The sequence below is a fragment of the Triturus cristatus genome, chromosome 4_2 (genome assembly GCF_964204655.1).
Source record: "Triturus cristatus chromosome 4_2, aTriCri1.1, whole genome shotgun sequence".
In the NCBI taxonomy this organism is placed as follows: Eukaryota; Metazoa; Chordata; class Amphibia; order Caudata; family Salamandridae; genus Triturus; species Triturus cristatus.
Window position 1 is genome coordinate 577,802,238 of NC_140586.1, and position 144,179 is coordinate 577,946,416.

A 144,179-nucleotide genomic window follows, 5' to 3' on the forward strand; every position below is an offset into this window, starting at 1 on the left:
GTTTCATATACTGATTCCTAGGGGGTTGCAATTCGACCTACCTCCTTAATATTAATGAGGTAGGTCGCAATTTGCGACCCACCTTGGAATCACTAAAATCATGGGAATGGTGGCCTTATGGGGTTAGCAGACCACCTTGTCCGTGATTGCTGTTAAATAAAGCAATCTTTTTTTTTTTAAATGCAGCTTGTTTTCCTTAAGGAAAACAGGTTGCGTTTAAAATTTTAAAGAATGAAACATTTTCTTTTCATATTTTAATAGCATTCAGTGGTCCATGGGACCACTGCCAGCAATTAAAAACGTTTTTACAACCATTTCCAAATGGGAAGATTTGCGAATGTAGGTGGTAAAATTTGAATGTTTTGCTACCGAAATTACGGTCACAAAACATTCATACATGCCATTGGGATTCGCTATTTGGAAGGGGTGCCCTAAACACACCCCTTCCAAATACCGAACCGCATACCCGGTTAGCGAATCCCAAAAAGGGGTTTGTTACATGTGAAAAGCCTTTTTTACATTCACAAACGGGCCGATTGTGCGAATAGGCCCATTTGCAAATGCAAAATTGGTTGAAACATGTGGCCCTACATGTTAATGTTATTAAATAACAATTCTGTAAAAAATGTTATTTGCAATACAAGTTTAGGAAATCCTTAATTGCAAATCAGTTTGCAACTGATTTGCAGTTTTCTTTAACATATGGCCCTCAGTTATTTCCCTGCGACATCACCACAGATCTACAATTACCATACAATGTCATAGGGAGGGGAAGAACAGGATAATGAGTTTCTGGCAAACAATATTTGGAAATCGAACATGTTTTGCCGATTTCCACATGTTGCGCCTCTGTATTTCACCAGGAGCCTTTGTCTGCTTGAAGCAGGTGAAATCTCTCAGTGGAATACACTTACCTGGGACATTTTGTTGAACTTATCATTACCATGGTTCAAGTAACTCCCTTTACAGAGCCCATCAGAATTAATGGGCTACTCTAAATTAGGTCCTAAATTTGCTCATATGTAAACAGCCCTGGCTTGACTATTATTATTAGCAGTAGTCGTATATTACGAAAAAATAATAATATTTATAAGTAGTAGTAATAGTAGTGGTAGCAATAGTAGTAGTAGTAGATAGTATCATTGCTAATATCTTTATTGAGTACATATTCATTGAGGCATATTGGTGCTAGGAACAACCTAGTAACAGATAACCCAGTAATCTAGAAAACAAACCCTCCATACCATTAACATAGAAAAACATCAACGAAACATACCAGACAACAAGGAGGATAAACGCATAATACACCTGTAACAATTAATCACAGATTATAATGAATGACTTTTTAAATCAAAATTTAGCTGATCACCTAAGAACCTGAGGCTGGATATCAGTAGACCGATTGGACCTGGTGACATTTATTTGCTCTCACCTCATGTACAAAACAAATTGCCACAGCTATAGCTGAAAACTAAGGTACTTCATTTACCAAATGTTACTGGGTCACAGACACCTGTAAATACATCTGTATATGGGCGCGTTTCTAACATGTCAGAGAATAGGGAAGTTTGTTCATTGATCTGATTTATTAGATGTTAGCTTTCTTCACAAGAAATGCTCTGTTAATGTTAAGAAAGCATTACTAATTTTGTGCTTCCATTTCTCATTTAATCCTTTTTGCTAGATTTGGTGATTACACATTCTGCAAGACATAATTACTCTGGGTTATAAATGATAAAAATCTAGAGTGCAATGAAGTTTATAATGTTAATGAAGTGTCATTGCATGAGCAGTGTCAGCTGTAATTGGATTTATCCAACTCTCAATGAACAGAGATGAAAGAATAAAACAAATTCCTATTAAAAAATAAAACTTAATGCAAAAGGCAGTTTGCTACCTTATTTTAAAACTGCACGTGATTTAACTGTGGTACCATGAGGCTGTGGGTCCGTAACCCAAATAAAATTCCCTGATCTCACATGTTAACCATCTAACCATCCAGAGCTGGAAAAAAATGAACCCCATTGTGTATTTGGTACCACAAGTATAGAGCAGCAAGAGGAATATTCGTTCAATACTGGGGGGGGGGGCTTCATATACAATTTTGGGTCCACAGCATACAAGAGCATGAACCATGGTAAGAAAGCAATATGGAAACTCAAGGATTTGGCCTTTCTGACCTGTTGTATAACCTAGAGTTGTCCTACTTTTCAATGTGTGAGTTGGAAATCCCTGTCAACAAGCTGCCGAACAGTATGAGAGAAGCAGAAGAAAGGCATGATGTACATTGTTTAAGGTCACATCATACTATGAGGGTCATTAGGATGGCGGGCGGACATCTTGTCGTGGAATGGGACCATCCGCCATTGGTGCAGGGGTCCCGTAGGTTAAATTAGGATGCGCTTGCTACACTGGCAGGCACATCCTGCATTCCTGACATTGAGGCGGGCGGTGCTCTCAGCACCGCCCACCACAATGCCAAGAAGGCATGTCGTGCACTTCCATGCACAACATGGCAGGCACCGCGCGGTGCCTGCCATGTTGTGCCTGGAACTGGGTATCCCCCATGTGCACTCCCCACCCCCCAGAATCCCTGGGGGCCCGTTACAGGACCCCAGTGTAAAAAAACGCCTGCTTTTCCGTGGCGGCAACGGCCCCCGCCTGCATTGTAATATGGATGGCGGTGTCTACCAGACACCGCCACCATATAAAATGCTTTTCCGCCCGGTAGGCAATCGGGCGGATTGCCTACCGGCGTAAAACCGGCAGACGGTCTTCCAGTCTGCAGGGGTCACCCCGCCATGGTAATGAGGCAGGGGGAAATTAGCAGCGGGCGGTGATTTTTAGTGGGCGGATCGCCACCGCCATACGTGCGGTGGCGATCCGGCCGTTATCCTAACGGACCCCTATGTATTATTATGTTATGGTTTGATATAGTATGGCATGTCATGCCATGTTCTGACTGATTCTGGAGCATGCATATCACCCGGCAGGGTATCCAGGCACTAGATAAGGATGGGACTGTGCTGGCCAAGTCTGAGTTCTAGGTAACGGCCCATGTCTTCAGTTTCTTGTGAAACTCAGTGACTGAGAAGGAGGCTCAGATATGCAGGGAGAAGTTGTTCATGGCCTTGCGCTCAAAGTGTGAGAGAGTGGACACATTTGTTTTGGCTCTGCAGATGCAGGGATGTGTATGAGCAGGAGGCAGGTCGAGCAGAGATTTCTGGTTGGGGTGTAAAGATTGATGTGGCTGTAGATGTAAGAGAGACCTAAATGTGCAAGGCTTTGCATACATGACTGAGGAGTTTGAAGAGGACTTGTTTGTGGACTGAGAGCCGTTGGAGCTCTTTGAGATGCAAGGTGATGTGTGTGCTGGGTGGACACTTGAGTGTGAGTCTGGATGCTTCCTCTTGTATGATCTGAAGCCCACTGTTAAGTTGGGTGGTGATGCCAACATAGAATGCGTTCCCGCTATTAAATTTGCTGGTGATGATCGCCTGGGTGACGGTTCTATATGTGATCATTGAAAGCCATTTGGAGGTTTGTTTTAGAATATTTACGGTGTAGATAAAGGAGGAGGCAACCACATTGACTAGTTGGTCATAGAGCATTTTTTGTCCACCCAGGTTCTTTGCTTGACTTATTGGAACGACAGGTAGAGGTCCATAGGGAAGTATTCTTGAGAGTACCACTTTATTTTTTCTGTGTTGAGTTTCAGACATTTAAAAACATTTTTTTTGCTGTCATAGTAACTTTATTATTTGATTAGTAAAAATCGTTTCATAGTGGACATGCAACAATAAAACGTATATTTAAAAAATAAATATGTTATGTTATATACACTTGTACCGCGCACGGATACTCCGAGGAGTGTCCCGGCGCGAGCATGGAAGGGGCCAAATCAACAACAGATTTTAAAATCAAAGGGTCCTTAATGCCCCTCAAATCCAATGGCAGAGCATTCCACGCCTGCGCCGCCAGCCTGGAAAAAGAACTTCCACCAAGTTTTTGGCGCTTGAATCAAGGAATCTCCGCCAAAAGTTGAGAAGACGAACGCAGCTGTCTTGCCGGGGTATAGAAAGCCAACCTATTCTGTACATAGATTGGACCCAGCCCATAAAGAGCTTTATGAACAATGGATACAATTTTAAATTCTATCCGAGCCTTCACCGGGAGCCAATGCAGAGATCGCAGATGAGAACGCACACTGCAGCTGCTGGGAAGACCCAGAAGGAGTCGGGCGGCTGAATTTTGAATCACCTGCAATTTATCCAACAGGTAACCCGTAATGCCAGCGTACAATGCATGAGCATAATCAAGGCGCAAGAGAATTAAAGCACAAACCACAGTCTCCTTCGCAGCCTTGGGCAGAAGAGGAAGAAACTTCCTCAAAGACCTAAGGATGCTAAAGCAAGAGCCTGCCAACTTCTTAACCTGCAAAGCGAAGATCAAGTTGACACTGAACTAGACCCTGAGTTTCTTGACGGAATCACCCTTAAAACTAGGAAGGGGAGAGTCTTCTCTCTGCAGTCGTCAGAGAATGCACCATACAAGAGGATCTCCAATTTCTCCTCATTGCAATGTTGGGTAGGAAGAACCGAATCCTCGTCTCGTCCCCAGGAAAACAGCAGTTGGGTGTCATCAGCATAGGCCATCACCTTAGCCCTTAATGCTTCCGCAAGATAGACCAGCGGAGTAGCATAGATGTTAAAAAGAAGGGGGCTAAAGGATGACCCCTGTGGTACACCCGTGGCCACCGTTTGTGAAGCAGAAGCACATGGTGGAAGCCAAACCTGCTGAGAGCGGCCCTCCAAAAAAGGCCTAATCCAACCCCACACAGACCCAGAAAATCCAATCTCCCAGAGGCGATCAAGAAGCAAAGCATGAGGCACAGTATCGAAAGCCGCCGAGAGGTCCAGCATAACCAAGGCTGCCAGCCCGCCGGCATCAAGGCACTCTCTGATTGCCTCAGACACCTCCAGTAAAGCAGACTCTGTACTGTAAGCTGCCCAAAACCCAGATTGTGCTGGATGGAGCAGGCCCGAGGCCTCGACGTACCCAGTAAGCTGGTTGGTAACCACCTTTTCGCAGACCTTGGCCAGGCTAGGGAGCAACAAGATGGGGCGGTAATTTCCAAGGGTAAAAGGGTCCAAAGATGGTTTTTTAAGGAGGGGAAGAATTTTAGCCTGCTTCCAGAGTGTTGGCCTCCCACAGCGACATGTTAATGATCTGATTGACCTCCGGATTAATACAATCCGCGACGGAAGCCAAACGTCTAGCAGCGCAGGGATCTGTGGGAGAGCCTGATTTCAGAGCCTTCAAAATTTTAAGGGAGGTAGATAAATCTACCAATGAGAAAGATGAAAAGTTATGTGAAGGCTCAACTGAGGGCAAAACAGGGGTGCAGGGCACAGGTATAGAAGCGCTGATGGCAAACGTGGCTTGGATAGCATGAATTTTGACCTGAAAAAACCTGGCCAGGGTATTACACCAGTCCTCCGTAACGGAACGCGCCAAGGCCGACAGGGACATAAAACTTTTCACAATTGAAAAGATTTCTTTGGAGTTGTTATCAGCCTGGTCAATTAGTGATGTAAAGTATTGGCTTTTAGCAGCTGCAATTGCGGCATAATAGCTCTTTTGTTTGACGCTCAGCGTATGCTTTGCCAAAGGGCAATAACTGCTGGAGCGCCAGGCCCTCTCCAGCACTTTACACTCATGTTTCCGGGTTTTCAGCTCCGGTAGGAGCCAAGGTTTAGATGGAGATTCCCTGGTAAGAGTAGATGGACGGAGCAACGATAGTGAGGACACTGAGTCCGCAATCCAATTTGTAAACCCGGCCACACTCCCAGTAAGATCTTGCTGACGAGGGGGGCCTAGAGGCAGCCAAAGAAATATTAAATTATAGAGGATCGATTTTACTGAACATCGGAGTACGAGTGGAGCGCAAAGGCTGAACTGGCCAAGTAATCTCCCAAGAAAAACAAATGAGGAAGTGGTCCGACCAGGAGATCGTAGAGGGTTTGTCCACTACCACTGGGAAGTTAGAACAGATGGGGTCTAAAATGTGACCACCCTGATGAGTGGGATGAGAAACCCACTGAGAAAGGTGAGCAAGTTAGAGGGAATCAAGGAAATCCACAAACTCTTTTTTATCTTGTTGATCAAGGTGAAGATTCACATCGCCTAAAACCAAGACGTGGGAAAAACGTAATGAGCGTTCAGCAATGGCGTCCCCACAAGATTTTAAAAAAGCACTAGCTGGGCCAGGAGGACGATAAATAAGAGAGCCACCCAGTGTAAAATGATCCGAGAAGTGAATATTAAAATCCAGAACCTCACACCCATCCCATAAACTAGAAACTTCACTATGAAATGTCCAATTCTCCCTGTAAAGAATAGCTACGCCACCTCCTCTGCCAACCGGGCGATCCACCCGACAGAATTTGAAGCCAGCAGGGGTGGCCAGCGCAACAACGGGGTTGGAACCGGCATCCAGCCAGGTCTCCGTAACAAACAACAGATCCAGGGAGTTATCCGCAATCAGTTCAAAAACCTCAGAGTGATGTTTCCTCACCGATCTGGCATTTATCAGGGCAGTTTTGATGCGCTGCCTTCTCGGGGAATTGGTGTGAGAGTTGACTGACATGAGCTTAGGACTGGGGGCAAAACCACAGCCAGCGCAAAGAAAGTCCGCTCTAAAAGGTAAGAGACTGCAGCGGGTGCGCAACGGGCAGCATAACTAGCCTTAGATGCTGACTTGGCGCTGATGGGCACAGACAGGCTTGCCTTAAGCACGCCTTTTAGCGTGCCCGCTGCGCGCGTCCGCTGCACGTCTGACCACATCCCATTAAATAGGGTTTGATGTGGGTGCCTGCAGCGTGCGACAGCTAGAGCGCTGCTCACGAATGGCAGACGGCACAGTCGAGATGACCGCTAAGCCCTGTATGCCGGTAGCGTGAAAGGCAGAAAAGTGAGAAGTTTAACACACTCCATAAAATAAGTAATGAGCGCTTTTAAAAACAGGAGTTTAACAGACTCCAACTAATAAAGTAATAACACTTTTAAAAATTCCCCAGACTAAATGAACAGATCCCCTGGCAGCATATAGGCACATTCACAATTCCCCAGAATAAATGAACAAATCCCCCAGCAGCATATAGGCACATCCACAATTTTAAAAAACAATATCTGGATTAGAATCAATAGGAAGGAACCTTGTCAGGCGCTGCGCGTCCGACCACAGCCCATTAAATATGGTTTGATGTGGGCGCGTGCAGCATGTAACAGCTAGAGCGCTGTTCCTGAATGGCAGACGGCACAGTCAAGATGGCTGCTAAGCCCTGTATGCCGGTAGCGTGAAAGGCAGAATAGTGAGGAGTTTAACACACTCCATAAAAAAGTAAAGAGTGCTTTTAAAAACAGCCCTTAGTCCATTAATGGCATCATGGATAAATAGCAAGTAAAAAGAGGTTGTAATATTAAGTAATATAAATTGCTTGAGACCTAATCAGTGCCCACTAACATGTTTCCTCGTCTCTCTAAGATCATGCTGCATGAGTTTGGACTGCATTTGGGTAAAGCATCTTCAGTTTAATCACATTTAAAAAATAATAATAATTCATTTCGTTTTAATGAGTTTCAGACAGTTGGGTTTCATCGAGCTGATGACTTCAGCCATACAGGAGGAAAAGTTGATCCAGGTGGTAGGTGTTTTGTAAGACAGGGAAAGGATGAGGTGAGTGTTGTCAGCATAGAAGATGATGTTGATTCTGTGAAACCATATGATATTGGTCAGCGATGTCATATAGGCTTTGGCCCAGTTAGTCACAGAAATAGACGAAAGAAAAGTGTTCTAAAATAGGAATTGGGGCACACTTAAGCTAAATGGGGCAGGTATCAATATTCCAATTGGAAAACAGTTCAGTGGTTTATAACTGTAAGTCCACCTGTTGTAGATATAAAAATTGTAAAAATACTCTAACTGGAAACCTAGATTTTCCCAGTTGAGAGGGATTCAAACACTGCAGTGACATCACTTGTCCTAGATTTAGGTCTTGAAAGTCTACTAGTGTACAGCTCAAAGTAGAAAGGCGTGATCCCAGGGAACTTGAGCCAGTGTTATTGAGGCAATCTCAACAAAATACACTCAGCTGGTATACAACTTACCCCATTCTCTAGGTAACAGCCCATTGACAAACCCAGAGAGTACCAGGAGACCCCCCTTCAAGTTCAGGACGACACGGGGCAGCAGTGTCGATGGCAAGATGTAATCGACAGTCAATAAATAAATGAAGGTGCATCACTAAACCTGCAGATAGGAAAGATGAAGAGGGAAAGGGAAAATCAACAAAGTTGCAGGTACCCTAACAATGAACTGAGTGGAGCCGGAACTTTACAACAAAGCATGTTACAAGGCACAGACGAACTGCAGTTGCCATTAAATAAGGTCAACTTGTAGCACTCATCCTATTCTGTGGCCTGGGTGAGTAACCCTGATTGGCTCAGTTGTCCTGCCAGTCTCATCTTCTCAGCCCCAGCCTCCTTAGGCCTGTCCTCCACTTCCTCCAAACTCATCGCATTCTGTCGCACATCTGTGTATTTTTTTTCATGTAAATGGGCCTTGCCCTCTCTTTGCTAACATTGGATACCATGGCTATTTATCGCCTGATAGTAGTAAAAATATCAAAATATTAGACCATATAATTTTATAATTAGAGGGAAAAAATCATTCATAATTGAAGTTCGTCAAGGCCTGGATGACAGTGGACAAAAATAGGAAGCTTTGAAATCCATCAAGTCACTGGTTACAACTGGATGTGAAAATTCCAGCACTGTTCATGCTGGGGTATGTTGGAATTATGAATTGTGTTCGGTTTCCTGCACCTGATAAATACTGCATACAAGTCAGTTGCATCCCTAGAATAAGTTTGGCAGGTCAAACCTGCCAAATATGAGGAAAAGGCACAATTATTGCATGGATATGTGTGGTAAACATCAAAATCTGCATGTTACTTTCTGTCGGACCTGGCCCTTTCTGCAAGGTCATCCCTATCCTTTTTGCCTTCACCATCCACCTTTTTGCTTAATTCGTTTATCATTGGTTTTAGGACTAAACAGTGCTAAAGGACTTGTGCTCATTCTCTAAAACTTAGTAACATTGGCTTAAGCCCAACTGGCATATTTCTTTTACCTATAAGTCCCTAGTAAAGTGCACTGCATTAAATTCTTTTAGTGGGCCTGCAGCACTGATTGTGCCACAAACTTAAGCAGCCCTTTAAACATGCCTCAGGCCTTCCATAGCCTGTGTGTGCAGTTTGAAACTGCTATTTCCACCTGGTAAAATAAACCATTTGCCAAGCTCAAACCTTCTTGTTTAATTTATATGTCATACCTAAAGTAAACCCTGGACAACACAGAGGGCAGGGTGCAATGTATTTAAAACGTTGTACATGTACTTTTACGTTTTACAACTCCTGGTAGTGAAAAACTCTTAAATGTGTTTTTCACTACTGCAAGGCTTATCTCTCCTACAGGATAACATTGGACTTACCTTATTCCATTTTATGAGTGTAATCCCAAATAGGAAGAGATGACTAGTTCATGTTTAGTGTCTCTGGAATTCTAATTAAAAAACAGAACTTATTGTGAAGTCGGAATTTAAATTACAGTTCTGAAAATGCCACTTTCAGAATGTTGGTGATTTCTTGCCTTCACCATTTGGTACATGCAACCTGTCTCAGGTCACATGACTGGGTGTAGTTGGCAGTTGGGCTTTGTGTATTCCTCCTAGAGAGCCACACACAAGGCGAGCTTAGGTGTGACTGGATGGACCATCACCGGCATGATGGGAGGATGAACTAGGCACAGCCCCATTTACACTTTAATAGGCTGTGTTCTGCATCCACACACATGGCTGTATACTCCATGTAATTATGCTGGAGCCAGGGCAGGGAAGGGAGTGCATCTGTGCACTTCAAAGGCATGCCTCTAGCAGCTTCTCCACACTTTAAAGGCATGCCTTTAGAAACCTTTCTCCACTTCAAAGGCACAGCTGTGTATAAAAAAATGACCCCAGACACCAACTCTTTAGTATCCTTCTGGACCTGTGGATACTCTGTCAGGAAGAAGAACTTCTGTGCTGCTACAAAGACTGCTATTCTGCTGGACTGCTGCTCTGCACATAGAAATGTCCTGTCCTCTCCACAGGATAATCTCTCAGTGCACCGTTGCATACTTGCTACAGGATAATCTCTTGGTGCTCTAGCTATAATTACCAACAGTTACTGGATATTATTTGAGTAGAGAGCCAATACTAACCCGCTCAGAGCGATTTGTTATACTTGCTTGTATCAGTGGAATAAATACCAGACCTTGAAATCATTTTGGATGATCAATATATGAGATAGCATACAGAGCTCTTGACAATTCTGGGATGGCAGTGGACACTCAAATAGGACTTGGTATCTTTCATAAGATGTCACCTACAGAGATTTGGGTCGGCATCCCTCCTTACAAGTGCATCCCATTACTTGCCTACATATATCCGATTGAGTGTTTACCTCTAGGAGAGCGCCAGGGAACCCCAAGTCACCCTCTTGTGTCTAAATAAAGTATGATGAAGTGATCACTTCCCTAAAGGGAAAGGTCATGGCAAGGGATATTGATTGGATAAAGGTCAATAGAATGACTTAGGAAGCTAAAGAATCAGTACATGCTTATTATGAATGGTTGTTGCTGGTATTTAAAAAGAACATTAGTCAAGATAATCCTAAAATGGAAATTATAGGAAGGTTTATATCACAGTCCATTGTTCGGTTGTTTCCAAATATCAGAATGCTCATACAACAGAATGCAATTTTCTGACCAATTAATCCATTGGATGAGATCCTGAGGTATGCTAAATACTGCAGTGAAGAAAAAGAGATTAAGCAGAAAAGGCTTAAGGCGAAATTAATACTAACTCAGACAAAGCTGGTGCAGAAAGGCTTTCAAAATCAGCCGTATATTGGAAATATTAATGGAATGCAAGGTGTTGCTTATCAGAGGTCAATTGATGCAAGGTAGGAATGGTATATCACAAGGTAGAGGCCGAGGTATTTCAGTAGATCTGAATTCCGGGGTGGATATTGCAGCATTGAAGTGATAGACTCTTTGTCATTATCATAAAAAATTGGACATTATAAGAGGGAGTGCCATCAGAACCCCAATAAAGAAGTTGGTGATGGGCAAATGTACAACATTAAGCCGACTCAAATGCAGAATGTCCCTATTCAAAAAATAAAATCCCCTAATCGGTCACAAGTGACAATGACTCTAGTCCTGCATGCGCCGATGCCTCTATAGAACATGAATAACCCTAGGTTTAATGCTAATCAAACTCCAAGAACAAACCCAAACCCTTTCCAGAATCAGAACCCGACTCAACAGTACCCCATTATTGAGAATGAGAAATTTGATTCAGATAAGTCAAAATTACAGTTCCTGATGGGGGAGGAAGATTGTGTGCTTGACGCAGCCTTCAAGGTAGACCAGAGTGGCCCATTTGTAAAAGGTGAGGTGAATGGCCCTCACGTGTCTTTTTGAGATAAACATCAGTGCTACACATTCCACTGTTAGAAACGCAGAAGATCCTATCCTAGTCCTCTTGAAAGAAGATTCAAGTTGTTGGTGTTACAAATAAACAGATAATTAACCCTATGTCAAAGAAGGTCCCTGTAAAAATAGGCTCATTTTAAGAAAATCACCTATTTGTTAAATATGATTTGAGTCCTGTAAACCTGTTAGGGAGAAGTCTTTTGTGAAAATTAAATTGCGCTACTTACTGTACCCCAGAGGGTTTTTAATTCCAAATGCATGATGAGGATGTTGAATTCAAAATGGCTGGATGAGGGATAGCAGTTGCACTGCATCCTGTGAGAACAATATAGGATTTACCTCTCAATTTATAAGATATTGTGAAACCTGGAGTATGGGATTTTTCAGGGAAAGGCATTGGACTTATTAAAGATGTAGAACCTGTCTTCATAGTGATTAAACCTAATGCTGAGTTTCTGAGAACACCACCAGTGGTCTTCTACCTAGGATATCCCATTGAGAAGAGAGCAAGAAAGGTTTCGCAAGAGAGAATCATTGCTATCTTGAAAATTAATCCACCTAAAACCCAGAAAGAAGTCAGATTGTTCCTGGGAATGGTGGACTACTGTAGACAGTGAATACCCAACTATTCCCTAAAGGCCAAGCCATTACTTGGCTAATTCACAAGGATGTGCCTGATCCATTTCCATTTGGAAACAACTGTTTAAAGGCATTCCTAGTGCTGAGAGAATGTGTCTGTCATGTCCTGGCACTAGGAATGCCTTATTCCAGTGAAGTGTTCATTCTGTTTTGCAGTGAAAGGAAAGGCTGTACTCTCTCAGTGCTCACTCAGTTGCATGGAAACCCACGAAGACGTGGTGAATTTCTTGACCACCATTGACCCTGTAGCTGCAGGATTGCCCAGCTGCCTTAAAGCGATTGTGGTGGTTGCTGTCAGTATTGAGTTAAGTATAGTCATCCTCTTACGGTGATGGTCCCACATTCAGTGGAGATTTTGTTTACACACATCAAGGTTCAGTTTATCACAAATAGCAGACTCACAAGGTATGAACAATTAACTTTGGATTCTGAAAATGTTACTCTGAAAAGATGTCAGAACCTTCACCCTGCTACATTGTTACCATTGTCTGAAAATGAAATTGATGGTGAAGAGGTTGAGCACAACTATGCAATGTTTGTTGAAGGCTCATGTTTAAGACACAACATTTAAATTTGAGAGCAGCTTATGTTGTCTGCAAAGTGCTGGAAGTGGTAAAAGCCTTCTGGCCTTGAGGTGTCACCTCTTCCCAAGTAGCAGAATTGGTCACTCTTACCAGGGCCTGTTATCTTTCAAACCAATTGAGGGTGGCAATATTTACTGACAGTCAATATGGCTTTGATGTGGTTCATGACTTTGGATGTGTATGATTACAGAGGAAATTCATGACTTCTTCTAGAACGGGGAATATGTGATGAGATTGTTGAAAGTTTTACAATTACCTCAAGAAATAGCTGTAGTTAGATGAATAGCACAGAGAATTGGAAATTATTAGGTAACCATTGGAAACAGATGTGCCAAGAGCTCTTTGGAAGTGCCTGCTGTTTTGCGAGGCTTTCTGAGGGACTGCGTGTCACAAGGAGCTGGAAACACGACTCACGAGCAAGAAGTATGTTGCCGCACCGCCGCTGTCTCTTCACAACATGCGGTGCCTCGCATCGCCAGAGAAAAGGATCAACGTCGCAGCAGCAGCATCACCGGGAAGCGTGTCGCAGAAGAATCGTTGAGTCATTGCAGAGCCACTGAAGTGCCTCGCATCGCCAGGGGAGAGGATCGGCGTCGCAGCTGATGCCGCCGTTTTCCTGGGAAGCATGTCGCAGGGACTGTCGCGGCTCATCGCCGGAGAAGAGGATCGACGTTGCAGCAGACACCACTGCATCACCAGGAAGAGTGTCGCAGGGCCTGTCGCGGCTCGCATTGTTGTGGAAGCAACTTGCATCGCAAGGGGAGAGGATCGACGTCGCAGCAGATGCCGCCGAATCACTGGGGAGCATGTCGCAGGGCCTGTCGGATTTACCATCCTAAGAGAACTAAGCTAATTCTACCATTTCGAGTACAGTATTGTGGATTTTTGTCGTTTGTGGTCTTGTGTTAAATCTATATAAAAGATACTTATTTTTATATTACAACCTGTGTGGTGTTCATCTGTAGTGTTGTCACTTGGTTACTGTGTGTGTTTACAAATGCTTTACACACTGCCTCTGAGATAAGCCTGTCCGCTTGTGCCAATCTACCAAGGGGAGAGCAGGGGTTATTTTAGAAGTGTATCCCCTTACCCTGACTAGATGCAAGGGCTCCTACTTGGACAAAGGTACCTACCTATGCCAACTAGAGACCCCCAAATCTAACACATCCTATTTGTAATTCTTGTTAATGTTAATGATAGTTCATAGTACACCATCCTCATTGACAAACAAAGGTATATATGACTTGAGGCTCGGTTTGTACGATGATTATACCTGATATTTGAGATTTAAGAATCCCTGCTTTAGCAACGCTGTTAGCAACACAAAAAAGCTCCAAGTAGCTCCAAAGTACTCTTTTCCCTCAGGGCCACTACACACATGTTGTTTTTATATTTCAACAAGCGTTATACTATGTCTAGTGAATGGCGCTCCAAGGCAGTGCTCTGTACAGTGATGCACAAAAACAATTTTCAGTTTTACAAGACAATGTTTCTGCTATTTCCATCCTCCTTTTGAATAGGCCTGGGCCAAAATTCCGTTCCGTTCGCGGAAATTGCGATAATTTGGCATTTTTGCGTTCTGCGGAAAGCGCGAAAATGTCAAAATTTCCACATTCCGCAGCTTAGCGATAATTTGTTTCTTGCTCACGCTGTAAATAAATACATTCTCGCGTGCGCACGATCGCCTTGCCTGGATCCCCACGTTCGCTGACAAGTTTTCCCGACCCGGTCGCGTTCTCCACGAGATGTTGGATGTTGATAGCCATTTTGCGCTGTCTCGCGACAGTTAGTGCCCGCATTAATGTCATTTGTCGCGCGAACACGTCATTTGTCGTGCGATCACGTCTTTCTTCTCGCGATCATGCACTGCGAGAGACTGAGAAGATTGAGATCTCGAACGCGTCATTCTCCACCGCGAGCCAGAGATTGAGGACGCGGGCACGTCTAATCGAACGCGAAAAGGAGAAAGAGACCCCGAACACGCCATATCCAACGCGACAGGTAGCGAGAGAACGCGATCAAGTAATTTTCGACACGCAATCGACATCCGGCGGAAGTAATGTGAAGCTCGAGAACGCGAACATGTGAAATTTTCAATTTGGAGAAGAATATCAGCACTAGCAGCATGAAACCATCTGCTAAAGATGATTTTGGATGAAAACAACTCCTCAGATTGACATTTGGCTGTCCTTTTTTGTGCAAGGAGCCCTTTTTTAAAAAGGTGGGGAGAGGGAGAAAGTGACACAGAATATCCAACTTCCTGTTCCTGTCCAGCAGACTCCTCCCAGTGCTTTGTCCATCTCCTGCTCATTCTACCTTTGGATTTTGAGCTGGAAAGATCACTCTTTTTGTCTGCTGCATCATTGCAATTGGATTTGAGGATTTTTTGATTTGGATATTTTACAAGTAAGTGGTTGTTGTGTCTGTTTGATTGGGGGCATTGCAGTTCTTGTAACTACAATGTATTTTTGGTAACTATCATTATTCCTTTTTTTTAAATGTTGTGGGTAGTACTAGTCAGTAGTAGGCCCGAGCAGCATGGGCATGGCCTATGGGTGTGTGTGTGCATGATGAAGCAACTGTTCCTTTAGTGTTTTTTGAATTTATTTTATTTTCAAGCATCATTTAAGGGCATGGATGGCATTGGATTGAGTTGAGGAAGTGTGTTTTGGGGGTGGCCTTTGTGATGTTGTTGGGCCTGGCCATATGGCTGGTGGCCATTTTGAAGCCTAGGCCTGCAAGCTTGTCTGGCCTTGTCTGCCAACAGGCCTGCTTTTTCATCCACTAGGATCAGAGCAGTTAGCCACAGCTTTATTAATCAAGTGTTTTCTGTGTGGTCTGTTGAATTTAGACATCATTTAGGGCATGGATGGCATTGGATTGAGTTGGGGAATTGTGTTTTTTGGGGGTGCCCTTTGTGATGTTGTTGGGCCTGGCCATGTGGCTGGTGGCCATTTTGAAGCCTAGGCCTGCAAGCTTGCTTGGCCTTGTCTGCCAACAGGCCTGCTTTTTCATCCACTAGGATCAGAGCAGGTAGCCACAGCTTTATTAATCAAGTGTTTTCTGTGTGGTTTGTTGAATTTAGACATCATTTAGGGCATGGATGACATTCGATTGAGTTGGGGAAGTGTGTTTTTTGGGGGTGGCCTTTGTGATGTTGTTGGGCCTGGCCATGTGGCTGGTGGCCATTTTGAAGCCTAGGCCTCCAAGCTTGCCTGGCCTTGTCTGCCAACAGGCCTGCTTTTTCATCCACTAGGATCAGAGCAGGTAGACACAGCTTTGTTAATCAAGTGTATTCTGTGTGGTATGTTGAATTTAGACATCATTTAGGGCATGGATGGCATTGGATTGAGTTGGGTTAGTGTGTTTTTTGGGGGTGGCCTTTGTGATGTTGTTGGGCCTGGCCATGTGGCTGGTGGCCATTTTGAAGCCTAGGCCTGCAAGCTTGCCTGGCCTTGTCTGCCAACAGGCCTGCTTTTTCATCCACTAGGATCAGAGCAGGTAGCCACAGCTTTATTAATCAAGTGTTTTCTGTGTGGTCTGTTGAATTTAGACATCATTTAGGGCATGGATGGCATTGGATTGAGTTGGGGAAGTGTGTTTTTTGGGGGTGGCCTTTGTAATGTTGTTGGGCCTGGCCATGTGGCTGGTGGCCATTTTGAAGCCTAGGCCTGCAAGCTTGTCTGGCCTTGTCTGCCAACAGGCCTGCTTTTTCATCCACTAGGATCAGAGCAGTTAGCCACAGCTTTATTAATCAAGTGTTTTCTGTGTGGTCTGTTGAATTTAGACATCATTTAGGGCATGGATGGCATTGGATTGAGTTGGGGAATTGTGTTTTTTGGGGGTGCCCTTTGTGATGTTGTTGGGCCTGGCCATGTGGCTGGTGGCCATTTTGAAGCCTAGGCCTGCAAGCTTGCTTGGCCTTGTCTGCCAACAGGCCTGCTTTTTCATCCACTAGGATCAGAGCAGGTAGCCACAGCTTTATTAATCAAGTGTTTTCTGTGTGGTTTGTTGAATTTAGACATCATTTAGGGCATGGATGACATTCGATTGAGTTGGGGAAGTGTGTTTTTTGGGGGTGGCCTTTGTGATGTTGTTGGGCCTGGCCATGTGGCTGGTGGCCATTTTGAAGCCTAGGCCTCCAAGCTTGCCTGGCCTTGTCTGCCAACAGGCCTGCTTTTTCATCCACTAGGATCAGAGCAGGTAGACACAGCTTTGTTAATCAAGTGTATTCTGTGTGGTATGTTGAATTTAGACATCATTTAGGGCATGGATGGCATTGGATTGAGTTGGGTTAGTGTGTTTTTTGGGGGTGGCCTTTGTGATGTTGTTGGGCCTGGCCATGTGGCTGGTGGCCATTTTGAAGCCTAGGCCTGCAAGCTTGCCTGGCCTTGTCTGCCAACAGGCCTGCTTTTTCATCCACTAGGATCAGAGCAGGTAGCCACAGCTTTATTAATCAAGTGTTTTCTGTGTGGTCTGTTGAATTTAGACATCATTTAGGGCATGGATGGCATTGGATTGAGTTGGGGAAGTGTGTTTTTTGGGGGTGGCCTTTGTAATGTTGTTGGGCCTGGCCATGTGGCTGGTGGCCATTTTGAAGCCTAGGCCTGCAAGCTTGCCTGGCCTTGTCTGCCAACAGGCCTTCTTTTTCATCCACTAGGATCAGAACAGGTAGCCACAGCTTTATTAATCAAGTGTTTTCTGTGTGGTCTGTTGAATTTAGACATCATTTAGGGCATGGATGGCATTGGATTGAGTTGGGGAAGTGTGTTTTTTGGGGGTGGCCTTTGTGATGTTGTTGGGTCTGGCCATGTGGCTGGTGGCCATTTTGAAGCCTAGGCCTGCAAGCTTGCCTGACCTTGTCTGCCAACAGGCCTGCTTCTTCATCCACTAGGACCAGAGCAGGTAGCCACAGCTTTATTAATCAAGTGTTTTTTTTGTGGTCTGTTGAATTTAGACATCATTTAGGGCATGGATGGCATTGGATTGAGTTGGGGAAGTGTGTTTTTGGGGGGTGGCCTTTCTGATGTTGGTTGTCTTAAAGACATGCTTTTGTTGTATGTGTCTGGTGTGTTGGTGTGCAATGCATGCACCCTGCAGACCTTTTTGGGGCCTGTGAATGTTCGTATTTTCATTTTGCATTAAAAAGGCAGAGCAGTGTGCTTTAGCATACAGCCTTTACCTGGCTTTTATAGGCATTTTGTCAGCTCTTGGTGTTTCCCAGGCCCCCTGCTTGTTTGTGTTTTGTGAGTGTCCATGTGGCTGGTTGCCTTATTTAGTGTTTGGACTGGGAGTTATTATTGTCCTGCTTTTGCCATAGGCCTGCGTGGTTTTCCTATTGGCTATTTGGCTTACTGCTTCCATCCATCCACTCCCTTGCCGGCAGCAGCTCCATGGATGCCGAGATGCTCAAAACATTTAATGGCAAATAGGGTCCACCCCACTTCCATTACATTTTTATTTTGGTGGTTATTATTAACTTTCCTATCCTTCCTGAGAGTGTAGTGTGTGACTCTACACAGTAGTATAACATAGCCCTTGTTTAAAAAATGTCATAAATGGCTAGACTATATTTTTTTGTTTGCACTAGTACAGTACTAAGTAACTGAATGACAACAACAAATGCAACATTTAACTTATGTTCTTCTCCTGGCTTACTTGGTTTCAGGTGCACAAAAGACAGAGGAGGCGGTGTCATCAGCATCGCCCGGCTACCCATTGTACTGCCAGCCAGACAGAAGTCCTGCTGCGCATCACGTCCACATGTGACCAGAGCTTGTTGTGCATCTGCATCCTGCCTGACATCTGAAGAAGATGGCCCCAAAGAAAGTTACCAGGTCCAGTACCAAGAAAGTTGCCGGTGAGAAGAAGAATCAGAAAAAGGAAGTGCCATTAACCACGACTGGTGGTGTGCCGGTCAATGTTTTTTTTGGCACCAAAAAAGTTACGCCTGCAGCAGCGTTGTCCGGCAACCAAGCTGGGAGCAGCACAGCGGTCCAACCACACCAACCTAGGCCCAAGGGCTTTAGTGTCGCAGAGGTAGCCAGTCTACTAACGAGCAGCGATGTTGAAGAAATTTCATTACCGCAAAGTAGTACACAATCAAGTTCAACGCAGGCGCAAACTCAGCAGATAAGTGTGCAGCCGCAAGAAGAACAGCAGCAGCCGCAAGAAGATTAGCAGCAGCCGCAAGAAGAACAGCAGCAGCCGCAACAAGAACAGCAGCAGCCGCAACAAGAACAGCAGCAGCCGCAACAAGAACAGCAGCGGCTGCAACAAGAACAGCAGCAGCCGCAACAGCCCACCATAGTAGTTGTTGCTCCTGACGTAGGGGCATTTCAGGAAATCGAGCTTCCTGCAGACAAAGTGGAGCAAAGTCAAACCACTGTTTCAGAAGATCTATTGTCTTCCAGACCACCAGCAAGGAAAAGGAGGCTTAGTCCATCATCTTCTTCTTCAAGCCCCGCTTCTGATGATCGTGATGACACTTGGGTCCCACCAGCTAGGTCTGAGAGTAATATACGCCACAAGACAATGCTTCTGAAAAGGAATGTCCCAGAAAAACTTAGAGTTATGGAGGTAGATGTAGAAGAGGGGGGTGATGATGATGTTGATGAAGACGAGCCAGTCATCACGCACATTACTCCAGCCCCAAAGGGATTGGAGACCAACATTCTCACCCTATCCAGAAAGGCTGCTACTGAGCGGGATGTAGCACGGATATCACCAACGCAGCTTACACTACCACTACCTCCAGCTGCCATATTTTCCAAAGCCCGGCAGGGACCTACATCCAGCTCAACCATCTCAGTAGGTAGTGGTAGAAAAAGTCACAGTCTAGGTGCACAGGGTCACATTTCAAGCACACCCTCCAGTTCATCTGGTATTGAAAGTGGCACATCCAGCAGTGCCAGAAAGTTCTCCTCCCCAGTTTCGGACTTTTTTTTCTGTTAGCACCAAGGAGGAGAACGTTGCTATATGCTCAATTTGTCGGCAAGGTGTTCGGCGTGGTAAGCTTGGTACAAACTATGGTACCGGAGGACAAGCAAGTCATCTCAGAATACACCACACTATCATGTGGGAGAATCACCTACTTCAGTTAAAAGAAAGTAGAAAAACTCAACCCATTGAAGTTGGTCAGGAAGAATCAGGGAGCGATATTATTGCGGTGGAAGGTGAAGAAGAGGGAGGCATTTCTAGCCCTGTCCCCAGTAGTGCAGTGGTACCGCCCACATCCTCCTCAGTAACATCAGAGTGGCACCGCAGTAAGAGCCATACTCTGAGTCAGGCTGAGACACCAAGGCGACCGAGTACCGCAATGAGACAATCTGTGTCGTTGAGCCTAAGTGGGTTAGCACAACAAAGGAAAGTAATTCAGCCTACCATTGAGAGCATGTTTAGGTTGGAGGGGCAGTTCCAACGCAACCACCCAACGGCACGGTTGTACAATGCGAAGCTGGATAAAATGTTAGCCCTGGACCTTCTTCCTTTTTCATTTGTGGAAGGGGTGGGTTTCCTTGAATTGGTGTCTGCCATCTGCCCTAAACGGAAGGTTCCCAGCCGGTCCTATTTCGCAAGAATTGCTGTTCCGGCACTACATCATGATGTGCTGGAATGGTTGGACAAGCTTTGCAGCAGAGTGCTGTTCACAATATCCACCTAACAGACATGTGGGCCAGTTGCCAAGCCACAGATTACATGTGCATCACTGCACACTGGATCTCTTTTGTGGGGGTTAGAGATAAGCTATCTGCACGAGGTGCTGTTGGCACAGCTGCAATTTTTGAAGGTACTCGGAAACATGCAACTGTAGCCATGTTCGCCATGGAGAAATCTCATACGGCTGAAAACATTTTACACGAGTTTCGCAGCAAGGTTTTGGAATGGCTGCGGCCAAGAGGGCTTGGTATTGGTTTTGTTGCCACAGACAATGGCAGTAATGTACTTAAGACCATGGAACTTGGTTCCTATTTCAGGGTTCCGTGTTTGGCGCACTGCATAAACATTATAGTTCAAGACTTTCTGAAAAAAGAACCCATAGTCCGCAATTTACTGGCCATCTGCCGAAGAATATGCACTCATTTCAGCCATTCTTTTAAAGCTCGGCAGCAGCTGAGGATCATCCAACGTGAACATAGGATGCCAGTCAAGGCACTCATCCAGGAGGTGGCAACACGTTGGAACTCAACGTATTACATGCTTGATCGTCTGTATGAGCAGTACAAGTCACTCCATGAATATGTCTGGAACAGAAGAGGGGATGCTACTGTTAAAGGCATGAACCTTGACATGGAGCAATGGAGCCTAATTAAATACCTGACTGAGATGATGTGTCCTTTTGAGGTCTTCACACGTGAAATCAGCAAGGAGGACTGTACAATGGGCAAAGCTATCCATTATTGCAAATGCTAGAGGATCAACTGGATAATGTGTCTGAATCATACAAAGGTGAGGAGGACAAAAGGCAAGGCCATGACTTGGTGGAGAGCTTATCCTGGCGCTTAGCTGAAAATGTAAGGATACAAAATAAAATTTTGTCACAAGAACATTACATTTGTGCCACAATTCTGGATCCACGTGCAAAATTTGGACTGAAGACATTCTTTGCTTTTTCCGAGATTGATGTTGCCCGCTACAAAAGTTGTATAGCTGAAGCAGTCAGTAAGTTGGAAAACGAATGGCTGCTAATTAAAATCCCGCAAGATCAACCCACAAGGACTGAAGCAGGTCATGCAGGATCAAGTGCAACTTCGTCGGCTGAGGGCAGTGCGTTTGGATCACAAGACTCACCATCACTATCGACCACAGCAACAATAACTGGATCATTAGGCCGAGTACAATCATTACACGATTGGTATGTCAAGTTAGGCATTAATAAGCACACTGCTGATGCACAGAGAAAAGAGCCCAAAACCTTACCAGCAGCAACCCTGAACATTGAGCAGATGGTCCAGGCCTATCTGGACACCCAACAGAGGTGTACATTGATCAAAACCCATTGCAGAATTGGTATAGGAAAAGGTCTGAATGGCCACAGCTCAGCAGGCTGGCGATAAGCTATCCGGCTTGCCCTATCGCAAGTGTCTCTTCCGAACGTGTTTTCAGTGCTGCTGGTTCCATTGTAACATTGAGAAGGAGCAGTCGCTCGCCCAAAAACGTGGAGAGGTTAACAATGATCAAAATGAATCAGCACTTCATACCACCGAATTACACAATACGTGAAGCAATGGAGGAAGATGAGGAAGTATTGTGTCACATGATTACCTACTACTGGCTGAACCCCCAGAGATTGAGGACGAGCTATACTTCCCTGACAATTAGGCTTGCACTTACTGTCTTCCTCCCTTTTTTCCCCCTTTGTTTGTGTGTCTGTCTTTCCGGTTACAAACTTGTGAATCACAACAAAGCCATTACCACCGTCTTCTACTCTTCTAAATTAATATACAAGTTTCAGGTGTCTGCAATTTGACAGTACAGTACTCCGAATCCAGCTCCTCCGCTCCATCATACTGAATCTCCCGCCCAAATCCATTGCCCTCATGATTGATGATTGGATGATGGTAACAATAGTAGAAGAACAAATTCAAACTTTCCTAGTCCTAGGAATCAGATGACTACTATAGCTCTCCTTTCAGAGCCGAGAGAGACTGCCCATTAACTGGAAATAAGATGGAACAGGTAATGATTGATGCCATGCATTGGACGCAGAGTCGCAGACTGAATGATTTTGTTGTGTTTGTTGTGCATGAAGTTATGTAATTGTGCACTGCCACTATTCATCTTTCTACAGAACACACTAAACTTAACTCAAGGTAAATTAAATTTTCCCCTTCTTGAAAATATTAAATTTGTACTTCTCCTCCAGCTAGGTGATACATTGCTTTTAATTCAATACAGGAAGGGTACTCACTCAATCTGCGCAATGAGTATGATTGACACAACAGCACCGTCCATCATGATGATGGCGAAATAGACGGCCCATTAACTTAAGATGAGAAGGAACAGGTAATGACAATTAATGGCATGCATTGGACACCTGACTCTGAGCGATTGGTCTTTGTGTTTTCGTTGTTTGTTTGTTATGCGCAAAGTGAAGTCAAAGTGTACTAGTAATCTATCTTTTTGTACACACTAAAGAATGACTCAAGTCAGTAATATTTCTACTCTTGTTGTGTAATAAAAATGTTACTTATACTAAAGCCGATCTTCACAGTCAGTCAGTAAAAGTATCGGAGATGATGATGAAGTCAGGAGGATGTTTCTTGAGTGGCATAAAACGTAAAAGCCTAAAGGTAAACACGTCAACAACAACCACAGCAGACCCAAATATCTGTGTAGAAGCAGAAGAGAGTGTAGCGGTGGGATGACTGCGGTGCATTGATTTTACTAACTTAAACTGTAAAATGCTATGTTTGGAATGGATAATGTGCTTTGCCTTTGTCCAACTCTTTAAAAAAAAAAAAATATGTACTCTAAAGTCTTAACGTAGGATGTGCTACTGCTAAGCACTGTGGGCCTGCTCTCTCCTGTTATTGTTGAAGGTCAATGCTGGAAACAGACTAGAGTAGACTGAGATGATGCTCCAGCGCTGAATACCACAAATCCCCTCGCTACAGACCGGACCACATTTCAATCACTCATTCACTGGTGGGGCCCATAACACCAATCATTCATCAATGGTCCTCGAGAGAGGGGAGTCTTTTCTTTATTCCATGCGCTGGAAATGGGAGGAAGATTGCACCAATCACCTGATGAGTATCGACAAGTTTACCTATACCTCCCTACCTCACCAGGATCTCAATACATGATAACCTAGTAGTTCCTCCCATACTATTGGCCATGGATCAGCCAGTTGCTGGGAATAGCAACCCTTAATTCTTCTAAACAATATACATTGAAATACTTCAAATAATAACCCAACACAGTTCTTTAAATGCAAACAATATGTTTATCTAATTTTAAGCATAAGGAAATCATATAGCATTCAATATTTGGTTCGCATATTTACCTAATCTGGCTAAATGTCGTCCTCTATGTCAATTTCAGATCTTTCATCTCTATGCCCATAAATCAGGAATCAGTTCGTAAATTAATTGGGCATCTGATCAGTCCATCAGAGACTCTGGCAGCAGCTGTCCAGCAGTGTCTCTAGTCTACTTTTATAATACATTTTTATCGGCAAATGTTTCAATACATGTTACAAAACAATTTTAATTGGTTAACCAGGACCTTTCTTCCTGCTTCTCATACATCAAATGTTGCATTAGATGCAGCTTCTCAATTTTTTAGTACATTTGTAACAGTTTCTAGTCCATTCAGGGCATGTTTTATTCCCATGCAGGGTCGTGTCCTTTGTGTCATCAAGTATAATAGTTCATAGTTTAAGTAAATCCTTTGTTTGGTGCTTGGCGCTCCTCCAAGGATGACCTTCACGGATACAGTCTGCCTGGGGTCAGGACGAGGTTATTGTTGCTCATCTTTTAGCGCAGGCTCACTTCACTCAGTGACTTCTCTGTCTTGTTGGGGTGTCAGAATAGGGATGGCAGCCATTTTGTGGCCACTCCAGGAAGGTCAACTTAAGCAAAGAAACATAAAACGTAATTAATACATGGAAATGACTATCAAAATGTTATTCCCTCACTAAACCCACTATGTATGTGTATTCATCTAGCAAAAGCAACACGTATTGCAGTTTATACTCACAATTTAAAGCACGATTCACAAATCACATCACAAAAGCAACATTAAACATGCAAATTCTAAATATCTGATATTAGTATGCGTACGAAATTAGTTTACGTATCAATCAAGCCATGCAAATGCGATTCACACGTATGTTTTCTAATTAGTAATGTTGATTATTCACCCACTGCAAACAATTAATACTATTAATGTTAATCAGTAATTCATGTTAATTCAAAATGATGAAATGGAGGAGGTATACGTTTCTTAAGGAAAACCTCGCTCCAGCAATCCCCCCTTTGGTGATTTTATCCCCACAAAACACCCAAATTTAGTACCCTTTTACGAAGATTTTAAATGACTTCTTACTCATAGCTCAAAATTCAGTTTCTTTATATTCATCTCTTTTTACCTTCTTATACATTTTGTCTTTCCACTCATCTAAGGCTATCTCTTCAAAATCTTTTTCTGGATCCTTTCCTTTTCTCTTAAGTTTATCTCTTTTTATTTTATTATTTGTTTTCTTTTTCCTGCAACACATACACCCTAATCTTATCACTAATACTGCAACTATCACACATGTTAATGGAAACAGAATTTTACCTATAACGGTACTACCTATTTTAGCTAAGAAATTTTTAATAGCAGCTATTTTCTTTCCCATTCTTGTCCATACATCTTCAACCTCCAGTGGTACAAGTTCATCGTGCAATTCAGTAATATTGTTAATGTAAACTTTTAGATCTTTACTTTTATCTGGAATGTAAATGCAACAATGTTGAACTTTCAGCATTCCACAGACTCCACCCTCTTTTGCCAAAAGAAGGTTGAGGGCAAGTCGATTTTGCATTACCATAGCACGCATGGCAACCATTTTAGTATTAACCAATAAGAATCCATGAGCAGTGCTTGTTGACAAGCGATCCACTACTGTAGATAATCTTCTAATTTTATTTGCATTCAGAGTTATTCCCACTGCCGGTATCAATGCACAAAAGATGTCACCCACAATTTCTGCCTAAGATTCTCTCTTTCTTCGCGCTAAATGACTATTTAAACTATTTACACCTTCTTCTCTGTCCATGTGAAAGATTTTTGGAAATACCAGGCCTACATAACATGTGCCATACCAATGGTCTGGCAAACGATAATATGCCCTGTTCCCACAGATAAAATATATTCCAGGAAATACTGGATCTCTTCCACCTTTGAATCCCCATCCACCCATGATTCGGTATGTATCATGGCACGAACTATTACCTACAAACCGGTTATCATATGCAGTTTGATTCCTTCTTATACAAAGTTTTCCTTTCTGAGGCCTGTCTAAAGCTATCGTTGGTGTTGACTATCCTTTTGTCAGGTGTTTCTCCATTTCTATGTCCCAAGCTGTTTTCTCAACCTTTCCTTCTGTTGCCTTTTTGTGCGTTTTATGCCTTCTTTCTTCAACCACATTTAAAAATGTATTTTCTTCTTTTTGCAAACTGCATGTCAAATTATATTTAACCACAGCTTCTAATGTAAGTTCACTAGTCTCTAGGAAACATTCACCTAAAACCTTCGCAGGTCTTACCTTATTCAACTTATTATTAGCAGGCACTAATGCAAAAATGTTATCTACATCAGAGAAATAATACTCTAATTTCCCAATCTCATAAAACAAACTAGCTATTACACTACATGGTATTCCATAAGTAGCTGGAAGGTGATGATAAGTCACTCCCTCTGCCACAGAAGCAGGTAACTGCATGCAGACGTAACAGTCCCTTACGTCCATAGCCTTTACATATTCATACAATAATTTTGAAACTACATTATTAGAAAAATCATTAATAGACCTATATTTATGCAAATGAATGTTTGTTGCTACAGTCGGTACTACCTTTAAAATTTTACCTATATTAGTTTTGTTTTGACCATTTCCTTCTATTGTATCTATTGTGACTTTAAATGATATTACAAGAGCTAGGATGCTCCATAAAAGCATTAATAATCCTGTACAACAGCAACATGTTTTACACCATCTTTTCATGAATGTACATCTCCTTTTACTACCATCTGTGTTAGCCATTTTTCTAAAATAGACTGTGTCTTTTGACTTAGCCTCTTCTACTTTGTGACCGGTTTCTACCCCAAAGCTTCTAAGCTTCTACTAGTTTTCCACTTTTTCTCTTTTATTATCGTTCTCCACATCAACAGCTTCTTTAATTATTCCGTTTGGCATCTCATCGTCCTTTGCCTCCTTCACCCAATCAGGATACAGAATTTCCTGAATCTCCGCCTCTTCTTCTCCAATGTCGGACAAGAGAACTCTCAGGATTTCTGATTCTTCTTCTTCTTTAACCACTTTCAGTAAATCCTCCTCTGGATTTCCTTGACTATCTGCCTCTTGGGATTCTTCAGGCAGGGCCACATACGTCCATTCCGGCGACTTATACTTCTGGTTAGGTTTTCTTGTTCTTCCAGATTCTTTGGTTACAACTATTTTCTTTTTCCTTTGACTTTTCCTGACTTGTGACTTCATTCACCTGTTCAGCTCTGGGGGATTTCACTCGAGACAGTCGATATTTTAGTCTTTTTATTTTGTTTGGCCAAACTTCTGGTTTTACAGTTTTTCTCACTTTACTTTCTTTGACATTCTTTTCATTCTTTTCTTCTCTCCAAGCTCTCTTTCTTAGAACTCGACCTTCAGGTATTTCGTTCCCACTCTCTTCTGATTCTGTCCCAACTTGCTTTTCCTTTTCACCAGTTTCTTTATCCACCACTTGTTCTGGTTTCCCTACTTCTTTCCCTCCTCGAATCTATACGGCACGCAATCTTCCTGCTGACTACTTGTCCCTTCACCTAGCTGGGTGTTGCAGTTCCCTACACCTCCTCGGGGGTTTTCCGCAATCTGTCCCTCTCTCTCTGTAACTGTCTCTTCTTCATTCAAATCTATTAGTTCAGGTGGAATTTCTCTCAAGATTTCGTCTGGGATCTGTTCTCTTTGACTTTCTTTTACTGCTTCTTCTTTGTCTTTTCCTTCTTTCTTTTTAGGTTCTTTACTGGGACCTTTCTTTCTCTGCTCGTCTTCAGAATCTGAGCTTTCAGAAATCTGCAATCTTCTTCTCAGATAGATACTTCTGGGGACCAGAATCTGCTTTGGTTCGTTTTCCCCCCTTTCAGGATTTTCATGTGTCTTTGGTTCTTTGTGATCTGATTCAGTACTTGACTCCGATTCGTCATAGTACTCTTTCTCCTTGCAATCCACTGGATTTGGTATTCTCAGGGTGTGGCTGGCATGGATCCAGTTTTTCAATCCAGCACACTTCACAGCTGTCATCGTGGTCAGAATGACTTGTCGTGGTTTTCTCCACCTGGGAACCAAACAGTTTCTTCTTCTGTGGACCTTTATCCTCACCCAATCTCCTGGGCTTAAATCATGGGCTTGCTTCTTTTCAAGGGTGGTGGCATCCGCTCCAACCTGATGAAACACAGAATGAACTGCGTCAGCCAGGCCTTTACAGTACTCCAACACCATGTCATCAGAAATTGTCATCAGATTGTTGACTGGTATGTATGCATGCCTCATTGCACGTCCCATGATTATTTCATGAGGACTTAGCCCTGTAGTTCTATCTTGGGTTGCACGTATGGTCATCAAAACTAGAGGCAAGACATCAGGCCATTTCATTCCTGTGGCCAAACACATTTTCCCAATTCTGTTCTTGATTGTACCATTCATTTGCTCAACCACACCAGAAGCCTCTGGTCGGTAGGCACAGTGCAGTTTCTGTTGTACATTCAATGCTTCACTGACCAATTTTACAATTTCATTATAGAAATGCCCTCCTCTGTCTGATTCAAGAGTCACTGGGAACCCGAACCTGGGGATAAATTCCCTCAAAAGCAGCTTTGCTACTGTCAATCCATCATTTCTCCTTGTCGGGTATGCTTCCACCCACCTGGAGAATAGGCAGACTATGACCAGGACGTACCTTAATCTGTTACATGTTGGCATCTCAATTAAATCTATTTGCATTCTGGTAAAAGGCCCTCCTTCTCGACCTATAGTTCCTAGGCTCACCACTGTCTTTCTCCCAGGATTGTACTGCTGACAAATTAAACACCTCTGACATAGGCTCTCTGATATGATTCTGAATTTTGGGTTGTACCAGGTCTGCTTAAATTACCTGATCATAGCATCTCTCCCTATGTGTCCCTGGCCATGATACATCCGTGCCATGGTAGACAACCTGCTATCAGGCCTGACTGGTCTTCCATCTCGATAGACCCACACATGATCCTTTTCCCTTGGTGCACATCCTGCTTTTACCCACTGCCTTGTTTCCTCATCTCCTGCTTCCTCCTGCAATTGCCTCACTTCTTCCCATGTCCCTACAACGTTAGTAAACATTAGGGAATAAGAAGTCATTTCTTTCTCCTTTGCCCGATTGACTGAATAATGATTTCTAGCACAATACTGTGCCATATCATTGGCATAACGATTGCCGACAGTAACATAATCCTCCCCTTGGTTATGGGCAGCACATTTCACCACAGCCAATTGTTTAGGCAGCTGTATCGCCTCTATCAATTTCACAACCACTTCAGCATTCTTTATAGGAGTTCCACTTGAGGTCAGGAAACCTCTTTGCAGCCACAATTGGCCAAAATCGTGGACAACTCCGAAGCCATACTGGCTGTCAGTTATCACAGTCACTCTCACACCTTTCCCAATTTTGCATGCTCGAGTCAGAGCCACTAACTCTGCTACTTGGGCAGATTTCACTCCTTTCAGATAGGATGCTTCCATCACTGTGGAAACCGTACATACTGCATATGCTGCACTAGTCAACACTCCTTTTTCTGTTCTCAAACATGACCCATCAACAAACATTACATGCTCATTTTCGGCCAAAGGTACATCTTTTATGTCTGGTCGTGGTTTCGTACAATACTCAAGCACATCTAAACAATCATGATCTGCTTCATCTCTCACTTTCACATTCTCACCATCAGGTAGAAACGTTCCTGGATTCACATTCACACATCTTGCAAGGCTCACATTCATTGCACCTAATATGACTTTCTCATACTTAGTCAGCCGACTATGTGCCATATTCTGCGTACGACTCCTTGTTAAAAGAATCGCCACATCATGAGGTACAAATACTTTCAAAGGATATCCCATCACGATTCCTTCACTCTGCTCCAAACTTCGACATGTTTCAGCCACTGCTTTCAGACATCCAGGTAAGCCTACAGCTACTGGGTCAAGCATCGATGAATAATATGCAATCGGTCTCCTCAATCTTCCATGCTTCTGGATTAACACAGAACGTGCACATCCATTTCTTTCACTGCAATATAGCTCCTATTCTTCTTCATAATCAGGCATACCCAATGCTGGGGCTTCACACAATCCATCTTTCAATCGTTTGAATACTGCCAATTCTTCCTTGTTTAATTCAAGGGGATCTTTTACATCCTTCCTTGTTAGCCGTACCAGAGGTTTTGCAATCAGTGAAAAGTTGCTGATCCACTGGCGGCAGTACCCTACCATTCCCAGAAACATTCTCACTTCCCTTTGAGTCATGGGGGCTCTCATTCCTTTTATGATTCTGATTCTGTCTATTGTTATTTTCCTCAATCCTTTTTCAATGTTATGTCCCAAATACTGTACTTCCTTCTTACAATACTGCAGTTTGGCTGGGGACACTTTTAATCCTCCATCTGCCAGGTGATTTAGTAAGGCTATAGTGTCTACCTCACAAGCTTCACGAGTTTTCGACACCACAAGGAGGTCGTCGATATACTGCACTAGTACTGAACTCTCGGGCATTTGCAGACTTTCTAATGACTTTTTCAAAAATTGATTAAATATTGAGGGGCTTTCTGTATACCCCTGTGGGATTCGGCACCATGCCAAAATACGATCTCCAAACCGAAATGTAAAAATTTGCTGACTGTCGTGATGCAATGGAATGGAAAAGAACGCATGGCACAAATCAATTACTGTATACCATTCTGCATCATGGGGAATCTGATACAAAATCACTGATGGATTTGGCACAATAGGACAGCATGGTACAACGATCTTGTTTACCTTTCTCAGATCTTGCACTATTCTGAATTTCCCATTGGGCTTTTTCAGGCCCATTATGGGTGAATTACATCGACTGCTCAATATTTCTCTCAGAATTCCTTGCTTGATCATTTTCTCAATTATTGGAGTTACTCCTTCAATTATTTCAGGTGTCAATCTGTACTGAGGAATGTTTGGATAACTAACTCCATCTTTGACAGTAATTTTTACTGGGTCTACGTTTCTCATTAGCCCTACATCTTCTCCGGTAAAATCCCAAACCTCTGCTTTTACAGACAGTTTCAATTCTCTGGGCAATTCATCTGGATTAAATACTGCATATGTTCCAATAGTTTCACATTCTCTGTTAGCTATGGTCATTTTGTACAATACATCCTCATTCGGTGTTTCAAAAGCTATTCCATCTGGAGTACAAAATATAGTGCAGTTCATCTTGCACAGCAGGTCCCTACCTAGCAAGTTCACAGGACTGGTGTCACACACCACAAATCGGTGCATGTCAGAAAATTTCCCTATACTAACCTTTACAGGTTCTGTAAGAAGTGTTTTTAGCTGTTGGTTGGATACACCAACTACTTGGATTGTTTCATCCGAAAGAGGAAGGTTCTTAACATCTGCTGATCTAACAGCAGATCGAGTAGCGCCAGTGTCCACTAGGAAAATAATGTTATCATCATTAATCTTCCCATCTACAAATGGTCCTATCTGGTCTACTTCTAGAGTTGCACCAAGTACGCACTCTTCTTCCTCCCTTCGGCACCGTCAATAATCCATTTCCGAATCACTCTCATCATGTTGCAGCCAATACTGCGAAACAGTGCGAGCACGTGAAGGTTTATTTACCTGTTCTTCATTGTACAATCCCGATTCTTTACTATACTTCTGTGAGTTTCTGTTCTGTGGAAAATGTGGTTTTGGCACCTGGTTCTGGGAAGTAACCACCTGCTGCTGTTGCTGCAGTTGACCACCCACCTCTTTCCGCACCTGTGGATTCAACGATCGATTTTCAATATTAGTATTTGGAGGGTTCTTACACTCGGATTTCCAATGCCCTAACTCACCGCAATTGTGACATGGGAATTTCTTTTTGGCTTCCTCCATATTACCTTTCCCTTTCCCTGTACCAAATCGGGGTCTCACTCCTGGATTGTTTGCTTGTTCTACCAATTAAGCTTCCTGTCGTTCGGCTACCTTTACTTGTGCCCACATCGCCTTCTCTTTCAGCTTTCGCTGTTTTGCCTCAATCTCATCACTAAAATATTTTGCATGTCTCAAAACTTCATCTATTTTCTTATTTTGCCAATCAACTGTATGCTGCTTTATCATATCACCAATTTCTGGGCGTAAACCATATACAGACCTGTATACGAAATGGCTCAAGTCTTTATCACTCAGGTTCTCATCTCCACTGAACTGTTTAAAAGCCTGAATTAGTCTCTCATAATATGCATGTACTGACTCCTTGCTTTCCTGTTGGGTCCTGTCAATTTTTACCCAATCGGTTTCTTTAGGGGGTACCTTATTTTTCAGGAATGCCATAACCTGCTCATATTTCTTCATTACCTCTGGATCTGGAGCTCCTGTCTTAGGGTCTCTAGGATACCTTGAGTAGGCCAATTTATCATCAGCTTCCATTCTGTCCACAGATCTGCTGGTGCTTTTATATCAAATAGACTATTCAAATCTATCCATAATACTTTTGCCAATTTTACAAATCTGTCTACCTGCCGGTACCACTCGACAGGCTTTTCACGTAGTCGAGGGAAGTCATTTGTGAAAGAGAAAATGTCCTGCCTTGTCCATGGAACATGAACATACCCTCCCCCTGGAATCTCTCTCATGGGGTATTCTGTCGTCACCTTTTCTTTCTCTCTAACAGGGAAATGCTGCAAATGTCTTTTCTGTGATATTATCACGTCTTTTACACCACTTGCTTCTCCATCTGTCAACATCTCCCCATTTTCTCAACAAACCAATTATGTCTTTAATTTGACCTAACCTACCTGCGGCATTCATGTTCTCTATATCCTTCTCAGTGAAATCAACTCAATAGGATTTTCGCAGTGCTTTTACTTTGTCAAAATCTACTCCCATTTCATTCGCAATTTCCTCTAATCTTTCATGCAGGTTTTTCGCTCTCCAGGTTGCACTCTTACAAAGAAACAACAATTCCTCATCCTGGTAATTTTTCAATTTCTCAGTAGGGATGGTTCCTTCTATTAATTCTTCCAATACCATTCGTAAATTTGCCACATCTATTGACTGGGATTCTTGATCCTTTTTCTGTAATAATCTGATCCATTCATTTAACTCATCTACGGAAGGTCCCACTGAATTATTTACATTATTTTGTTCTGGGGCCTTTTGTGGTTCTATTAATGTTTCCATTGTCATTCTGCTCTTTTCAGCGTAAATCTGATTTGCAAATGGATTAGTTGAAACATTCGGTTCAAACATATTCATTGTCGGTCCCCACGGATTGTCAATTTGACTCTTTTCAGTATTCTCAATTGTATTTTGGCCTCTGTATGGCACTATCAAACAATGTTCAGTATCTTTGTGTTTCTCAAATATGGGCATTATTGGACCTATCGTTACTGGAACTGGCACAGCTTCTAGATTTTTGGTCAATTCTCTTATTTTCTCAGTTAATTCTAGGGTAGTTTTGGCCAGTTCCACTGAATTCTCATCATTTACCCTACTTCCTGTCTGTTTTTCTGTCTCTCTTGCAGAGTTACTTTTCCCTAGTTCTGGTGACATGGCCTCTGTTTTAATTATTCGTAATGTTTCTCTCATTGGGGCACTTGGTGTCAATGCCTCTGGTTCTGGTCGGTACGGTGGTGGGTTTTTGTAAAACACTTCATCAAGAACATCATCTTCTGATTCATTCACTTCATACCCACTCGAATCCGTATTCCGCCCTTTCTCAGTACATTTTCTCCCTTCATTCTCTCCTATCATTCTCACGGGATACAGACCATCAGTCATACTTGCATTCCACCACCTTTTTATCCTGTCGTCATGTGTCTCATGTCCGTATGATCTACCGAACATATATCTGTAACCCCTACCCCTTCTCTGTTTCTCTCGTTCATGCATCTCATCTTCCCATTCCGTCAATGCCTCAAACTGCGTCGGTCTAGGTCTCGGTTCTAAGTTCATCATCTTATCTCGGAGGTTTCTCAAAACAGCTAAATTAAAGGAACCATGTTCTGGAATCGCCAGGACTCCATCGTCCTTGGTGTATTTTACCCAATTGTCTGACCAAATACAAGTATGGTACCCATATTTCGCAATCATGGCAGATGCGGGGGTTTTCGGTGGAGGAAGTAACTGTCCTTCCCTAGTTCTCAACTACTTTATCTTTCTTGAACCATTTTTTAATTTTCCCAAACCACGATTTCTTCTTTTCTGGTGGTTGGTAAAACATTTTCACGTTTTCCGTATACCGTTTAGTCCTCTTACAATGGCACGCTATTCTGTCCACTCACAGCGTGACTCTTACTAACGCACCAATCAGGAGTGTCTACGTCACTAGCACAATCCTCCAGTCTCAGCGCGACTCACACTAACGCACCAATCAGGGAGCGTTTACGCTCCTTGATTTCCTGAGTTTCTGTTCTGTGGAAAATGTGGTTTTGGCACCTGGTTCTGGGAAGTAACCACCTGCTGCTGTTGCTGCAGTTGACCACCCACCTCTTTCCGCACCTGTGGATTCAACAATCGATTTTCAATATTAGTATTTGGAGGGTTCTTACACTCGGATTTCCAATGCCCTAACTCACCGCAATTGTGACATGGGAATTTCTTTTTGGCTTCCTCTATATTACCTTTCCCTTTCCCTGTACCAAATCGGGGTCTCACTCCTGGATTGTTTGCTTGTTCTACCAATTAAGCTTCCTGTCGTTCGGCTACCTTTACTTGTGCCCACATCGCCTTCTCTTTCAGCTTTCGCTGTTTTGCCTCAATCTCATCACTAAAATATTTTGCATGTCTCAAAACTTCATCTATTTTCTTATTTTGCCAATCAACTGTATGCTGCTTTATCATATCACCAATTTCTGGGCCTAAACCATATACAGACCTGTATACGAAATGGCTCAAGTCTTTATCACTCAGGTTCTCGTCTCCACTGAACTGTTTAAAAGACTGAATTAGTCTCTCATAATATGCATGTACTGACTCCTTGCTTTCCTGTTGGGTCCTGTCAATTTTTACCCAATCGGTTTCTTTAGGGGGTACCTTATTTTTCAGGAATGCCATAACCTGCTCATATTTCTTCATTACCTCTGGATCTGGAGCTCCTGTCTTAGGGTCCCTAGGATACCTTGAGTAGGCCAATTTATCATCAGCTTGCATTCTGTCCACAGATCTGCTGGTGCTTTTATATCAAATAGACTATTCAAATCTATCCATAATACTTTTGCCAATTTTACAAATCTGTCTACCTGCCGGTACCACTTGACAGGCTTTTCACGTAGTCGAGGGAAGTCATTTGTGAAAGACAAAATGTCCTGCCTTGTCCATGGAACATGAACATACCCTCCCCCTGGAATCTCTCTCATGGGGTATTCTGTCGTCACCTTTTCTTTCTCTCTAACAGGGAAATGCTGGAAATGTCTTTTCTGTGATATTATCACGTCTTTTACACCACTTGCTTCTCCATCTGTCAACATCTCCCCATTTTCTCAACAAACCAATTATGTCTTTAATTTGACCTAACCTACCTGCGGCATTCATGTTCTCTATATCCTTCTCAGTGAAATCAACTCGATAGGATTTTCGCAGTGCTTTTACTTTGTCAAAATCTACTCCCATTTCATTCGCAATTTCCTCTAATCTTTCATGCAGGTTTTTCGCTCTCCAGGTTGCACTCTTACAAAGAAACAACAATTCCTCATCCTGGTAATTTTTCAATTTCTCAGTAGGGATGGTTCCTTCTATTAATTCTTCCAATACCATTCGTAAATTTGCCACATCTATTGACTGGGATTCTTGATCCTTTTTCTGTAATTCTCTGATCCATTCATTTAACTCATCTACGGAAGGTCCCACTGAATTATTTACATTATTTTGTTCTGGGGCCTATTGTGGTTCTAATAATGTTTCCATTGTCATTCTGCTCTTTTCAGCGTAAATCTGATTTGCAAATGGATTAGTTGAAACATTCGGTTCAAACATATTCATTGTCGGTCCCCACGGATTGTCAATTTGACTCTGTTCAGTATTCTCAATTGTATTTTGGCCTCTGTATGGCACTATCAAACAATGTTCAGTATCTTTGTGTTTCTCAAATATGGGCATTATTGGACCTATCGTTACTGGAACTGGCACAGCTTCTAGATTCTTGGTCAATTCTCTTATTTTCTCAGTTAATTCTAGGGTAGGTTTGGCCAGTTCCAATGAATTCTCATCATTTACCCTACTTCCTGTCTGTTTTTCTGTCTCTCTTGCAGAGTTACTTTTCCCTAGTTCTGGTGACATGGTCTCTGTTTTAATTATTCGTAATGTTTCTCTCATTGGGGCACTTGGTGTCAATGCCTCTGGTTCTGGTCAATACGGTGGTGGGTTTTTGTAAAACACTTCATCAAGAACATCATCTTCTGATTCATTCACTTCATACCCACTCGAATCCGTATTCCGCCTTTTCTCAGTACATTTTCTCCCTTCATTCTCTCCTATCATTCTCACGGGATACAGACCATCAGTCATACTTGCATTCCACCACCTTTTCATCCTGTCGTCATGTGTCTCATGTCCGTATGATCTACCGAACATATATCTGTAACCCCTACCCCTTCTCTGTTTCTCTCGTTCATGCATCTCATCTTCCCATTCCGTCAATGCCTCAAACTGCGTCGGTCTAGGTCTCGGTTCTAAGTTCATCATCTTATCTCGGAGGTTTCTCAAAACAGCTAAATTAAAGGAACCATGTTCTGGAATCACCAGGACTCCATCGTCCTTGGTGTATTTTACCCAATTGTCTGACCAAATACAAGTATGGTACCCATATTTCGCAATCATGGCAGATGCGGGGGTTTTCGGTGGAGGAAGTAACTGTCCTTTCCTAGTCTCAACTACTTTATCTTTCTTGAACCATTTTTTAATTTTCCCAAACCACGATTTCTTCTTATCTGGTGGTTGGTAAAACATTTTCTCGTTTTCCGTATACCGTTTAGTCCTCTTACAATGGCACCGCTATTCTGTCCACTCACAGCGTGACTCTTACTAACGCACCAATCAGGAGTGTCTACGTCACTAGCACAATCCTCCAGTCTCAGCGCGATTCACACTAAAGCACCAATCAGGGAGCGTTTACGTCACACTGTATTCCTTCCACTCCTAGCGCGGCTTTACACTAATGCACCAATCCGGAGCGTTTTACGCCTCTAACCTACTATCCAATCCCAGCGCGGTCGTTCTAACGTCAGCATCCGCTGCGGCAACTCGCTCTGCTCTGCTCTCGTCTACCCCTCCTTTACAAGACCGCTCCGTGAACTTTTACTGTAACTTTTTACGATTCGATTAGTAACAACACTAAAACATCTCCATTGTCTGCTTCGCTAACCAAAGAACAGCAAAGGACCTTTCTCACAAGAATTCCGTCTGTCCCGAGAGCAGCGCTTACCTCTGCCCTACTACGGAATTGTTACTTCCGTTGATAAAGTAGCACATCCCTCTACTTCACCCTTCTAGCAAGCATTAGCTAACTGTTCCTCTGGTATTTTAGAAATAACCTAGAGTTTCGCAATCAACCCAAATGCCTTTTCATTCACACTCGTTCATACATGAAAATGTAGTACATACACACAGAATCCTGTCTTTCCCGAGAACAGCGAACAGTCTATCCTACTACAGAATTATGACACTCGTTAACAAAGCAGCGCTTCCCTCTACTTTGTCCTTCTAACAAGCTCAGAGAACACCTGCTACCCTTTCAGTGATAAGCGTTATCGGTATACCAATTGGCTTCCTGATACTTAAAGACAAAAATTTCACAGGTAACCTTCGCTATCATACGCACTTCTCTCACACAGAAATGTCTCTATTGGCAACACACGACTATGTCACCGAATCAAACCCAGACAATGCGCCGTGCAACTTCACTTGTCACACGTTTCCCCTGTGTGCCTACAGTGCTATAACAATCCCGTCTTTCCCGAGAGCAGCATCTGCCTCTGCTCTACTACGGAACTGCTAAACTTCCGACATCCTACATCCCAGAAGCCGTGCAAACAACATATAACTCGACGCGACTCAACATAGAGTGTTAGTACATAAATCAATACCAATCAATAATCAATAAGCTATTTACAAGCATTCCTCGCTAAACCCAAAACAATAGCTAACCATCATTCTGCTACCAAGAAAACTGCTCCAGCGCTCAATACCACAAATCCCCTCGCTACAGACCGGACCACATTTCATTCACTCATTCACTGGTGGGGCCCATAACACCAATCATTCATCAATGATCCTCGAGAGAGGGGAGTCTTTTCTTTATTCCCTGTGCTGGAAATGGGAGGAAGATTGCACCAATCAACTGATGAGTATCGACAAGTTTACCTATACCTCCCTACCTCACCAGGATCTCAATACATGATAACCTAGCAGTTCCTCCCATACTATTGGCCATGGATCAGCCAGTTGCTGGGAATAGCAACCCTTAATTCTTCTAAACCATATACATTGAAATACTTCAAATAATAACCCGACACAGTTCTTTTAATGCAAACAATATGTTTATCTAATTTTAAGCATAAGGAAATCATATTGCATTCAGTATTTGGTTCGCATATTTACCTAATCTGGCTAAATGTCGTCCTCTATGTCAATTTCAGATCTTTCGTCTCTATGCCCATAAATCAGGAATCAGTTTGTAAATTAATTGGGCATCTGATCAGTCCATCAGAGTCTCTGGCAGCAGCTGTCCAGCAGTGTCACCGTCCTCTCCGTCAGCATAACGTCAGGCTATCTGGTAAAGTGATGGGGTGCGAAGAAGTAAGCCAAGCTTCTACCCTCTCTAGTCTACTTTTATAATACATTTTTATCGGCAAATGTTTCAATACTTGTTACAAAACAATTTTAATTGGTTAACAAGGACCATTCTTCCTGCTTCTCATACATCAAATGTTGCATTAGATGCAGCTTCTCAATTTTTGAGTACATTTGTAACAGTTTCTAGTCCATTCAGGGCATGTTTTATTCCCATGCAGGGTCGTGTCCTTTGTGTCATCAAGTATAATAGTTCATAGTTTAAGTAAATCCTTTGTTTGGTGCTTGGCGCTCCTCCAAGGATGACCTTCACGGATACAGTCTGCCTGGGGTCAGAACGAGGTTATTGTTGCTCATCTTTTAGCGCAGGCGCACTTCACTCAGTGACTTCTCTGTCTTGTAGTGGCATCAGAATAGGGATGGCAGCCATTTTGTGGCCACTTCAGAAAGGTCAACTTAAGCAAAGAAACATAAAACGTAATTAATACATGAAAATGACTATCAAAATGTTATTCCCTCACTAAACCCACTATGTGTGTGTATTTATCTAGCAAAAGCAACACGTATTGCAGTTTATACTCACAATTTATAGCACGATTCACAAATCACATCACAAAAGCAACATTAAACATGCAAATTCTAAATATCTGATATTAGTATGCGTACAAAATTAGTTTACGTATCAATCAAGCCATGCAAATGCGATTCCCACGTATGTTTTCTAATTAGTAATGTTGATTATTCACCCACTGCAAACAATTAATACTATTAATGTTATCAGTTATTCATGTTAATTCAAAATGATGAAATGGAGGAGGTATACATTTTTTTTACCAGGATAACACGGTAACAGTATCCACTTAAATCTTCTTTTAAATAATTTGATTAATATTTTGTATGCAACAGTGTGTTCTTGGAATTGTTGTTATCATCATTAGGTTTGCTCTGTGTTTACAATTCGTCCCAACCAATATTTAAAATTTCTATTTTATATCTGTAAAAGTATTAAGGCCGGAACAACAGAACAAGAACTAGAAGTGTATGTAATCCGGGTCTCTCATCATGCATGCATTTCCTTTTTCTCCCTTAACATATGGATATGGTAGTCTTCAATGATTGTCGTTTGTTTGTCCATGCATACTGTTTTTCTATGTCAAACCTTTCCCAAAAACCCCTTCCCATCCATTCAACAAACCCTAACCCTCTTCCCCCGGGCTGTGTGACTTATTGTCAAGGTGTGACTAAATTAAATGTACACCAATACTTAATCACACACTTGCTGGGGCGGATGTGGTGAAAGCAACAGTACTTCAATTTCAAGGCAGAGCGATGATCTTCTTCTGCTTGCCCACCCATGAGTAGGATATTTCAGAGGTTATTTTATTTAACAAAGGAACATATACCTCAGCATGAATTGCCGGCATTGATTGGATTTGTTTGTTGTCATTCCTCATATACAGCACTAACTGTTAGGCTGTAGGCCTAGTCAAGTGACTCGACACAACTATAGTTTGTAACTCTGTCTAGTAGGCTATCCCAACCACCATTATGTTTTTTTGTCAAATATTTGAGCATATTATTGTTGCTCGGTAAGTTCTGTACTGTACTTCATTCTACTACTCCTCTAACAGTCTCTCAAAGGCGATTGACTGTCTCCTTTTCTTTTTTTGCAAATGCTGCCGCCCTGCCAGTGTCTACTACTACTACTATACTACCACCACCCCAATCAAAGCATGTATGAAAAAGGAAACCATCTTCACCATGCAGCCAGTGCTGTGCCACAGTTGGACATAAACATCAAGCACCGGTAAGAAAGAAGTTTGGGGGAGGCAGAATTAATAATGGACATGTTGTCAATGATTTCATTTTCACACACCAGTCCAAAGAATGCATAGACTAGAGGACAGACTGAAAGTACTAGAAGGACAAGTCAATGAGTGAGGTGTGTCGCATCTATCTGTTTGTGTCTTATACAGTCAGCCAATTATTTAAATCAAACACAGGCTATGGGCGGCCATGCACCAGCAAGGAAACAGTGTGATGTAAAACACTTACCCCACCTACAAAACATTAACAACATTGCATGTAACATAGAAAAATATATTTAATTTACCCTAACAAAAATAAACTAAACCCACAAAAGCTGACCCACCCCCCTCCCTAACCCCAACCAATGTCCATAGGAGAAAAAAGTCCGTAACGTCAAAACAAGTAAACACCCACCCACCCAAACAAGAATTAAAAAAGGGGCAGAACAGGATGACAGGGACTAAGTGGTGGGGCGGGACTCAAGGAGGACACGCATCTGGCCCTCTAAACGGGCGACGCGGCGTCTAAGGGCGCGGCAGTTGCAGCCACAGTGGGGGGCACCGGAGATGGCACTACGGTGGCGGCGGGCAGCCGCCAGACGGTGGCGCCGTACCGCTGGAGGGCGGTGGCTGGGGCCCGGGGCACTGGAGGAGGCTTGAACAATTGCTGCTGCAGTCTCCTCCTCCTCCTCGGCTAAGACCACCAGCCGCCGGTATTCCCGCTGGATTACCTCCAGCTTCCGACGCCGTGCCTTGGTGGCCAACTCCTTGCGATTTTGTTTCGGAGTAGCTGTGTATCAAAAAGAAAAAAACAAGACAATTGTAAAATATACTCTTAGAAAAACAGTAAGACAAGTTAATTATTTATACACATAGTGGCATGGTAGAGTAGCACTATAAAGCACAGTAGTACATAACATTTTAAATCTCGCCCGTCCTTCTTCCTTCCACCCGTCTTTCACTTTTTAGTTGAACAGTGCACCAGGCGCTCTTCTCCATAAAACTTTCAAAGCGGAGTTGAAATCAGATAGATGAGGCCATTGGTTACTCAATACTCCCGCTCCTATGCCAATTAAAGGGAATTCTAGTTTTCTAGTTCACTCTTCAAACGTCCCCAACAACTCATACTTACTTACGACATCGGATAGCGGGTGGACTTTGTCTGCCCGCCATCCTCACACTAAAAAGGGTGGGGGTCCCGTGGGGACAATTAATTAGGATGATGCGCCCGGCACAGTGGCGGGCGCATCCTGTTTTTTTTACATTCTGGTTGGCGTTGCCGAAAGCAATGCTAAAAATACATGTTGTGTTCCTTTTCCAAGCACAACATGACGGGCCCCGCACGGAGCCTGTCACGTTTTGCTTTGAAAGGCGGGGGGGGTACCATAGCATAGATAGGTACCCTCCATGGGGGCCCCCAAGCATACTCTGCAATGTCTGCATGTCTTTCCGTGGCGGACGGCAATGCCGCCACGCAAAGGCATTCCAAAATGCAGATTATATGGCTGGCGGTGTGTTCAGAGAGACACCACCGCCATATTGAACCCTTTTCCGCCTGGTCGACATGTGGGGGGTCTGAATATTTTCTACAGGGATGGCGGGAGGTTTGCCCCTGCGGTGTCGGCAGTGAATTCCAGCCGGCCCGGTGGGGGCAATACGCCCACCATCCTAATGGGGCCCTAAGTCACAACTGTACAGTATACATACAGTACACCCTTGCAGTGAGTGTACTGTCAAGTTCAACAATAGTTAAGGATTATGAATCTAACTTACCACCGCCTGCCACTGGTGCTGCCACTCCCCCGACCGCTCCGTTGCTATCTGCAGCAACTGCCGCATCCGCGCCCTCCGCGTCGCCTTCGCTGGCCCCGGCAATGGTGGTCGGTAGTGCGCCTAGAAAATATTACACATTTATTAGGCCTCATATACACCTCTCCCCTATTGATCAGTAGCAAGGTTGAAAAATGAGTTAATACTAACATATATCACTAGTACAAATCAGGTAGTAGTAGAGTAGACACTAATAGTTATATATGATCATTGTAGCCTTTGCTTAATTAGCCCTAGCCATGCTACCATTTTACCTTTGTGTCTTTTATTTTTGCACATGTGACGTTACCTTGCAGCTTCTTGTATAAGACAACTTTGAGCCCACATGACCTGCCTCACACTGCTACTGTCTAGTCTACGCGCTGCATACAAGCGGTCAACAAAAACATTAACAAGCCACTTTTTTAGGAAGTACTGGTGTACTGTTACTGTTAGTCCATATTGCTTATCCATAAATGCTACACTTTTTGGCACGGCTGAGAAATGCTTGCAAGTTGCAATATACTAACGCACACCATTTCATTTTTCGCATTACAGACGGAAGATTCCCTTCTACGAACCAGAGCTTCTGAATGATGCAACAACTACCAGTACTTGGTTCTTCTAAGGTGAGGGGTCCTTTCACTCACATCTTCATTTATAAATGTATATAAACTAAATTCCTAGGGGATGGTGGTGCTGCCTTCCACCACTGTTCAGTTATCATGATTTAATTCCCAACTGTATAAGTGTAACAATGTATATTGTTTTAATGTTATTGATTTTCCGGTTGGTGCTGCATTTTATAATAAAACAGTGTACAGAACTTCTCAATTTGAAATAATCATTTTGAACTTACATAGACTTGGTGGTATTTGGTGTGGACTAACTTACACGAGTGAGAAAATTAAAGTAAGGGTGTGCATGTGCATTGCTTCCACGACTGAGAGGTTGGGTGTGTTATGTTCTGGGTTGTCTACTTGTTGGGTATCTTGGGGGGAGGGTTCCGAGACCTAATAGTTATGACAAGACAGTACTATAGTCAAGCAGTGGAATTGTGGTGGGTGCGGAATTTCTGATTGAGGTGTGCGAGGAAGGTCCAACCTACCATCACCAACTTCCTATTTTCTGGTGCAAATGTCTGTGTATGTGCAAGATGCCTACAACAGTAGTAGTATGTCCTATAGGCTATCATATCAAAATAGTAATAAATCTGGTAGGGCTGTTGTTGCTGTGAATTTTCAAAGCCTCAAGATTAACAAAAACTCAGGATCAATAAGAGTAAAAGTAGTACAAGACGACGACCCAAAGGATTGGACTCAATGGCTCGAGCTACTGGTGAATATGAGTTTTATATTACAACCTTTCACATAAAGAGTGGCACTGGCCAACTGGGCAAGACTTGCTACTACAGTACAGACAGACTGATAGTATGTAGTAGTAGTAGTACTGAGAGTCATCATAGCGGAGGCAGGGATAAGATTTTTGAAACCGTACAGATCGAAGGATAATTGGTGGTAAATAAATAGCATTTGGAAACAAACAATAGTTCGTGAAAAATATGGGGCAGTAAAAGTTATGGAATAAGAAATATTATTAAAAACAAGAAGACTTACTGGGGCCAGCAGAGGAGCCCTCATTGGTGTCCTCCTGGTGGTGTTCTGACTGTCCCGCCGACTGCCCACTCCCTGTCTGTCTGCCCCTGGGTGCTGATGAACAGGAAAGATATAAGAAAGAGACAAACATTGATGGATGGTGTCAAACAAATACAATATTTTTAAAGACCGATCTCATCTGGTCAACAAGTAATATCGGGGGATTCGCAGTTCGACTACTTAAGTTACTATTTATCAACAGTAATCCAGTCTTCCATTCTGATTCCAGAATACTAAGTTACAACTAAGCCTAAGTACGACGTACCACCCAACCTGGCCCACCTATTCCAGGCATGCCAATTGTACATTAAGTATGCATTTCCACTGTATTCCTCAACAATGCATATGGTCAAATCATGGAGGACACATGACTACATTTTTTGTATACACCAAATTTTGGTTTGATTGATTGATGCTGATCTGCTAGTGCTAAGCCTACCACCACTCATTGAACAAACTAGAAAAGGTTCTAATAAAGACTGCCGTACTAGCAGCACGCCAAGTAACTGAGTGAGGGGGCATCACGCATACCACTAACAAATTAGAAGCTCATACAAAGTACCTAAACCTAAGTATCAATCCGCCCCTATCTATTAGTGACAGGACAAAGTAAGGAGTGGACTAGAGTCACTGTAGCATTACGTAACTTAATTTCTCTAAAATAAACTCGTAAAGAATCACGCTAAGCAAGCGCAAACGCAAAGCTGCAAACAAGTAAGATTAGTAGTAGCGCAGAAGAGCACCTGTGTCATAATCACAGAAGACTTTTAAACGTTATAAACCTGGAATGTATTGTAAGCAGCAACATTCTAGCTGGTTGGAAGGAAAAAAAGATATTCGCAATATATAACACAGAGCAGAAGAACAGACACTAAGTTGTAATAATGAAATAGGTACTCACCAAGCCCCGGGACCTCCACTCCTAGCAGGTCCAGCAGGTCCTGCTCACGGTCCAGGATGTCGGACCACAGGTGCGTCAGCTGCGCCTGGGTGCGCCGGACCCCAGAGAAGGGCGACACTGCCCGGCCCACATTCCCCCACCGCCGCCGACGCTCCCGGAGGCCGTACCCGGACCCAGGCCTGCCACCTGCTGCCAGGGTTGAGGGGAGGTGGCGTTGCACAAAGAAAATTAGTGCAGCCAACTCCACCTCCCCAAATAAGGCCCGTGCCTGCACCCCTTGTGGGCGCCGCCTTCCGCAAGGAAAGCGGCCGCGGCTCTGGCTGCGACGGCGAACAGCCCTACCCATAGACATGGTTCTGGGGACGGGGCGGGAAAGAAAAGGTAAAAAAAATAAAGGAGTAAAGGAAATAAATAGCAGGCAATAGAAAGAGAGAAAAAGTAGCTAAAAAACTAAAAAAAAGTAGACAAAAACCAAAAATATAGAAGCAGGAAAATAGTTAGAGAAATAATAAGTAAGAAGGATCAAAAAAGAGTGGCTATAAACAAAGGATTGAAAAGATTTTGGGAGGATTCAAAATCGGGCCCCAGAACCATGCAATAGAGTGAAAAACAAGATGGCCGCGCCCATTGCGACCACGTGCGCAAGTTTGAGCGATATTTTCTCCCCGAGCAAGCAAAAAGCAACGCAATCAAGTAAAAGCGGTCGCGAACAGGAAATAACTACCGCGAACGGGCGCGAACATGCATTGCGCGACCCGGAACAGGAAGTAAGCATCGCGAGAGGGCGGGACAAGTGAAAACAAGATGGCTGCGCCCGTGAGCAACCTCATGGGTAAGATGGCGACCCGCGATCACGCAAAAAATACCGCGAACAGGCGGGAAAAAAACTTCCGCGTCTTCGTGATATTTCCGGCGTGTTTGCGGAGATTTTCAGCATTTTCGCGATAATTTGCGAAAGTTAATTTCGCAAATTCCGCCCACCCCTACTTTTGAACGGGATTCTTAGCTCCCCATGTAGAAGACTGGACAAATTGGTGCAGGATCACATAGTTTAGTTTCTTGTGTTTCCCTTTCTACAAACTGACTCCTCTTCTTCCCAGATACCTGAAAACATAAAACCTACAACCATGCACTTCTTTGTATCTTTATTTGTAACTGAAGGTCCTCACGCAGTAGCTATGCCCAAGCAGAGGCAGTAAAATGTTTGCTATGTGAGAAACATTATGCACAAATATGATAAAGTCTCTTGAAAATTCTAAAAAGTATTTTTCTTTATCATGGGGAAGCGTTTTGCATTAGTACATCAGATCATATCTCTGCTTTAAGAGCCAGTTGCTAAGTGAAAACTTAGAATCTTTCCTTCTCTGATGATAGTGAACTAAGGGCCATATGTATGAACACTTTTTCCCATAGACACAGAATGGGTAAAACCCTTTGATACATATGGCCCTATGAGGCAAGCACGTTATACTCGATGTGGCATATAATCTCATTATACATGGAGCAACTTTATAGTTTATCTAAGCAAATTTAAGAAATGTATTTACAGCACACATCCCGATCTAAAAAATTTGAAGGTTCTATCATGTGGAACAATGAAGAAAAGGGAGGCTGAATGAAATAAAATAATTGCCTAGGGTCACATAATTTAGTCAAGCTGGGTGGCAGGAGTTATCCCAGGATTTTTGGTTTCACATTGTACAGTTCATATAATTGATGGGTATTTTCTATCCTCTGGTCTACATCAAAGGTTGAAGCTTTGATTTTAATTGTTGGCACATGAGGTTAGATCATGGGTGGCAGGCAGAAACATATCAAAGCATGCCTCGTTTTGGGCTAGAAGGTCCAAGAGGACTGCAAGCTGAGCAAAAGGCATCTGACTCTAGCTTTCAGAGGCTCGCTCACCTCTACTCTAAGATGAGGTGCTGTGCACAGAACAGTCTTTTCTTTTTGTGCCACCATAACCTAAATCTCTACTCTGTGGAAAGAAAACTCGTTATGCTAGCAATCAGTTTTGTATTTATGTTTGTTAAGCATTTCTATGTAGTCTTAATTTTGGGTCAACCACTTACCTACTTGAGGCCAATGTGGTTATCAGCTGTTTCTCTGCTTGTCATTTCATACATACACTCACCGAACATGAGAAATAGATGTATTTATTTTGTCCGTTTTTATATTCTGCATGCAAATATTTTTTTTAAGTTACAATTATAACGATAGAAACAAAACTCCAAATCCAACAGTACCAATAACTAATTTCTGGAGAGCCTGGATCGGATGAAAGTGTCAATAGATGGCCCTGTTCCACTTCATGCGTATTCTAAATCTACCAGCAACCTTTCATGATCAGTCACATTTTGAAATCTATAGTTTCCTCTTCGCCTCCACTAGGCTCCACCTGTGCTCTCTGCTGCTTGGCATAAAAGAAATGTTCAGGGGCATTTACTTAGTATTAGCTTACATTGCCAAAAATTATTGGACGTTTGTTGAAATCTTAAAGCTGAAATTTCGAAACAAAACACCACAAACTCTTTACATAATACAGAAGCTGTACATTGTCCACCTTCACTCTGGATAAAAGATTTATTTTCTCCTTGACATCGTTTATCTTGCTTAATGGAGACTCTGTGTTTAAAAGACTTTATTAAATTAATTAGATACTGCAAACCAACAATACAATAAAATCAACAATAATAATCAGAAGTGCATATGCGGTATTAGACACTATCAAGAAAACCATAAAAGTCTTTATAATTTTATGGGAGAGAGGAAGAATAGGAAGGAAGGGCGGGAGGCTGAAATAGAGATCTAATGAGACAAATCATAAATGTTTGGCAGAAATAACAACAGATTGCCTCTAATTTACATTATATAATAAACATTATATCGAGAGAGAAAATTCATGGAGGATAAACATTTTCAGAACATACGGAAATAGCACTTGATACATCACTATCAACTTTGTTGAGATATGAACTAAGAGGTAACCATAACACGCATAATGAGAAGATGTACATTGTATAGCATACATAGGGGCCGATTCCGATTCTGGTCGCAAAACATACCGACCGACACGGACCCGGAACGGACACCGACCGACACGGAACGGCACCGTACGACCGTTACAGTACGATGCAACGCGTGTGATTTACAACCGACACGTACGGAATACAAGCCGTACGACCGAGCCGTAGGGAAAACAGTGAGTCGGCCGGAGAACAGACGTGATTCACACCGACCGACACGTACCCGGAATCAACCCGACCGACACATACCCGCGATGTCCGATCCGAGAAGTACGATGAATTGCGTGTAAACCCAGACCGACTCGCACTGAGACCAAGCCGCATGACCAACACGCACAGAAAACAGGGAGCTCAAGCAATAAAGATCTACGCGCCCGATGTGTATGAAACACAGAAGAAAGTCAGCGTGAACGAGCCGGAGAAGCCCGCATGAGCCAACATCAGCATCCGTCTCAGTCAGAACAACGTCTCCTTCATGCCTAGAAAACCCCAAGGACAAAATACAAAAAAAGGACCAAGTAAGCAATGACAAAGCCAATAAATATCCAAAAAAATACCTGGAACAAAGACACACCCACAACTCCACCTATATAACGGACATCAATCACTACCATGATCCTTTGCAAATAGGAGACACCATCATACAGCAACCACAGACACACTCACAACTCACCCATCAAACAACTTTCACACCATTAGCACCTCACCAAAAGCACACACACACACAGCTAGCAAAACCTACACTAACCCACCCTCACTTGCACCCTCACACACATATCACTCACCACCACCACCCATCACCATGCCACCAAAGAAGAATCCAAAGTTCACAGATGAGGAGTTAGAAGTGCTGGTAGACAAGATCATCAGAGTAGAGCCACATTTGCTTGGTACATTGGTCCAAAGGACCCCCATGTCACAGAAAACAAAGATGTGGGCGAGGATTGTGGACAAGGTGAATGCACAAGCCCCAACGTTGCGCACAAAGGACGATATCCAGAACAGGTGGTATGTCGTGCGCAGGAGGGTCAAGAAACTCATCGAGAAAAATCATGACTTGAGTCAGCGCACTGGCGGTGGCCCTCTTTCCAAACCAGTCTACTTCAGGACCTGGGAGGAGAAGGTGCGGGACATCCTACCACCAGAGAGCGTCCATGGTCTAGCAGACATACCAGAGCCTGGTGAGTACACAAACAACATACTCAATATTGTGTGGCAAGGGTACAGTGAAACCATGCACCGTTAGCAAAGCCACAGTAACCAATAGATAATCATCCCAAGATGTGTATGCTTGTCAGACAAACACAATACCTGCCATCTCATAGTGACTTGGAACTGTGTCATGACATGTAACAACCTACAAACAAATAAAGCAAGGCAGTGGCACAAAGCCAAATAAACACTGTCAGACAGTTTGCCACCACAAACACACTACCTCACAGTGCAGCTGACGGAAAGGAAGGAATAGTGGGTATGCAGGTGAAGTGAGTGTATCCAAAAGCATGATGGGGTTTGCAGTCACAGATAATGCTCCCCCTCCAAATTGGCCCATCAAGACCTCTCTGAACCATGCTCACATCACAGGGAGTGGAAAATGACTGACAAGAAGGCTGACACTGGCTCCTGCTGTGGGGAGCACAAAGCCCTGGTAGGGCTTGTGCGCCAATCAGAAGCAGGACACCACTGACTGACATCCTGAAAGACAACGTGCATGCCCTCCAATGGAAACACGTTTCATGGTGGGTTGTCTGGCTGGGAGGGAAGGAGGACTGACAGCTCTGACCATACTTACCAGCATGTGGAGACACACACACCCCTCAACACAAACTCCACACAACTCACCGGGTAGAATCCATTGACTCACACCGTAGTGAAATATCAGCCAAAGATACACCGTACTGGGTGCTGCTGTGTGAAGCACAGGGGCTCTCATTGGATTTGTAGCCAAACAAACACAAGGACTTCACAGTAAGCCATATTGCAATTGCTGTCACACTCCCTCACTGGGAAGCAGAGTTCAAAGGAAGGAAGCATGTGCATGCTGGGAAGGGGGGTGTAGCCACAAGCATGATGGGAGTTGCAGTCACAGACATTCCCCACCCAACCACATGGCCCAGCAAGCTCACACTGAACCATGTTCGCCTCACTGGAAGTGGGAATGGACTAACAAGATGTCTGACACTGGGCTCTGTTGTGGGGAGCACAAGGAAATGCTGGGAACTGGGCAACAACAAACACCAGGACTGCACAGTCAGCCATCTTGCCATTGCTGTCACACTCCCTCACAGGGAAGCAGAGTCAAAAGGAAGGAAGTATGGGCATGCCGGGAAGGGGGGTGTAGCCAAAAGCATGATGGGAGTTGCAGTCACAGACATTCCCCACCCAACCACATGGCCCAGCAAGCTCACACTGAACCATTTTCGACTCACAGGGAGTGGGAATGGACTGACAAGGTGTCTGACACTGGACTCTGCTGTGGATAGCACAAGGCCATGCTGGGAACTGGGCAACAACAAACACCAGGACTGCACAATCAGCCATCTTGCCATTGCTGTCAAACTCCCTCACAGGGAAGCAGAGTAAAAAGGAAGGAAGTATGGGCATGCCGGGAAGGGGGGTGTAGCCAAAAGCATGATGGGAGTTGCAGTCACAGACAATCCCCACCCACCCACATGGCCCAGCAAGCTCACACTGAACCATGCTCGCCTCACAGGGAGTGGGAAGGGACTCACAATATGTCTGACACTGGGCCTGAGAAATGATGTGGCTGACAATCACACATAAGCACTGGCCAAACAAAACCCAGTCACACACACAGCCATTGCAACCATATGTTCAAACTCATTGTCTGGGGATGCAGTGTCCAGGGGTGCCCCCTGGCCGGGCTGGGGAGGTGTGTCTTGCAGATGACAAGAGTGGAGAGCCATACATGGTACATTGCACAAAACACACAGGCACTCACATATACATCATTGACAGGGGACATCTGACAGTGAATGGAATGGACACACCAATATAGCCGACACCATAGCATGGTCTCATTCACACTCGGTGCTGTTGTGAGCTTCATTGCACTCCTGCATCGTGCTGAAACATATGCATCCTTCACACAACACACCACTCACTGACATAGACACTGTAGACACAAGGTCTAACCTGGACTGCATTGGAGGAGACATGCTACTCACAGCAGCCAAACTGCAACACACACACAACCGGCCCTCGCTGTCATAAGCATTGAAAAGCCAGAGTGCTACCTTGCCCAATCCATGTCACCATGGAGAACATTGACAAGTCAAATCACATATGCACGTACAAAACTCAGCACCAGACTCATTAACGATTGTGACATCATCACTTGTATGAAATGAGATGGGAACTAGGAACACTGTAAAAAAACACTTCCTCCAAAGAGATCACAGGCATACCGGACTGTGACCATGTCGTACCAATACACCAATGTGGCACACAAAAACTAGCAAAATCTGCTACCGCACATGCCCCCATACTACAACATATCCTCAGTGGAATAGCACGTATGTCCTTGTTAAAGCTCACATGTGTACAGGGATGACACACCTGTGTCAGCAACGTGATGACCCTTGAGTCGTAATGGTCATGTTCAGACAAATCTATACATGACACACACACTTCGACATGCACATTAAAATGTTTCATTTTGGCTGGGCAATGTGCAACAACAATATCAATCTCTGTCCGTGACAACCCTGGACAAAGCAGTGTACAGGCAGGCATCCGGACGTACAGTTGAAAATGTCATGTCTGTGAACCATTGATGCCTGTAGAAACCTAACTTACATTGTGTATCTCTTCCAAACACAGGTGGTCCTGGGGACACAGCCCCAAATGAAGAGGAGTCCCAGTCCCAGACTCTGGTGGACCCTCAGCTCTCTGGTTTGAATCTGTCTCTGTCCTCTTCGGATGACGACGAACAACCTGGCACCTCCGGTGTGAGTCATCATGCAGCACCAGCAGCATCAAAATCTGCACCCCCTGTGCCCACGCCTCCAGCATCTGGAAACAGACACGGTACCCCCACCAACACAGACAGACCAAGGCCACAGAACACCGACAGCACAGGGACACAGGACCCCCAGGAAGCTACAGACAACACCACCAGCAACACCACCCAAGGGGTCCCAGTATCACCTGTGCGTGCCGCCGCTGGTCCTGCCCGTGTGGATAGGGGTGCTGGGAGGGGTGGGAGGCAGAGGGTGTGCCTTGCAGAGGGGTCTGGACTGCATGATGACCCCCAACTGGCACGCATCAAAGATGCGTACCAGGATAGCACCGGAGGATTTGGCCAGGTAGTGGGGATCCTCAAGGACATTCAACAGGAGCAGGCTGCCCACCATGCCCGCATGGAGGCAAAGTGGGATGCACTTACTGCGGTGCATCGGGACATACTCCAATGCCTCCGCCAGATCAGCACAAACATGTTCACACCTCCCTGTGTGGCCACAACATCTGTTGCCACACCATCTGCCAGTGCCACAATGAGGGAAAATGACTCTGGCGGAGAGTCCCCTGCACCGCAGAGGCCTGCACCTGAGTATCCCCCCCAAGAAGAAGAGGGGTCGTCCGAAGAAGGACATGTGAGACGCAGATGTCCCAGCACATCCCCCAGGGCCTGTAAACCTGTTCTGGACAATGTTCTTTGTGCACAACCTGTTCACCTTGTTGTATCTGACACAACTCGCCTACATGACATGGAGGGTTCATGTTGGTCCAATGTAGCAGATGACTGTGGACTTTACTCTGGACATTTCAGCTACCAACACTTGCAACTCTACTGTGAACTTTGGATTCAAAACCCAATGTCAGCACCCACCATCCTGTGCACTATCCTCACACATGTTTGTAAATAAACTCACCAGTAAACCATACCTGTCTCTGTTGTGATTCCAACTTGTCATGTGTCATGGAAATGTTGATCTGCTAAACAACACAGTACATGCCAAATACTACAACAATGTGACCACTGTTATGTGAGTCATGGTGATGTGACACATGTGAGGGAGACACACCACTATGGCACCACAACACATACTCACCATGTCCATGTAACTCATCGCACACAATGATGTTGACCTGAAACACATTGGTATGCACAGACACACCACCTATCCACAGTCAGTGGGAACAAGTCCACAGGTGAGGTAAGCACATGTCACTCAGATGTGAAAAGACAGACAACGCACCTAACAAAGCATAGCACAGGTTCATTACACATCAGCAACATGTTTATTCCAAAATAGTTGCAAGGTCATTGTACGTTACAGTGGACACACGGTCACAAAGTGTCTGAGAATTGAAGCCCAGGGGTGTGTGGCACATCACTTGATGGGAATTGACAACTCCCACACTGGTGTTGGATTCTGGGCGTTGGGGGTCAGTGTTGACCAAACAACAGGCAAAGTACCCTGGGAAGGACAGACACAAGACACAGTCAAAAGCACAGCAGAACAGGAGAGAAATGCAATACACATGCACAAAACATGTCACAAGAAACATACACAGAAACAAGTTAGCAGTTCGATACTATTGTGGAGTACAGACCACCTGAATGGACACATCACTGCACACATCCAGTCAAGTGGCACACAGACACACTCAAACAGCAACAGAGCAGCCACAAGACATTTCAGGCTAACTCCATACATTGACATAACCACCCTGTAAACTCACATTCAGGTGAAGAAGTTGTTGATGAGCTGTGTGCGGACGTCACCCTCATCATCATCATCATCACTGGCATCGTGTCCCAGGCCTGGATCCTCCACAGGTGGCGTAGGTCGGTCATTATCATCCTGGATGAGAGGTAACTTCTTCTGCACTGCCATGTTGTGTAGCATGCAGCATACAAGGATTATTTTAGACACCTTTGCAGGGTCATATGGGAGGGCCCCTCCGTCCTTGTCCAGGCAGCGGAAGCGGCTTTTCAGGAGACCAAATGTCCGCTCAATCACCCTCCTGCTCTGACCATGTACCTCATTGTAGCGCATCTCAGCTGGTGTCACAGGGTTCCTGAGGAGTGTCAGCAACCATGGCATGTTGGGCTATCCGGAGTCACCTACACACAAACAATTTAACAATTAGCAGAGTTTTGAAGGAGGGCGGAATACAGCATTGCCAAACACAAACAATGGTAAACAGTCAGTACACACCGACAACCCAGGCACACCGCTCTGGCATCTGTGACATCAGTGTTGCAATGCGACTACTCCTCATGATGTAGGCATTGTGCGCAGAACCGGGGAAACGTGCACACACATGTGTGATACACGTCTGCAAGACATACCACCAGAGCATTGATGGAGTGGAAATGTTTCCTGTTCCGTTATGCCTGCTCATGTGCCTGTGGTAGTATCAGGGCCACATGTGTACCATCAATAGATCCGATGACGTTCGGCATCCTCCCCAGTGTATAAAAGGCATCCTTTATTTCAGGGAGTTGAGCTGGGCTGGAGAACTTGATGTACAGGTCAAGGAAATGCAACATCCCCTCCAAGACATGGCGTGGCACATGACTAAACATAGTTTGTGACATACCACCAGCAGTAGCCACAGTGTACTGGAAGGTACCAGTAGCAAAGAAGTGCACGGCTGCCATCACCTTCACCTCTGGGGTCAGTGCTGTAGGGTATGTCCGGCCAGTTGCAGATGTGGCGCCAACTGCTCTGCCAACTCCACAAATTGTTTCCGGGACCCAAACCTGTCCATACAACTCATTTGTAGCCGAATCGTGCCGTGCTATGGAGCCGAATTCCGACTGAGCGAGTCAGATGCACGATTCGGACAGCCGCTTTGCCTTGGTCTCAGGAGGACAAAACAGCTGTTGGAAGCGTACTTTGGGGGGCTGTAGAAAGCCCCCCTTCATCCAGGGCCCTCCGTATCTGTCACAGGGGTGTGCCCATGGGACCACCAATCCAGGCATGCATAGTGTTGCGGGTACAATAGAGTGCCCGCCACAGGGTGTACGCTTTTCCCCACCCACTCCTTTTCTGCTAAGGGAGTCTTTTTACGCGTCTGTACACAGGCTCTCATGGAGTTCAATGGGAGTCTGAGAACACCGAGTCTGTAAGCATATGGCAGCATCGTACTTGCTTGTTCGGACTCCCGGAGCATGTCTCGCACGGAAAGCCCTCCAGATACGGGATAGAAAGGAGGGCTTTCCTAGCAAGATCGGAATTGGGCCCTTAGTCTTTTTCCATTTACTATCCGTAGGTGATTGCCATATTGTTGATGATATCAATTTTGTAACTCCAACTTAATCACCAACTTAGGTGGATGATGGTCACTGCCACAAGGTTTCCACACCTGTACTTCTCTTACATGTGTACATGTGGAAAGTAATGGGAAGTTATTGTTACGTACTCAAGGAGTGAAGTTCCTCTTTCTATTAACAGATTTTGGCCTAGCAGGGTGGTCAACCCTTAATCTACAGTTGATTACTAATAGGTTATGTGTTTTTGCAATACTGACCGCCTTTTTCCTTTTTTATCTTAGGGGTCTGGAGTATCCGGTCCAGAATCTCCAGACGTTCATGAACTTCATCATGATCACTCCCTGCAGCAATATGCATTTTTTGCATTAAATTCTTCTATCAAGGAGACTAGAATTCCTCCACAATGTTGTTGTACTTCATCCAGTACACTAACCAAGGAAGATAAATACTTTTCATTTTTTCTAACCGTTGCAGCATAGGTATTTATCAATATAATTTTCGAATAGCCCTTACTGCTACCTCTTTATGAAACATACTAAAATTATTATAAAAAGGAACACTGTAATTAAATATCTGATAATAAACCTCTGATTGTCTACCATAGACCCTTTCTTTTCTTTCCTACCAATGACAATTTTGATGTAAAAATAATTTCAAATAATGTACCATGTTTCTTTCAAAGTAATATTAGCTATTTTGTGTTTCTCAAGTTCACAATTAAATAATGTCTTACATCTTGGGATTCCTGCAACAATCCAGGTGGCTACATTTTGAAATGTAGAACTAGGAGTGCTGATCTATGCCTCCGTGTTGTATGTAATGTAGAACCCCTTGTAGCCTTGATCAGACACCATTAGCACCATTTTTAGATTCTTCTTTCATGGTTTCAATTAGTTGTATGGATCTCGCTCCATGTATTGTTGTTATCAACAAGTGTGTAATTAGGCAACAGTTGCACTCCAATACGACTCATTCCAAAATCGACCTTCGCATTTTTATTAGTCCTGCCAATGTGTTCTGTTAATCCCATGAAATCTACACCATATGTATGGATCACATTCATTGCTATTTGCTGCAGTATTTTCTCTGAAAAACATAAGCAACTATTTTAATTATCACTGTATCCCATGCGGTATTTCTGGTGAATGAAATCACGTCACTATCGCTAGCCTTCACTTTTCATAAAGGTAATATAATGTGCAAAATGTCAGAGAGGTAATGTAGTTTCCATTCCAAAAGGGATGTCCTCCAATAACAGGGCCTTTGAACTATAGGATGAGGGATTTGATGTGTACAGTATTCCATATCTTCCATTCTATATGTGATTCCCCTTTTTTCCTTTTCTTCACCTTCCCCATCATTAATGTTCAGTGTTCGCTAATAATTGAAATCTGAATTACATTCATTCCTTTCATAATACATTCATGTAGTTGTACTCCTAAATGTTGCCTCAAAGGACTTCCTAATACCTATTATCTGTTCTAAACTGCTAAAAAATTCTCATACTGTAGTTGATGTCCTTACAGACCTATGTGATCACCCTTGATATTGTTTAGAGGTAGCAGTGAGTTAGGTTTGACCTCTCTTGTTTTGTTCCACCATATTTTAGAAAAGGCTCCAAAATAAATTTTCTAATTAGGTGGGTTGGGATTTTTGTATTTCTATGTTTCTCTTCTTTTATGACACCACTACCCTCTCTGTTACTTTCTGCCTGAGAGTTCTTTATAGTACATAACATGTTTGTGCCACACTCAGCCACTGGACATTTATGGGGTTTGAGTTCTGGAGCCCTTGAATTCATTTTTTGCTGTTTTCAGACACTTACTCATGGAGTCTAAATATTTGCCCCAAATGTAATGTCCTTCCATTTTTATCCTTCATTTTGATGTTTCCTCTAGTGTATTTGTGTCTTGCTTTGTGACTTTTATGCACACCAATAGACTCTTTTTTGCCCTATGTCTTCACTTTTACACTGTTTTCTTGGGTAGATTCAATTATTTCCTTCCTTCTACTGTTTTTATCACATCAGCCATTGATTACTTCTCTGGCTGCACATGCTGCAACACCTCCAATTCTATGGCCAAAACTGACCTGCCTATTTCATTCTCTTATGAGTTATGTTCATTTCTTACTTGGCATACAGTCCAAAAATTCAATAGTGTACACTTGCACTCCAGATTGTGTATGGTTCACTGGCATTTTCGAGTTGACTTATTTAACTACTTCTGGATTTTCTGTGAGAGGCTCTTTGGCCACTATCATACTTGCATTATTTTGATGAATGGGGTTTGGAGAATGTGAGATAAAACGTCATTGTGGTGATCAGAATTCTGTATGAATTTCTTTAAAATAGTCAGGATTTATTTTATAATTTTGAAGTTGAGCTCAACATAGTTGAGGCAAACATTGGATCAGTAACAGGATGAACATTGTTCAGTTGTGAATCAATAAAGCCATAATCTTTATTTAGAACATGAGAGTCCTCTAGATCACTATTTTCTCCAGTGAGAGTAGTGCAGAAGTTTATGGAAGAGAAAAGTGTTTCTTAGAAAGCAAACCTTCATCAATTTTATTATCAGATACATTGTTCACCAATCATTTCCAAGTTTTAAATTTGGTGGTAAAATTGAGCATGGTGGAATTTTATTTGGTCTGCTATGAATACAGACATCTGGCTCAGAAACCATTTTCAGACTATTTGATTTATGAATTTCTACCTTCATTATATTATAATCCCTTGACTTGACCTTGTTGAAACTGCAGCTCTGAGTTGCTGGGTTTTATTTCCTTTTCTGTAAAACAGTCTAATTGAGACCATGGTGCATAATCCTCAGCTGAGTACTTGAACAATTCTCAAAGCATCATGTTTGCATTTCTTGGTGAGTATGCTCATGCCAATTTTCCAGCATAATCTCCAGCTATTAACTTGCCGTTTTTCTTATAATCATTCTGATAATCCCTCTCATTCTAGATGGCCTCCTGCAATTGTGACCAGCTGGCACACTTATTGTTGCCTCTAACCCCAGGGGTTTCTCTACGTAGATGGAATCCCAATTCTCTGGAGGGGTTGCCTTCATTATCTGAGTTACCCTGCCCCATGCCTATACCTACATTTATGTAAGTTGATCCCCCTCACTTGGAGACTCTCAGCTCTATTATCTAGATTCTCCATTACATATTTAGCGGGTTAACATAAGTCATGTCACCAGTCTCCCCTAGTCTGGCACCAAGACTTCATCCAGGTAGGTATAGTTTGCTCCTACTCACTAAGGGCCATATGTAGGTAAGTTAAATTTACCTATTCATAAATACCGAATTTTACCGAATCGGTATTTAGAAATCGGTATTTCGTATGTACGCAATTTTTCGGTAAATATTACCGAATCGGTAAATTTCGGAAAATGGTTACCGATTCCACAATTCCGACCGGTATTCCAGAATCGGTATTTACCGAATCGGAATATACCGATTCGGTATTTACCGATTCGGAATTTACCGAATCGGATTTTCAAAAACACATCAATTGAGGAATCAGCCAATCATGTGCAACCAACACCCCTCCCAACCAGGAAGTGGCCACACCCAGGCAGGTGCACACAATCAGAACCCTCTGAAGAGGCTGGGAGTGCTGAGGAGTGCAACAGAGCCAGTGCCTGAACATTGTTAACTGATCCTGCACAATGGCCAGCCAGGACACAGATGGAGGTGAAAGGAAGAGGAAAATGAAATTCAGCCTGAAGGAACTGTAGGTACTTGTGGAGGAGGTGGTGAAGCAGCACAATAAGCTTTTTGGAAAGCAGTCCCTGCAAGTTGCAGATTCTGAAAAAAGAAGGATCTGGCAAGGAATCCAGTCGCAGGTAAATGCCATTGGAGTGACCCCCCAGGACATTGATGTGCTGAAGAAGTATGACATCCGGATCATCACCAAGAGGAAGATGGCTGATCTTAAAAAACAGGCCAGCCAGACAGGAGGAGGAAGGAACAGGGCACCTGCCCTGACAGAACTTGAGCAGCTCGTGGAGTCCACGATAGAGCCTGAAAGTGTCGTTGGGATTGGGGATGCAGACAGCTCAGCCAGAGCTGCTACCAAAAAAGGTAAGAAGCATGCGCAGCATTGTGCCCCCCCTTCCCCTATCCCAAATCCCCAATTGGGCAATGTGATTCCCACTCCAGTACAGGTTTTTGTTCAGAACAGCAATGCATTATGGGTGATGTAGTCAGGGAAACCCCTATCATGACAGGAATCGCACCGAACAACAAGGCATGTGACACACATCTGCGATAATCAGGCACAGGACAATGAGATAGTGTTGCAGAAATGTATTATGATGTGAGCAATGCAGGGCTGCAGGTACACTGAGCTAATGTAAAGTTTCTGTCCACAAGCGACACATCGCGCAGGACTGCTCAGGAGAAGGGAGAGAGGGCACCCCGGAAGCACATCACCGAGAAGGCCACCACAAGTGCATTTCACACAACACCACCAATGCCAGCCTCACCACCACAGCCAGCCTCACCACCACGGCCAGCCTCACCACCACAGCCAGCCGCGCCACCACAGCCAGCATCGCCACTACTGCTAGCCTCACCAGCATCAACACCACCTGCAGTGGTGAGACCTAGGAGGCGTGCTGTTGCCAGACTGCATGTGTCCGAGTCCTCCTCAGAAGACTATAGGGGGGATGAATCAACCACTGTGCCACTGGATGATAGCAATGCTGGTGTGCTGTCCACCGTTGAGGGAGCACACACAGGTGCCAGACGCCGCCGCAGGGCTCATGTGAGCAGTCCACCTCCACAGGGTGAGAGCCATGGTGTCTTCGGAGGGCTGGAGGCAACCATGGTGAAGGTGCAGCGCCTACAAGGCAAGGCAATACAGTCGGTACAACGACAAATGAAGTGCCTCAATGATAAAATGAGCAACATTGAGAGGGGCATTTCCTCAATGGCTGAGGGCATGAGGGAGATGGCTGCGGGCATGCGGGACATGTTGCATTTTGGGATTGCTTATATGCACTGTAGCTGATTACCACTTGCTTTCACTCAGTGTTAAATACCGACTCTTAAATACCGAATTTCATGCAATTCGGTAATACCGAATTTACCTACATCTCTTTTCTCGTTTTACCATTTCCTATTTACCGATTCGGTAAATAAGAATTCGGTAATTCAGGATTCGGTAATTTAGAATTCGGTAAAGATGAATCGGTATTTACCGATTCATAATTACCGAATCCTGGTTTTTGGCCTCCTACATCTCAATCGCCTAAATACCGGTCGGTAACGTGATATTTACCGAATTTCAGCCGCTACCGACCGGTATTTAGCTACCTACATATGGCTCTAGATGCGCAATTTTTTTGTTGGATTTCTCCTTATATCCTATTTCATTTTTTCTGTACTTCTGACACTTCTGACAGCAATTGATTAATTTTGTTCAATCTCAGTCTTGACAATGACCTAAAGCTACACAGGTCGAAATGCCATCAACAAGAACCAGCGGATTTGCGGCCCTTGATAAATTGTCTTCACTTATATACATGTTCTGTCTTATTTTAAATCAATGCCCACTTGCTGTTAATTCACGTCTTCATTCACGGTTTTCTCACAAGCACTATGGGGCCGATTACGATGGCGGACAGACTGGAGTCTGTCCGCCATCGTGGTGGTGACCGGGACCATCCGCAATACATGCGGCGTTTCTGCACACCAAATCAGGAAGCGACCACCACCATGGCATTTTAACGTTGCGGCACCCGCTGCGATGTTAAAATAGCATGTTGTGCATTTCACTGCACTACGTGGCAGGCATCAAACGTAACAGCCACGGAAAGGTTGGCTGGAGACAGCATTGTGATTTGACGGGCGTTGCCTGCTAGGCACCTCCACCATTTCACGGATGCAGATCGCTCCTCCAGGCAATCGCAATGATTGCCTGTGGCGGTTCTGTGGCTTTGCGTCCACCGCAGTCTGAACGTGATTCCCCTTCACCATCGTAATGTGGCAGGGGAAAATCACGGTCTGATTGCGGAAGGGCCGTGGCGGTCCTTCCGCAATCGTAATCGCCCCCAATGTGTCCACCATATGCCTGTTGCACTTTTTCAGTGTAACATTAATGCTGTCTTCTTGTTCCTACTTTGAAAATAGAGACTGCAGTTTTAAATCCTTGGTGTTTCCAACTTTTTTTTTGTTTGTAATCCTTTTACCACTGTAAATAAGTGATGAACTTTTACCAGTTGAGACATTGTTGCATGTTACTATATACATCCAACTGGGTCTATGGGTTTTCTCCTGTTGTCGCTAATTGCAACTTTATCTGACACATGCTTCCTTGTTACTGATTGATCTTTGTCCTTTCCCAATTTGTACGAGAACTGTGCTGTTAGTGACACTTTCTTTTCTTGACCTTTCCCCACTTGCATATTTGTAGGGCCATTTCTATTAGCTCAATCTGTGCCATTTTTATTAGGATTTCATAGATCTTGTTGTTTGTACTCCTAAGACAAAAGTGCAGTTAACTCTTTTTTTTGTGACCCGATTTTCCTCACTGAATGAATTACCCAATGTCTTATGTGCAGTTCCCTTCATAAGAGTCCATGGATTAACATTAGTTGCGTCTTTTCCTGGAGCTTCTAAAATTGGCTGAGTTTTCTAGCACTTCTGGTCTTTGGTCCATGTTTTTTTAATGTGTTCAGTATTTCCCTTATTATCAACTTTTCCTCAGTGCTATAATCACTCTCTCTTACGCAGTAAATTATGTTATCAAGTTAATATCAGTTAGAACCATGTAAATACATTGGGGGTGGATAGGACACACCCTCAGCAAGCCTGCATCAAGCACCACCAGGCAAGCCCTGAGGGGAACCCTCAAGGGAAATGGAAAAGAGGAAGAGCGCCAAACACCTAGGGCCATATGTAGGAAGCCAAATACCGGTCGGTAACGGCCGATTTTCGGTAAATATCCCGTTACTGACCGGTATTTAGGCATTTGCTATGTAGGGGGCATATTTCAGGATTCGGTAATTTACCGAATCGGTAAGATTACCGAATCGGTAAAATTACCGATTCGGTAAATACCGAATCCTGAAATGAGATGTAGGAAACACTCTAATGAGTGTTGTGTAGGAATGAGAATTCGGTATTTACCACCAAATATAGGTTGGTGATAAATACCGAATACATTGCAAAAAGCAATATTTTGCTGAAATAAGAATGCCATGTGGCAGACATACATGCCCTTAGGGCATGTATGTCCGCCACATGTGCACACATGCAGGAATCAGGGGTGCAACAGGGTGTCAATGTGACACCCTCCCACCCTTGAATGTGCTCCCCCCATTACCGAATCGGTATTTACCGATTCGGTAATGAGGCATACCTTCCCATTGATTCCTATGGGCCTCCAGGCCCATAGGAATCAATGGGAAGGTATGCCTCATTACCGAATCGGTAAATACCGATTCGGTAATTACCGAATTTCTCCGAATCGGTAACATTTACCGAATTATTACCTACATACAATTTACCGATTCTTAAATACCGAATCGGTAAAATTCGGTATTTAAGAATCGGTAAATTGTATGCCACCTACATATGGCCCCTAGTGCTGAGGCCTCAAGGCTTACTGCAAGGAGATGGGTTACACCTAGAGTCAGATTAAAGGAAAAGTCCAGGACAGAGATGGCTGGAGAAACCTGGTTGAATTGCCTATACCCCAGGAGGGGCAGTAGGCATAATAAAGTATGGTTAGATGTCGCACTTTCAAAATCGAGTTTCAAGCCCATTCCCTTCTGGCCTTTCTAAAGCTTTCAGTAGCTTGCTGTTGCATAAGCCCAGATTACTCACAGATTCTAAATTACGGTACACTTATTTCCAGCCATCAGATGGTTATAGAGTAATATGGAATAATTTTCCCACCACTGTTGTTCAGATTCCCATACTTTCACTTTGCAGCTCCACAAATAAATATAAAATGAATGTGCTGCGTTATGGAATGTCGCCTTGATAGGAGAGAGATAGGATTGAGAGACCCTTGCAAGAACCACATTTGCATAGTCCAGCTAAGAGAGTATTTGTGTCAGGAGAACATTAGTATCTGGGCTGCTACTCTCAATTGATCGGAGCCATTGGGATATTTCAGTGCATTACAGAAAAAGTTTGAGAATGAGCCAATTTATTAACATGAGTTAGTAAATTTAATCTGTTACTGATGGCAAGAAGCAACCTAAGCTGTTTATTTGGAAAGCTGAGTGTTGGAAGAGGCTTTCTCATGATGAAAACAGCACTTTTGTATGCTTCAGTGCCAGGGACCCAGGAATATAGTACAGAGCTAACTGTGCAGATATATACTTCAGATTTTGTCAAAGGGACAGTTCTATCTCAACTGCACGATGAAGTGCTAGAACAACCCATAACATTTTAGCAGACAACTGCAATTCAAGGGAATGCTTTGGAGCACTGTTAAGTATCTTTGCTGACATAATATTCCTGAAACTGATAGATTACCTGTTTGTGCAGATGTCATAGTTAAAAAGAACTATATGCCCCTAAGGTAGTTGATGCATATGAGGAAAATGGCTCATAACATTTTACGGGGTCATTTTTCCTACAAATGATGCATTGTTACAGTAGAAAACCCATCAAGCACACCCCATCCCAATGCAGATGGCTTATCAGGGTTGTCTGCTGAATCTCGGAAAAAGGCAAGGACAGTGTGTATGTCTCATTTATCTTCAGCTGTCACTGGGGAGCATACCCCAGAATATTTTCCTATTTGTTACCTTTTGTTCCGGACGGTTTAGGCCTACCTAAATAAATCTCAAGTGTATGTTATCATGCCTAAAAATGTTGTAATTATATTTTCATAATTGAACCTTTGGTGTTCCCGCTGGAATATGTACAAAGAAGGTGCGACTCTGTGCAAACTTTGAATTCCAAAAATAAGTATGCAGACAATGATTTCTCCTCATACATCTGGCCCAAACTGCAACCTGGGTTTAGAAACTGCCATGTGGTTATTGTGAACCCTTCACTGCCATTTCTCCACAAACAAATGACTATGAATGTTGCCCAAATATCTGGTCTCCATGTGTTTTGAGCAAGGGGAATCAACAGCCTGCATTAAATGTCACACTAGCATCAATCAGCCATAGAGTGCGCCTAGTCCTGGTCACAGTATGCTTTTTGTTTCCTGGGAATGTTTTATTTAATAATTGAATATCTTCATTTTTGAATATCTTGATCACTATATTTTGATCTTCTTAACTAAAGTAGTTGTACATTTTGTTCATTTCATGGCTGTAATGTTGATTTGTGTCGCTTTAAAAATACTATATGCGATTTTCTTTGAGGAGGACTTTGCTAAAGGTGGTAAACTACCAGCTGTGATCTCTGCGGTCCTTATAGGAAGCTATTTACTTGATAGAAATTTAAACGTTGTGACCTTTTGGGACCAGGGGGCCTGCCAATAATAGGCAGCAGCTGCAGTGGCATTGGGCCCCTTGTGTGCGACAAACCCAACGCACCCCAAGGTAGCTGCTCTTTACAATAACTTTGAGGGAATGAAGTCCTATTTTGCTTCTGTATTAAGACAATTGCTACCCCACTGAGCTCAACCCCACCCACATCATAACTGCAGCCTCCCTCATCCTCAGTTTAATAATCCAGTTTCTTAGAATTGGATATACTCCAGACAAATAGACCAGCAAGATACCGTGCCTTAGTACAACCTACAAGCCATTTGTTCTTAATACAGGCAAAGATTACTTAACCATTCGGGTGAAGTAGTTACAACAAATACTTCTGTGTTTCTAGCAGTCACAACTATAATCAGGTTTCTAAAAATCATTAAACTGTTGCCAGACAAGGAGGTCTAGTGACTTGAATAATCTACTCTAGCTAACTGTAACAAACTTGATATATAAACGGGTCACATAATGTGTGACCCTGGAAAAGTATTCACAGTCGCCTTTTTCTTAATTATCACATATGAGAGCCCCTTCATATATGCAAATTCAGCATGTCTGGTGTACAAAAAAATCCTTTGTTTGAATTAATACACTTAGGTGCCGATTACGATCCTGTAAAAAATTTCCCCGTACGACTCGTATCCGGTCTTTTTACCGTACGAATCGTACAAGTGCTGTACAAACTGGCAAGTACGATTCGCATGGGAAAAAGTCCATACGAATCGCATTGGGAATAATTCCCCACACGTCCTCGGGTCGGAAAATGTGTCCGACACATCCTCGGACGATTTACCGTACAAATGTGAAAAGTGAAGTCTGACCGCGCTAGTACGATCCATCCCGTGCGTCCGATGTTACAACCGGATGGAAAAAACACCGTCCGCACCGTACTCCCATAGCAACCATGGAGACATGTGCCTGCATACGCGCCCAACACTCCCCCCAGCCCTCCTATGTATGAGTCGAATCCCCACCCGTGTATGTACATCCGAGTATGTACGGGACGTACCCCCACCCGTGAATGTACACCCGTGTATGTACACCCGTGTATGTACACCTGTGTATGTATGAGACGTACCCCCACCCGTGTATGTACACCCCCGTACGTACGGCCCGTACCCCCACCCACGTATGTATGGAGCGTACCCCCACCCCAACAGTGTATGTACGGACCGTACCCCCACCCCAACCGTGTATGTACGGCCCGTACCCTCACCCGCGTATGTATGGAGCGTACCCCCACCCCAACCGTGTATGTACGGCCCGTACCCACACCCGCATATGTATGGAGCGTACCCCCACCCCAACCGTGTATGTACGACCCGTACCCTCACCCGCGTATGTATGGAGCATACCCCCACCTCAACCGTGTATGTACGACCCGTACCCTCACCCGCGTATGTATGGAGCGTACCCCCACCCCAACCGTGTATGTACGGCCCATACCCACACCCGCGTATGTATGGAGCGTACCCCCACCCCAACCGTGTATGTACGGCCCTTACCCACACCCGCGTATGTATGGAGCATACCCCCACCCCAACCGTGTATGTACAGCCCATACCCTCACCCGCGTATGTATGGAGCGTACCCCCACCCCAACCGTGTATGTACGGCCCGTACCCACACCCGCGTATGTATGGAGCGTATCCCCACCCCAACCGTATATGTACGACCCGTACCATCACCCGCGTATGTATGGAGCGTACCCCCACCCCAACCGTGTATGTACGACCCGTACCCTCACCCGCGTACGTATGGAGCGTACCCCCACCCCAACCGTGTATGTACGACCCGTACCCCCACCCGCGTATGTATGGAGCGTACCCCCACCCCAACCGTGTATGTACGGCCCGTACCCACACCCTCGTACGTATGGAGCGTACCCCCACCCCAACCGTGTATGTACGACCCGTACCCTCACCCGCGTATGTATGGAGCGTACCCCCACCCCAACCGTGTATGTACGACCCGTACCCTCACCCGCGTATGTATGGAGCGTACCCCCACCCCAACCGTGTATGTACGACCCGTACCCTCACCCGCGTATGTATGGAGCGTACCCCCACCCCAACAGTGTATGTACGGACCGTACCCCCACCTCAACCGTGTATGTACGGCCCGTGCCCACACCCGCGTATGTATGGAGCGAACCCCGACCCCAACATTCTAAGTACGGAGCGCACCCCAGGCCCCAACACCAGCACCTTCACCCAACATCGCGCATGTACGAGTCGTACCAAGCCAGACACAAGGACAGCACTGTACAACAAAATTGATGATGTACACACCGTACAGACGCTAAAAACACACGTACACAACCAGGACAAAGCAAAACAACACAAGAATACACTATTCGAATGGCACAAAGCCACAAAACATGTCCAACAAGCACAAATACAACACATTCACTGACCTGCAACTGCCAAAATCCCAAACAGAGGCCCAAAACACAACCACTCCTTATAACACACCCACCCAAAGTTCAAACACAGCCACACCCACCAATGGACCAATAAAAAGGGCCCACAGACACAAACCATGAGCCTTTGCAACAGACTCACTGCTGCCAGACCCCACAGACAACCTACAGCACCATACTTGAACCTTTACTACACCTTACACTTGCACACCTTCACACACCCACCTTCACAAACACCCCCTCATCACATTCACACACACACCTGCACAACCACACCCACACACCCACAACCATCCACACCCACACCCCCCACAACCATCCACACCCACACCCCTCACCATGCCCACTAACAAGAACCCAAAGTTCACTAGCCAAGAGTTGGAGGTCCTTGTCGACGAAATCCTCAGAGTCGAGCCACACCTCTTTGGAACATTGGTCAGACAGACCAGCATTTCCGAAAAAACAGCCATGTGGCAGAGGATTGTCGATGCTGTGAATGCTGTTGCGTCCACCAGAAGGACCAGGCATGAATGCCAAGCCAGGTGGTACGATCTGCGGAGGAGGGTCTGAGCCAAAATGACCGACGACCACAACCAGGCCAACATCACTGGAGGAGGGCCGCCCCGCAGACGCGTACAATACCATCCCTGGGAGGAGAGGGTGATGGCCATACTGCCGGTGGTGGCAGTGGACAGAGTAGATGGACTCCGAGAGCCGGGTGAGTACACAAACAACTCACCTCACATGGGGGGAACGTCATCCACAACCAAACTCACAATCAGGCACGCAACCACCCCAAGCTATCGCATGACTCAACCACACTCCATGAACACGCACATGCCACTAACGCCACCATGCCCCATGCACCCAGCTGGACAATGCCAAGTCACAGGCCACAGAAAACACCAACACAAGACACGGTAAGCCGGATGGCGGGAGTGTGGGCCCCAAAAATCACATAGTGCAACTCAGAAGCAGACAACAATGCCCTCTGCCCATATGGCCTAGGTCGCAGCCAGACAAACAGTGTGTCCCCACACAGGAAAGACTTGCCAGCAAATGGCGGACGCCTTGCACAAAGACATGGGGTGAAGGCACGTTTTTGCACATGACAGCAGCTAATGAACAGCCAACACTGTGAAAGAGTGGCAGCACACACCACCACAGCAGCAGCGCAGACACAGACACTACACCCAATGGGTGCCTGGAGATCAGAAACAAACTCACATCAACAAGCCAAGGGCCATTCAAAGATCTGCAAAAAGTGTGTGCCTAGGAAGCTGGGCTGAGGTGACAGAGGGTGACACACAGAGGGAGGGAGAGGGGGAGAGAGAGGGAGGGAGACACAGGGAGACGGACAGAGGGAGGAGGCTGACACAGGGAGGGAGGGAGAGGGGGACAGAGAGGGAGTGAGAAAGGGACACACAGGGAGACCAATTCAGCCTTGGGGGGTGTGGGAATGTCTGCTCGTCAGCAGGTGGACTGCGTGCATGTAGACAAGGGTGGCCAGTGCCTGAATCCCCCACTCTTCTCCATGGCAAAACACTGGGCCATGTCTCAACCTGTGCACGAGCACAATGACAGCTACCTGCATTATATAAGTGTGTGGAACAACTCCATGTGCCCACGTACAGTGCAACACGGAAGGCGCCAATGCATGGCTCGCCACACCTGCTCACTCCACTGCTGACTGCAGTCACAATTGACGCAGCAAGTAAGACTGTGCCACACATAGGTAAAGTCTCAAAAGCTGTGGCCAAGGGACAAACCCATGCACAAGTGCACTCTGAGTGGAATGCAAGACATATCCAAATACCCAGAGGAAATGTGCCAACTTAGAAACAAATGAAACATGGATGTTGCATGGAACAAAATTAACATTGTCTCTCTCACACACAGGTCAACGTCGTGGATCACTGGGGGGAAGACTCAAAGGACCCGGCTCTGCGGGATGACGGACCCACCGGCAGCGACGACTCTCATCACTCTGTGGACGACCCCGACCAACCTGGCCCCTCTGGTGTCTAACCACCTGCAGCACCTGCGTCAGGTACAACTGGGCCAACCACCACCCCCACTCCTGCCACATCCCAGGAGACACCCAGGATCCCTGCCCCACCACCACAATGCAGCCAGGCTGACCAGGAGGGACACGGTGTACCGGGCACCCAGGAGGAGGCAGGCGACAACGCTAATGCCACCACTCAGGGGTCCCGGAGACCCGATGTGCCCACAAGGGCAGGCCAGGTGCAAGTGGGCAGGGGTGGTGGGAGTGGAGGACGGCGGAGGCGCGAGCCTGACCAGTTGGCTGCGGAACCGGTATATTCCCATGTCAGAAACATCCTGGACACCACGGGCATGGCCCAGGTTGTGTCCACCCTCAACGAGATGAAGGGGACCCTCGAGGAGATCAAGACCCAGCAGGCCCAGCAACATGCGTAGCAACATGCCTGTCTACTGCGACACCAAGGGCGGATGGAGGACAGACAGGCTGAGCTCGTGACAGTGTTCACGGGAATTCACCGTACACTCCATCGGATGGCCAAGAACATGGGCAACCCTCCCTGTGCCACCAGGCCAAGAACATCACCACCCACAGGGAGGGATCAGGAGGAGGAGGAGACATCCGACGGAGCATCCCAAACATCGTCACAGCCTGCTTCTGAGGGTTCCCGCAGGAGGGCGGGTCGTCCACGGAAAAGACCGTGAGGGTCGGCGCAACAGCACCATCTCCCAGGACACCTGGCCTGGCACCTGGCCCACTGGACCAACAGCAGCACATCAGCAAAAGACATTCACTGTCACATGGACTTGCTGGTCACTGTCTGACCAATGTTGACAAAGACTGTGGCATGGACTCTGAGGATTTCCAATGGCAAGGACACCAACTCCCCCAGTGAACTTTGGATTCCACACACCCGGAAAGCCCCTCATGTCATACCCCCCCCCCCCACGTACCCCAACAAAAATAAAAAGTTACACGATAAAGAGATGATGCCTACATTTTGCATTATTACCTTACATGTGTCTTGTAAAGTCTAACCATGCCTGAGTTCTCATATGACTTCAACCATCCACACCCTGGGGCCTGACTCTGGCACAGGACACACATGGGTCACAATGTATTAGGCAACACAGACATGGAGCACCATACACACCCGTGATGGGCCCAACCAGCTGAGGGGGTGGCCGCACAACCGTGCCGACAGACATATTGAGTACAGCGACAGCCATGCGCAGAGGTCAGGGATCATGTGGAGTGTCCTGGGGGGCACCCAGCTATGTGTGGACAGGTGGCAGAACCATGTCCTGCAAGCTTGAGTCAGGTGGATGCAGAGAATGGTGGCCTGGCCAACGTTGGATGCATGGGGATGGCACATGTCACAATACCCACACAGTCATGGACATCATGCACAATACAGAGTCTAATCCCACACAAACATCTTGCATCTTGCTACTCGACACATAGACACATAGCCACTATCACGGAAAACCATGCCAGACATGCCGTATGCACCGTGGCAACACACCAGCATTGACTGAGAATAGGTACCTTGGAGGCATAGGGACACCTTTATTATTCATGTATTCGGGAATGCAGAGGCAACTCGGAGTACACATACACAGGTCATGTGGAGTAACATGTGGGTCCAACAACGGAACCCCCCTTCTGCAGCACAAATGCGTGATAGCCATGGAACTGGCACACAAGTGTCGGGTAACAGCTAAACACCCCCTGCTGCTCACGGAGAGGCTGCCATACACCATTGATCCTCTGATGTGGAAGTCCCACACCATGTCAAGCCAATGCAAACCGTATGTGTCCGATGGCAGTGTTACACACATTGATGCCATCATCACAATCCACTATCCCATCACAGATGACTGGCAACAATTCTGACCATCTATTCAGGAGTACCCAGCTACATGTAATGTGTCCCATGGTGATGCGACATGTCTGCAGAGGAACCAAACATCGACAGGGGTAGTGTGCACACATCGTAAACAACTGCCATACCCAATACACCCCTGATGCATCCCTTACCCTAAGGAGACTTCCAAACTTGTCCGTGCGTGTAAGCTGAGTCAGCACACGATGACGTGTCCATGAGGAATAGCAGTGCCACAACAATGCAACCAGCAGACGGCATGCGCAAGTACCTGGGGATGAGAGACACACAAGAAGTCAGCCACAAAAAGCACAGCCACTTGCATGTGCATGTACTCGACACATGTAAGGATGAAAATATGCTAGGTCACAATTATGACTGGGGAAATACACTCATCACTGGCACCATCACTCTAGTGACACATCCACACACACCTCTGACTCACGTGGCATACATGCAGATGGACACACACATCGCAACACATGCCACACGGGGACCAATGCGTGCAAACTCAGACACTGGTACTCACCACTAAGAAAAGAAGTCGCGTATGAGCCGACTCCAAATGTCCTCTTGTGGAACCACATCCTCCACATCACTAGCCCCATTGCCAAGCCCTTCGTCCTCCACAGGTGGATGGTCCTGATCATCTTGATCCAGGATGAGTGGCACAGCTTTCTCAACTGCCATGTTGTGCAGCATGCAGCAGACCAGGAAGATTTTGCAGACCTTCGCCGGGGCATATGGGAGTGCGCCGCCGGTCTTGTGGAGGCATCTGAATCGGCTCTTCAGGAGGCCAAATGTCCTCTCTATCACTCGCCTTGTCCGGCCATGGGCGGTGTTGTAGCGGAGCTGGGCCGGCGTGCTGGGGTTGCCCGGAGGTGTGATCAGCCATGGCATGTTGGGATAGCCAGCGTCCCCTACATGGAAACCACATGGACATAAGTAGGACAGGAGAAGCGGTCGTGCTGGAAGTCTACGCAAAATACAGGACAGACAGAGTGTACCCACCAACAACACATGCTCATTCGTTGCGCAGCTGCGTCATCATTTCAGGCACCCTGCTACGCCTCATGATGTAGGCATCGTGTGCTGATCCTGGAAAACGAGCACAGACATGTGAAATCACCATGTTGGACAGACACACCACAAGGGCATTGATGGAGTGGTACTGTTTGCGATTCCTGTACGCTACCTCCTGTGCCTGTGGTGGTACCAAAGCCACATGTGTCCCATCTATGGACCCAATGACATGGGGCATCCCTCCCAGGGCATAGAATCCACGCTTGACCCCAGTCAACAGTTCAGGAGTTGGGAAATGGATGAACTCATCCAGGTGAAGCAACATGGCCTCTAAGAAATCATGCAGTACACGGCTGAACATGCTATGGGACATGCCACCAACATGAGCTATGGTATATTGAAAGGTACCCGTGGCAAGAAAATGTAGGGCTGCCATTACCTTCAGCTTGGGTGTCAGTGCTGTAGGATACCTGTGCAGTGGTTGCAGGTGTGGTGCCAGCCTTGCCGTCAACTCCTCAATCAACGGTTGGGGGAAGCGGTAGCAGCGTATACAGTCATTCTCCCGCATGTCAGCCAAGTCCGGAATTGGTCGGGGAAGAGGCGGCGCTCTGCAGTAATTTGGAAGTGACAAGGAAGAGTGAGTGCACTACAATAACAATTTATTTGTACTGAGCACATGTTAATCTGTCAATACACATATGCTACATACGGAGTCAGGTATGTGCCACATGCCCTGGACACGTATGGCTGCCAGGTGACACTCCTACCAAGACCCAGCTACACACGGAGATTGTGAACCTCCACATGCCATGGCATGGGATTAGCTGTGTCCCAGTGTAAGTGAACAGCCAGATGCAACACAGGAGTGACATACATCAACACATCAGCAGAAGTAGGATGTCGATTGCAGAGACAGGTAGCGGAACACAGGTCACATGACATTACACTAGGACAGCCCACACACCTTGCCATTAAGGTGTACATGTAATGACTCACCACACATACATTGAGAGGATGCAGACAGGTCCTTGTTATGCTACTCCGTGTCCCATGCATACATACGCACCTCACATCCGATACCACATGTGGCCTGGTGTGCGTAACAGTGTGCCATGTCCATCTACACACAGACACATGTTGGTTGCTGCAACAGCTGATGCTTTTGAGGGAACACCAACATCAAGCTAATGGGAACACACCACACATACATGATATAGACACATCGTGCACCGTGGGTAATCACATGTCTGGTGTGGTAACCCCTGTAGCGGGCATCAGGGGACACTTGCGTGTGTTGTTGACTGTGCCATGCCAGTGACGCTCATCCCAAGTGTGCAGTACGACATGCACACATGTCAAAGGAGTTAAGGGCATGCCTGGCACATATTGCACCGTCACACATAACATCTGTACACATCTCATCATACATCTATTGCCTTCTCGGCTCAGGAGTAATGTGCCACATCACAGCCTTTCACACCTGTGCCCCACACATGTAGTACTGCCCAGACAATGCCTTGATGTCCATCCATGGACAAGTATGTCAGCTCCATTCCTTCCTGTGTGCTGCCTGTCACCACTGTGATGTGTGAAAAGCACCGTACATTCGCTCTGAGGGCCTGTGTACGTTCCCTATCACAATGGGAGTGCTGCCGTAGGCATACCCATAGTGATAGTGAGCATACAGGCGTGTGTACAGTCCGTATCACTATGGGTATGCATACGCCAGCACACCCATAGTGATAGTGAGCGTACGCGCGTGTGTATGGTCTGTATCACTATGGGTACGCATACGCCAGCACACCCATAGTGATAGTGAGCGTACAGGCGTGTGTACGGTCCGTATCACTATGGGAGTGCTGCCGTAGTCATACCCATAGTGATAGTGAGCGTACAGGCGTGTGTACGGTCCGTATCACTATGGGTACACATACGCCAGCACACCCATAGTGATAGTGAGCGTACGCGCGTGTGTACGGTCCGTATCACTATGGGTACGCATACGCCAGCACACCCATAGTGATAGTGAGCGTACAGGCGGGTGTACGGTCCGTATCACTATGGATGTGCTCGTGTATGCGTACCCATAGTGATAGTGAGCGTACAGGCGCGTGTACGATCCGTATCACTATGGGTACGCATACGCCAGCACACCCATAGTGATAGTGAGCGTACAGGCGTGTGTACGGTCCGTATCACTATGGGTGTGCTCGCGTATGCGTACCCATAGTGATACGGACCATACACACGCCTGTACGCTCACTATCACTATGGGTGTGCTCGCGTATGCGTACCCATAGTGATAATGACCGTACACACGCGCGTACGCTCACTATCACTATGGGTGTGCTCGCGTATGCGTACCCATAGTGAGACGGACCGTACACACGCCTGTACGCTCACTATCACTATGGGTACGCATACGCGAGCACACCCATAGTGATACAGACCGTACACACGCGCGTACGCTCACTATCACTATGGGTGTGCTCGCGTATGCGTACCCATAGTGATACGGACCGTACACACGCCTGTACGGGCCGTTGCTATGCATTTGGGGTGCCCTAGGGCCCCGGAACGCACCGTACCTCTGTGTGAATCTCCAAATTACATAGGGGACACATGAGGGACAAGTATAAAGGCCTACATGCATGCTGGTTGTCATGGAGACCAAGTTTAAAGTATGAATTTTTTTCTGCAGGTGCACAGCAAAAGTCAGTTTGAATGAATCTACTTTGTTGCAATGTGGTTCTGGAGTTGACATCATGCTCAAGAAAAAAAACAATAAAAACCCACTGACTGTGCTAGGTTTGAAGGGATTGGAGGAAACATAGGATGCAAATGTGAGTGACCAATCGCTCTGTACTCCTGTGCATGAAACAGGCCAGCAAGGCAGACATAAGGCAGCCAGGTCCCATGAGAGAGCACTTGCCTGCACATCTTTGGATTCTATGACCCAGCTGCTGCTCCTGATTCCCTGGAACCATGTCAAGGTCTGTGGAGAGGGCACAGCCTTTCACCCTGGAGGAGAACCTGGCATTGCTGGATGTGATCCTCCCACAGTACCCCCTGCTGTATGGGCGACCAGGGTATCAGGTGAGTGCAGAGTCCACTAGCACAGACGGTGTCCCTTTTTTGTGACTGTGACTTCTGGCATTGTGTCCAGGTGTGACACACATGCAATGTACTGTAGGGGGGGTCCCAGGGGGGGAATGCCTGATGTCTCCCAGCCAGAGCATGCTGTGGTGCATGTCTGCCGTCCTCACTTGCATTGTGTTTACTGTGACAATCACTGCATGGTGCATGCCACATTCTGCCTGTCTTATCCTCCTGGGAATGTAGCCTCTACAGTCCTCATATGATTATGTGGTCAGCCCAGTGTGACAGGTGACTGTACCCACAGATGTGTGTTAGTTCTGTGTACCTGTGCTGAGAGTGTCCACATGATGTGTTCGTACCCTGGACATCGGTGTGTGTGTAATCCCCCTGTCATGTGGGTGGGTGCATATGTGGAGTGTAGCACCCGGGCTGCATGAGGGATGGATATACCCTGCCCATCTGATGTGAGCAGGGAGCAGTGCTGTGTGTCTGACGTGCAGAGCCAGCCCCACACCTGTGAGCCCCCCCCGTCTAGTGGCACATGTGCAGAGTGAGGTTTGTCGCTGCATTTGGCAATGGCAGGTGAATGTCCTGTGCCTGTGTGTGTCTGTGTACTCTGCTGAGGTAGCGTCAGTGGCCTGTGGCATGTGACTGCTTTGAGGTGCTGCACATAATCCTGGTGTAGCTTGTGATGCACAGTGTGAGCCTCGATCATTGATTGTGTCATTGCCCTCATTCCACCAGTGTACTTTCAATGGCACGTACTGCTTTTGCCCTTCCCCAGAGGATCATGTCCCTATGACAAAGGTGCAATGCGTTGGATGCATACTATGCCTTGTTGTAAACAGCAAATTTGTTCTAATATGTGTCTCTGTGACATGTGCCAGGTGTATTGATGTAGTGTCACTTGTTCATCCTCACAGGTAGGCGCTTCTGCCAAGAAGCAGATCTGGATGAACGCCGTCAGTGCCGTGAGGAGGACGGAGGGTCGCAAGCAGCGCCTGGCCCAGGTGAGAAAACGCTGGCAGGATATCCGGTGCTGGACGCGGAGGATCGCACGGGTCCTGCTGGGGGACTCACCTGAGACCCATAAGAACCGCGGGCGCCGCCGTCTGACCCACATCCACAAGCGTGTGCTGGCGGTGGTCTTTCCAGACTTGGACAGGCGCTTACAGGAGAAGCAGCAGCAGGAAGGGGGTAGGTACATGTGTGTTTGTTGTGTGTCACCAGCATTTGTAAATGCACAGTTGCATGGATACACTGCCAGGGTTTAAAGGTGCTGTGCAGATCCTGTTACCCACAGTATAGCGGTGCTCTCTTGCCTCCCTTCCCCTCCTTGCAATGTGTTCCCTGGTCTGTGTGTAGTCACTCCTTCACAAGGTTATCTAGGCTGGCACTTTATCCACGTGAACAATGCCTGTAGCATCATGTGTGGGGGTGGTGTGTAACAGGTTTTGGGACCTTGCCTTTGCCCTGTCCAGTTCAGTACTTGTGGGTTCCATGTCAGTTGGCACTGATGCTGAGTCCAGACATGGGAGTTAGTCTCTCAAGTGTCATGCCTTACAGCACGCATGTCCTATGTTGTGGCCTGTGACATGATGTGCATGAGTGTGCGATACGCATGGTGCAGGGATGGTGGCGTGTGTTGCAGTCATTCCCATTCAGGACCATGGAGTTGTGTGGCCACTACTGTCCCCTGGGGCATATTTTCCTAGGTGTCATGTGTGTCATCACAAAATGTGGACACTCTCAGTGTCTACAGCATAGGTTGTGCTCTGTGCCATTGTCCCCTGGCACCATGTATATTTACGTAAAATTTAGTACAAGTGTCCACTGTACAGCCTGACCTGATTTTCCTTGTTCATACTCACGGTGGCCAGTACCTGTGCGTCTTTTTTTTTTTTTTTTTTTTTTTTTTGTCCTCATACTCAGCCCATTAGGAACCACCCAGGCTTTGGAGAGAGAAAAGAGAGTAACACCGCCTCAGTACACTGGATTTGTAAACTTTATCAACGGACAAGCTTACCGGTGCTTCCTTTACTCAAACACAGGCCGAAGGCAATATCCACTGAGGGGCCCATTGCTCAGCCCAAGAGGCGATAGCAACTCATCCATCCCCTACATTTAGGGAAGAGGAAACCTGTCTAGGCAGGAAGGGCAATGTAATCCTTGGACAGGGGAAAAAAAACAAAAAACAAAAAAAAAACCCTATCTCCATTTCATAAGTTTCCAAAATTCTTGCTTCTTCTTACTTCCTGGTCTTGTAAGGTCCATCTTGGATATCCTTAAGAGAGAAGCCTGCCAGTCTAGGAATTCCGGAGGTTTAGGGTCTTTCCATTTGATACAAATCTCTCTTCTTGCTATTAGGATGGAGTAAAATAGCAGATTCCTGGGTGGGCCAACCAGGTTGGGTATTAACCCATTGAAAATCAAAGGTAAGTCAAGAGTAATAGATATCCCTAAAGAGCTGGACAGCACTTTCCCCACTTGGTACCAGAAGCTCGATAAGAGAGGGCAAGTCAAAAACATATGAACGTCAGAAGCAGCCTCTTCTCCACATCTAGCACAGCACACTGGAGGACCTTCTCCGAATTTAGTTAGCCTCTCTGGTGAAAAATAGGCTCTATGGATCGTGAAGATGTGATTCCTTCTTAACCAAGCAGGTTTAACAATATCCCACAGTGTCTTACAGGAATTAAGCCATAACAGCTCAAGGTCAACCTGTGAAATGCAGCTATTCCACAATGAAGATGGGAGTTTAAAATCTCCATCGATCTCGTCAAGGATAGTACGATACCAAAATCCAGCCTCTTTTCTAAATGGAGGTTTCTGCATGGCCTGTGTCTCCATCTGTGTAACCCTACCTAAGATGTAATTACTTCTAATAACATAGTTTGTGGTAGCCCAGCTATAAAGTTGGAGATATTTGAACCTAGAAAGAGAAGAACCAGTGTTTTCCCGGAGGACCTCCCAGGGGATCAGTGAGCCTTCCACAAAAAGTTCACCCCAGCTCGCTATGCCAGCTGCCCTCAATGGTAGGGACAAACTGTCTTTTAGGCACTCTGGTGTCCCAGGAGAGTCCCAGATTGGAGCTAAGCTGGAGAAATACCCCATCTTCATTGTGGCACGCATTTTGACCCAAGTTTTTAGCAAACCCCACAATACCTTTAATCTGACTTTTTTTTTAAACTTGGGATCTCCATATTTAAGAAGAAAGCCGTCTTCAGAAAGGCCGCTCACTCTTAGCATGGACAGGAACATCAAACCCATACCGCTACTTATTGGCCTCTTTAGTAGCATCCGCGAGTGGGCAAGTTGAAAGGCCCAAGCATATATTTGCAGGTCTGGAGCAGCCAGGCCGCCCTTCTCTCTACGTCTTCTTATTTTCTTCCAGGCGATCCTAGACCCCCGAGAAGCCCAAATAAAAGTATTGAGTTCACTCTGTATTTTTGCAAGAAGAGCACTCTCAAAAAATAAGGGAATAGAATCAAAAATAAAAGTAAACCTTGGTAAGATTGACATTTTGATCAGATTAACCCGACCCAACATAGACAGAGGTAGGTTGGCCCAGTTTTTCAATAATTTTCGGCTTTCTTTTATGATTAATACTAAATTGTGAGAGGGAATCTTATCGATTTCATGAAGAACATGGATACCAAGATATCTTATATCAGTTTTTAAGGAAGGAAGGTGAGAGTCTACGTGCATATTCCAGGCCATAATTTCGGTCTTCAAAGTGTTGATCTTATAGCCTGAAACCGACCCAAATTTCTGGGCGAGCTCGATGACAGCTGGAAACGCCATATTCAAGTTTGCTGTCAAAATGAGGATGTCATCGGCATATAATGCCACTTTCCTTTCCCACTCTCCATATTTAAATGGAGACACCCTGGTATCATCTCGCAACATCTGTGCGAAGGGTTCAATATATAAATTAAATAATAGGGGGGAAAGAGGGCATCCTTGACGCGTGCCCCTTGTTATCGCAAGGGATTTTGTGAGGGAACCGTTAACCAAAATATTAGCCGATGGATTACAGTATATGAGAGAGATGACTCGTCTAAATTTATCGCCTAATCTGAATTTGGCCAAGACCTCCGACATAAACAGCCAGTTGACCCTGTCGAAGGCCTTCTCCGCATCCAGTGTCATCCCTGCCAAGGGGAGAGACCATGCTGAGGCCATGTCGATAGCTCCAATAAAATCATAAGTTAAATCTGATAGGTGACGGCCCTTAACAAAACCCTTTTGGTCTAGATGTAATAATTCACCTGCGACTCCTCCAAGCCTACTGGCCATAATGGACACAAAGATCTTATAATCGGCGTTCAAAATTGAGATTGGCCTATAAGATTCGCAACTTGAGGCCGATTTCCCCGGCTTCAATATCAATGATATTGTTGCTTTATTCCAAGAGGGAGGGAGAGGAATACCTTCTTGTAAGATTTCATTAAACAAGATAGTCAGAAGTGGAGCAATCTCTTTAGCCAAACATATATATATTTCCGAAGGAAGGCCATCCGGCCCGACTGCTTTCCCCTTTTTTGAGCTCATTATAGCCCTAAATACCTCATCATAGGTGATTGGTATATCTATTTTTGTTTGTTGGTCTGAGTTTAACTCAGGAAGATTTATACTATTTAACAAGGACTGTGCTTTAGCAGGGTCAGAATTTCCCTCTTCCCTATATAGATCCGAGAAGAAGGAATAAAATTGTGCTTTAATATCCTCATCAGAGGTGTACGATACCCCGCATTTAGTAACTGAGCTGATGTAGTTCCTTGCCCGGTGTGATCTAATTTTCCAGGCAAGAAGTTTCCCAGCACCTTCCCCATACTCAAAATGGGCGATCTTACTAGCTTCCAATCTTTGTAATAGTCTAGAGTTGAGAACAGACTCCAGGTCCCCCTTCAGGGACCGTAGAGTCTCTTGAGCAGCCTCGATACTATCTCGGTCGCCCAAATCAATTACTACTTGGATTGCTTTGATCTTACTCTCAATATCCGCAATATCTGCTTTGTACCTCTTTGACCTGTAAGAGGAGATACTTGTCATATGTCCCCTCAAATAGGCCTTAAGAGCCTCCCAAACAGTTACCGTTGGAGCAGTTTGGGCATTTCTAACTAAGAACAGTTCTGTTTCTTTTTGAAGGTCCACTATTGTCTCTTCCAGCATAAGAAGAGCACGGTCCATTGACCATGTCCTCTCTACTGGGGGTGCCGGTTTGTTAATGAATAGGCTAACCGCAGAATGATCAGAGAGGTGAGACGGAAGATAAGAAATATCCCCTACCCAGCTTTTTATTGATTGACTCACTAGAATAAAATCAATCCTAGATTTATGCCTATATTTATAGTTGCAAAAAGAGTACTCCCGTTTAGAGCCAGCCTTTACCCTCCATATATCCAAGTAACCCATTTGTTTCATAAAATCGATAAGACATGTTCTAGTTTTGTGTGATATAGGTGCCCTGTACTGTGAGGTCTTATCTAACAGGGGATTCAATATCATGTTAAAATCTCCTGCCAAAATAGCTGGGCTAGAAAACGCTATTAAAGCATAGTGCAGGGATGGTGGCGTGTGTTGCAGTCATTCCCATTCAGGACCATGGAGTTGTGTGGCCACTACTGTCCCCTGGGGCATATTTTCCTAGGTGTCATGTGTGTCATCACAAAATGTGGACACTCTCAGTGTCTACAGCATAGGTTGTGCTCTGTGCCATTGTCCCCTAGCACCATGTATATTGACGTAAAATGTAGTACAAGTGTCCACTGTACAGCCTGACCTGATTTTCCTTGTTCATACTCACGGTGGGCAGTGCCTGTGTGTCTTGTTACAATCATCTGATGATGACCATTTGTACATGATTATTTGGACAGGTGCACCTTGGGTATTTTGTGTCCAATCTTGCATTTATCCAGCCCATGTGTATTTCACCCAGACTAAGAGATGTAAGTGCTTCCTGTGTCTCAACAATTTGTCTCATGTAGTGGGTGGTTGGTGCGGGCAAAGCCTTCATGTCAAAACCTGATATCTCCTTGCTAGGTCTTGCCAGTGTGTTATGTTTGTCTGGACATACACGCAAGGTGCAGTGAGCCAGTCATGGTGGGCATGTTTTCAGTATTACCTATGCAGCATGTGCCTCAAGTTCATGGATATGGTTCCTGCTCATCCCTATTTTCGTCAACGCTGTGTGGTGCAGATGCAGTGCTGGATTGTCCCCAGAGCCTGGCTCCTCTGTCAAAATCCATTTCATGTCATTTGCTATTGTGTCATGCTCTCCATAGTTTTTCAGTGGCATGGTGGGTCAACCAACTGTGTGTTGCATGCCCTATATATGTACCTTGTTTTGTAGATGTTACTCATCTTTCTTTTCAGGCTATGCACTGTAACCTATGTAGATTGGACTCATGTGACATATGTATACAGGTGTATGATTAATTGCTGTCTATTCACCTTGCCCACAGCATCGTCGGGGGACACGGAGGGAGACATCAGCACAGACGGAGCGGAGGGACCGAGCACCAGTGCCAACGGTGACATCTTGGCTGGCACATCGAGTGGAACTGAGGTGGAGGAGAGTGAGGCCGAGGACCTGTCCAGTGCCACCACAGAATATGAAGCTGACGGGTCCGAGGATGAGCTCTCCGAGTGGGCGGAGAATGCACCAGCAGCTGACAGAGGCACAACATCTCTCCCCGCCCCCTCCATTGCCATCAGCCGCCTCCCATTTGCTCGTGTCCCTTCCCAGCGTACCCAGTCACCACATGTCTCCTTCCTGCCAGGCACCACACCCCCTGCCCCTGTCTCCACTGCTGCCACCAATGCCAAGTCTGTGGACATCCAGCGGCAGTTGCAGGTTGGTCAGGCTGCAATGCTTAATGTCCTCCATGGCCACAGCCAAGTGCTGAACAACATGGAGGCATACTTGGAGGGCATTTTCTCATCGCAGGCTGACCAACGCAACTTGCTGAGGTCCATTGACTCGACACTGACTGCAGCAGTGGGTCTCCTGCAGTGCTTCGTCCAACCCCCTACCCCTGACCCATCCACACTTCCCACTCCCATGCCTGTCCCACGTACACCCAGACGTCAGCATGCACCCACCACAACAGACACAGGCACCACACCAGCAGGGAAGGTCAAACGCACACCTCCTGGCACGCACACACAGGGTGAAGTAGGCACACCCACTGGGTCGGGGGGCAAACGTAAGACACGCAGCCAGAGTGGGAGTCCGCATTCCACCAAATCCACTCCCTCCAAATCCCCTCCCCTCAGCTCTCCTGGCCACAAATCCAGCAAAGACTCCTTCATGGCCGCTCTGTCCCTGAGCCCCACAGTGACACCACCCCGCAAGCGGTCAAGGGAGTCCCCGGTCAGGGTGGTTGAGTCCCCCCCTGTCCACACCCTCCCCCAGTGGCGCTGCGACCCATCCCTCTGACCCCCCCCCTCCTTGGGGCCTGTGGTTCCTTCGGGTGCAGGGGAGTCGCTGGAGGACCTTGCTAAGGTGTGCAGCGCCATCCTGGCCTCCGCCTTTGGCGCTGCCCCACCCCCTGTGGTGGAGTCCTCCGTCCCTGCACCCACGACGCCTACCCTTCGCCCTCATGTCCCTGCGGTGCCTGGTCCTTCCCCCCCACATGATGCCCCCCCCCTCTGGAAGACGAAGGAGTCTGACTGTGCAGGCAAGCTAGGGGACACACGTCCCACTGTGTCCCCCACCTGGATTTGAACTTTGGATTGCCCTATGGGCATTGTACATTTTGAACTTTCAAGGGACAAACAGATTTTTGGATGCTGAATAAAGCAATTTCTTTTTCCTTAGTACACTACTGTCTGTCTGGTATTGCTGTTGGTGGACCTGCTCCATTATTTTGGGTGGTGATAATGTGTTGGGTATGTGGGAATTCTAGTCTTGTGCTGGTCATAGGGTGGACCCTGGTATCTGTGTGCCATCACAAGCTGTTGGCTACATAACTTTGTTCATGTAAGCAGTTACTGCATGGTGACATCGTCCCAAGGTGTGTTCCTTCCTCTGTGTAACCTGACATCTTCCCTGCAGGGTCATATGTGGTGCTGAGCTGTGTCTACATTGGCTGGGTGTGTGACGGACTCGTTAGACTTGGGCCATGCATGCTGAGCGATGTCTCCACCTGCATCATTCGTGGCGTCCTTGGTGGTCACTGTACTTGTGTATGTAGACTGTTGTCATGACTTCATGTGGACATGTTTTCTTTTCGGCGCTATGCATGTGTATACTCCCAGCCTCGCACACATGTGGTACATGTACTGCAGGATCTTTGTGCACCTGCCTGACATTTGTGGGCATTGGATCTGTGGGTACTCCACCCTTTTCTTTGCAGGGGCACTGCTGTGAGTGTTAGGCACCCACCCCTCCTGTGTCTGGGCACTGCTGGGAGGACTCTGCACACACCCCTCCTGTGTCTGGGCACTGCTGTGAGTGTTGGGCACCCACCCCTCCTGTGTCTGGGCACTGCTGGGAGGACTCTGCACACACCCCTCTTATGACTGGGCACTGCTGGGAGGACTCTGCACACACCCCTCCTGTGTCTGGGCACTGCTGGGAGGACTCTGCACACACCCCTCTTATGACTGGGCACTGCTGTGAGTGTTTGGCACCCAACCCTCCTGTGTCTGGGCACTGCTGTGAGTGTTAGGCACCCACCCCTCCTGTGTCTGGGCACTGCTGGGAGGACTCTGCACACACCCCTCCTATTTCAGGATATGTACGCTTAGAACATACACGGGTGTGGGTTCTCTCCATGCATACGCGGGTGGGGGTATGGTCCGTACGTACACTGTTGGGGTGGGGGTAGGCTCCATACATACGCGGGTGAGGGTACGGGTCGTACATACACGGTTGGGGTGGGGGTACGCTCCATGCATACGCGGGTGAGGGTACGGGTCGTACATACACTGTTGGGGTGGGGGTACGCTCCATACATACGCGGGTGAGGGTACGGGTCGTACATACACGGTTGGGGTGGGGGTACGCTCCATGCATACGGGGTGGGGGTACGGTCTGTACGTACACTGTTGGCATGGGGGGTACGCTCCATGCATACGCGGGTGAGGGTACGGGTTGTACATACACTGTTGGGGTGGGGTACGCTCCATATGTATGCGGGTGAGGGTACGGGTCGTACATACACGGTTGGGGTGGGGGTACGCTCCATGCATACAGGGTGAGGGTACGGGTCGTACATACACTGTTGGGGTGGGGGTACGCTCCATAAGTACGCGGGTGAGGGTACGGGTCGTACATACACGGTTGGGGTGGGGGTACGCTCCATGCATACGGGGTGGGGGTACGGTCCGTACGTACACTGTTGGCATGGGGGGTACGCTCCATACGTACGTGGATGAGGGTACCGGTCATACATACACGGTTGGGGTGGGGGTATGCTCCATACATACGCGGGTGAGGGTACGGGTCGTACATACACGGTTGGGGTGGGGGTACGCTCCATACATACGCGGGTGAGGGTACGGGTCGTACATACACGGTTGGGGTGGGGGTACGCTCCATACATAAGCGGGTGAGGGTACGGGTCGTACATACACGGTTGGGGTGGGGGTACACTCCATGCATACGCGGGTGAGGGTACGGGTCGTACATACACTGTTGGGGTGGGGGTACGCTCCATACATATGCGGGTAAGGGTACGGGTAGTACATACACGGTTGGGGTGGGGGTACGCTCCATGCATACAGGGTGGGGGTACGGTCTGTACGTACACTGTTGGCATGGGGGTATGCTCCATGCATACGCGGGTGAGGGTACGGGTCGTACATACACTGTTGGGGTGGGGGTACGCTCCATATGTACGCGGGTGAGGGTACGGGTCGTACATACACGGTTGGGGTGGGGGTACGCTCCATGCATACAGGGTGAGGGTACGGGTCGTACATACACTGTTGGGGTGGGGGTACGCTCCATAAGTACGCGGGTGAGGGTACGGGTCATACATACACGGTTGGGGTGGGGGTACGCTCCATGCATACGGGGTGGGGGTACGGTCCGTACGTACACTGTTGGCATGGGGGGTATGCTCCATACGTACGTGGATGAGGGTACGGGTCATACATACACGGTTGGGGTGGGGGTATTCTCCATACATACGCGGGTGAGGGTACGGGTCGTACATACACGGTTGGGGTGGGGGTACGCTCCATACATACGCGGGTGAGGGTACGGGTCGTACATACACGGTTGGGGTGGGGGTATGCTCCATGCATACGCGTGTGAGGGTATGGGTCGTACATACACTGTTGGGGTGGGGGTACGCTCCATACATACGTGGGTGAGGGTATGGGTCGTACATACACGGTTGGGGTGGGGGTACGCTCCATGCATACGGGGTGGGGGTACGGTCTGTACGTACACTGTTGGCATGGGGGGTACGCTCCATGCATATGGGGTGAGGGTACGGTCCGTAAGTACACTGTTGGCATGGGGGTATGCTCCATACGTACGCGGGTGAGGGTACGGGTCGTACATACACTGTTGGCATGGGGGTACGCTCCATGCATACAGGGGTGGGGGTACGGTCCGTACATATCCGTACCCACACTGTGGAATGCTTGTGCGGGCCGTACCCAGGCCTTTGCAACATGGGTACAGCCGTCCCGCCATTGTTGGGGTGACGTAGGTGTGGGCATGGTACGACTCGTACCCACGCTCTTAAGGCGTGGGTACGGGACGTACCTGTATTGTTGTGTTACCGGTTTGCGTCGTCAACCACTTCCGTTGTGGCGGACGCTGGCTTTGCTGGACACGCCCCCACCCCCTCGTAGTGACCAGGGCCTGGGGGTCAGGTATGTCCAGGGCATGTGTGCTGTGTGACTTGGGTGGGGGTTTTGTGGCCTGCCCCTGCTCCTGCCCCCCCCTTTCCTCCCTCCCTTTGTTGTTCTGACCTTCTGCGGCGTCTGTGTCGTAACCTGTAGAGGAGGTCGACTGCTATGAGGGCCGGGATGACACTTAGGTTCGGGTCCATGTCTGTCCGTCGCTTGCAGGTACTCCTTGGTCCCGTCGTCCTGATTTCCTGGCAGTTTTTGGCTGCCGGAAAATATTCTCCGTGCGGGATGACGTCGGTGCGAATCGTACTTCCTGGTTCGTGAATGGCAGGCTGCGTGCGTCCCGACGTCAGGTCGGCGCTTTCCCGGATCACATTTGTATGTATATTTTCGTCGGTCGGTGTTTTGTACGAATCGTACGGAAATAGTATTTCCGTGCGAATCGTTCTTCCATGTTTGTATCTTGTTACGACCGGGTACGCGTCGGGCAGGGAATATGCTCCGTCCGACGGTTCGTACCCGGTTTTTACAGGATCGTAATCGCCACCTAAGCGTTTGCTCTGTGTGTAATAAGAATCTAGCCCACAGATAGGATACACACGACTCCTGACGTCTTTTAATTCACCAATAGAATGGTCATCAGGGTGGGGGCAGGAATGTTTCCCAGTTCGTGTTTAAAAACTCTCACTTTTCATAAATATATAATTAAAGCATGATGGGGAAGTGCATTGTCATTTGCAGATAGCACATTTTCGATTGAAATTCCAATAAACCTTTGCAAATGACATGCAGTTTTAAAAATAAAACTATAGAGTGTAGAAATGATAATGTGTGAAAATTGGGTTTCAGCAAATATTTATCATTTGCACATCACCAAGTAAAGTGTTCTGATTTGTTTCAATCCTCTTAAAACCTTTCCTTTCCATTAAACTTCAGAATTACCAAAAAAGTGCTTTCCTAACTGCTGTTTTAAAAAAAATATTTACAGATCATTTACAAACTATATAAATGTTAGAAAAGAAACTGACATACTAGCCTTTCATTTCACACTCCCATGTCAGATAGATCACTTTACAAAATCCTCTAACTTTGCAATCAGAGAAGGAAAAGTAAACACCAATCTCCAGCAGCAATGTGTACAAAGTCACAAGCTGACATTTGACTTTTGTTTTTGCATGCACTGTAAATGTGACAATAAAAAAAGATTTAAAGGCATCTCTATTGATCAATTGCTTTCTGAATTAACAGAACACCTGCTCTTTTCCAAGGCCAGCTCTCCTGTTAGAAAAGACCAGTTTACCATAAAAATAGCTCACCCAGATAACGTCATATGTATGGGTGAGTAGATTTTTCATGGCCTGTATAATTATAGAAAGTAAAAAATACATTTTATTTCTGGTGCGTGAGTGCTATAAAATGAACTGTATGTCTTATATTGTCATCCTGTTTTTGTATCTTTTTCTATAATCATGGAGTACAATAAAGCATGCCATTTGCTGCAAAGATCTAAATGAATCCCTCAAAGTACAGGCTCAAATAAACGCAGAAAAAACCAAGGCATATTAAATGGGAGGTTTGTTCTAATTCATATGTTTTACCTTACTCCAATTCCCACTATGGGCCTAATTCTGATGCAGTTAGGAAGGCCTCCTAACGGCATTTGCTCCATTCAAATCGGATCGGGAACGAGTATTTCCAACCTAGGGCCAGATTACGATGCTCTTAGGAAAGCATTCCCACCTAGGGCTCGATTATGATGCGGTTAGGAAAATAGGCCCCCATTGAAGTCAATTGGAGTCAAACCAAATCGTTCCTGAAACCAATTCGGTCAGAAAGCTTTCCAAACGGCATCGGAATCAGGCCCTTTTTTGTGACTGCCTCTTAGTAAGATATCTCCTCTATGGTGCCAGTCCATAACATGGAGGTCCCAGACTGAAATACGCTGCTTTTATTATTCTTAAATGTATAATAATGACCAAATATTAAATGTGACAGTGACAATTTTTTTGCCCCATGAGCATTCAGAACTGTGACTTGTAGGTTAAACTCACGTCTCTACACAGTGGGGCTATATCAATCAGTCATTCTGCAGTAGTCTTTTTCTTTTTCATCCACAAAAGCACATCTCGTCTAATTGCCAGACCAGGTTGATATGACAAAGTACTCTGTTACTGGTCGTTATTTGTTGATATCTCCATGTGGGAATTTTTTTTGTCACCTTTCAAACCCTCATTGTACCCTTACTGGTCCTTATTTACCTCCTTGAAACAAGTCCTTCCTCCCATGACTTGTCAACACACTCTCTCTCCATAGTTCTATTACTGTTCACCCTCACCCGCTTCATACAGAGTCTGTGGAAGCCACATTAATTAGCTGTACCTCTCTTCCTTTCCTTTCCTCCTCTCTTCCATCCCCTCACCTATCCCAACTTCCCACTTGCCAGCCCTGAGTGTTGGAGCACGTGTGCTGGACCTTTATTTGCCCTTGGTCCCCCCCTTTTTTGTGTATCACCTTTCAACCCAATCATTACTAATATTAAATAATAGGGTTCTGTGGCCAAAGAAATAATTAAACAAACTATCGAAAAAATGTAGTTAATGAGTTTTTGCAGATTCTGCAATTTTCCAAAAAACATGGATAGTGTACAGTTTGTCTAAAGCAATTTATCGAGACCTAGTTAATGCATCCACGGAAAGTTGTTACATCTATTGTGCTATTTTATAATTTACTCTGGCTGTACATCATCAGATTATTTTAGTCTCCATTGAATCCAAATTGTTTCCTACTCTAAGTCCACCTCCCATTGGCATTAAGACCAGTGCAAGGTGGAGAACTTCTCTTGACTGCAGATCCGACATGTGGATTCCAAATAGTCCACAGTAACTATCTGCCTTGCATAACTCACAAGCATATATGGGAAAGTGGATTATCTTATTGGGGTGGATGGTAATCCATTAGAAGAAATGATGACACAATTCTGGTTGAGTCCAGTAAAGGTTTCAGTAATTTAAACCTGAGTCCAACTCATGGCACAGAGCAGACAGACTTAACTTGAGAAATTACATAAGGCATGTAGAAGTTCCAAAACAGTTCAAAGTCAAAAACACAACATAATAAAAATCCCACTCCAATTTACAAAAGTAAACAATAATTTAATTAACAAAATGACACCAAAATGACATAAATTGAGTAAGAGGAACCAGAGATATGGATTTTTATAATTTTAAATTAAAAAAAATTCAAGAAGCATCAAGTGCCAACAGCAGTCATCTAGTTCCTCTGGATCAGCAACTAGGCACTATTTAAGGCTGACCTTAGTGGAAAGCATATTTGTAACAGAAACCAGATCAGAATTTTTACCTTGCAACGTAGTCTCTGAAAAGGAATTAAAAACTTCTTAGTGGCAAGGACAGTAATCTGTGGCTGAGAAGGGCTCCATGAGGCCAGAAAACTGTGGATGAGTTCCTGATGAACCCTTTCATTTGTGTTGGGAAAGCTCAGAGTGGAAACAAAATGCATAATTCTTGCCCTAGGAAGGTCCCTCACTGGCCAGATACATGCCTTTTCCGGTAAAGATTTCTATGTCAGACAAGGTCAAATTTTTGGAGCTGTGGATGGTAGTCCTTAGGTGGTCTTTGGACCAAAAACATTTCCAAGTCCTCTGTTTTTCAGGATGTTAGGAGAAGCACATATTGACACAGCAAAGGGTCCGGGGAACACCAGTTGGGGGGTCAAGACTCACCCCTGCAGAAGCCATGAGCAGGGTCCCGGGCAGGTCCAGTTGAAACCGGTCAGCTGGCCTTTCCAGGAAAGAGGGTTTCTAGCACTGTTTTGTGTTGCCCTAGCTTTTCGGGAGTCAGTCAACTGGCTCTTGGAGTTCATTTATTTGCCCTGGTAACATGTGGAAGCAGGGCTAGCCTTTTAGGGCTCCTCCCAGGTCTCAACAGCAGGTGCAGGCCTTCAGCTATCTTCCAAAAAGTCCATTAGTGTTCTGAAGAGCATGCCCAGCGGTGCATCTTTTGCCTGCCACTGGCCTGTGGGTGGGGGTGACTGCTGGCCCTTTACTAACCAATAGGGAAATGTTATTAGGGGTAACTCTGGCCAAGTTTGCAGTGGTTCCTGTGTGCCCTACTGCTAGCAATCCCACAGTGCCTCTTTCTATCTAAATTCTACATGACCGAACATTTACTCTCCTGTGCCAAGCTCCTTGCCCACCCTGGAGTTGCGGCCAGGGAAATGAGCAACCCCTCCTCTGTGGTTGTACGGGGCAGCTCCTCTCCCTCTGGGATTGGTACCTGCTGACTAGAGGGACAAATGAGGGGGAAGGTTCAGGTGTACTCTACATCTGCCCGTTAGAAGGTAGGCCTCTTTAATGTTAATTACCGTCCTGGGCGCAGCCCAAATGGTCCCCCTGCCAGAGTAACAGAACATCACCCCACACCCAAGGCCTTCGTTTCAGCTCTGGGAGCAAGTTCACACCTCATCACGTTGTCTAATTAGTCTCTGGGTGATAGCTTGGCGCTCATTCAAATGGGATTCTAGAGGCTTTAGGCATGGAAGTGATGCCTTTCTAAAATTACTGCTTGCAAAATATTTATTAGAAATCCAACATTGAGGGTGAATTTGGGTTGTAATAATTATTTTTAAAAGTTCAAGAATTAACTTTGTAGGTAATCCCTAGGCAGAGATAACATTATTAAATGTAATATTGTATCCCAGTCCTTTCCTACAGAGCATCTCACCTTGCTACAGTGAAAATAGCTGTTGGTACTTTGTCACAGTAAGGACATGTTTAACATTAAACCTATCCCTGTCCTAGTTTTAAATACCACCCTGCCTAGTGAGCATTATAACCACATAGCGGTGACCTAATAATATTTAAAGGAGGGTTTAGACCTGACATATGGGGTTGTTTTGACAGATCAAGTTTGCAATTTTAAAGCTGCACAGATAGGCTACAGGGGTTGGCCTGTAGTCATGCTTGTAATGTTTTCTAACATATACTAGAGTCTTACAGATATGTTAAACATGCCAGTCAGGAGTGTAGCCAATTTAAATATGTTTTAGAGGACAAAATATCTGTACTGGGGCCTGGCTAGCAGAGTCCTGGCACATATAGTCGAAAAACCAGCAGCCTCAGTCAAATAAAATGAAGGTAATCATGCAAAATTAGCCACTTTCATACATAATACACAACCACTTTGGTGGTCATTGTGAGTGGCTCATTACAGGTTCATAAATTCCTGCCCCAGGCAATATCATTACTGGCTGGTACAATACCTCCCAAGTTTGGAAAAACAGGATCATTATGAGTTTCACTCTTGAGATCCACTCAGAAATTAGGAATTACCATGGAGTCTGTTTTCCAGCATCTGATTCCCTTGTTCTTCATTCCTGGTCACACTTTAATGTGAAGATTTGGACTACTTTGAGCAGTAGTAGTCACCAGGATAATTTCCTGGACCTGTGGGCAAGATGGGCCTGGCACCTCGTTAGTTCCCACATAGGTGATTACAAATACCTTGTAAGGAGGAACCTTCTGCCTCATTACTATGGGGGTGATTACGATGGCAGGCGGACTTGAGTCCCCCTGCCATCGAGGTGGTGAGGTGACTGCCCGCCTATATGGCGGCGGTCCCGCACGTGCAATTACGATGCAACCGCCAACGTGGGGGTAACATCTTGCATGTTTACCATTGCGACGGGTGCTGCTGGTTGCAGCACCCGCCGCAATAGTAAAAATGCATGTACTGCCTTTCCTTGCACTACGTGGCAGGCACCACGCGGTGCCTGCAGGGAAATGCAGGGGGGTACCATGGGTACCCCCTAGTGCACAACCACCTCTCCCAACACAAGGGGGGCCTGCAACGGGCCACCAAAACCAATCCCCGCCAGTCTTTCCGTGGTAGTTTTACCACCATGGAAAGGCTGGCTACAGCCAGCATCCTCATTTGGTGGACGGTGCCTGCTAGGCACCGCCACCATTTTAGGCATGCTGACCGGTCCACCAGGCAATCGGTACGATTGCCTGTGGCGGAAGCATGACGGGCGGTCTTTGGGGCCGCCATGGTCGGAAAGCGATTCCCCCCGCCATCGTAATGTGGCGGGGGAAAATTGCTGTCTGATGGCGTCATGACCCCCTATGTCTTTAGATATGGGGTTGTTAATATTACCCCTCCCATTGGTACAATATCAGGATTCTCATTTATCTCTGAAGTGCAGGATTAATGAAGATTTTTCTAACTGAACACAGACATTTCGTGCCTCAGTTCACTCGAAATCCTTCTTTCTCCTTTGCAGTTCACCTACAGATTTTAGAAGCTTTCAGTAGAGGCTTTCAGCAGCCAAATTCTTCAGAGGAAATGGGAGAGGTCCATGGTAACTCTGCAGAACTCATCGACAATGTCTTTATTTTATAAGGCTCTGCCACATGAAAATGGAACTGCACCATGCACAGATTTCCACTATAGCATTTGTTTGTACAGACGTAGACGGAGGAGTGAATTCCTTATGCAATACAGTATAGCATTCTGAATTTAGCACAATTTACCTAATAAGGTCCATAGTAGTTAAAAGTTAAAATTAAACATAATTATTTTTTACTAATATAATTGTTCACTCCTGTAATTTAAAATAAGGGACTGATATCTTCTCCATAAATTATGTCATTTTCTGCATGAATTACAATCTTTAATGTTTTACAAACATTAGATGTTGCATTTAGTTTACATCATTTTTTCTGAATAGAATGTGTGTTATCGCATATTTTTGAATCTATAAAAGCATTCAGACGTTTTACAAACTAACTAATCCATTCAAACATTATCGAGAACAATATCTTGTTGGTATTTTGCTAGTTTTATATTCCATAAGGGCGGGCCCATCACAATAATTTTACTATAACCCTCAGTGATTGGACAACTGCTGTCTGCCAATGCAAACTGTTAAGCAGCTGGTAATACTGTCAAGATTCCAGTCAGTAATTTGCAATAATGAGACTTTAACTCTGGACTCCCGTTTGCATTTTTTCCTTTCCAAAAAAGCTCAGTACTGATAATTAATTGCTGTGTTTTAAATGAACAGGGAGGTTGTTTTCCATTTATTTTCATTGTAGAAGCCAACATTTTATTTAGTTATTTTTATTGACATCACGGCTTACTCATCGGAGTTTGAGAATAATTCTGCTTACATGTGGCGAGTAGTGTGCTTTCATGAAAATATTCTACTGTACTTGCTGTGCATTCAAAATATCTTTAATGCAATGCATGGATATTTGGGCATGTAAATGTAATCTACATAATTTAATTCACTGCAATAGTTTGTACAATGTGAAATCAGTTGTCTTACATTCCATTTCAAGATCCATTCATGGATTTGGACTAGGGCCGTCCACCACGAAGTAGTGTCAACACAGTGCCAACAATGAGATTAACAGCTCTGCAAAAAATTAGTTCAACCCACACCCAGGGGACAAATCTAATTCCTTGGCAGCATGTCATATTGATTAAAATACAGAGGTCCTGATTCACAAAGGTAAACTTATGCTTTTGAGTAACTTTATGATTTTTTGCAATTCACAAAGGCATTTATGAGTAGTATCTTTATGACTATTGGGTCTCTGCACTCGGAGCACAGACCTCAAACTGGGGGCATAAGCTCATGATGGAGAAGGTGAAAACTGTACATGGTAAACTAACTAGTAACCACATACAACTGAAATCAATTAATGACACCTAAAAATCATTACATTCAAACCACATAAAAGCAGCCCACATCCAAGCCTCTGTTTCTTCTCATCTCATTTTGCTTCCCTAGCTGCTCTCATTGCTACCTAACTGCTCCCTTTGCTACCTTTCTTCTCCCTTGCCATTTTCCTCCCAAGAGGTTGCCGGTGTTGAGGAAGAAGAGGAATTTTACAGGGGAGACAGAAACAAATTGTTCGATTTGTAGTGGCAAATTATAAAAAATTATAAAGGCTGCCCCTATATATTACTTGTGCGACACAATCAATCAATCATATCACTTGTAAAGCGCACTAATTACCCGTGAGGGTCTCAGGGCGCTGGGGGTGGGGGGGGGGGTGCTGCTACTGCTCGAAGAGCCAGGTCTTGAGGAGTCTTCTGAAGGTCCGTAGGTCTTGGGTCTGCCGTAGGTGGGTGGGGAGGGTGTTCCAGGTCTTGGCGGCGAGGTGGGAGAAAGACCTGCCACCGGCAGTCGTTCTTTTGATGTGGGGGACTGCGGTGAGGGCAAGGCCTGTGGAGCGGAGCTGGTGGGTGGGGTGTAGAAGCTGAGTCGTCTGTTGAGGTATGCTGGTCCGCTGTTGTGGAGTGCTTTTAGTGCGTGGGTGAGGAGTTTGAAGGTTATCCTCTTGTTGACTGGGAGCCAGTGCAGGTCTATCAGGTGGGGTGTGATGTGGCTGCCGCGGGGGATGTCGTGGATCAGACTTGCAGAGGCGTTCTGGATGTGTTGCAGCCGTCTCAGGAGTTTGGCCGAAGTTCCTGCGTAGAGGGCATTTCCGTAGTCCAACCTGCTGCTGACGATGGCCTGGGTGACCGTTCTTCTCGTTTTGGTGGGGATCCACTTGTAGATCCTGTGGAGCATGCGGAGGGTGTTGAAGCAGGAGGAAGAGACGGTGTTGACCTGCTTAGTCATGGAGAGGGTGGAGTCGAGGATGACCCCTAGGTTGCGTGCGTGGTCGGTGGGTGTTGGAGCTGTTCCCAGTGTTGTCGGCCACCAGGAGTCGTCCCAGGCCGAAGGGGTGGAACCGAGGATGAGGACCTCCATCTTGTCCGAGTTCAGCTTAAGTCGACTGTTCCTCATCCATTCGGCGAAAGACTTAATTCCTTCGTGGAGGTTGGTTTTGGCGGTGTGAGGGTCTTTGGTGAGGGAGAGGATCAGCTGGGTGTCATCGGCGTAGCAGATGATGTTGAGGTCGTGCTGTCGGGCGACGTGGGCGAGAGGTGCCATGTAGATGGTGAACAGCGTTGGGCTGAGGGATGAGCCCTGGGGTACGCCGCAGATGATCTCGGTGGCATTGGAGCGAAATGGGGGGAGGCAGACACTCTGTGGTCTGCCGGAAAGGAAGGATGTGGTCCAGTCCAGGGCCCTCTCTTGGATCCCGGCGTCGTGTAGGCGTGTACGTAGTATGCGGTGGCAGACAGTGTTGAAGGCGGCTGACAGGTCCAGGAGGATGAGGGCCGCTGTTTCTCTGTTGTCTAACAGGGTCCTGATGTCATCGGTGGCGGCAATGAGGGCGGTTTCGGTGCTGTGGTTGCCGCGGAACCCAGACTGTGACGGGTCCAGGATGCTGTTCTCCTCAAGGTAGCGGGTCAGTTGTTTGTTGACGGTCTTCTCGATGACCTTCGCCGGGAACAGGAGCAGGGAAATGGGCCGGAAGTTCTTGAACTCCTTGGGGTCCGCCTTGGGTTTCTTGAGTAGGGCGTTGATCTTGGCGTGCTTCCAACTTTCCGGGAAGTTGCTGTCTCGAAGGAGATGTTGATTACTTTCCGGAGATGGGGTGCGATGGCTGTGCTGGCTTTGTTGAAGATGTGGTGTGGGCATGGGTCTAATGGTGATCCAGAGTGGATGGTGTTCATAATCTTGCTGGTTTCCTCGTTGTTGATGTTGGTCCAGGAGAGCAGGCGGTTGTTGCGGGTGGTGGTCGTGGGGGCGGAGGTCTCAGTGGTTGTCGGGGCAGTCGTGGCGTTGAAGCTGTCGTGGATGTCGGCGATCTTGCGGTGGAAGAAGGTGGCCAGCGAGTCGCACAGGTCTTACGAGGGTGAGATGTCGTTGGTGTTGGAGTTGGGGGTTGGAGAGTTCCTTCATGATGTTGAAGAGCTCTTTGCTGTTGTGTGCGTGGTTATCTAGGCGGTCTTTGAGTGAGGCGGATCTGATCAGGTGATGGTGTCCGCGGGTGGCGTTCTTGTAGGCTGCGTAGCTGTCTGGTGTTCATTTGCGGATCCAGTTCTTCTCCAGTTTTCGGCATGTTCGTTTGGAGGCCTGGAGGTCTTCGGTGAACCAGGTGGCTCTCTTGCTGGTGTGGCTGTTGGAGGGTTTCTTGAGCGGAGCGGGGGTGGTGCAGTCGTCGATCCACTGTCTGAAGTTGCGGGCAGCGGTGTCAGGGTTGGTGGGGTCGGCAGGTGGGCTCTGGGCAAGAGTGCTGCTTAGCTGGTTTTCGGTGACTTTGCTCCAGTAGTGGTGAGGCATCTGTTGGGTGCGGTGGTGCGTGGTGGGCTTCCTGAAGGCGAAGTGGATGCAGTGATGGTCGGTCCAGTGTAGTTTGGTGGTGTGGTTGAAGGAGACGTTGGAGCTTGCAGAGTAGATGGGGTCAAGCATGTGGCCAGCGGCGTGGGTGGGTGTTGTCACAAGCTGTCTGAGTCCGAGGTTGGCGAGATTGTCCATCAGGGTGGTGGAGTTGGTGTCGTTGTTGTTCTCGAAGTGGAAGTTCAGGTCCCCGAGGACGATGTAGTCCGTGGAGGCGAGGGCGTGTGTGCTGTAGAAGTCGGCGATGGAGTCGCTGAACTGTGGTCAGGGTCCGGGGGGTCTGCAGACGTGGGTTGCTCTGAGGGTGGTGTTCGGGTCGGTGTGGATCTGGAAGTGCAGGTGTTTGGTGGTGCTGAGGATGTCGTCGGTGTTGGTCGAGACTCTGAGGGTGTTCTTGTGGACGATGGCGATTCCTCCTCCTACTCCGTTGATGCGATCCCTGCGGGTGATCTTGTAGCCTTCTGGGATGCTTATGGCGATGTCGGATGCTGAGGCGGGGTTCAGCCAGGTCTCTATCAGGAAGGCGATGTCTGGGGAGGTTGAGTCGAGAAGGTCTCAGAGTTCAATGGCATGTTTGCGGGCGGAGCGGGTGTTGAGAAGGCCTTATGACAGCAGTTGGCAGATGGTGTTACTGAATTGGGGAGGACGTCTGGACCATGTGCAACAGAAAAAAAAGTGATGAAAGGAGATGGGTGAAGGAGAAGTTCACTTGGATAGAGTTGGCTAGACCTCTTCCAGGCAAATGAACTGGATCCCATCTCTATCTCACCTCACTCAAGAACGAAGTCCTATCCACTATGTACCCCCCACCTGCTACATAGGCTTCCTGTTCCAGGCGACAGTAGTGTGGTGCCAGGTAATACATTAGGCACCAACACCCATTCTATAAGTAAATAAGAGTTTTCTTTGTAGCATTTGTGACTATAGAAGCCACTCCATATATGGTATTTACCTTATCATCTACCTAATTGCACTCTTATGTTTTTACTATCTCTATCACACTACAAGTCCCGGAATTCTTTGTAAAGGAAAAAAAGTCCCGAGCTCATCTTGTGAAACATGTAAATCTTCTACCTATCACTAGATATATCAGTAATTAATGGCTCATGGAATTTCCATTAATTGTGTTTCCAGCATACATGCATTGCTTAGTGTACCAGATAGATATGTCCATGTGTGTGAACACAAACATAATTTGGTTTAAATGTTTTAATTTAATGTCCCACATACAGCCATAATGAATACTTCCACTGGGGCTGAAATCCATGCATCTGGTGGAATTCGGCGGGAAAGGCCAGTTCACCCACAACCACCAATGAGAACTGGTAAGTAAATATGCTAACAAGAGGTGTTTCTCATGTTGTCTTGAAATTTTAGATATGTTTGGTCATGTCCATTACTTGGTTTTTAGCATAACAGTTACTAGTATATGTTTGTTTTACATGTTACGTGTTGCATTTAATTGGAAATTATCTCATATTCTTATATGCACTGTGATGTCGTCCCCGCCCCCATCTCAGGCAAGAGTAACTTCTGCTCCTTGCAATGATTTCATACCTGGGGAGGCACCACACAGTGGGCAGATGGCAGAAACAGTTAAGTTTACTCACATATTACTCCACAAATGACTAATCTTCTGATTTAATGTGTAACATGTTAGCAGTATGTGTTTTATTAAACATCCCTGTTGTCACCAAAGCTCAATATGCATGATCATGGTTTAAAAGAGTTGAAGCCTTCATCACATGTTAATCAATGTGATCTTGCAGAACTATTCTATTACAGTTTTTAAACTGTTTGCAAAGTAATTCACACTGTATTTTTTAAAGAGCAGTAGCTCAACCTTTTTTTAGAGTATCTTCATTTGACACACTTAATTTAACACTCCAACCTATTTGCTCCAATATATATGTATCAGCTTAATTACATCTGCTGCATATATTATCATATCATGAGCATGGAAAATACGACATTTTAGATATCTGGAGACATACAGGCAGCAGCAATTAACCCCTCTGCCATCCACACATCAGGTAAGTGTTCAACGTTTGGTATGTTAAAACAATAGCACACTGTAAACAATAACTAACTCTTGTAGAAATGAGATTGACATGCTGTGCCACTTTTTCTAATCTTGTTGTGGTAGTGTGTAATATTCAATAAAACCTTGTGTAATGTCTCTGCTTTTGTTTTCGTGTTGACTTATTGATAAATCTCAAAATTAATGAAGTTGAAACTTTCTTTATGAAGCTGCTGGATCAAGATGTTTTTGTCAACTACAAATTCAATAAGCCATGTTTGGCATCTGACTTCACGGGAAATATCCAAACCACGCAGATCTGTGGCTGCAGTTGGTGAGTTTGCATTTCACATGTTTCTTTATCACATCATTGCTAATCTCTGAGCGATAATATCTTGGTTTTCACACACCCCATATCACATGCACCTTACAACACAGAGGATGTATTCCATTAATCTGTAGGGTTGTAGCACTTAAAATAGTATATGATGTACTTCATATGTTGCAATCTTCTTCTTTCAAGGACAATGAGTCGTTCAATGAAGCCAAACCATCTACAAGCGGAGGACGGTGGACAATCCGAGGCGAGAATCCAATCTTTCTCCAAGCAGCAATGTCTGCAGCCAGTACTGCTCAACAAGAAGAGGATAAGGAGGAAGAAGTTCAGCAGTAGCTGATCAAGGAGGAGGACATAGATCAAGAGGAGGGCTTTGTTTGCCTAATGACTAAAAGACTGAAGGCCACTATGCATTCCAGCCAGAAATGTTCCTCCTACTTTACCTCTGGGAATTGATAGTCCCCAGCCTTCAGACGACCAGCACCAGACTCTACTGACCCTTACAAAACCATCACATCCTTACAGCCCTCCGAGGTAGATATGTAGGTTCTCCTATACACTACTCCTCTAATCAAGGTGCATCTCAGGCCTACTCTCAAACATCTTAAGGAAATAGCACCCCTGGTGAGGTACAGGTATCCCCAATGAATGAATCTCCTCACCACCATCTCCCATTGCCACCCCACTCCATGATGGTCGACCCGCTGGTCATATCAGAGGGTGTCCCATGAGAAGAGTACGTTATAATCTCATGTTGGCCACTGAGAGGAATTTTTTTTCAGCAGCACACTGTTGTGCAGCAGGTTACTCATCCACTAGGAGTTACGCTATCTGAAATTGCAGACTTCTCCATGCACTCCATCAGCTGTTTCACAGGCAGACCTGTGCCTTAAATAATCTTGTGAAATGTCACCAAGTCATAAACAGGATGCACCAAGATGTTTTTCCCACCCTCACTGATTGGTGAATTTTAAATGATCAGAACATAGGAAATATTTTTGGGGGATGCCGTGTGACATTGTAGGACCCATATTTACAAACCATGAAAGAAACTTGAGTAGCGAAGGTCTATGATGTGAATTCTCCTGAGCAAATCTCACAAACAAAATGCACATAATACTAATGTAGTGCAACTGAGGCAAAATGTAGTGGATGTACATCTGGCATTGTTGTAGGATGAACTAAGAAACAAACTCTACGACTGTATTAAAACATTTGTCAAAAGGCAAACCCATTGTCCACATAAATGGCATATTCAGTGTTGTTTGTGGAATGCGACAGCGGTGTACCCTGCCCTGTGATATTTGCTTTAAATAGTATTGATTTAGTTTTTTTTGGAATGGAGACTGGCGTTGAATGTTAATGAAGATGGGCCTTCTTTTCATAAGTGATGCTGTTATGCTACCCCCAATGTAACTACTCAAGAAACCTATTGTAGGTGTAGAGTAAATCTACAAAGCATGCTATTTTTAAAGTGCTGTTAAATTTGAAAATGGGACATCGCTGTTCTTAATGGATACATGTTTGTCACCCAGCTGATAAGACTGTGAATGTTTGTGTGTCACTGTTTTTGAGGGATTGATTTCCAGATGGCCATATGCAACTCAACTTTTCGTTTCAGCTTATGAATGTAATTTTTTTTTATTTATTAGCATTTTCAAAGACATACAATGTCCAACATGTAAGTAACATACAGACCGTTGTACAGCAACATCCATCATCCAGCTTCTGCAACTTTACATTGTTACCTGTAAACACATTTTCTATAGTGCAGCTGCTAAACACAATCAGTCAACTTGGTACATTTGCAGACAGTCAATCAAGTATTTCCAGTAATCTCTAGGCTTTGAACCCGTGGGTAGCTCCTCCTCATATGTTTGCAGGGAGTCTTCACAATACGTCAAATCTTGGATCCATTGCCTAATCTTTGGAGCCTTTCAACTGCCCCAGCACAGTCTTCGTTTGGCCAGGAGTAACGCAATTACAGCAAACTTGCGCTTAGTGGCACGCACATCAGGAACCAGGCCCAGCAGGCATGTACGAACAGTGCATTCAACGTTAATGCCCAACATAGTACCCAAAATCTGTGTTACTTTTACCCAAAACTCTGTCACTGCTGCACAAGACCATGCAAGGTGTATGAAATCTGCTATTTCAGCATTACAGCGTTGACATTTAGAATCTATTCGTAGCCCATACCTACAGAGCCTTGAAGGGGTATAATAGGCAGTGCTTAATTTGTAAAATATTAAGTCCAGGTGCTCACATTTTTGTAGGTTGCCACACCCACTCTCCCGCCTCCACCCACAACCTCGACGGGCTCCACCCTCTTACTCTATTTGTCGCAGACCCATTAATATTACTCGGGAAGCACAGCAATCGGGATTGTACTACAGGTTATTTACAAAAAACAAACGTGGGCAACAAATGAGGGGTGCACTTTTCCAGGGACGTACCTCAACCATTAAACAACATAATTCGCTTTGCACCACATTACTAGCGTTTATTAAAATTAAATAATTACATACTTTGCCTTTTGGGTTTAATTAAGAGGCCTGCTGCCTGCTTCCTGAGTTGACTCGACTGACTAGCGCTGCTGCAGTTGCGCAGTACTCTTAAGCAGGTGAAAAGTGGGGACATTGGTCTGATCTGCATTGGTCCAACTCCTCAAGAGCAAAGATGATACAACACCAAGGAGGAACGGACGGCGCTGCGTGCTCCCATTCCCTACCAGAGGAGCTGCTAATCTCCCTGGGGTAGGGTGGCACCAAAGAGGCGGATTCCAGTTTTTTGTTAATCCCTGGAAATACATTTTTAAATCCTGGTGACCTGAGCATCTCGACTCGCTCTGGCAAGCTACCTTCGTCAACCCCAAGCCCATCTTTGGCGTACCAATGCCAAGGCTAGTCAGGCAGTTATCGCTTTCCTTTTTTGCTTAAAAGTTGACAATACTTGCATCTTCTGCACTAACTGGCCGTTTGTTGCTATTTGACTAGCAAGACCTGCGGCATACATAAGGTTTATAAGAGATGAATATTATGTCTAAGCTTTCTTAACTCGAATGGGACATAGCTAAGTGCCCATCCCAAAACTGCCCCAAAATTATTGTCATATATTAATCGTTATGTTATTTGCCTTTATCTATTATAGCCCACACATCTGTTGATGGAAATGTATTTAACACATCAGAAAAATTATTTACGATAAATGCTAACCAAATTGGTTACAAAGCTGAATCCTTTTGTGACAAAATAAATCTGTGTGGAAAAACAAATCTAAACACTGTAATGAAAATCAAATTGGAATAACGGACAAATAATTTGCAATGACCAACAAAAAAGACATGACAAAAAGTAAATAAATTATGAGCAAAACACAGATTTGTAGCAAGAATGCATCCTTTAGTCGCAAAAAAGACACTTTGCTCCCTGACTCACTCGGTTTTGTCACAAATATATTTTGGCTTGTATCCGAAACGAAATGCCTTTTGACATAAAAAAACATGCGACCTGAAAATCAGAATATGGAAAAGATTTCAGCCACATTATTACTGCGAATTGAAAATTTGTGGAGGCTTGGGCCCTATTTACAAATCATTTTCCCTCTACTAATAATCGGACAACATCGATTTATACTTTTGTGAGGCACCAAAACCTTCGCCATGAACTGCCTAGTAGATCATGGATAAATTAGGCCTGCGTAGCCAAGGTACTGACATACTCATACTGACTAACGTTCTGCACATTGATTCTGCTGACCACCTATTCAGCTGGGCTGGATGGGAATAGAAAGAGTCCAGCGTGACATAAAACCCGAATGCCTCTGCATGTTACAAGGGTCAGCTAAGTGCACCAGGACATGGTCCGGGAGAGTCCCTGCAGGCAACCCGGTGATGTCATAAAACAGATGGAGCTTTATAATTTGTAAAGTACTGTTAATGTGTGACCTTCCTGTATCTGAGGCATACTTGGAGGGCTGGAAGGTGCTGTATGATGTGTTCTGTGCATGTAAAGCGCTGTGCGGTCTCACGGTAGGTGCTATCTGTGTAGTGTGGGGACCTCAGGCCCGGATGACCCCGCAGCGCAGCGCCGCCTGATACGCGCAATAACTGACACCCACACCGTTACTATGCTGGTGTGGACCGGAAGTGCCGTGCCACTTCGGTCCCTTTATTTAAAGCTTTCTGGCCACGCCTGGCCAGAAAGTGATACATGGTGCGACGTGCTTCCGGGGCTCAACCTGAGACCCTCGGTGCACTAGAGCGATACATCCCTTCCCAACTTGGATTTTTCAAACCAACTATGACAACCAGTTTATTAACATGCGAAATCTGCCAGTCTGTGATTTGGCCGTGGATTGGATCTAAGATTATATTGCCCCTTGCCTCTCGGAGGGATCAGGTCTCGAGAAGGTCCCGGCGACGGCAGGGGTGGACGTTCTGTAGTGTCCGGGGGCAGGCACGAGGTGTCATTTGTGGCTGCACTCTCTCTTTCGTCCCCCACTGCAGGTATGCCTTCACTTGAGCTCTGTCCTTTTGGAGTGGGTATCGGCTTGAACCATGACACGTTGCGAGTCACTTCTTCTCCCGCTCGGCTGACTGTGATGGCTGTTCCTTTGGTTTCCTTGATGACCCAGGGTTCCGGTTCGAACGGAGTCTTGAACTTTCCTCCTGGCCTCCTTGTTCGGATCAGCACAGTCTCTCCTGGATTCAGGGTCTTTGTTTGGGCCCTCCTCTTGCGGCTTGCCTTCTCGTTTGTCCTCCTTCTCCTTTCTTGGGTGTCTGCTGGCGAGTATGGTGCGGGAGCCCAATTGTCAGCCATGGGTAGTAAGTCTCTCCGAGGTCCGGCCATCATCAATGCCCACGGTGACTGCATGGTGGTGCTGTGCGGTGTGCTGCGATACTCCCTTAAGAACGCTTGCAGTGCTTCTTCTGGGTCACTCCCTTCCGCGGAAGATATCCGCAGTACTTTGTTTATTGTCCTCATGAACCGTTCTACCTCGCCGTTGGCTTGTGGCCATTGCGGGGTGATTCGGTGATGTGTGATTCCAAGGTCGTTCATAAACTCTTTGAACTCGCTCCCTTGGAACGGGGGCCCGTTGTCCGTTTTGACGACCATCGGGATGCCGAAAAGGGCAAAGGCTTTGCTGAGGATGGGGCGAATGTTCGCGAAGCTGGTTGATGCTGCCGTTTCCACTATGGGGTATTTGGTGTAGTTGTCCATTAGTACGACGGTGACTCTCCCATCCGGGAAACTGCCAAAGTCTAGGCTCAGCCATGCCCACGGCGATGGGGCATGGTCCTCCGTGATTATTGGGGCTGGCACTTCGGGGCTGCTGGTGATTTGGCATGCCCGACACTCCCGCACGCAAACCTCGATGTTCTCCTCCATATTGGGGAACCATATCTTCTCCCGCATCCTCGCTTTCATTCTGCGGGTGCCTTGGTGGCCTTCGTGTGCCAGTGAGGTTGCTTTGTCTTGCAGCGCTTTGGGGATTACTACGCGAGTCCCTCTCAGTAGAAGGCCATTGTCAGCGCGGCTGAGGTCATCGTGAATCTTCCAGAATTGTTGCAGGCGTGTCCGGTCTGCTTCGTCCCACCCATTGGTATCCTTCAGGAAGTTTGCCCACGTTCCTGATTGTATTGCTTCCTTCACTCTCCGGACGACCGCATCACTGTCATAGTGGGAGACGATGACGTCGGCGGTCAGTGCGCGGGGACATGCACCGATAGCTAGCATGTTGATGAACTCTTCGGTCTGGACTTCCGGGTCTGTGTTGCGGGATCCTTCCGCGGAGGGGTGGCGGGACAGGAAATCCGCCGGGTTCCTCGCCCCCGGGCGGTACACTAGGTCCATTTGGTATTGCTGCACTTGGATCGCCCAGCGTTCAATCCTTGGCGGTGGGTGCGGTGCGGTGCCACGGAACAGGGGAATCAACGGTTGGTGATCCGTCACCATTCTGAACGGGTGACCAGCTATGTAAAGGTGAAAGTGGGCACACGCCCACTTCACTGCCAGCGCCTCCCTCTCAATTTGCGAGTACCGCGACTCTGTCGCTGTCAGGGCTTTGCTTGCAAACGCCAGCGGGGCCCACACTCCTGGTTCAGATTCTTGCGACAGGAGAGCTCCTAGGCCCACTGGGCTGGCATCAACAAGTATTTCGGTGGGTCTCGCGGTGTTGAAATATGCCATCGTTGTGCTGTCTAATAGTGCCTCCTTGATCCGATGAAAGGCTCCATCTTCTGTTGCCGTCCATTGCCATGGGCTGTCTTTCTTCGTCAGATTTCTCAGAGGCTCTGCTATTGTGGCAAGATTGGGTATGAATCTGGCACAGTACTGTGCCATGCCCAAGAAGCTTCTTACTTCGGATGCGGTTGCTGGAGCTGGGGCGTTCTTGATGGCATGTGATTTGCGGGGATCTACCTTAACCCCATCTGAGTCAAATACGTATCCGAAGAACTCTATCGATCTTCTGAAAAACTGGCATTTGTCTTTGTGTAGCGTGACGCCATACTGCGCCAGTCTCAGGAGGGTGGCTTTCAGTCTTCGGTGGTGTTCCTCACTTGTTTGTGCGTAAATCAAGATGTCGTCGCTGACATTCAGCACTCCGTCAAGTCCTGTCAGGAGTTCCTTAATGGTGTTCTGGAAAATTTCAGCTGCGGATGATATACCGAAATTTAGTCGCTTGTATCGCCTCAGCCCCAGGTGCGTCGAGAATGTGGTGATGTAACGGCTCTCTTCCGCTAGCCGGAGCTGATGATATCCGGCGTTAAGGTCTAACTTGGAGAACCATTGGGCCCCATTCAGGTCTGTCAGGATGTCATCAACTGTTGGGGTGAGGTGCCTCTCCCGTCGAATGGCTTTGTTGGGGGCCCTCATATCGATGCAGATGCGGATTTTGCCTGGTTGGCGCGGCTTCTCCGCTATCACTATTGGGGATACCCACGGCGTCGGCCCCGATACCTTCTCAATCACCCCTTGTTCTTCAAGTTGGTTGAGTTCTTTTTCGACGGCTGCGCGCAAGTGGTATGGTATCCTTCTGTGCCGCAGGGCTACGGGCTGGATGGCGGGGTCGATGTGCAACTTGATCGGCGGTCGCTTGATTGTGCCGAGGCCTTTGAATAATGTGGGGAACATTTCTATGATGTCTTCTGTTTGGAGTGCTTTGACGGCGTTTGCAAATGCAATGAGGCTGAGGTCTTCCGCTGTGTTACTGCTTACAAGCAGGTCTGCTTCCTGGTCTACTACATGGAACGTTGTTGTCACCTCATTGCCGTCCGCCTTTACTTGGACCGTCATCTTCCCTCGCAGCGGGAGGGGTTCTTGGCTGCCGTATGTTAGTATCCGCGCCTTCGAGGGGACTAGCTTGGGTCTTGGCTTCAGTGCTTTGTAGTGTTGGATCCCCATGACATTCACGGTGGCTCCCGTGTCAATGACACCCGTCGCTGGGGATCCGTCGATGTGTATTTGGCATTTCGGCTGGGGTCTCCGCCTCTTCTTTAGCTCACTTACGAACGACACGTAGTAGCATTCTTCCTCATCCTCTGTGGATGTTTCGTCGAACTGGGACTGCCTCAGTGATCTGTGTGACCGAGACGATGGTGTGTCGTCTAGTGATAGCTGTCTCACGGCTCTTGTGACTGGTTTTCTCCCTGATGCCCCTTTTCCTCGGGAGCCACCCCTGCATACGCTTGCGAAGTGGTTGGGTATGCCGCATGCTGAGCATGTCTTGCCACGTGCTGGGCAGCCATCTTGGTTGTGTGCGTCTCGGCCACAGTATCCGCATGGCGTTCGGCGTGGCGACCTAGTCGGCCATCCTCCTCTGCTTCCCCGACTGGTGTGGCGGACTGCATCCACCCTTTCTGTCTTCACTACGGTTCCTGCTTCTGCCCGCAGGTTTAGGGCTGCTTCCATTGCCGTTGCACGTGCTTCTGACAGCTCGTGGGATCTGGCCAGGACCAATATTTCTTCCAGTGTGATGCGCGGTTGCCTTAGAATGAGTGTTCTTAGGTGTTTGTTGCGGCAGCCCTGGATTAGCTGTGCGGTCACTTCTTTCTTTTCGTCATCATCCGTGCACGTGCTTATGAGATCTCTCAACCGTGCATGGAACGCATCCATGGTTTCTCCTTCCCTTTGTTTGGATTGGCGAAATTTGAATCGCTCATAGTGCGGGTTTAGCTGGGGGTCGAAATGTGCGTTCAGCGCGTTGACCGCCCCGTCGTAGTCATCGTCATCTCCCGTGTCCGGGAGGTGCTTGAATAATTTGTACAGTTCCGTGCCCCCAAAGTGTAACAACAGGGACCTCTTTACTTCGTTATCTTTTCCCCTAGTGGCTGTGAAGTAGTTATTGAGCTGCCCTAACCATACAGCCCATCGGGGAGCTGCTGTCCCGGGGTCTATCAGTTCGCTGAAAGGTGGCAGGGCTTGGATCTGCGAGTGGGCTGATGGTACTGGCTGCTGTGTTCCGAGGTTTACTGCTGGCGCCTGTGGTGCTGCTTGTTGAGCCTGGCCGGCTCCCCCCGATGCGCCTCCTGGATTTGTGGTCATTCTGATGCTGGGAGGTAGCTTGGCGCTTTTCTTCTGTGCGTATTGTCTTTGCTCGTGTTTGTTTTTTTTTTTTTACCTTTGGTTGCTGTTGTCTTTGCTCGTGTTTGTTGGTGTCTGTCTTGGCCAGTGCTTGTTTGACTTTGCTCGTGTTTTGTTTTATGTCTTTGTTTTGCTTTTGGGTTGCTGGTTGTCTTTGCTCGTGCTTGTTGGTGTTTGGCTTGTCTAATGCTTGACTACGTCGTCCCGTGGTGTGGTCGGCCGCTTCGCTGAGTCTCTATAGTGCTCGCTAGACTCGCTAGGCCTCGTGCTCTCCCTCGTGACGACGCCTCGCACTCTCTGCGCATGCGCGCACTGCTGGGCCTGCTGCCGGGACGCGTGGTTGTCTTCCAGCGAGCGTCTCTGCCTTGGGCCTCCCTGCCGCTGCTACTGCCGGTGCCTCACGCAGCTCCGTGATCACGCTGCTTACCGGTGAGTGTCGTGTTGCTTCCGGTGGTCGCTGCCGTCGCCGGTGCTCCGCTCTGGTGTTGCAGCTGGGGCGACCGGGTCATCTGTTGCCTGAGCCGGTCATTCAGTCTGCTGGTGCCGTTTAACTTACGGGCATCCCACCTTCGTCGCCAGTGTGGGGACCTCAGGCCCGGATGACCCCGCAGCGCAGCGCCGCCTGATACGCGCAATAACTGACACCCACACCGTTACTATGCTGGTGTGGACCGGAAGTGCCGTGCCACTTCGGTCCCTTTATTTAAAGCTTTCTGGCCACGCCTGGCCAGAAAGTGATACATGGTGCGACGTGCTTCCGGGGCTCAACCTGAGACCCTCGGTGCACTAGAGCGCTACATGTAGCATGATTGAAAAGCGCTGTGCGGTATGAGGGAAGAAAGTACTGAGTAATGTGTACCCTGTTAAAAGCAGTGTGAGATACGAGTACAGAAAGTCTACTGTATGTAAATGATGGTGTCGTCTCTGGGAAGACGGTGCTACAGAATGTGTAAACTGTGCTTTGAGCACTGCGAAGTCTGATAAATTATAGTGTAAATCGGCCAAACAATTTGGATTTACTGTGCGCCCATCCAGCACCTTAAAGTTGTTATGTGGAGTCTGACGAAAGTGGAAATGTCGGTCCATTCCTCCCTACCCGCACTCAGACGAGTAATACTCAGACGTAAATACAGCCCGTGGACTATTATGAACCCTCCACTCACCTTCTCTTAGGGCGGATTCGTGTCTCCTCAAGTGAATGTTTTTTACATATACCCAATGCAGCATACGCTCTCTGTGTTTGCTAATGTGACGTGCAGAGGAGATACGTCCACATTAAACTCTTGCCTAGGCTACTGGCGTCGCAAACACATGGTTATTACTCGAATAGCCCGGCAATCGGGATTGTACGGCAGTTCATTTATATGAATACAAAAGCGCGCAACAAACAAAAGGTGCCCTTTTCCTTGCACGCTGCTTCATACTACAGTACTAGCACATGTTAATATGAAATGAGTTCTTACTTTCCCTTTTGGCTTTAATTAGAGGCCTGCTGCTAGCTCGAGTCATCGTGACACAGGCTGCTCAACTGACTAGCGCTGCTGCAGCTGCGCAGTACGCTCTGGCGGGCTAAAAGTGGAGACAATGGTCTGATTTGCGTTGGTCCAACTCCGAGAGGAAAGACGATTCAATGCTAAGGAGGCACGGAAGGGGCCGGGCTAATAATTCATTTTTCAATTGTTGGGGCTGCCTCACACAGGCATTTTAAGGCGGGAGGCCGCGGCTCCAAAAGTAAATATTTTAGCACAAATCCATATTGCCTGTAGACCCGGCCCTATGAAATAAGTGCCGGTGCTAAGCACCGGAAAGCACCGGCACAAATTAAGCACTGATAATAGGTCTGGTGAAGGTACTTATAGTGTAAGATACGCAAATTCCCATTGGGTGTTAACAAACCAGTTAGTGAGCAGGTTATAGCCCATTCCTCCTCTGTCAATGGATCATCTAGGCCATCGTTCCATTTCTCCAGTGCTTTGCGTGTAGTATCCGCTATGTCTTCCTGTAATTTAACATACAGTTTAGACACCCTGTGTTTAGCAGCAGGAGTGGTGATCAGTAGTTGTAATGTGGACAATTGTGGTGGCTCCGCAGGATAAGATGGATATAATTTCTTCATCGCTCCTTGTAATCTATGATACGTAAATCTAAATAATAATGTTTGGTTGCTTATAAATGAAAGCTCATCAAGCGATTTAAAGAAACCATTGCAGTATAAATCCCCCATGGTATCAATGCCAACTTGTCTTAGCAGACCCATGCCCACCTCTTCTTGGGTAACAGATAGATCTGGATGATAGTGTAGCGGCAGTGCAGGAGCGTATAGTGGCAGCTTATGTGCCTTTCTACCCATTTCTCGCCAAGCACCATTTGTCGTATCTATAGTGTTCGCAATTATGAAGTGGAGGCCTACAGTGGGTTATGATAGCATTTAATGGAGTTGGTAGTGCATCGCCTTCTTCAATTGCGATATGAGTGAGGTAAGGGATTTTGATGATACCAAAAATGCGCGTATTGCGCTTGTGCGCATAAATAATAAAGTACAAAATCCGGGACCTTGAACCCTCCTTGTGAATAGGGCAGTGTAAGAGCGCGTAGCTCGATCCGAGCCTGTTTACCCGCCCATACTAGGCGAAGCACCATGGTGGAGATCCTACGAAAAACTTCTGCCGGGGGCTTAATCGGAATATTATTAAAAAGGTACAAAAATTACCATCTTTACAATGGCTAGTTGGTCAGCCAACGATAATGGTAATTGAATCCATCTCCTTATTTTATCTTCCATCACACTAATTGCCCTGCCATAGTTGGTGCGGATTACAATTTCTGAGTCACGATGATACCAAACACCTAGATATTTTATTGGCTCTGATTGCCACTCTATTGGATATTTCCATTGAGTGCGGGTGTGTAGTGTCTGTTAATGGTATAATTAATTAGTGATTTGGACCAGTTTATTTTGAGTCCAGACTGTTGCCCAAACTTAATATATTCCCTCAGTAGAGGATTCAGATGTTTCTCAGGGTCTTGTACGTATAACATCATATCATCTGCATATAACGATATATGCAAAGGCCTCTGCGGGAATTGAAGCGCTGCGTAGTGATGCCCCTGCCGAATCTTACATGCCAACGGCTCAAGCGCTGTCGCAAATAACAATGGGGACAGTGGGCAGCCTTGCCTTGTCCCCCTAGCAATAGGTATGGGTTCAGATATGTGTTTGTTAACTCTGATATGCGCCGTCGGCGCAGTGTATAGTATTTGTACCCATTGTAGGAAAATAGGGGGGAATCCCATTCGCCGTAAAACTGTGTGCAAATATGACCATTCAATAGAATCAAATGCTTTAGCAGCATCTAAGAGTATCGCAGCAGCTTTAGTAGTGGGAATCAAATAATGCAAAAGCGCAAAGAGTGGGCTGTTGACCTTGAGGGAATAAACCCTGATTGGTCCGGCAGTATTAAATTGGTCATCAGTGGTTGCAATTGAATGGCAAGGAGTTTGGCTAAGATCTAGGTATCTACATTAATTAGGGACAATGGCCTATAAGAATCACAATATTCTGGGTCTTTGTTTGGTTTTAAAAGGGCAATTAACATGGCTTCTCTCAGTGTTGGCGGCAGTAACTGCTTATCATGGGCATCCCCGTACATCTCAACTAAATGAGGCGCTAACTGATCAACAAGAGACTTATAACATTCACACGTGAACCCATCTGGGCCTGGCGCTTTACCATTTGGCAGGGATTTAATAACGTCTGTTACCTCTTCCACTGTAATCGGTAATGACAAGTAGTCTCTCTGCGCGTCTGACAACCACGCTTTCGATACATCTGCTAGATAGTCCATTATTGTATCAGGTGAAGCTGTGGGCTGCGAAGCATATAACTCTTCATATGTGTTCATGAATTCCCTCAATATTCCCTGTGCATCATGTTGCAGTTCCCCATTTGCATCCCTGACCGCCCGGACAACCTGCTGTGCATAACCTGAACATATTGTAGCTGCCCAAATCCTACCAGGTCTACCTCCCTCACCGTAGGATCTCGCTATCTGACGCTTTGCTTCGTATTTGAGTTCGTCTTCTGCATATGTTTGGTATTCTGACAGTACCACCCTAATGTCGGCCAATATCTTTGTACTTTGTGTACGCTCATACTCATGTTCTAGTGTGCGTAGCTTGTCCTCACTTATAGATATTTGCCGCTGATACTTTGAGCCTGCTTAGCTACATGAGAGTGTCAGCTGTTCAATCTGTTATCACAGTGCATACACATGCCTTTAACAGTCCATAATGTCCGCGGTCCAAGGATGTCCTGCCTCACCTAATGGCTCTCATTCCAAGTCTTGGTTCTTTTCCGCCCGTTTTTGTTCTTTACGTTTGTTGTTGATCTTCTTAAGAACGTCTTGTGCTGCTCTCGGTGTCTGAAGAAGCGTAGAGCGGCACTCATATGTCACCCGCAGTCGAGCTGGATAAAGCATAGCGTACTCTATTCCTAGTTCTCGCAGCTTCTCTTTCGCTGGGTTGAATTCTTTTCGCTCAAGTTGGACCGTCATAGTGAAGTCTGGGTAGAATTCCAGTACATTGCCCTGGTAGTTTATCTGCTGTTTCTCTTGAGCCAGCCTCAAAATTACATCTCTGTCCCTGTAATTGAGGACACAGGCGATGATAGGTCTTAGAGTGGCGCCCGGCTTCGGTCGCGGGGCCATTGATCTATGCGCGCGCTCGATCAGGAAGACCGCTGAAAGGCATTTTGCACCAAACACGCTGCGAAGCATTTCCTCCACATAAGTTTCCATCCGTCCTGTGTTTGTAGATTATGGAACTCCCGCAATTCTGATGTTATTGCGTCGAGATCTCGCTTCTAAATCTTCCGCTTTATTTTTGATAACTTCCAGTAGATTCTCCATTTCCGTGCATTTTTGGGTCGTGACATGTGACTCGTCCTCCACCGCAGTGATACGATTTTCGGCCTCAACAAGAAGTTATCCATGCTTATCCAATTTAGCCGCCATATTGTCGACCCGTAGGGGGATAGTGTCCAATTTCCCATTAATGTCCTGCAGACTTTGTTGTATTGCCTGCAGCACACCTTCCATGCCAGTACGTGCTGCAGTTTCAGTTTCAAGTTCGGTGTCTGAATTCACCATTGCACCCTTGGTGTGCCTGTTCGTTACAAATGGTAGTTTGGACTGTTGCTTATCTGGCTTCCCCATTGGCGCATCAATAAGCACTGCAGTTTTGGAAGTATAATATCAGTGAGTGCCTTGGTGCGCATGTGGTGGTGTGTAGTTTACAGCTACACAGAGGGTGGCCATCCTACTACTTGAGCCCTTCAGCCGCTAATCAACCGTCATTCCACAACATAGTCTTCAACTAACCATTAGTAGGTGTGGCGCGTAACATGCAGTGATGTGCTACTCCAGGACTGGCTCTCCCCACCACAAAGGTAGATCTTCTGGTGAAAGGCCAGACACGTAGTCGCTCCGCAGATGAGCCCCTCATCTGCCAGGCTCTTGGTGCGATTAGCGATGCACTGCAATCCCATTAGCCACATGCAACGAGCTGCGCAGAGCAGGGGCCACCAGGACAGAAAAGCGTCAGATGACACAGTCCACCCTCCTCACCACACCTCGACCGGACAGTGGCAGTACCAGCTTAACGTGCAATTTAAAGGGCGCCTATTCAGAATTTCACAGTGCTGCTGGAGAGTACACTCTATATCGCAACCTCCGTACCAGATTTGCCGCCATTTACCTCCACACACCTCCAAGGTTCAAGCGTGACACAGTGAGAGCGTGGTTCAAAACACAGTCGCAGGAGCTGGGAATATAGGCAGCACCAGCAGGGACATCTCATTTTATACCACTACAGTTGGGCAGGGTGCAAGCTGAACTCCAACCCAGGTTCCACACTATACCAAAGATCCGCTATTCATGGCTCTGTGTCGCGCTTCTTATATTAACGGTCGCCGCCATGATTGCAGCCCGCCATTTTATGTCGATTCACGGGATTCCTCTCCACAAAAGTCTCTAATTCTCTGTGTGGTGTCACTAGCGCGCTTTGGCAGTGCGGTGTGAGCTCTCTCCCCACATCCGCATGATAAACAGGGCACTCACTCACTTCGATGCACCACACCTCCGCACTCCGCTCCTTGTCTGCTCCGAGTCGCCCGCGCTTCAGGGCACCACCATCTTGCATATTACAGACCTCGTCACGCGCCTGATTGTCTTTCACAAATTATCGGCATTTGCTGCGTGCTGCCAGTCTCCCGTCCTGCTCGCTTCAGGGCCAAGACATTCCGATAATTTTTCCTGCAATTTGTGGTCAATTTTGAGTCCGCTGTATGCTCTTTTTACCGCATTTTGGGCCTGACTGGCGGAGCTGTCTTAGAAGGCAGCCATTCCGCAGTGCGCCCTCTAGCGCCCCCCAGAAGAACTGTGCTAGTTACACCTTAAGATATCAGTCGGTGATTAATATGCCCTTTGATGTTTAAATTGTACATCAGGGTTCCCAAGTGAAGAGAATAGGTGAGAGTATTGGTCCTTGGTATAGCACATAGGGTGTGAAGACATTGAAGTATTAGGTGCTATACTTAGGACTAACTATGGTTGATGTTGCAAGACTTGTGAGAACCCATTAAGTATTCCATTAGCTGGCACCACGCTGGTATTCAGTGTATTCAGTTGGGTCCCATGTTTCATTGTGTTAAACATTTGCCTGACAATGTTTACCTCCCATAGTATGTGGTTGCAGTAATGTGGACCAGGATCGCGTGGAACCTACAGAACCCTACCAACCCCATACATTTGTGAAAAGTAGATACTGGAGGAGTCAATGGTGGTGTGGGTTGTGCTCATCTAAAAAGAATAATTGTACCCACATAATCCACATTACCCTGAATTCCCTTGGTACCTGGTTTTAAGACATGTGCCATGTTGGTATGAAACTATGGGTGTCAGCTTACTTGGGACCCCAACCCAAATACTGCAACCATCTTGAATGAAAACAAAGGCAAAATTGAGTATGTTTTATTTATTTTTTTAATTCTCATTCGCCTCAGGTTCACCTTACATTGCATTGTTTTACGAAATCCTGCCCTAATGCTGGAAGTGAAAGTGGAGAATTCTGCCCTTGAGTTGACATGGCCAGACTCTTGCACTCCTCTTATCCACCATGTAGACCTTCCTGGTAGAAAGAGTGCATCATGAGGCAAAAAAGCGTAATCATAGGACATATCTTCTGTCCCCTAACCCTCTATTTCTAGCCAGGTTATCAAGGGTAGCTAAAATGCATATCTTTTCCTTCCAGAGTCTACCATATCTAACCTAATAATGCTTTTCACAGCCTGTATCCAATCATTATATATGGGGGGATTAGGATCTACCCACTTCCTACAGATCTCTCTACTTGCCAAAACTATTGAATAAAACAGTAAATTGGACTGATCCCTATTAGCACTTATTTTTACATTTAATAATCAAAAAAGGACAAGAGATAGGCTTACCTGAATTTGGACCTTAAGAATATCAGATGAAGCCTTACTCACTTCTTCCCAGAATGATTGATCTTGGACATTCCAAAAACATATGTATATCATCTGCTTTGTTCAGCCCATGCTTAGGACATGCTATGACTCCACCGCTTTCAAATTTCGACAACCTGAGTGGGGTCCAATATGCCCTATGGATCGAAAACAGATGCTTCTTTTTTAAAAAGGCAGGTTTAACCAATGTGCAAAGAAAACCCATAGATACTTGCCATAAGCCTTCTAGCGGGAGCTCCGGCAAGTGTTTTCCCCACACCTCTTGTGGCAGCATAAACACCCCCTCAGTCATATCGATCATCAGTCAGTACTATGTTGGGATTTCTGTCTTAGGTGCATCCAGTAGCAGTTTTTCTTCAACTACATTAGGACCGCCTATCTTTGTACTGGGAGATTGAAACCAACTTTGTATTTGTAAGAATTTAAATTTCAACTAGAATCAATCGTCATCTCTCGGCACTCCTCCCATGTTATCAGCTGTCCTTCGTTCAGTAAGTGCTCCTATCTCAAGATACCGGTTTCCCTCAAAGGGCATGCTAACTTGTCCTTGGTCCACTCAGGAGAGCCAGGAGATTCCCAAATAGAGGCCAGACTACTATAATATGGTAGTTGTATCCCTCTCTTAATGCAATACCATGTTTCCGCCATACATTGTAATACTTTCAGCCTCACAATGTAAAAATATTTAGGCCCTGCAAACTTCTGCATAAATCCAAGGTCGCCCCCTTTTACCTCTTTTAGCATTGTAGAACGCAGTCTGCCTATCTCTGAACACTGGGGTCTATCCAAGAGCATTTTTCCCATTCTTAAGCAGAAACACCCAAGCGTCGAATATTAAATCTGGAAGAGCTAGACCCTCTTTCTCTTTTTTCCTCCTCAGCTTCTTCCATGCGATGCAGACCCTTTTCCTGCCAAAAGAAAGCTGCCTATCTGTCCTTGCAATTTTTCAAACCACGCAGTCTTAAAAGGTAGTGGTATTGAGTTGAATAGGAGAGTGAATTTTAGAAGAATAACCATTTTTACCAAATTGGCTGTACCAAAAATAGTTAAAGAAAAATGTGAACAACTTGCCATTACATTGCAAACTTCCATCTTGGCCTTCATGACATTTACCTCTGGAACTACTGTGATATCTTGTGTTATTCTAACCCCCATGTATCAAATGTCTTTCTTATTCCCCGCCTTACCTTCCTTGATATTCCATGCCATTATCTCTATCTTTTCTCTGTTGATCTCATATCCCACAACCTTGCCAAAATCTGTGGTCAACTTAACCACTTGCGCATGAGTGGCCTGCAGATCTGCCGTATAAATCATAAGGTCGTCAGCGTACAAAGCTAGTTTTTTCTCCCAGCTATTCCACCTAAAGGGGGAGATCCCTGGCTCATTTCTAATTCTTCTTGCCAGCGTTTGATATACAAATCAAAAAGAGGAGGGGCAGTGGGCAGCCCTGTCTCATCCCTCTAGTTATCTTAAAGGGGGGCGTCAAACTTCCATTCACCAAAACTTTGGTGGTCTTTGAATTATAGATTGCGGCAAGTGATTTACAGAACTCGTCTCCTAAATTTAGGGATTTCATGGAACCAGTGTGAGAGAAAGGAGAATATGGCAGCTGGCTAGTGCTGAGTCGTGGAAGATTCCCCTAGTGTGCCGAAATTAACGGGGGTTAAAGTAGAGCATATGCCTGAAAAGCTCATGATTATGAGGCAAAGCAAATTTAGCATAAAGTAAGAAGAGTAGTTGCTTGGATAGCTTAACAGTAAAGTTTACTAATCTGAGGCTGGCTAAAGACACTCCGAGGTGCAGTCACTGTGGCCGCCGGTGAGGGAGAACAGTGCTGGTTGAGAACTGCGCTCGAGTTCCGTAGAGGTCAGTGATTGGCGGACAGAATTCCCTTTTGGGGCGTGGGGGAGAGACAGCCTCAGGGGTCACACTGAGACTGAGCCGGAATCCTTGGCTGCTCAACATCAAGAACGTCAGGGGAGGTACAAGCAGGAGATGATAGAGAGTAGAGACCATCCCGGGAAGTGAAGGGACGCACTGGGTAAGATAAAGCCAAAAGTAGAGGGGAGGCTAGTTTGGAGAGGGTGGCTCTTAGAGGACAGGGGTAGAGAAAAACAATTTGAGGTATTCTTTGAGGAGTATCACTATCAAAGGAGAGAGAGAGGACTAGGTAGCTAGTCCGTATCCCCGGGGTTTATATGTGAAATTAAAAAGGACTAGCCTATTTGTGAATTTACATAGACTCAAGACTGTAAGGCAGGGTACAAACCATTTTGTTTGTTCATGAAGCCCTCACCCACCAACCTAGTTGGTGGCATGCTTCATCATCGGGCCCACCCAGTGACACCGAGTGTGTCCCGGGTCTGCTTCGACGCCTGGGTACAGCGGAGCAGGTATGTATCTGAGTGTGCAGTGTAGTGACGTGAAGGTGACGATTTAAAAGCTATGCAGGTATCCCAGTACCCGAGGGTAAATTATATTTTAATAACTGGGTCACTGCTAGCATTAAAAAAGGCTGTTGGATGTTATAGGGATGTTAATTAGGGTTTCCTACATCCAGGTGTGGTCTACATGTTTCAGCCAGGCCTTTATGATTAGGACCAAAGTGTGTAGGTGCAAATTACTTAGATTTAAGTGATTGTGTAATTGTGAGAAATGTGTAGCACTCCCTAAGGTGCTTTACATGTGAGAGGGGGATTCCCTCTTGGAGCATTAGTTGGCTTGTTGCCAAACATGCCCCATGGAGTAGTCCGGCAGAGGAATGGACCGATACTTTCAGTCAGTGTCTGTGTTGATTCTCCAGAAGTCTCGGAGGCAGCAGAGAAAAAGCCAGTTTTAATCATAAAGGCCTGGCTTAAACATGTAGACCACACCTGGATGTAGGAAACCCTAATTAACATCCCTATAACATCCAACAGCCTTTTTTAATGCTAGCAGTGACCCAGTTATTAAAATATAATTTACCCTCGGGTACTGGGATCCCTGCATAGCTTTTAAATCGTCACCTTCACGTCACTACACTGCACACTCAGATACATACCTGCTCCGCTGTACCCAGGCATCAAAGCACACCCGAGGCACACTCGGTGTCACTGGGTGGGCCCGATGATGAAGCATGCCACCAACTAGGTTGGTGGGTGAGGGCTTCATGAACAAACAAAATGGTTTGTAGCCTGCCTTACAGTCTTGAGTCTAGGTAAATTCACAAATAGGCTAGTCCTTTTTGATCTCCCATTCTTTGAGGAGTGCCAGGAAAGTGGGGCAACTTTTTGATATGATTGAGGAGGAGGAAGATAGGGTTGGTGGGTGTGAGGCAGAAACTATAGTTCCAAACTTGAAAACAACAGCTACAAATATAAAGCATAACTTGGAGAGAAAAGAACGGAGACAAAGTTAGGTAGATCAAAAGGTCAGGGTTACGCCCTCCCTTAGAACCTTTTTTAAAGTTCTCCCACAAACCCTGATATTTTGTGAAAGAGAAGGTATGCCAGGTAAGGGAGGTCAGAAGGGGGTGAATGCCGGGGGACAGTTAGATTCCCTGGCAGAGAATGCCATGTTTGAGCAGATGACGGCCGTGGCGGGCACCAGGCGTTTTCCCGGTGGGCCAACAGGTTGGGGGGCGTTTTTGGGCCCCTGGGGGGCGATTCTGTTACCAGGGGCCCACAATTTCTGCCCCCCTGTAACAAAATCTGCCGAAACCGGCCCTAGCAAACAGCTCAGCCTTCCCCCCCAAGGGGGCCAGCCGAGCTGTTTGCCAGGGCCAGTTTTGGTTCCCAGTCCGGCCTTGCTGGACGAAGGTTATTAGCCCAAACAGATTTCAGGTATTGACTATTGATTACCCAGTATCTTCAGTGGCAGGTTCAGATAATCATCAGTTAGTTTGTATTGGGTTCTGCAGAGGCCTCAGAGAGAAGCCCAAGAGGAGATTCTTTATTCTCAACCCTCCAAACCTATAAACCGTCACTTGAGGTACAACTGACCGCAGATGAGATTGGAACAGGGGTCTCTATAAGGAAGGATGATGTGAGGAATGACAAAGGTCAATCAGTAGGGGTCCTGATTGCAACTCTCTCCTTAAAAATTAAGAGCAGGTTCGAGATCTCAGAAGCCAATCAAAGAGAGATTAGGACGGACTGTGAGAATCTTGAACAAAAGATGGATGATCTCACAAATAGAACTGCTATCCTTGAAGAATCAGTAAAAGGGCTAAGAATCAGCATCCAAGCAAATAAACAGGATATCTGTGCCTTAAAAGCTAAAGAACAGAGCCATCAGGAGAGGCTGTAGGTATTGGAAAATTATCAGAGACGGAATAATTTACGAATCTTGAATGTACCGGAAGGAGTAGAGAGTGGGAGATCCGAAATCGTTTGTGGCTAACCTGATTAAAAGAGAACTGCAATTGGAAGATCCCAAACAGGACATTTTTAAGGATATCCAAAGGGTCCATAGGGATTCCTTTAGACTAAACCCAAATAGAGCTAAACTGAGGAGGATTTTCTCGCCTGCAGCCTAAACGAGTGGATATTGTTAAGAGCTTTGAAAACAAACTCAATAAAAGTCAATGAGGTTACATGTGAAATAAGGTCTGATATCTCCAATATCACATCCAACAGACAGTGGGAATTGGGAAAGAGGAATGACCGTCTGAAGAAATTAGGTGCCACAGTACAGTTGAAGTTCCCAACAGTCTTAAAAGTGATGTTAAATAATAAAATGCATAGTTTTTGCCGTCCAAGGGAAGTGGACAAATTTATAGAGAGCAGTTTAGAGTTTGGTAATTAATTAATCTATTTACAAAGTTGAGATATAGGTTGGGCCTTCACTCTTCTTTATTTGAACACATGTAATGGAGATGGGCACACTAGAAGGGGCACCCATAAGGCTGAGGCCATGAAGAGAGGGCCAAAAAGAAAAATTGATGGACAGAATGCAGAACAAATTCATACATTCAGGATAGCTTGACTCCAGTGGCATGGAGAGCACGGGACCCATGTCTGGGCATACCCGTCCCACTCGGGTTGACAAATGTAAAAAGAACAATTGATGGACAGAATGCAGAACAATGTCATACATTCACCCAAGTGCAGATATCTGGGCCTAAATCCATTGTTTTTTTGCTCACCATGCCATTCCAGTTCAGAGCCAGCCATATGCAAACGAGTCTTGACCCTGCGCCCCAATGAGAACAGTCCAGCCCGAACTGCCCTACCAGGTCCTCCCTGGACTAGAAACAAGCATCCTAGGACTGGTTTCGAATGGCATGGTGAGCAAAAAAATGATTGATTTAGGCCCTGATCTGTACTGGGGTGAATGTATGATGTTGTTCTGCATTCTGTCCATCAATTGTTGTTTTGCCTTTGTCACCCCGAGTGGGACGGGTATGCCCAGACGTGGGTCCCATGCTCTCCATGCCACTGGTGTCAAGCTATCTTGGCTGATGAGGGCTGAAAGCCCGAAACCGGTCCTAGGATGCTTGTTGCCAGTCCATGGAGGACCTGGCCTGGCAGTTCGGGCTGGACTGTTCCCATTGGGAGCAGGGTCAAGACTGATTTGCATATGGCTGGGTCCAAACTGGAATGGCATGGTGAGCAAAAAAACAATGGATTTAGGCCCAGATCTCTGCACTTGGGTGAATGTATGACATTGTTCTGCATTCTGTCCATCAATTGTTGTTTATGAAGAGAGGTGGGCAGGTTCTCCAGGAATGGGGAATGGGGTGGGGGGGAAGGGGCACCGGTGGGGAGCATGTGGGATAAAAAGAAAAATATTGTCAGGAGCCTCAGACTCACCAGATACTATTACAAATTTACAAGAGGATGGTTGGGGATAAGATAGCACGAATCAAGATACTATCTTGAAATGTGAATGGGTTAAGGGTAAAGGGTAGGAGGGAAAGATTATTGCAATACATAAAAGATCACCCCGCTCAAGTAATAATTCTATTAGAGACACACTTGCTCGAGAAGTAGTGTTTAGAGATCTTTAAATCAAAGAGATGGGTACAACAAATAATATGTACAAAACAATCATCAGTTACAAAATGGGTGGCCATTTTGTTAAAACAAGACGGTAGGATAACGATTAATGAGAGTGTCTACGATAGCTCAGGAAGATGGCTTATAGTAAAATTGGTGGCGTATGGACAAGGACTTATATTAGTGGGGTATTACGGACCCAATACATATAAAACAACCCCTTTTAGAAAGATGTTAGCAGAATTGTTGAATTTCCCAGACCCAATTTTAATAGCAGGAGATTTCAACGCAGTCCTGGATAGCATTATAGATAGGTCAATTAGAAGTAGATCACTAGTTAATCAAAAGATGGCGGTACAGATAAAACTGGCCATAAAACAAATGGGCCTATGTGATATATGGTGATAGAGAGCAGGGATTAGAAGAGGATACACCTACAATAATAGGAAATATCAACATCAATCCAGGATTGATTATTTTCTAATAGACTCTAACCTAAAAGATCAGGTTCAGGACATTAAACATATAGGGGCTCATCTATCAGACCATTCTGCTGTTTTATTAGACTTCGCCTTAACAGATAAGAATATACGGACCAGATGGACAATGGACCATACTTTGTTACTTGACCAGGAATTGGTAGAAATATTGAATCAGGGGACGAAATAATCTTTTTTAAATTCAACTTAGGTTCTGCCCCTGTGGGAGTGGTATGGCACTCTTACAAAGCTTATTTAAGGGAAGGAATAGGCAGTCTGTCGACAGCTAAGAGGCAAGCATACTAGGGTGAGGTTACTAACCTGGAAAAGTCAATATGAGTAACAGAAGATGAACTAGCCAATGGTGAATTTAAAGCATGGAGAGACATAGGCTTTACCGGTAGAGTTACTGAACCTAAAGATAAAGCTATCCTCTAGACTAGAGGAAAGGGTTAAACAAAGATGGGAGTTTAGCAAGCTCTGCCACTTTGAATATGGGGAAAACTGCAGTAAATTACTAGCATGGAAAATAAAAACAGATCGAGTGAGGAAATTAGTCAGTGAAATTAAGTGTAAGGACACTGGGGCAGTGGCAAAGAGTAGTAAGGAGATTGAGATAGCCTTCACCAATTATTTTGGAAAGTTATATCAAGAGGATTTAAAGATTACGCAAATAGAGGTGTATAGCTGGCTAAACCAAGACTTTTGTGAAGGATTGTACAAAGAAAAAAACACTGCCTTGAATTGTCAGATAACAAATCTGGAAGTGGAACAAGCACTTACGGCTGATAAACAGGGGAAGGCAGCAGGCCCGGATGGGTTGCTGCATGAGGTTTATAGAGCCCAAGCAGGAGTCCTAGGGCCAAATCCGACAGAATAATTTAATGAGATTTTCGAAAAAGGAACACTTATACCACAATGAATGAACAAAGACATTATTACGTTAATATTGAAACCAGGGAAGTGTACAAAGAGCTGCGATTCATATAGATCGGTGTCATTATTAAATTGTGACTATATAACCTATGCTAAAATTCTGGTTGAAAGGTTTAACGGAATTATGTGTGATCTTATTCATGATGACAAGGAAGGTTTCATATGAGGACGATCGCTACATGAATTGACATATGCTCTTATCGGCTCCATAGACCTTGCCACTGCACATAACATCACTTTGGCAGTTATAGCCTTTGATGCTAAGAAAGCATTTAATTGGCGAAATTGAGTACTGTTATGCATATTTCTTGTGTTTGCTGGGAACTATGGTTAAGAAAATGTAGTGAGATCCGGACAAGCCACAACACCCTGGACTCCGCTAGTCATTTAGAAATGTCTTGGTCGTCACTGAAGTGCAAAAAGTAGCCCTGGCATTGTGAATGGTCATCTCTGTATAAAAAAGATCCAGTTGGGCATAGTGGACGGTCTTGCTGGAGTTTCATTTTGGCAGCATCATGGGCTGTTGTTGCTGTACCTCGAAGTGCAGATTTTGCATTCCTGTTCATTGCTGATGTTCACTGTAGTGTGAAGAGTCGTGTCCCCCAGAGCTTCACATTGCTGGTAGTCATGGGTGGCAAAGTTTTGGCATGAACAGGCCTGTTTGTGGTTGCAAAGAGCCCAAAGCTCAGGATGTCACCTTTTCTTGTAGAGAAGTGCATTCTGATGCAAGCCATGGGTCCAGGACCTGGTGAGGTACTTCTTGGGGTGAGGGACTCATTCTAGCATGAGACCAGCAGGGCACCGGGTAGGTCCAGTTGCTGATTCAGGCACTGATCCGTTGCTTGTTGTGTCCCTTTAGCTCACAACAGAAGGACAACCAACTGACCCTTGAGTCACTCAGGTCGCCTGGGATGAAGAGAGCAGGTCTAGTCTTCTCTCTCTGAGATAAGGGCAGGCCTCAATCAGTAGGGTAGTTGTGATGTCTGTAAGTACAGGAGAGTTCTTAACAGGTGTTTTGAAGCTCCAATATTTAAAGCAGGTGCCAGTCTAGGGTGACACAAAACTAGTGTCAAGTCCCTTAGTGTGAGCTGGAGGCAAGCCCTTTGAAATGTAAGGGATGCATGGAACAACTCTGGCCCCAACCATCCTGGCAGGATGGCTCATCTTCTCAAGGCCAGGTCCCCGTTTGTCTCACTGTCTTGGTGGAATACACAAAGTCCAACATCTTAGCTTTTCACAGTCATGTGTCCCAGACACTGGCAGCAGGAACCAAATCATTAGGGCAAGGAAATGCCAACTATCCTAAAGTATAATAACAACAAGATAATTTTGCTGGAAATAATGTGTGGCTGCTTAGTTTCACCTTGGCCAAGAACTGCGATTTATTACAACTACAAGAGGTCTCAATGAAATGTCAGAATTCTTGACACATGCCCTGCTTTACACCTTGCAACCAGGGACCAGAATCGAATGGAGTCCTTGGCAGAGCAGGTCATTTTCAATTCCTGCCACCTCTTATCATTCCATACTCTTTTAGCCCAAGCCTGGGTAAGCTTGTAGTGTTTCCTTGCTGATCAAACCCTTAGAACATTGTTAGATATTATTGTGTTGGCCAAAATCTTTTGAGATCTTCTGGACTCCATGTTAAACCAGAATGTATGTCCAATGGATCCCCTACCTGTGTTTTACGGGCATAAGAAAATATACCAATATTTTCTTGAATAAACTGTTGTGGGCCTCTGTAAATGATCCAGAAAACATTATACCTTCCTAGTTTACAGCCAAATTCTTTAAGCAGGGATGTAGCTCTCCACTGATAGCGGAGAGTATGTGTGAAGAATCAGCTATCTCAGACTATTTGATTCTTCGCAGGTCATTTGAGGGAATTTAATTCCTTGTGCTGACCATAATATGTAATTTATTTGACAGATTTGGGCATAAGGAAGCCAGGGTAAGACACAAGGCATTATGATCACTGTCAATCCTGGCATCAATTACCATATCCAGGAGAAGTGGCCACATTCTCCAGTCGAGTAGTATATAATCTAATCAACTAGAGCAAGACAAGTTGTTGTACATAAAGGCCCATTCCTATCAGATTCAGATCTTCCATTTGTTACATTAAGCCCTTTCTCCAAGTAAAGTGACTTTAATTGTAGGATAGCATTTGTCCTTTTTTGAATGGCTGGGAGATCTAGATGTGGAATAACCCATGTCTCATCCTCCACCCTTGCTAAATTTCCATTGTTATTGTCCAGGGTCCTGAATGTTGTGTTGAACTCCCCAGCTTTTATCAGAAAGGAATTACTGTGGTTCCTTTTCAGATGATCCTCTAGTAGTGTGACTGTTTTTGAGCTCAGACCACCCTTTTCCCCTTTCTCAAGTATATGTTATAAATGTCAATTTAGGTGGTGTTGTTGACCACAAAATGAATGGCCAAGATGACTGGGCTATTAATGATTATTTTCTGGAGTATACAATTTGAGCCCTGTCTGATCTAGGTGGTAAGCCCTCCAGATGGTCGTCCCATAATGCCATGTGCTGCGAAAATTGAAAAATGTGAGTAACCAGGCTTATAGAAGGGTTCCAGAGACCAAGTCTCCTGGAACAGGCAAATATCATACTGATCAATATAGTTCTTCCATGAAAGACGTGTTGTCTTGGATTTAAGTCCAGCAACGTTTCATGAAATCAGAGATATCCTAGGTTTGGATGAATCCCTAAAAGATGGAACAGACTTTTCAGTAGAAGACAAAGATTGGAATGAACAGCATTCGTAGGGGGACATCGGTGCTTAATCCGAGCCGGTGGTTTCCAGTGCTGGGCACAGGCACTTAATTGGCAGCACTGGCACCTATGCCAGTCTGACACATGGTGGGCTGTTTGTCTTATTTGTTTACTAACTTAATATACGTTAAAAAAAGACTAATACCTGCCTCCTATGCTAATCTTATAGCTTTGGGGGCCTGGAATAGTCTGAACTGTCACACTTGTAGGGGTATGTGAGTTAGTAGCAGGTGTGGTATTGCCATTGACAGCACTGGCAGGGGCAATGGGTGCTGTAGGCTGCAGAGCCGTCCTGATTGGTGCCCTGGCACTTAATAGTTTTCAAATTAAGCACTAGGGGACCTAATACATTAAGGGAACTCCCAGGGGTTGTAGTATTTACTAAAGTGGTGGTACCTCCTATGGCAAAGTTATCATAGTCTACATTTGAGAGGATAACATAAGGAGTGGCCCAAATTTCATCAGACACCAAATTACCATCTGCAATTAGGATGTTAGTGACAGTCACTGATAGTCAATCTACTTCCCGGTTTGGAGAAAAAATTGGTGAGTATCCAGATAATTGTTTCTGGTCTCCTGTATTTAAATCAAATATTAGCATTAAACAAAGATGCAGTTCTGGCATCAAAAGCCACTAGATTTTTAACCTACCTCCTATTGGGAGGAATTATTTCAATGCAATCAAAATTACTACCTAGTTGAGGTAATCTCCTGATGCCATGGATGTCCCACCAAATTTTGGAGCAACAATCCCTTACCTTGGGAACCCAAAGGGTAGTTTTGTTTATTAGTGCATCTCCACCTTTGATCCAACTTGACTGGGCAAGTTTGGGGACATTAATCAAAAAGATAGAACAGTTACAATTTGAAGCCTGGTTTCCCTGCTGAGAAGTAGGCTTTAGCGTCTCTAGGAAAGTACACAGGTTACGTCCCTGCTTCCTTTGATTAATTTTAGTGAACTGCAGAGGTGATTAAGTAGGGACTGGGGCCAACTGGGACCTCTGCACATTATTTGCTCCCACCCCCTTATTCCCACAAACAGAACTTAAAAGTTGATCACTGGGGTAAACTCACTAGATGCTATATGCTTTGATTCCTAACCAGAAGGGTTTTGTCCGATAGATGTAAATTAGGCTTGTGTTTGTCTATAGGATTAGTAGGACTCATTTTGTTCTGTTAATTGTGGAAGTAAGGATTAATATCAAGGCTTTAAGTTCACCCACCTCAGCTATAAGTTCCTTAATTTGATGAGTGAAGAAAGCAATATTAGCCTGCAGGGCAAGCAGTTGGGATTTATTAGTTTCAGGCCCTCTGCTTTGTTCAGACATCAATGTAACAAGGAACTGTTTTGCTAGAGGGATGAAACAATTATTACTAAAGACCAAGAAATTAAAGGTTGCTGACTAAGTATTTCAGATGTATGCTCCACATCAGTGGTAACCACGAGTGGTAGGGTGTCAGTGTTACATTTGGTGCAAGGATCATATTTAATTATTTTGCTATAGATTGAATGTCTTCCATGTGTTTAGTATTTTTATCACTCTTGGGCTGTGAAACGCAGCATGGCTTCTTTTTAGGAATTGTACCAGGGTTGGGATAGGGCTTTTTGCTATACTTATACTTAGGTTTGTCCCTATGAACATCCTGGGGCGGGGATCTGAACTGATGAGGGACTCGACCTCCTCAATAAGGAGGTCAATCTCTTTAATTGTGCATTTGTCAGGCTTTGAGGTGCTAGATGCGATGTTTAGCAGTGCTCTGAACCAATTTGGATGCCTTAATCCTGCCCATAGAGATAGTGCTAATGGAAAGTAGATGGTCCCCTGTAGAGTGGCACACCTAAAGCAAATCCTTGAGAGGTACTGATTTGATATGTTGCACAAAACTAGAAGAAATTAAACATCTCACTTCGCAATAGGAGCCAACACCAGGACTTGCCTATATGGTGCTTGGTTCACTGTCAATAATACAGATACATATAAATATATTCAAACCAACACAAAAGCGTAAACAGTCTTTAGAGTCTTAAAGACAGTTAACAGTACCTGGGGGTGGGGGGAGGAAAATGCACACATCAAGAAGGTAGGCTTGCACAAAATTCTCCTCCAGGTGTGGACGCATCCGCCCTCGGCCCAGGCTTCGCCCGCGTGCAGCTCGCTTGTGTCCCGCGCAGCAAGACTACGATGTGTTTAACTAGCGTCAGTCAGGTGTGTAAGGCCCAGCAGGATTATGGGACTTTGAGTCCCAGCATAGAGGGGCCGACCCACCAAGCATAGGCCCCAGATAACAAGTGGAGTTTTGATGTCCTCAAAACAGCAGTTTGTCGGTAATCAGCCTCAGGTGTCAGTGAGGATTGTAGCACTATTCCCAGCACAGCAAGTAGGCATCACACATCAATCATCAGGCAGATAGAGGCTAGAACTCCCTTACGGCAAGTCCGAGCAATAGTACTGGCCACATTCCAGGCCACCAATGGCAGTGGGACCATAATGCCTTTAGGTAGCGTCAGTCAGGTGTGTAAGGCCTAGCAGGATTTGGGGTGTTGAGTCCCCAGCAGCAGCACAGAGGTGGCGGCTCACCCAGCATAAGCCCCAGATAGCAAGTTCTGTGGTGTTGATGTCCTCAACACAGCAGAATGTTGGTAATCAGTTCCAGGTGTCAGTCAAGATTGTAGTTCTATTCCCAGCAAAACAGGTAGGCATCACACAACAATCATCAGGTGGATAGAAGCTGGAAATCCCTTGCAGCAAGCCTGAGCAATAGTACTGGCAAGATTCAAGGCCCCCCAGGGCAGTGGGACCACAATGCCTTCAAGTAGCGTCAGTCAGGTGGGTGAGGCCCAGAAGGATTGTGTGACTTTGTGTCCCCAGCGGCAGCACAGAGGTAGCAGCTCACACAGCATAAGCTTCAGATAGAAAGTGGCATGGTGTTGATGTCCTCAACACAGCATATTGTTGTAATCAGCCCCAGGTGTCAGTGAGAGTTGTAGCCCTTTTCTCAGGACAGCAGGTAGGCATCACACATCAATCATCATGCAGATAGAAGCTGGAACTCCCTCAAGGCAAGCCCCAGCAATAACACTGGTCATATTTTTTTAATATGATTGGTTTTTCGTGGGTAGAGAACTTTTTAACATTTTTTGTGTACGAAATTATTGTGATGTGTTGTCTAAAGATCAGTTTTTATTTGAACATTGTATTGTGTATTGTATGGCCTGTTTTATTCAGGTTGAAACAATAACATTACTGTTACTGTATCTCTTTTGAGATAAACAATTTATTGCAATTTTGTGATTTTTTTTTTGTAAGTGTTTGTGACAGTTTTTTGTTATGAATTGCAAACCTCAAAGTCTGCTTGCCTACACAACATTCTGTTAGTGTTCTAGCCTCTTTGTCATCTTGCATTATATTTATGGATTTCTCATTACCTACCTTTCCAACTAATTATATTCGGGTGGCTAATCATTTCATGGCCAAACTTTCCAAACTTGATTTCCCTCTGTGTAGGGGGATCACAGTAGAGTCAAACTAATCCAACTATGTGCTCAGACTATGGTACATAATGCCCCTCTACATGCTACTCACACTCTCTTTACTTAACTTTAGCAAAGGACTCAGGAAGTGAAAATTCAAGCAAGATCATCTCTCCCCAGCCTCCTTCAAACTAATTCCTGTTGCATGAGCCGCCCTGTTAAGGATCCCTAAAAGTAAGCACAGTGATAGAATGGATTCAGGACAAAGGGCACGCAGCCAATGTTAGGCTATGTTCAAACCACACCTCATATTCATTCTCAATCTAAAAGTGCCCCTTGAAAACACCCTTCCACCTTCACTTCTTGTCTTAAGCAATCTGTGAATTTTAAACTTGAACTGATCTTTTAATAATTCTGCAACATTGTCCCTTTAGTTATTGTACCTATTTTATATTTTACTATCTCTATTAACCACACACTCATTGCTTTTCTAAGCTAGGTAAGTGCTTCACAATACCACAGATAAGACAATAAATAGAACAGACTCCGCCTGCAACTGCATGCATTCTTACTTAAATATTGGCGTCAAGCTGAAATCATAACTTTTTAAAGTTGGTTTCAGATTTTTTTTAAGCATGCAATCAATATTTTTGTGTATAACAACGTTGGATTAAAAAAAACGTTTTAAATATGTAAAGTCAAGAATTAAACTTTGGAAAAAGGAAAGAACAATTATTGTAATAGTTCTTGCAAAATTACAATTTCTCAACTGCCATAGTTTAGTGTAAACATTATTAAAACATTATCTTCTAGTATTTCCATTGAACACATTCTGTGCCTGTGACTTGCAACCTTAACCAACATGCTCATTTTCTGTGTGAATCTCATACATTGCCATGAAGATTAAATGTCATGTTCATTTAACACATGGTGAAAATGGAAATGTACATTCATAAGTAACACAGTTCAAATTTGCACTGGACTATTAATATATAGCCGCACATTGGTAGAGGAGCAAAATGTTCTGGCAAATGCACAGCTTGATTTTCTGGTCCGACAGCGCCTGATTCAGGTTCAAGTATCTGACAGTCTAGTCCACTTGTGCAGCATATGCTGTTAAGACAGTCCCAGCACACAGACATCACAGTTCAAGCCCAAGACGGTCAGTGTAAACTGGTCACAGGAAGAGATATCTATCTATGAGTAGATGATTTATTCCTGCTTTTAACTTGGAAGTATGGCACTTGCAGTTTGGTTTTCACCCTAACAAAAGTAGGACTATAATTGTCCCAGTGCAACAGGAAAAAAGGGACTGAGTACACTCCTAATGCTTGACTTGATTTCTCTATCTATGGGAGAAAAAAAAAAAACAAGGGTGCATACGGATGAGAAGAAGAAAGCAGTACAAAGGTCATGAGCCAGGTTTACTGCTACCTACTGCTCATCCTCTGAACCTCTCAGGCGTGAGTTTACTTACCCAGAGGTGAGTTTATTCTTTGTATTATTGCAGTTTGTTTTACTTAGGATTACATGTCCCAGAATGCAGGAATAAACATGTCTACACATGTCTACATTAGCTACTCATGTTTGAGATAGGCAACTTGATATCTTGTGTTTGTGGATGAATCTGTTGCTGAAGAATAGGTTTGTCATCAGACCAAACATGCTTGGCAAAAGAATTGTATGTCTGAATAATGCACTACCTGCAAGTTTAGATTGTTTCCGAGATGTAATAGATGACATTGTAACAAGCTTTGAATATGAGTCAATCCTTCTACAGTAGTACTGTTGGGTCCAAAAGAATCTGGGCCTACATTTCGGACACAGGAAAATAGTATGACCAGAATGTGGCAAACTTCTAGCACACTATTTTTCAGGTAGGTCTGCTATGGGGCTGGGGACATGCTCCAAGGGTCTTATCATGATGGGCTTCGCTGGTGCAGCTCATAGTCAAGCATCTGTTTTATGCTCCTGAAGTCGAAAAGTCAATTTATTTAAACTAGAATAAGTATTTTCTGAAGAGTACCCTCTGGTGGACTGTTAAGATCAAAACAAAATTAAAAAAGTGTGCAGTCCGTATGCCACTATCAGTGGATAATCAATGGGACATCCCTTTTAGGATGCACAAGCCCTCACCCACCAATGTGGCATGCTTTATTATCAGGCTGTGCATCTCTCTGGGTGGGCACTGCACTACCCAGTGGGCCCCAGATGGGGCTCTATACTTGAGATATTTTGGCGACTTGTGTTGTCCCCGAAATAACACAATGAACATTTTCTGAATCATGAGGGAATTGTAGTAGACTGGGAGAGAAAGTGATCTCTAAATTTGGCTATGGACCACCCTATCACTGGAGATTTTTTCTCAGAGATTGTCAATGTCAAGAGTAAAACAAATACCATAGAACTTGTTGAGTCGGTTGCTGAGCTTATGTTACTAAAATGAGGTTGCCATTTTTCTAGCCCTGCTCGCCCTGAATGAGTCTGTGCAATTCATGCAAATCTAAAGCTGGAAACCGTAATCTACTTCCTCATTTCAATTTGTTGGCACTCGTAACCAGCATACTTGACTACGGCAACGCCATCTACACCGGAATAAACATAACTCTTCTACACAAACTCCAAACCATCCAGAACGCCTCGTTCTCGGGACTCCGCGTCACGAGCACATGACCCAACACCTACGCGGCCTCCAGTGGCTCCCTGTCAAGAAGAGGGTCACTTTCAAACTCCTCACCCACACCTACAAGGCCCTCAACAACTTCAGACCCAAATACCTCAATGAGAGAGTATCCTTCCACGTACCCTAGAGGAACCTCTGCTGCACCGACCTCGCCCTGGCTGAGGTCCCCCGCATCCGCAGAAACAAAACCGGAGGGAGAGCCTTCTCCCACATCGCAGCCAAGACCTGGAGCGAGCTCCCTGTGAACATTAGACACTTCCCAACCCTGCACACGTTCAGGAAGGACCTCATGACCTGGCTTTTCGACTGATCCGGAGCCGCTGCCCCCCCCCCCAGCGCCTTGAGACCCTCACGCTGATTGATTGACTGATTGATTGATTGTTGTGATGCCGAATAGTTTATACATGTTTCTGGGTGCCCGTGTGACCTATGTACAATTGAAAGACATAGACAACAAAAACCGTAACATGCATTAGCACCGGATCGAGGTGATAAAGGCCCTTTCTTACGTCATGGTTAAATGATAAAACATGCTAAGTTCGTTATCACAGCACACTTCTAAGGTGAAAAACATAAAAACCATACTTACTGTGCTCATGCCTATTTAGGCACCGATATGAGCCCCAAAGTGTGTCTCTGTGCTGCTTCACATTAGGATATATTTTCTGCAAATGAGTAAAGAAGAACAGGGAGTGCTCATGAGACAGCGCTCACCGTAAGAGAAACTCAAAAGGTAGATAGACACGTTACAATTGCTAGTAATGTGCCCAGTTTACTTACTGCTGTTTGGAGCGAGGCACAGAGTCATCCCACCTATTTACCAATCACTGCAAAGTGCGGGGTCTCTGGACAGAGTGTTATTTAAGCCATCGTCTCTGACCAAGCACCCCTCAGGAATGATACAGCATGTCATGTGACCTGGGGTTTGGACTTCGTGTGAGTGAAAAGGGCATGTCCATTCATTCGGGCGTCAGCTTGTAATGGAGTGTATTAATGGACCTGTTTCCATCTGTTAAAAAGAAGGACGTATGAGTGGTTATTGAACCTAACATTTCAATAGCACTGGTTGATCTATTAAAACTTATTTTAGCTTTTTTGAGAAAGGCATGGCTCAAAGCAATAATGAGGAGCAAAGGCCGAACTCCATCGGGGTGAGAGCTGTCGATGGGAATATACTCATCATGATGATCAAAAACAATCTATTGTAAACTGCCTATTCCAATAGACCTAATTTAGCGACTTGTTTATAAAAACATAGATTACATTAATGATTAGGTGTGAAAAGCCGAAATCCAGCATATAGAGTGCTGTCAATTAGTATATACTCATCTTATTGATTCATTAAAAAGAAAATTATGATTTCTGTTCTCTATTAGGAATGAAAATTAGAGAGGTAGAACACATCATTTTAATCAGTCATGTGGGCTTCTAGAAAACACAACACAGGAGAGCATAGTAAATGGGAGCCGAGTGCATAGTAAGATAAAGAGAAGGCTTCACCAAATAGAAGGGATAGATTCTCTCTTAGCAGCAATTGGTATACTTGGTGAACATGAGGTGTAGTATACTACTTTCCCAGGCTTTATTGTCGTACTAGTGTAGACCATGGTATTTTATCATTCAGTCCCCTTTAATTTATATGTAATCTAAACACCCATCGATGATCCCTCATTGGAGATTTTGATTACCATGCAGAGTTATCATTGGACCCTGATACGAACCAATTGGTAACGACGCTGGAGGCGGTGGGATTGGTTCAGATGGTGGTGGGTTCTACCCATCAGACCTGCCATACTTTGGATCTCTTATTCACTAACTCAACCAAACTTACAGTAGAGCAACCTCTACCTCTACTCTGGTCAGACCATAATCTGTTAAGATTTTGCATTCCCATTGATGTCTTAAGCAATTGCCATAATAATTATTTCACTTGGATCAGACCCTGGCGTAAAGTCACCCTAGCAGGTTTCTCAGCTCATTTTAACTTTGAGTTTGTGTCTCACACAGAAAACGTATATCAGGCATCTACGGCGTTTGAAGACGCTATCACATTGTCCTTGAACACAGTGGCACCTTTGTCAAAGGTCAAGGTCAAAGTCAAAGCATCGCCGTGGTTCACATCAGCATTAAGAATTGACAAACTCTCCAGTAGGACCGCTGAACGTCAATGGAGGAAAACTAAAACTATTGAGAACCGGACAAAATATAAACAGATCCACCGCACTTATTTAAATATTATTAAACAGGCCAAAAAGTTGTATCTAACTGACACGATTAATAATGCTGCAAACGCCAATAAAGAGCTCTACAAAATTTTGAAGGAGTTTACCACCCCTCACACCGACCAGTGCATCCTTCACCCCACGCAAGAATGGGTCGACCCAGTGTCCTCCTTCTTTGACGAAAAGGTTAAAGCTATATATAGGTCCTTCCCTCAAGACAACATTAACAACGTTGCTCTTCACCCGGCCGTCAATAGCAATCCTGCTCTGCCTTTGCTGATGGAATTTAAAGCTGTGAATTGTGAACAAATATCAGTAGCCTTAGCAAAGATCAAATCAGGCTCCCCAGCAGACCCTCTCCCACCCCGTTTTTTCACGAAAATAGCATCTCTGTTAACAACTAATCTTACAGAGACCTTCAACATGTCACTAGATCAAGCCATGGTCCCGACCAGATGGAAAACAGCCATCAGCCTATCCAGAAAAAGCCAACTTTAGATCCCAGAGTACCTGGGCAACTACCGTCCTATCTCGCTGCTGCCTTATTTCGGAAAGGAGCTTGAATCCCTGGTAAATAAACAACTCACTACCCATTTGGAAACCACAGATTTCTTGATCCATCGCAATCAGGGTTTCAGTCGGCACCTAGTACCGAAATGGCAGTAGTAGAGGTGGTTGATAATATCAGGCTGGCCCTGGATAAAAGAGAATCAGCTATGCTGGTCCTTCTGGACCTGTCAGCCGCCTTCGACACCATCTCTCATAGCATTTTAGAACAGCAGCTCTGGGAGGTGGGAGTCAGGGGGAAAGCCCTGGAGTGGTTCAAAAACTACCTAAGGAACCGATCAACCACAGTACATATAGATACCCTGGCCTCATGTAATGGGCCAGTAAGCATAGGGATCTACCGTGACCCCTATGCTTTTTAACCTCTATGTTACACCTTTGGCCAGGGTAATCAGGTCCGATGGTTTTGAGGCTGTGTCATACGCTGATGACACTCAGCTGTTGATCACGTTTGGTCCTGACCCTGCAGACATAATGATCTGGTTTAAAAACTGCATGATCCACATTAACGACTGGATGGGCAATAACAAACTACAGCTCAACAGCAGCAAGACAGAGATTATCTTGATTGGCAGGGCTGAAGAGGATTGGTCTAACAATTGGTGGCCCAGGCATTGGGCCCATGCCCATCCCCTAAACAAGCAGTGCGTAATCTTGGAATAACTATTGACAACAAACAGTCCATGATAAACCATGGGATCCTGCGGAAACTACATAAAATCTTTAAATGGATACCTATTGAATCCAGGAAACCTTTGGCGCAGGGTAAGTCATTTGGACTATGGAAACGCTTTATTAGCTTCCCTAAATGAAGATCTTTTCTCCAAAGTGCAGATCCTGCAGAACACCGCTGCCAGACTTATCTTAAATCTTCCACCGAGATCTCTTTCAGCCCGCAGTCTGAGGACCCTCCACTGGCTTCCGGGATGAAAAAGAGGCCATTTTAAAATTCTATGCCTCACCCACAAGATCATATATACAACTGGACCCTGTTATTTAGTGAAAAAGCTCAACAGGTATCAGCCAGGAAGACTGTTAAGATCCGGCACAAAATCTCTCCTTACCCCACTACGAATTTGCACTGTACGAAGTGGAGGGCGAACTTTTTCCTTTTTTGCTCCCGACTTCTGGAATTACCTTCCCTCTCATCTTCTCCCCATCGCTAATCACACAGAAGGAATTAAAAATGGGGCTATTTGATCAGAAATAACGCTGTCCTGATCTGACCGCCAGTTTTCTGGAGCTCTGGTAATGCCATGAGGCCTTTCTGGTGATTTGTGTGCTCAACAAGTTCCTTTGACTTTTATTAATCATTAGAGCAAGAAAAGAAATTAAATATTTTGACATGATGTTAGAAATGGGGGTCTCTACTTTGCACCTTTGTCCAAGTAGGGACCCTTGCTTCTAGTCAGGGTAGGGAGTCACACACTTTAGACAACTCCTGCTCACCCCCTTGGTAGGTTGGCACAAGCAGACAGGCTTGGCCCAAAAGCACTGTGTAAAGTGTTTGAACCAAAACACACAGTAACACAGTGAAAACACCACACATGGACACCAGCAGTGTAGAAACATAAAGTATCTTTATCTAAACTAAACAAGATAAAAATGACAAAAATCCAACATACATGAATCAAGAATATCACTTTTAGAACACCTACTTCAAAACTAGCCCTTGTAGAAACAAATGGCTCCACCTGGGGCTATTACGATGTAATGACAGGCAAAAATCCAAAGTACAGCGCTGACCGGGAGGTGCACGTCTTCAGGCATGGAGTCACACAGACTCCCAAACAACAGTACCTTGGAAACGTAATTAGTAGACAATGCACAGCGTCATGGAGCTAAGGTGTTGGTGCCAAGGCGAAGTTAGTTCCTTTTTGCCACAGGGGAGGTGAGGTTTTGAGTCCAGAACAGGGGAAGTTAGGTGGCATCGGTGGCGAATGTTAGTTCTGGTGAGGAGATGTGACGTTGAAGAGTTTGTGGAATCACCCTTGTTGGTTATCGGCTCTGCAATAATGGGGTGCAGGCGCTGGAGGTGATGGCATCGATGTGAGCGCTGTTGTCGGCAAGGCCGATAATTGCAGGTGTCAAAGGGTGTCGGAGCGACGGAGCAGGTGGGTTGGTGCATTGTGCACACGAGCGATGCCCCCAGCCTCGGTGCAGGTTGCGTCGTCATTAACAGCTTCGCTGACAGCATATGAGTTATGTTTCCTGCTTTGAAGCACCAACCACACAATTTTCAGGGCCCAGGAACTGGAATTGTTGCCCTTTTGAATGTAGGAGTTCACAGAGGAGTCCAGGTGCTGGACAGTGGGTTGCAGGTGAAGTCTTTGTGGCCCTGAAACTTCAGAACAGGAGGCAAGCACACACAAGCCACTGGAGATTCTTCTTCAAGCAGGTACACAGCAAAGCTCCAGTCTTTGTTCTCCCCTTGGCAGAAGCAGCAACTGCAGGCCAACCCAACAAAACACACAGCAAAGGGGCAGTACTCCTCGTCACAGCTCTCCAGCCCTTCTCCCTGGCAGAGGTTTCTCTTAGTTCTCTTTGTGGCAAGGGTCTCTGAGCCCAGTCCAAACCAGTTCTGTCCTCTCTGGTGCAGCATCACTAGAGGAGGCGGAGACAGCATTGTGCAGAGGAGACACTGCCTTTTCAGCTGCTAGTGAAAATCCTCCCACTACTCTAAATGCAGCCATAGTCTATTCAGCCCAGCTATGTGTCACCCAGGAAAGGCTGGACACACCTCAACCCCCATGGCTATCTACAGTGAATGCACATCCCCAGCTCCCGTCACTCCAAAACCTGTCAGTCAATACACAAAACAGCAGGGGCACAATTTATAAACCATCTCCCTAAAAAGATGTGTTAGTAAATTCTGAGTTCAGGGAGCCTAAACTAAATTTCTCCATCTTGTACCAGTGAAAAGTTACACTTGTAAGATGTCACAGTGCATCTCCCAAGCTATCCTATGGGACAGATGGCCTTTCAATAGTGAAACACGAAATTGGCAGTATTTCACTATGAGGACATGTAAAACACACTAGCACATGTCCTACCTTTTACATACACTGCACCCTGCCCACAGGTGTACTCTGGGCCACCTGAGGGGTGCCTTATATGTAAGAAAAGGAAAGGTTAGGGCCTGGTGAGTGGGTGCACTTGCTAGGTCAAAATGGCTGTTCAAAACTGTGTATGTAGACACTGCAGTGTCAGGTCTGGGACAGAATTACAGAGCTACTCATGTGAGTGGCACAACCAGTGCTGCAAGCCCACTAGTAGCATATGATTTATAGGCCCTGGGCACACACAGTGCACTGGACTAAGGACTTTGCAGCAAATCAAATATACCAATCATGGATAGCCAATCATGATAACAATTTACACGGGGAGCACATGCACTTTATCACTGATCAGCAGTGGCAAAGTGCCCAAAGCATCTAGACCAGCAAAAACTAAATCTAGCATACCATCAGAAATGCAGGAGGTGGAGGCACAAAGTCAGGGAAACCACGCCAAGGATGCCAAGTCTAACACATGGTATGAGTAAATTTGAAATAGGGATCACAATCTTTAACCTGTTTAAAGAATTCTTCTGCTTTAGAGATTTCTTCTTTCCAGATCACCAGGTTATCATCTATAAATATGGGCCATAATCTAATTTGTTGTTTAACTGGAATAGTATTATTATAGATAAAGGAGTCTTTGAAGTTGCGCTTGTAAAAGCAGGCAAGACTTGGAGCAAAGGTGCTCCCATGGATATTCCTTGGAACTTTAAATATAGATTATTCTTAACTTACATTTTCCTTTAGTGCCATGGTGGCGCACTCCATGATAAAATTGATCAGTGTTATCAATGTCCATTTGCAAGCCCTTAGTAGTTCCTCAATAACTGTAATTGTGCTGTCTTGTGAACTACTTGTGTAAAGAACTACTATATTCAGTGTGATCAAGATGGTTTCAGGACTTTCTAAGATCATGTGATTCTGATGTTTCAGGACATCCTTCCTGTCTCTGAGAAAAGAAGGGGGTTTTTCAGCCAGTGGGAACAAAAAGGAGCCTCAAAAGATGTAGAGCGGTTCCCAGAATGAATTGATGCCAGACAAAATAGGTCTCCCTGGTGGTGGAACTTTCCCTTTGTGAATTTTTGGGAGGATGTAAAAATATGGAATGGTGAGGTCTTTTTGGGAGGAAATCTGTCTCTTTGCTTCTGATCCATCCTACCCATATCTTCTGCCCAATACACCATTGTCTTGTTTCTATTTTTTAGAATCAGGCTGGGGACTCGGAAAGGAGTTGTAGGCATTCCTTTTTGTAACACTGTTTGCATGATAACAATTGCAACCTTTTGTCTACCAGTTTTATTATGATTGATTTTTCATTGGATAGAGTGCAGATGACTATCTTTTCTTCTCAAGTGCTGTATTGGAATGCCGACTTAGGTTAGAGGGTAGACATGCCCTTGTGCTCAGCTTGACGAATGGTTTGATTTCAAATGATATTGCAGAAAGTTGAGGATAGATGTGGAGGTATTTCTTAATCCTGTGTTCACTTATCCCACTTTATTCGGTTTATTCTTGAACAATAGCTTTTTTTAAAAGGCTGATGATTCACATGGTATTCTGAAGGGGTCCTCTATTGGAGTGCAGACAAAGTGCAACCCCCTGTTCAGCAACCCCCTGTTCAGAACCTTTTGTTCGCTTTCTGTGATTATTATTTTAGAGTGATTCACTACACGATTGGCTTCCTTGTGTTTGTGCATAGGACATCAAATCAATATTAAGATTTTAGGGGCAGATTTACAAGAAAGTGACGCATCTGTAGAGATGCGTCACTTCCCCTGCGCCAACATGCCAAATCCTTGCGTCTCCATTGATGCGCCGTATTTAAAATACGGCGCACCATGGCGCAAGGATTGACAGATGCGTCAGAAATTCTGACGCATCTGTTGATGGAAAAGTCACCCAATGCTGAAGTCGTGTCGCAAGCACGACGCAACTCCAGCAATGCTCAGGGCCGCCTTATGCCTAACATGCTGCGTCAATTCTTACGCCTGCTTCAAGCAGGCACAGGGTTTTGACGCAGCATGGACGTAAAAGTGACTCAGTGAAATCTTGTATATTTCACTGCATCACTTTTACAGGGCTTACTGCGACGGAACGCCCACACTGCATACATTAAACCTGACGCAGGTTTAATGTGGCGCAGGGATTCACAACGTGACGCATCTCCCTAGATGCGTCACGTTGTAAATGGGCCGCAACTTTTACGCTGCCGCTGCGTCGCAAAAGTGACGCATCAACGGTGCAAAAGTGACGCAAGGGGCTTGTAAATCTGCCCCCATATCTTTTATATAAAACACAAATCGTATTTTGGAAAAAATCCATGTTGGGCTACTATTCCAATAGGTTAAATAATAAACGGAAGAGGGACGCCATTTTTGCATGGATGCTGAAATGTATCCTCTTACATGAGACACATTTTATTAGAAGCAAGGAAAAAGATAAGTTGAAATATCGCTGGATTAAAGACTGGTTTTTTTCCTCAATTTTCCTAACAGAGGACATTTATTTAACTTGAATTTCTCTGAGTAAATGATTTATTTTCAAACAACACCTTGCAGAAACGAAAGAGGCAAGCCTTGCTCACTGTTTACGAGCTGTACTATCTATAAATAAACACTAAATCAGAGTCATACTAGATTAAATAAAAGAGACCAATGCCTATGATGAAAAAAGTCTAGCCTAGGTCCACCTTTGCATTTTGTGCTGAGCATATCCATGTGCACAATGCAATTCATGAATTAGCAGCACAAAGTGCAAACATGGATATATTTTATCGCACTTCCCTTTCTCAGATTGGAAAAATATTTTGTGATCCTCTCCCCTGTAGACAATTATAAATGGATTTTGCATCTCACATGTCAAATCTATTTCATGTGTTAATGAGGCGGGATGTATTCAATGAAACTGTGGTCCCATTTTTGGCAACAGTCTAAATACCTAGTTGAACTGAAAGTGCTTAAGGCTCAGATTAGACTCACCTTTGTGACAGACGGAATATTCTAATAACTTTCATGCTGCTGCAGACATGGGCCGAGCACTCAATGCACCTGAGTAACGAAATCCATAATCAGACTTCTTATTGCTCATTGCTATTCTTTAAGGAAGCCAGCACTCATCATTAGCTTGTGTCAATATATTCGCACATAGCTGTAGAGGTGAAATATGGTTGCTTTTGCAGCTTTGCAGGTGTCTAATAACAAAGTTTTACAGCGTTACTGAAAGAGTTCTGTCTACAGGAAACGGGAAGAACACTTTCCCAATGACATTTTAGCAGTGTAAGCAAACCATTGAAATATTGTACTGTTTTCCAGGATTAGAGTCTGCACTACTTGCGCTATCAGTGAGTTACAGATGTTGAATTTTGTGAATAGTCTTATATGTACCGTAATACCTTCATATTAAAGTTTATAGTTCTTGAGACTTTCATGTGAAAGTTTTATAGTTTTTGAGACAGCACATTTGTAATCATATACGAGGGAGGCAAACTAGAAACGGATACAGGATTTTTCACGTTCAAGGCAGTTTTCAGGTTTATACTTAATTGTAAACTTTCTGGGAACATATACAATGTATTCTATCAATTAGTGTGCTTAATTTCTATGATGAAAATGCATATTCCATTCCCCTCACTGCCATGTATTATCTACTTGGGATGATAGCTTGGGTGGAGATTAACCTGAATTATTCCCCCTTATCACTGCTAATACACTGTTCCACACTTTCGCAGAGCATGTATTAAGGCCCAGATTATTTGCAACCCTAAAATAAACCCCTGGCAGAAGAAGAAGATCGCTTCGCTTTAGAGGTGCATGTGAATTTTAAATTTCAGGTTTAAATCATTTAGTGATTTTAATAGTGTTCAAAAACGCAATGTACAGCTGAAAATTGTGAGCAGGAAGTCAAAAGCATAGGCCAGCATCCTGCAGAGTGGCCGGTTCCAATTCAGAAAACAAATCTGCGCTCTACACCGTTGCTTGCATTGACCTAGTCACTGTCACATGGGTTCTTCTGTCACTAAACCCCTTCATCTGCATGTTCTTAGATCATTTTATCGGCTGTCCACTGGGCATTTGTTGCTGATCCTCTGAGAAAGAGACAATGTGGGAGAGACAAAAGTGTGGGGTGCATTGGGGAGGAGGAGTTAAGTGCGGAGGATAGCAGGAACGCCAGGTTAGTGACAGAGTTCGCAGACTACTTAAACCTAGCTTGTTAAGAAATCCTGCATGGATGGGAAAGCTTTCTACTACCTAGCCCCCTCTTATTGGAATCAACTCCCCAGCAACCTCTTGAAATGCTCTGACTATCTACTTTTCCGAAAGCTCCTCAAAACTGAGCTTTTCTGAAAACCTCTTCTTCTCTTTACTGTAGCACTCCTTTAGTGCGGAGATACCCCTCTGGGGGTGATTCGGGTGCTTTATAAGACACAAAATAAATAAATAAATTACTCTTGCTTCCTATGTGTATCCCTGGATAGACCTTGTTCCCTGCTTCTCATTATTCTGTCAGCAGTGTGATGAATGACCACTTGTTGGGTGGAAATGAGGAATCTGGGTGCCATCAGACACTGTTAGGGGATGGACAATGTAATTACTTTAATGGTGATAGCATCATTTTAATTACACAGTCTGGCCCCTGACATTGAGTGCATCAAAACAGTTCCACAGCAGGAGAGCATGTGCTTGGTCCCTGCCTCCAAGTGTGCTGATGGTGCCCCAGCAATGTTTTTAACTTGCTTCCATTACCATTAAGGTAAGTAAGTTGCCCATGCCCTCACAGTGCCCCTAAAAGCAACTTTGCTGAGCTTTCTTGTTTACTGCCTGCATAGTGGCAGATCAAATCTGATTCCACTCCAGGGGTAGAAAAAAGCTGATGAATTTCATATTTCTAATTGTATGCTAATATATTCCAATCTTTACTCCATAGTACCTTAGCCAGGAAAGTAGGGGTTCATATAAAATGGCCGCACAGGGCACTCCAAGAGAAATAGTGCATGAAAGAAGTAGTTAGGACATCCACCATCAAACCAGATTGAAGAAGCTAATTGCCCAAATTGGATAGTTTAGGAAGTGTAGAGTGGAGTGTTTGACCCCAACCAGCCCATTGGTTTCTATGCATGGACATACTTAAAATCAGGGCAGACCTGAAGCAAGCAAGAAGAAGCAGTCTTCTGTGCAGACCATGCTGTATGGTGCTTGACGAAGTGAGACAGTAATGGGGCTATGTGATTTTATGAGAACAGCTGTGAACTATGTTACTTGGTGAAACAACCACATGAACTGGTGCTTGTGGAAGCAGTGGTGGGGGAAACTGTGTAATCAACATGGAGTTTTGGGGTATTTCCCGAGGATGAGTAAATAGGAGAATCAAGCAGAAGGAAATACCACGGTAAAGACAAATACATCACACATCAAGAGAAGATTTCCTATTGCAGGTTGTGACTCCGTAGGGAAGCTGATATTCTAAATGATGCTCACAAGGATGATCTATCTAGTGGAAAGTACGCAGATTGTATAGAAACAGTAGACACACGAAAAGCTAGAAAATATGGAAAGAAGTAGATGAAATCCATGGTCTTCAGGACCTGCAGTGTCACTAATAAACCTTTACTGTGGAATGTAACTCTGAAGAAAATATGATATTCAGTGTAAGAAGCTGGCTCTCTATATAGTGCACTATAAATGAAGTACACTGTGCAGAGAGTGCAGTGAGACCCAGACTGGTACACAGAGGCAAAAGTAGATAATACTAATGCTCAATTTGTGGTACTGTGGGCGAGCAGTTAGACTTATCAGAGGGTAGTGCTAAGCATTTGTTGTACTCACAGTGACAATAAATGATACAATAACTCAATAATAAATCCGAGACCAATTTAAAAAAAATAACGCTGATTTTTATATAATCTTTCAGACCAAGAACTTCATTCTACAAGAGATATGAATTTTTCAACTTTGCAAAATAAATCATTTGTGTGCGCAATTACGCACCATTGAAGTCAATCGGAAAAAATAGAAAAATGCACATAAATCATACAGTTGGATTTCAAGGTTTATCTTCAGGATTTAGGTAAGTAGCAAGGCCAGGCCCAATGTTCCACAAGCAGATTTTCTGAAGTGTCCCGAATTCGGCTCTGAGCAGGGTGCTGAGATCATTGGTAGCTGATGTGCTACGAAGAAGGGGGGGGGCACCTGAAAACACACTACACAAGAGGACTTAAAGGTAAGTCCAAGGGGTCCCACTTGAGGGAGCAGGTCGCAAGGGCCTCAGGACCATCGGTACGGGGCTGGGTGCAGAGCAGATAGAAAACAGAAGGAAATGATGGATGGAGCGCGCAAACTTTTCAGAGACTCACCCCCAGTCACAGATGTGGGTTGAATCCATCATCGCTCTTTAGCTCACTTCAACACCCCAGTTCATACCCAGCTGAATGCAAATCAGTCTTGACCCTGTGCCTCATAGGAACAGTCTAGACCGAACTGCCAAGCCAGGTCTTCCCTGGACCAGAAACAAGCATCCTGGGACCAGTTTCAGGGTAACACCCCTCATCAGCCAGGCTAGCTTGAATCCAGTGGCAAAGTGAACAAAGTATTTGTGCAACACACACATGCAGGACCACAATAGATACTCCACAAATTGACTTCACACAGGTTTAGAAAAATAGAATGGATTTATCTGAGTAAAACAAGACTAAAAGTTGAGATATGAATTTTTAAAGATTAAATGCAGTAAAAGTGCTTAGAAGCAAGTAGTGATAAAAGGTTACTTTAGGTCACCCGGGTTCAGGGCCAAAGTCAAAGTCTGGGCTGACCATATGGAAGCGCAGGCCAGCTACAGGACCCACGCAGGTCCATGTGAACAAACTACCTTTCCTGGTCACAAGCAGCAAGATGCTTCAATGTTGAGCCCCGCAGACACAGGATGCGTCGATCTTCTCCACACAGTGAAGGCGATCTGTAAGTTAAAGACATGGGTGTCAGATTCAAGAGGTGTCAAGTGATTCTCCTGGTTCTGCCATGCCATCGAGGGGATGCGTCAAACTCACCAACCTGCAGCTGCGGTGATAAACTGTCTGATGTGTCTATCTCCGGAGGGCAAAGCGATGGTTCTGAGGTGATGCGCCGATTTTACTCAGGTAACCAGGTTGATGCACCGGTTCTACTACACGCAGAGGGGAGATGCATCAAAATCCATATTACAAGTATCTGGGCCACTCCCAGTGAGCAGACTTAGGAGCAGAGTTAGAGCTTGTGATATCCCTGAGTCTCAAGCAACAGGAGGAAATCCAACCAGTCCTTTAAAATAAGCAGAGTCAGAGACCAGCTGGAAGCAGAGCGGAAAAGAATACTTCCAGAATGCATTCCAGTTGAGTCCTTTAAGCAGAACAGCAGTCCTTCTGACAAAGGTTCAGTTCAAGATCCATAAATGTCTGATTTTACAGGCCGAAGAGCCAGTACATATACCCAATAGTGCCTTTGATATAGGGGGTGACTTCCTA